Raw genomic sequence first — 144,179 nt, 5'->3', positions numbered from 1 at the left:
GGGATGTGGCCAAAACCCCAAATCCAGGGAGTGGGAGAGGCTGGATTGACGCGGCAGGATCCCACTGGAAAAGACCTGCCGCTCTCAAACTGGGGCAACTGGAGGATTTTAAAAGGCACTGGTGGCCAGCACCGCAGCTCAATAGGCTAATCCTCCACCTGTGGCGCCGGCACACCGGGTTCTAGTCCCGGTCGGGGCGCCAGATTCTATCCCGGTTGCCCCTCTTCCAGGCCAGCTCTCTGCTGTGGCCTGGGAGTGCAGTGGAGGATGGCCCAAGTCCTTGGGCCCTGTACCTGCATGGGAGACCAGGAGAAGCACCTGGCTCCTGGCTTTGGATCAGCACGATGCTCCAGCCACAGCGCCCCAGCCGCGGTGGCCATTGGAGGGTGAACCAACGGCAAAAAGGAAGACCTTTCTCTCTCTCTCTCTCTCTCTCTCTCACTGTCCACTCTGCCTATCAAAAAAAAAAAAAAAAAAGGCGCTGGTGACAGAGGTATGGCAGGTGTAGGGGAATGGCACTAGACACCACCGGAGCCATCACCCTCCCCCACGGAGGAAACAGTTAGAGGAGGGACTCATAGCCAGATCCTACAGGCAGAGAAGTGTCGGGGCAGGTGCTGTGAGAGGAAGAGCAGCAGCCTTCAGGTGAAGGGCACCGGGAATCTCACGGGGAGGAGCCCGAGAACGAACATCCTGACCTCATTTTTTCTCTCTCCCTCCCGTTTCTTACCCAGGTGCCTCCCACTAGGCTAATCGAAAAGGCAGCTCAGGACCTTACTGATGAAGGGCAAAGCACGGTCGGGAGGGAAACGGGGCTTACAACAGGGAAGACACCGAACACACAGTCCCCTAGCCTGGATTCCAGAATCCAAGCTCTCCCACTTCCCTTGCTGCAACCCAGTCAAATTGCCATCCTAGAAATAATAAAGAAACAATAAAGATGACAGAAGACACGGACATGTGCTTAAGACATGCCAGACACTACCCTAAAAACACCGCATGGATGAATTCACTTGGCTAAGCGCCTACCAGGTGCTATGAACAGGGTAATGTAGGGGAGCCCCTCTCTTTCAGGCATGGCGTGAGCTTACATTATCTTGTCTCAACATACTCCAACTTCTCATTCAAACTCACGGGCAGAGAAGACGTCCTATTTTAGAAGAAAATGGATAGGAGACTGCGTTGTGACTCAGTGAACTGAGACCACCTGTGATGTCAGCATCCCACACGGGCATAGGTTTGAGTCCCAGCCACTTCAGTTCCAATCCAGCTCCCTGCCAATGCGCCTGGGCAAGCAGCAGAAGGTGGCTCAAGTATGAGGGCTCCTGACACCCAAACGGGAGACCCAGATGGAGTTCCAGGTTCCTGGCTTCAGCTGGGCCAGGCTGGTATGGCCATTTGGGGACTGCACCAGTACATGGAAGATCTCTTTAAGTGTAGCTCTGCCTTTCAAAAAAGTAAACAAATCTTTAAAAGGGGGGATAAAGTGAGCTGGAAATGTGATGTGGTCTCCTGCTGACTCTGAGTCCTGCTACCCAACACATGCATCTGCAGGCTACCTGTCCCCTTGTTTCTCCATGTTGAAACTCCCCAAGTTCTCCCTACACAGCCCATTTATGTATGATGGCAAGAAAACCTACGGGACAAACTCAGGCTGAAAACAGATGAGCAGTATAACTTGCTCATGCTGAAGGGAGCAAACATTAAGGCAAGGGTAGAGGTTCAGAGAGCACAACGGGGAGTTCTGAGTTCCTGTGGGTGCTTTCTTGACCAAGAGCAACACTTGCCAAACTAAACCACTGAGTTTTGCACTATACTTGTACCACCCACATTGAAAACTTTTTCTTAAAATTGGAAACTCCTGTGTCTCTGTTAGTGTAAATTAAAGTGAAACTTCGCTGTCCTCCTAGTATTGTCCCACTGCACATTTAAGCAAAGACAAAACCATGAAATGCTCAATTGTGTAGCTTCTTAAACACACCTCGCAAAACTGGAAAGACATACAAATGTATGCCAGTGTACAGAGCACGGGCTCTCGAATTAGATGCGACCAAGTGCCAGTCTCAGGTCACTGCTCAGAAGGATTTGCCTCGTACAAACAATGTTCCTAAAGATGAACTACACGCACAGTCCATGGAAGCACGTGAGAAACATGCTATCTCACGGTGGCTTCCTCAGCCCCACAACCCTGGCTTCTACACACCAGCACCTCTTACTCGCATCCTGGGAAGAAAACGATAACCCACAGAACCCTTCTCTCACCTGAGACTTTCCTGGGATCCAGTCAGCAGCTCAGGGCTGCAGGCTTTGGCGGATGACATGGTTTTCTTTTCTTTTTTTCTTTCTTTCTGTTTTTTTTTTTTTTTTTTGACAGGCAGAGTGGACAGTGAGAGAGAGAGAGAGAGAGAGAGAGAGAGAGAGAAAGGTCTTCCTTTTTGCCGTTGGTTCACCCTCCAATGGCCGCCACAGCTGGTGCACTGCGGCCGGCGCATCGCGCTGATCCAAAGCCAGGAGCCAGGTGCTTCTCCTGGTCTCCCATGCAGGTGCAGGGCCCAAGCACTTGGGCCATCCTCCACTGCCTTCCTGGGCCACAGCAGAGAGCTGGACTGGAAGAGGGGCAACGGGGACAGAATCCAGCGCCCCGACCAGGACTAGAACCCGGTGTGCTGGCGCCACAGGCGGAGGATTAGCCTATTGAGCCGCTGCGCCGGCCTGATGACATGGTTTCCATGACACACAAAGACGTCTGTCCAGCTGGTTAAGCACTGCTCCCACTAGCTGATGAGCACTCACTGTGATTCTTACCAAGAGGAGCAGTCTATCAGATTTCCATTAACAATGAAATAGTCACACATCCAACCAACCGACCGTCCCCCACCAACCCACCTACTCCACCCGTCCACCCGTCCAACCATCTATCTCGCCATCCACCAAACTGCTCACCCATCCGCCTGCTCAGTTTTCCTCTTAGCCGTGTTCTCCACAGATATTGAAGGAACTGGTTCAAACACAGGAGACATCAGACGGGCACATATGGGAACCAATTTTTATCTGCCCCACCGTTGTTGAGCCTCACCTGGCCCCTGGGACTTGGCTCCTCCTCTTCTGGTGAAATCCTGGCTGTCCCCACAGTGCCTCCTACCCTCACGTCATCCAGCCATTACCGCCTCTCCTAGCTAAGGGCTAGGTTTGACACGACCTGCGCCTCGCCTGCGTGTCTTCATGTTCCTAGTCCGAGTCAGACTCAGGAAGGCTATGGTTCTTTCCTGTGCTTCAAAGTGAAGAGGAGGTGTCAGACCACAGGGCAGGAGATCTGGCTTCCCTGAGGCCAGGAGACACGTGCTCTGCACACAGGTGAGTCACTTCTCCCCTACAGTCAAGGTGACCAACACGGCAATACAAGATGGCAACCAACGGCAAACACGTCCTCCCATCCGACAAAGTATTCCAGGGTACAGTGGTCCCTGCAGCCCTCTGTCCGGGAGCAGCGCACCACTGCTCCTTCCAGAGCTGTGCTCAACTCGACACCCTCTTACGCATACACTGCCTGCCTCTCCTGCGTTACTCCTTTTCCTTCATCCCTGCTGCCCTGGTACTGCTCTGCTGTATAACCCATCGCAGAGTCTGTTTCTAAGGAAACAAGAGAGCAAAAAATTAATTTAACAGCCACACACGCAAAAAGATATCAACAGGCTGCTGCAAGAGCTACCGGGGGTGGGGGTGGGGTGGCGAGGAGGCTGTCCTGGTGAGAATGCTTGCAGAAGTGATGTTGTAGAAAGACCAAAGGTAACTAATTGGGGAAGAAGCATGAAAGCACATGCCAGGTAGTTAGCAAAGTATGTTCAAAGGCCCTGTGGCAGAGACGAGGTTGGAGAAGAGAAGGTGGGAGTCACCAACGGGAGCTGCAGTGTGGCAGAAGGCTATAGGTACATTCCACGGAGTAAAAGTGAAAACACCATTTGGAAGAATGCCACAGACAAAGGGGTCAGCAATGATTACTGATCAACTCCTTCACTCAAGGTCTCTGTCTTGACCCCTGTGATCAATGCAGAGCTCAGATGCATCAGGACAAGTATCTCCTCTAACAGTTTGCTCACACAGGGGTATTTTTGGACTAGGAAATGCAGAGAAGCCAAGGTCGAACATAGAGAGATGTCTCATAGGTCATGAATGGCCTGATGAACTCAAGGGGCAGGGATGCCAACTGGAATTTGTCACAAGTCAGACAGCAATGACACCGGATTGCACGTCGTGGTGACATCCAACAGCAGTGCCTAGGAGACTCCGATCAGCCAGCAGGAACATGAGAAAATCTTTACATTTATTGCTAACAATCTGGGGCTTGGGGATGGTTTCCAGGGCTAACAACAGAAAGGCTACAAGGACAGGAGCAATCCCCCAGGGAAATCAGGACACAACTGAGGGGCCGCAGGGGTACTCCATTACCAGGACAGAGCTTTGGAGAAGGGCGAGGGAGGACGGTTCACTGAAAGCCACTCAGCTTCGACCTGCGTTGCAGCTCGGGCATCCACGGGAACCTCAGCCCCGTGGTGAAGCACCAGCAGCTGCAGGTTTCCTGGAGACTTCTCCGGCTCAGAATGCCCAAGGCTCGCGTTGGCCCGCTCAGGGTCCCTGACAACCACCCCTGCCCCTGCATCGATCTATCCCACGGATTATGTGCTTTGGGGAATTGCTGCACCGGCCATCTTTTGTTAGAGACAATGCAAATGTAAATGTCAGGGTAGTCGACTTCGATTTCTCCTAAATGTGATAAACTGCGGTAGGTTCAACTGCCAAGACTATCACAGGTTTCTTTTTAATCAGAGATTTTCAAAGAGATTTCAGCTGAGGAGGGAAAGTGCATCCCCACTGGAAGAGTCCAGTGTGCATCCATGACTCCTCCGCAGCACACGGCTACAGAACCTGCCCTCAGAACAAGCCTCCTTGCATAGCACCCAGTGAGGGTTCAGAAGCCGAGAACCCAAACGCCTTCCCCTGCTGGGTACCTGAACGAGGCCTGGCAGGAGCTCACAGGGCACTAGCTAACACAGGGACGACCAAGGACTTCACCACCGTTGTTTTTGCTTCCCAACACGGGACTACGAGCCCAACACTGTCAAAGTTCCACATTTTTCAAGAGAAGTCAAAACCGAGATTTCATATTCAATACTCTGATATCTTTGAAATTAGCCAGTGCTTCATACAGTAAGCAAAAGATAGAGAAAAATGTCATCTCAATAATAACAATAATAAGAATAAAATATTACCTTGAAAAACACAGACAACTCAAGTCCCAGACAACCAGAGGCTGGAGAGCACCAGGCACACGGGGTGACATGCTGAGCTGATGCTACAACAAGCCGAGGAAGATTTAGGGACAATGCTAAGGGGATGAAGCGTGTTTTGCTCTTGCGTGGGCCGCCTTGGGGCAAGCGTGAGAACCATTTCTCTTCCACCTTTAAAACTGCAATCAGCATTTTGCTAGCCCGGGCCTAATTCATCATGAACTCAGGAGACATGCTCGAGTGTCCACTCGGTCTGGAGACTCAGTGATTCTTCAAGGAGCTCTCGAAGCTCCCCGAGTAGAAATCCATCAGGCAAAGCACAGGAGAGCACCACTTCCCCTGCCCACAGAGCCACACAAATCCCACCGTCACTGCCAGGGCTGCACTCGGGCAGCCTCTTGGTTTCTGTGAATCCTGCTGCCAATCATACCATGTGCCTACAGATTCAAGTCTAAATCAAAGTTTCTCTCCCCAGAAAACAGAGGAAGATTTAATAACCCAAGCAGCCTCCTTCTACACACTCACAGTTTCAAGCTCAACATCTCCATTCGGCTCTGTGATCCAGGTGGGAACATGAGCCAGACAACCTCATCCATGACCTGGATAGCTTCTTCAATGAGCTCTCTTCCCTCTGACTGCCAGGTGGGTGTGGCCCATGGGCAGCATCAGCAGACCAGGGGAGGAAGGAGACGGGGGTCAGGGTGTATTTTTCCCATACCTTGTCCCTGTCGCCCAACCAGCTGTGATCTGGCCGTGTCCCCAAAGAAACCCCATGGTTCTCTCTGCCCAAGGGACTTGTTATGGCTCCCTTCTTCATCCCCTCAGGACTTGAGGTGGTAGCTGCCCTGTGTTACAGGCTTACTCATTGTCATCTTCCTATGCCCATCTACACTTCCTTTTTTTTTTTTTTTTAAGATTTACTTAGTTATTTGAAAATCAAAGTTACAGAGAGATGTGGACAGATCTTCCATATACTGGGTCATTCCCCAGATGGCTAATATGGCAATGACTGGGCAAAGCCAAAGCCAGGAGCCAGGAACTGGGTCTCCTATGTGGGTTGCAGGGGCCCAAGTACTTGGGCCATCTTCTGTCGCTTTTTCCAGGCCATTAGCAGGAAGCTGGATTGGAAGTGGAGCAGCCGGGACTCAAACTGGCATCCACATGAGACGCTGGCATTGCATGCAGTGGCTTTACCCATTAAGCCACAATGCACCCCCCCCCCCCAGTCCACGCCTCTATACAAAGTGCCTCATGCCCAGTTTCCCGATTGGAGCATGCTGCCCCCTCCCTCCGGGGCCTCCACTAAGACACAGGTCCCAAGCCTCCTGCTCAGCGGGAAGCAGCCACCAGCTCCACACCTCCCCCAGCTTCTCTACAACTTGAAAGCGAGCAATGCTTGCCCCAAACAGCTGTGGCGTCCTGGGTTCTCACGGACTCAACACAGACGCACGGCTTCACGGCTTCACGGCTTCAGTGGGGCCTCCTGCTTCCTATGCCCAAACCAACACCACAGCAGGGACACAGAGAAAGCTGCCGTGCTGCCGGGTGTCCAGAGCTCCTGGACAGCAGGTCAGCGTCTGTGTTTGCTGTGGCACGAGCAGCTGCATCCTCCCCAAACTCACAGGTTCAACCCCTAAGCCCCAAGGTTAGGAGGAGGGCCCTTTGCGAGGGGATTAGTGCGTGGGGGTGCAGTCTGGTGAGCAAGGGAGCTTGTGCCCTTACAGAGAGAGCACACTCGCTCTTCCCCACCATGGGAGCACCTGCGAGCAGCAGGCAGGAGCAGCCATGAAGCAGGTCCTCGCCAGACAGGAACCTGACTTGCTCTGGGACTCCAGCCTCCCAGAACCATGTGGTATAAATTTCTGTTGCAGACAAATGGCCCGGTGCGTGGTGCTTTGTTACAGCAGTGCAAAGAGACTGAGAGATGTTCCTTTTAATGAAACGTTGAGGTGGACCAAGCCCCCACCCAGCCCCATCCCTATGGTAATATGGCGTAAATCCCTCGATCAAGAGTCCCACGAGCCATGCTTCTGCTCGGGCCCAAGGCCGCCCCCCAAGTGTGAGCACGATCTAGGCTTATAATGAAGCAGAGGGTTGACGTGAAACATCTAAGAGACCTACATGTCCATCCTGCTGCACCGGACTCCCCTCTGCAGCTAAGGTCTCAGGGAGACAGGGACACAACGACTTCCTTCAGCCCCTGTGTTTCTGTACCCTGCATGCCCCCTGCCATGATAATTAGCCCTACACAGACTTGCTGTGACACCTGTCACAAAAATCAGTCTCTAACACAGGCTTCTGCTGCACTTGAGGATTCGTGCAGGGAAATCAACAATGTCGCCAGCCGCCCCTCTGCACAGAAATGCGCTGTGCGGGTACTTATTCCAAGACACGTGAGGATCCGGGCTCTCGGGGCAGACGCGGCCGTGGTCAGGAGCTCAGAAATGGGAGAACATGGAAGCCACGCAGAGACCTCCTGAGGGAGCGCTGCTGAAACAAAGCACGGAGTACTACACAGTCAGTAACAGCAACGGCATGAAAACCTTCAACGGCGCTCAAAGAGATTCTCACGATGTCGTGAAAATTTTAAAGCAGGCTGTCAGGTGACCTGCACCCCTCTGACCCGATGTGTGTCAAGAAAACACAAACAGAAAAAGATGCCGGGTGTGGAAATGTTCCATTGCGTAAACACAATTCTCTTAAGATCAGCTGAGCTGTAGCTAAGGAGGACACCCTCTTCCCACCCACCCACCCACCCTCCCGCCTTGGTGTTTACGGACAGCCAGTGAAAGCCCGGTGGAGTCTGGAGCCGGACCTTCTGGTTCCAGTATCAGTGGGTGTGGCTCACTCCAGGGACCTGGCTGACCAGCTCTCGGTGAAGAAGTGGAAACTGACGGCTTAGTTTGGCAATTCTTGCATTCCCCCATATGCACTTTGCCAGGCACTAAAATACAGTGTTGAAAACCATAAAGTGCTGTCCATGCGGAACCCACGGTCCAGCACAGGGGCCAGCAAACGCTGCCCCACGTTGGTAAATGAGGCCTCACGGGAACACAGCCACGCCCCTTCACTTCCCACCACTGGGCGTGGCTGAGCGTCGACAACTGAGTCATTTACTCTGAATCCTTGGATCAGCTGAGCCACCAGTGCATGCACTTGAGCAAGGCGCCATGAAAGCTGGAGAAACCGTCAGGGTCACGATCACACTGAGTGGTTTCTGCAGACGTGACCTGTGAGTTGGGAAAAGACCCTCAGCAAGTCCCTCAGACCCCAGGCCCCCAGCAGCCAAGGGCTCTCCCTGGGGCAACCCATGCCCTGACTCTCCCATCCTGGGGGGCCTGCTCTGCTCAGTAAGAATTAATGCCCGTCGTCTGCCCAGAGCTACCTGTCCCGTACTCATGACAGGCACAGCGCTGAACGTCAACGAACCATTCGACCGTGCGCGCAGCAGCAGCGTCCGAGCTATCAATTTTACGGCGCTGCTCACGGAAAACACGACGATGCATCATTCCACCCGAAAGACAAAGGTCAAGCGATATTAATTAATGCAGTGACACAACCCGGTGCAGCTAAATGGGTATTCCTGACGATGGCTCCTTGATTGAGAACTAATGCCTCATTAATCTCCAACATATCAACCCGAGCACATCAGAGGAGGCAAATAGAATAATGGGCAACATTTCCATGGACACAGACTCAGGCTTGCTGGGTAAGAAGGTGAATCCTGCAGACACAGCGGCCCTCTCCCACCTCCTCCACCAGATGGATTTACCAAGAGCAAGGTCACGAAACACACTGCAAGTTCTGTCTCCGTCTTCCTCCCTCCCTCCGTCCCTCCCTCCCTTTCCCTCTCTCCCTCTCTCCCTCCCTCTCTCCTTCTGGCTCTCCCTCTCTCTCTCCCTCTCTCCCTCCCTCTCTCCCTCCCTCTCTCTCTCTCTCTCACACACACACTTTTTAAAACTACAGGAAGGCACTTCTACTCTTGTAGTTTTCACACACATGCACCAAAGAGAAAGAGGAACTGATATGTTGATGTGGCTCAGAGACCAGTGAGTAAGCGGTGCTGTGAGGCCCCGTGCCTCTGTGGATTTATCACGTGTAAATGGAGAGAAGACAGAGGGTCCAACCTTGTGGGCCTGGCATGGTCTGTTTTCCTTTCAGTTTAGACAGGACAGCCCTCGCTGGTTTGAGATGGCCTGGGGTGATCCACAGGGGAATGGCAGGCTCCAAGTCCCAGTCCTCCAGCCAGGCACGGCTGAGTCTTCCATTCTGGTTCTGGTTCTGGTTGGCAGATATCTGCCACTGTTTTGTCAGTCTCTCTCTCTCTCTCTCTTACATACACACACACATACACACACACTGAGGAGGGCTCAGTGACTCAGGAAGTGCAGGAGGGTCACCTAAAAGGCTGCAAGATCCACGCCAGGGGCTCCTGTTCCAAGGAACTCAGCCTTGCATGCTTGCATTGCTTGCAGCACCGAGCAGAGGCTGAGAAAGGGTTATGGGTTAGCACATTAACGAAGAGACAGCATCCGCGTTAATTACAGGAGTGGCGCTTGCTGCAGAGCGCGGCCTAAGCGGTGCTGACCTTCTGTTTCCATCGGCTGCTGCCCATGTAGCAGCTGCACCTTTCTACAAAACGTCTCCATGGAGGAGTTGTGCAAAGCTCTGTTTTCAATGTTTACTTATTTATTTTCGTTTCACTTGAAAACCAGAGAGAGATCTTTCATTCATCTGCCTGCAATAGCTGGGGCCAGGCTAAGCTCAAGTCAGGAGCCCAGGGCCCTCTCTGGATCCACCACATGGGTGGCAGGGACCCCAGGACTCGAGCCCTCAGCACTGCCTCCCAGGATGTAGGCAGCGGGAAGCTGGAATGGAGAGCAGAGCCAGCACTTGAAGCAGGCGCTCCAATCTGCGAAGCCAGCATCCCGAGGGGCATCCTAACCACGGAGCCACGCACTCCCACCATCCTTGGAAGAAGAAGGTACTTTTCTTGTTTCTCTTCTTTTCCTTTGATTTTTTTAAAAGGGTTTTATATATTTTCCATCAAGGAAAATTCAGTCTAATCCACTTCCTTTAGAATCACCATTGATTCTTCCAGTTTACCTCTTCTTCTATGTATGGTCAACTCATAACTTACTGTGCAAAATACTTACTTGGTGTGTAATTCATCATTGGCCTTTTTTTTTTTTTTTGACAGGCAGAGTGGACAGTGTGAGAGAGAGAGAGAGAGAAAGAGAGAAAAGTCTTCCTTTTTTGCTGTTGGTTCACCCTCCAATGGCCACCGTGGCCAGCGCGCTGCGGCCGGCGCATCACGCTGATCGGAAGCCAGGAGCCAGGTGCCTCTCCTGGTCTCCCTTGCGGGTGCAGGGCCCAAGGACTTGGGCCATCCTCCACTGCACTCCCGGGCCACAGCAGAGAGCTGGACTGGAAGAGGGGCAACCGGGACAGAATCCGGTGCCCCGACCGGGACCAGAACCCGGTGTGCCAGCGCCACAAGGCAGAGGATTAGCCTATTGAGCCACGGCACCGGCCCCTCATTGGCTTGTAAGCCTCAGTTTTTCTCACTACCGCAACCCCTTTAGCATGTTGTGCTCAGTGATTCTGGCTAACCTGGGTTCAGATTTTAAAACCTGTGACAGTGAGCACGGCTGTGTCTACGCGTCCCTCTGGGGCTGCAGCTCTATGCCCCTCACACCCAGCTCCCCAGCCACGCACCCAGGTAGGAGCAACAGCTCCAGGAGGCTGAGGCCTGTGATTACCCAAGGACATGCTGCTGATGTGGGCAGGGCTGTGTTTACCCATGTCTATGGAGCCCCCAGTGCAGGCTCCCCCACCCGACAAATGTCCCTGCACAAGCTACACAACTCCTGAAAGAAAGGAAACCCAGCAAGGAGCCATTTCTCAAAGCAAGGAGCAATGGCAGGGAGCACAGAACTCCCGCGTGCTCCTGCATCGTGTGCACAGAACCTGCCCACAGACAACACGCCAGTCAAGGTCTCCAGAGCTACGGATCCACTCAGACGCCAGGCTGACTGCCAGCTCCCGGCACAGTGCCGAGATGACGACTATGCCTTCGTTCTGGCTACACACTCACAGCCCAAGGCACCCTGCGGGCCCTGCTCCCTAACTCTGAGCAGCAGGTCACCTGCAGGAAATGGATGGACAGCACTGACCATGGAGGCCTCCACCCAAGTCCTAGGCCTCCTCCTCCTCCTCTGGACCGTGTGGCCTTCAGTTAGAGCTCCAGGGCCGCTCCATAAACCAGGAATGTGAAACTCAACCCTGACAGGTGTTTGTGGGTGCCAGTACGATACAATGGTGGTAACCCCACAGTCATCTCCTGTTGGGGAATAAGCACCCCAAGAATGTTTGCCAGATCAACTGGGTGTCTTCCCTGGTCTCACCAGGACTATGACGGGAGGCATCATCCAATGCACAGCTCCTGTGTAAGCCCCGCCCCCATCTCAGTCACTGTCACACGGGTGCCTGGCACAGTTCATCCACTTCTAGTACTCTCTGTAGAAAGCCCACAGAGAGTGGCCCAGGACATAGTGCAGCTGTGGGAGAACCTCTTAAGGTGACAGGGAAAGCAAGAAACAGCACAGTGCCGGCCAGCACCCAGCCACGGGGAGCACAGGCAGGCAGGGATCCCGTATGCACGTGTGGTCATGGCTCATGTGGAAAATGCGTGCCCAGTACCCCGCCTGCGGACTACAACGTCACGTTCACAGCCCAAGGCTGGCCGATTGCTTCTGACTGCAGGCAGTGGGAGGAGCCCTACACACAGATCCTCCAAGGGGATCTGCCTTCAGCGCGGTGAGCCCTGGGCTGCGCCTGTCCCTCCTCCTCCAAAGCAGAGTGCTGTGAATGGGGTGAGGGTGGGGTCTGCCCCTCACTTCTCAGGAGCTCTAAGGGTATTAACCTCTGCCTGAGCACAGGACAACTGTCCCGAAGGACATGAGCCACCCGGCCCCACAGAGACGAGCTGAGCAAGGGGGGCCATTTCCTCCACCCCCAGGGACGCTGGAGCCCAGCTCTGGGTGCCGCCACATCCTGCTGACCAGGGCTGGAAAGGACAGGTGAGAACGGCACAAGCCCCACGCTGCAGGCCCCTGGAAGTCAGAGGACCTCAGTGGGCCAGGGGGCCCCTGTCTCATACTCCCAACCCAAATCTGTCTCCCCGCAATTCACTTTGAACAAGACATTCAAAATGATCTCCATTTCCATGACATTCAACATCTGACATCTGTTCAGCATCTTTGAATGCCAACTTGCTCGTGTTATAGTTTCCCGTTTTGTAGGAGGCCCTGGAAGTAAGTCTTTGTCTCCCCAGTGAGAGGAAAACAAGAGGAAACCCTCACAGGGTGTGGAATTCGCTCAAGGACATGCAGGCGGCAGGGAGAGGAAAGCACCACTACGCCCAGGCAGAGCGTGTGCACACGCTCCCTGGAGCACACTGAACAGCTCCCTTCCCCCACTCTAAATCACAACCACGCACCTCAGCTGAGTTTTAGCTTCAAAAAACAATGAGAGGGGGCCAACGCTACAGCACAGCGGGGAAAACCGTCACCTGCAGTGCTGGCATCCCCTGTGGGCGCCGGTTTGAGTCCCAGCTGCTCCACTTCTGATCCAGCTCTCTGCTGGCCTGGGAAAGCAGAAGAAGATGGCCCAAGTCCCCTGTTCCCACATGGGAGACCCGGAAGAAGCTCCTGGCTCTGGGCTAAAAAGCAGTCCAGCTCCGGCCGTTGCAGCCATCTGGGGAGTGAACCAGCAGATGGAAGACCTTTCTCTCTCTCTCTCTCTCTCTCTCTCTCTCTCTCTCTCTCTCTCTCTGCCTCAGTCTCTGTAACTCTGCCTTTCAAATAATATAAATAAATTTAAAACACAGAAACAAAACCATGAGAATTGGCAGGACAAGGAACTCTGTCTGCTTTAGTCACAACATTGCCGGCCCTCCCTGAGCTGTGGCTGCTGGCCCACGATGCCTCCAACTTGCTCACTCCAGGTGGACTGAGGGATGTGTTCACGGGGACACCAGGCTGTGTGACATCACTGCCCTCAGCCTGTCGCCTCCATGCAGGGTGGCCAAGAGTGCTCTGAGACCTGTGGCACGCCAATCCTTCCACCAGGAAGAAGTCCCCAATGGCTGTTCAACAGACCTCCGACGGAATGTGTCCCAATCACAGAGAACCTGCCCCCCAAAAGTAAATAATATTAAAGACAGAAATATTAGAGGCTCTGATAATGTAATCATAAAGTAATCACTTTGAATTAGGATAATGGCTGTGTCCAACTCTATTGCATTTATTTTGAATATCACATTCTTTCAACTCTCATTATTTTAATTATGTTCAATTACAGACATTTGCATATGCTTTATCATGGATATTAGTGAGGGGGAGAAGACTTCCCTGAGTCAAATGATGAACAGATATTCCATATTAGATTACGCTTGCACCTCCTGAAAATTTGATTTAGTGACAGCCGCAAGAGTGGTCCCCAGATAGGCAGTGATTGAAAGTCCGTCTGGGCTGTGGTGGTGAGAGTGGGCGTGTGAGTGCAGACACCACCATTCAGAAACCCAAATCAAGGTAGCGAGTGGCTAGCGTTAGGCAGAAATTCGGAGCCTGGCTGTAGTTGTGTGTCCTCAGGAAAAACAAGCAAACCTCTCAGATGCCCAGTGTCTGCATCTATAAAACTCACAACACAGTTCTTGCCGCACGGGGCTATGGTGCAGGTTATGTCACATGAGGCTTCAAAGCGCCTCGCTCAGGGCGGGCTTTGCTCTTGTGGTTAAGATGTACTCGCCCTGTAACAGAGCTGCTGGGTGTCGTGCCCACCTGCAGCTCCTGATCCAGCTTCCTGCTAACGCGCACCCTGAGAGCCCGCAGGGCACATCTCCAGGACCTGGGTCCCTGGCACCCCTCGGGGGGACCTGGGTTAACTTCCAGACTTGCAGCTTCAGCCTCCGCACTTGGAGAATAAGCCAGGAGACGGAAGATTTCACTCTGCCTTTCTCTCAAATACATTTTTTTAAATGAAAATTCTTTTTTTTTTTAAATGCTTAGCTCAGTGTCAGGTACAGAATAGAGATTTGAAAATTAGCTATGCTTTTCCACAAATGGTGCTTGAGCAATCTGACATCCAAGGCCAAAAAAAAAAAAGCTGCTTCCAACTGCTTCAAACCGAACCTCATCGTTTATACACAATTTAACTTAAAATGGATCAGAAACTGAAATGCAAAAGATAAAGCTACAAAATGCTTCTGATAAACACAGGAACACACCTTCAGAACCTCGAGCCAAAGAATGTTACGATTTGACACCAAACCCATGACCCGTAAAAGGAAAAATTGATCAATTTGATCTCATCAAAACTGACAAGCTTTTTGTGTAAAAGACTCTGGAGAGAGGACAAGGAGACAGTCTAGAGACTGGAGGGAAGCATTTACGAAGACAGAGATGACAAAAGATTATCTACCATCTACAAGGAGCCTTCAACTAGTTTGTGGGAAACTAAGTGTTTTCTCATGCAGAGAAGTTGAAACCCACCTGCAGTTTTTCCCAACACATATTTTGCATAGTGCTTTGAAGACCTTCTTATAAAGAAACTCCCGGAACTCAACAAGGGAAAAAAAAGCAACCTAGCTGGACACTGGGCAGGAGACACTGACATTTCACCACAACGCACACACGGGCGGTAAGACCTCGAGAAAGGGTTCGACACCATTAGTCATGCCAGAAACACACAATAAAACCACAACGGATAGCAATGTGACACTCGCCGTAACCACAGCACCACAGGGCAGGAAGGATGCACGGAGCCTGGATCAGTCTTCGGGGCAGCAGGGACGCCAAACGGGTCAGTCACTCCAGAAGACAGGCCACCCCTGTGTTATGAATTAAACACGCAGGCACCACACGACACAGCCACTGCACTCTAGGGCGTTTGTCCCAAGAACTGAAACCTTCACGTTCACGTGAAAGCTTCTACACGTGTGTGTGTGTTCTTAACAGGCTCGTCTCTGTCACCCCAAAACCACCCAGATGACCTCCAGCAGGCGAATGGTCAGACTGAGGTAGGGCTCCACTCCGGCACACGCCTCAGCCATGCAAAGGGATGCGCTCCTGAGACACCAGTTGGGTGAACGTCTAGGGAGCTATGCAGAGTGGGGACACAAAGCCCACCTTTCAAGGCTGCACACTCTGTGATTAGCAAAGTGAATCTGAAAAACAGCAACAAAGAAGGGGTTTGGGGACGGGAGGCAGGAGGAGAAGGAGGTGCCCGCAATTATCCAGCATCTTAAGATAATGTTAGTTATTGTACGAAACGTTCACAATGGAAGAAACTGGTTAAAGTATGCCAAGAACCTTTCTAGTTTTTCAATTAAAATCGCATGTAAATAAGCAATTACCTGGATAAAAAAATTTTCAATTGAAAAACAAAGGTCTTCTTGTGAAAGAAACTAAAAACAAGCCATTATTCCTCTACAAGAAACGTTCCTACGGATCTGCGTGATCCATCAGTGCCCGAGAAACGGCAGCACCGGGCTGCATGGGCCTCAGGCCTCCCTGGCCCAGGTGCTACTGCTGAGTGACCCTTGCTCGGGCTGTGGCGCCCCCAGGGCAGGTGTTCTGTCTCCTCCTGGCCCACCGCACTCAGCTGACTCTGCACAGATCTTGTCTATAGGGCCAGGATGCTCTCAGGTGAGTGCAGCTGCCTAGACGTTGCCAACAGTTTCCCAACTACCAGACAAAGGCACAGCACCCCTGGGCACGTCCCAAGGAGGACAGACATCCTCTCCCTCACCTGGGAAGCAGAGGGATCACTGTGCTGGGGAGGGCCGGGTGGGGAGGGCAGCCTGTGTGGCCCCGGGCATGTCACCTAAGTCCTGGGCGCCTCATTACCTCACCTGTACAATGGGAGTGGTAACTGCAGGGCTCTTCAGGGTTGTAGGGAGAGAGGACTGAAGTAGTTTAAGCAAAGCACGTCGCCCTATGCTGGGAACACAGGGGTGTGCCGTTATTTCCCAACTGTTCCAAGGGTTCCGTCCGTCATCCACATCTAAGAAGCCGTCAGCACAGCGCCTGCCGTGCAGCGGATGCTGGACAGGTGACGGTTCACCATGGCTGCAATGGCTGCCTGGCAATTAGAGAAATTAATCGCCGCTCTCCTCTCCTCTCTGTTGATTCCCTTCATTCAGCAGCATGGGGCTTCGGGGGAGTCACTCACTGTCGGCACTGGGAAAGGCCACGTGGGCTGGGCGAGCCACAGGGCGGCTTCTGTCCACCCTCCCGAGAGAAGGTAGGGCCTGGCCCGGGGAGGAGGAGGAAGCAACACGGGGATGCCCAGGAGTCACGCGCAGCCAGACCCCAGCACTGCTCAGGCCCTGGCCCTGTGAGCCACCGCTTGAAACAGCAGTGACGCCAGGAGAGGGACAAACGACGGAATCCCACCAGCTGACGCCTTTCCCTGGGCACATGGAGGCCCCCGAGGAGAAGCCAGGCCATTTTCCTCAGGCAGTATGGGAACAATAACGGGTCAGAAGGAGGTGGCCGATCCTGCGCTTCAAAGCTTACAGACCAACCCCTGCATCTGTGAGGCTGGCGTCTCTCACAGCACGGAGGGTCTCTGCCCAGCTGCCACGCAGCCCACCCCACTCTCCCACCATCCTCCTCTCTCCACTGCAATCCAAGGGTCTCATGTCAGTTCCAGATCCCCAGCCCCCGACGCACGGCGGCAAAGCACCATTCGGTGACACAAGCACATTTTCCCGGGGAGAAGCCCGAGACTAAGTGGAAGCACGGTGAGCTGTCAGGCCACGATTCTTCTTCCCACCTACTAAGCTTTTAAAACGACTGAAGTGCCACCCGCCCTAATTACCCAATTCAGCGGTGCACACAATGGATCTGCCACTTTCTGAGCGTTTCTGACATCGCTAATTCTCTGGGGCCTCCGAGCTCTGACACGAGGCATCTGGGGTAATGTGGTGGGGGGAGCAGGGGTGGGGACGTGCAGAGAGCTAACTACAGAGACCAGTTTGCACGTGAGGACGACGACGCACTCATCCCGCGTCGGACCTACAGACAACAGAGCTGGGCCGAGGAAACCGAGGCAGAGACAGAGTGGAGACCGGACAGGGCCCAGGCAGGAGCCTACTCTATACACTCATGCATGCAGCAACCCCGTCAACTCATCACTGTCCACGGAAACCATTCATCTTTCAGATACGGGTAGCGTAACAGTGAATGCAACAAAACCCCTGTATTCCAGGAGCTCCGGGCCTGATGAAGGAAACAGAGAGCAGACCCCGGCGCCAAGCTCTGTGAAGACAAACACCACCCAGGAAAGACAGCATGATGGAGACGGCGCTGCGTCCTACAGAGGTGGCCGGCAAAGGCCTCAGCGTGGAGGTGTGAAAGGAAGCCAGGGCAAGAAAAGGAACAGAGCTAAGCAGTCGAGTGTTAATCCCATACAAAAGTCCTGAGCTCCTCATCGAGCTGGACTATCCCAATAGAAACTTGACGGTCAAGGTGGTGGCAGCTGAGTGTGCTGGGACACAGGGAGTGGGCAGAGAAGCCGGAAGGAGCAGCCGGACCAGGTGCACAGGGAGCTCGTAGGCTTTAGGAGGCCTCTGGCTTTTACTTTCCATTGGATGTGAGCCAACAACTGGAGAGTTTGGGGCTTTTCAACACCTGGGATAACAACAAATCCTTTTATGTTGGGTTTCCTCGTCCCCAGCACTGTTCAACCTCGCCTGGTTGGTTCTTTATTGTCGGCTCTGTCCTCTGTACCACACTGCCCCAGCCTCTGCCCACTGGACACTACCAGCAGTTCCACAAAAGCCCCCTGCACCTCCCTCACCGTGCTGAGGGCTCCAGCCGCAGTTTAAGAACATCACATGACTGCAAGAGGGAGCCATCGTCTCCTGCAGCTCCCACACCTCGTCGAACACGGCCATGAAGCAGAGCCCAGGGCACCAGCACAGATCTGCAGAACCAGTGTGGACAGGGAGAGGGTCCAGATCCTGGAGAGGGGACAGCCCTCCAGGTGCACAACTCGGTCCTCAACCTTTTCATCATGGCTGCCCACCGCAGCACCTGTGCTATTACTCCCTCACTTGTCTCCCTGCCACAGCCGATTCTGTTTACTTAAGAACCCATCCTAAAAATGGCACCTCCAGGTCAGTGGTTCCCAACCCCAAAACCACAGGTACAGTGATCACTGGGCATCCTGTGAACACACACGCGGCCTGCAGCAGGGTCTGCTTCCCACTTCTCATGAGCTCCCAGGATCGCAGCGAGGGTGCACATCACCTACTCCCTTCTGAAACCTGACAGCACCTCCAGAGGCCGAGGCCACCCTCGTGTGACACCACAGGCGGCTGCACCGGGCAGAACCAGTGCAAATAAAGCCACGGTAATGTGCAGGGAGATGCAAAAGCTCTGAGTCTGGAGTGAATTAAAAGGTGTTAAATCCACGAGCTCTGCCATCTCCTCCCTCAGGCCGCCAGAGGAACTGGGAGGCAATGAAACTTGCACCATGCACTGTCTCATGTTACTCAATGCCTGGACATCTCAGATGTCCACAGGCACCTTCTGGACCCACCTTGCACACCCCTCATGCTCTGGGAAATGCTGCCCCAGTCCAAGCCCCCACACTAAGCTGTGAGGCTGCAGGTGCAGGACCATGGTGGGTGTGGGGGGTGTGTGACTCCTGCAGGATCCTGAGACAGCCTGGGGTTCCCACTCTATGCACTCCGTCTGCATTTTCCTCCTTCCTCATTGGGACCAGCCTGCAGGACTGGGAGGGCCCTGCCCAGGCCCTGCCCTGCTCCCTCTGTGAGCCATGGCCTGGACCCAAGCCCTGCCCTGCTCCCTCTGTGAGCCATGGCCTGGCCCCAAGACCCTGCTGGAAGGAACCAGTCTATTTGGACGCTGGCATTCACTTAGCCAGGAGAGATGCAAACAGTGGCAGGACACATTAACGCATTTTAACACTCGACCTTTATGTCCCAAGCTAAACAAACACAATTGTTTACTATGGCTGTGATCCCAGTTTTCTGCCTTCCATGGAGCAAGGGCTTTTAGAAGGACGGAGCCCAAGTTCCTAGAGAGAGGGATGTGGGGAGGGAGGCGGTCAGGACACTTTCCAGGAGCTCGTTGGTCACATCTTCCAGCACGGTCACCTGCACAGGCCAGAGAGTGGGCTCAGTGGTCAGACCGAGTGCAAATCCCAGCTCCAACACCTGCCACCTGTGCGTGTGGCCCAGGGAGAGCAACACAAGCCCCTGCAGCTAAGCTAAAGGCCGGGAGGAGTAAGGAGCAGCAGCTCGGGGAAAGCAGCTAACGGGCCAGGGTGGGGCCTGGTGCCCCAGCACCACCAGTCACACTCGGCAGGCAGGAAGGCTCCCCTCTCACACCATCACAAGCGGCAACAACAAAATCACACACTTTGCTGGCTGGGGTGGTCAAGAGAAGGTAACATCAAAATCCCAGTGCTGGGGCCGGCATTGTAGTACAGCAAAGCCACCATTTGGGATGCTGGTCTCAGCTGCTCTGCTTCTGATCCAGCTCCCTGCTAATGAGCCTGGAAAGGCAGCAGGAGGTCCCCCAGGTACTTGAGCCCTTGCCACGCCCATAGGAGACTCGGATGGAGCCCTGGCTTCAACCAGGCCAAGCCCTACTCATCGTGGCTGTTTGGGGAGTGAGTCAGTAGATGGAAGATCTTTCTCTCCTTCTCCTTGTGAAAAAAAAAAAAAAAAGAAAAAAAAAATTAATCCCACGTGTCACTCATTCTCAGGAAGACATGCCTCCATCCTGCAGCCAATGCTACACCCACCCGAGCCACATGCGGAACAAATCCTCCACTGCAGAAATACTCTGGTGTTTGCCATGAGTGCACAGAGCAGGGCATCCCGGGAGCACCCCAGACAGCTAAGGGGGTGGGCGCCGGAGGGTCGGCAGCCAAAGAGGAAGGGGCTGCCGCTTCCAGAGCACATTCCCACCCTAGATAGATCTGCAGAAGTCGAACGAAGGTGGGAGGGTAGCGTAGACAGTAACCTGCTAACTGTGCGACAGAGAACAGCACACAGCCAGGAAAGCATAGGAACCCTGCAGTGCAGAGAGCAGGCTGACACCACACCGCCGCTGCCATGAGACATGGCAGACTTCGATCAACAGCCTTTGGTGTGTACTTCCTGGTGAACAGAGCCACAGGAGGAAGCCAAGGATTGGGACTGGGAACCTGCCCTGGGCCCAACAGACCCCAACCAAGCACTCAGCTTAACGCCAGCGACTGAGCGGTGGCTGGCTGCACAAGTCCCTGTGACCCCTAACTGGCTGCACCGTTAACGAGGTCACCCGTAACCAGGGCCCTGTGGTCACTGGCGCTGTTTTCCGTGCCCACCTTTCGTCTTCAATGTTCTCCGCACACATTGGGGGAGGGGGGCATTAAGCAGCTGCTCTGTTTCTGGAGCTGCTTAATTCATGAATCGTGCTTTCTTTGCTCAAATGAACTCCTAAATTCAAGGGGTCTAGCGACATGAGAGGGGCACTTCACTGCCGGGGCTGCAGGCTATTCTCGAGAAGAACACGACACAAACCCGGGTTGGGAGGGGCAGCTTGCACAGGACACCTAACTGGTGCTGTCCCAAACTGCCAAAGACAACAGTGAGATTTTTCAGACAGAGGAGCCGAGGGAGATGTGACCACTCAGCGGCAGGCGGGAGCCTGGAATGTGTGCTGGGATGGAAGCAGGCCATTCGTGGAAAACACGGCAACATCCACACACAGCACAAAGTGTAGTCGGTAACAACACAGCCATGATGGTTCCCTCGCGGTGACCAACACACCTGTGGACTCCCATGCACCTGCTGACTTCAGGTGCTGACCCTGGGTGGTATGGGGAAAGGGCAGACAGCAAATGTCTGCACCGTATTGGCAACAAAAGGACTCCCAGACACAAAGCTTGCTATGCACAGCAGCTCAGACACGTGAGAGATGAACAGCGTAGACCAGGCGGGACGCGGGGCAGCACATCACCACCGGAGCTTCGTGCAGCGGCAACTCCAGCAGCCAAGACAGGAACGGCCCAAAAACTGTTTGTTGAAGCCTGCGAGGACTTTGAATTTCTACTCAATGCTTCCTTTAAAGGAGGAAAACTGCCTTCCCCTAGAGCAAGGAGTCCCCCTGAGGGTGCCCAGTGCTCACACACCCCTGGGTGTGGACAGGGGAGAAGCTGCCACACATGCTGTTCTCTCGACTGCTGGTCTAGCCTGACCTCCTAGCCCGGGGGCAGGTGCTCCTCTAACCACGCTCGCACCTCAGGATGGACGGCAAAGAGCTGATCTTGGAATCAGGAGTGGGCTTTTTCCCTCCATCGGCGTTCTCCTGTTCCCCCCTCTCACAGTAAGCAGCAGCCTTGAGCTGGTATCCAGATGCCGGAGGCGGCTTCCAGGGCCAAAGGTGAGCTTACAGTCACCTGGTCGCCATGGAAACTGAAGCATTGTCGTGCTCTCTCCAGAGAGACTTGGCAGGGCCCCAGGTTGTGTCTCTTCGTTTCCAACCAATCTCCTGCCCGCCCACACATCTCCCGGGAGGAACACCCCCCAGGGATCACAGAGCGGCAGCTCCCCCATCCACATGGGCACACAGGGGCCTCACAGAGGCACCTGCACAGAGTTCGGCCCGTGGAAACCCAGGATGCTATGAGCAGCCTCTCAAGGGATACACCTTCTCTCAAGGAGAAACAAGGAATCAGCCTCACCCACTTGCCAAAGTCCTCAGAGTTGAGGGAGAAGGCACAGTAACATCAGGGCAGCCCATACAGCTCCAGTCAAGCGGTCCTTAGATTTCCGCTTTCAAGAACATTGCCTTGGGGCTGACGCTGTGGCACAGTGGTTTAAAGCCCTGGCCTGAAGCACCAGCATCCCATATGGGCGCCGGTTCTAGTCCTAGCTGCTCCTCTTCCAGAGCTCTCTGCTGTGGCCTTGAATAGCAGTGGAGGATGGCCCAAGTCCTTGGGCCCCTGCACCCACATGGGAGACCCGGAAGAAGCTCCTGGCTCCTGGCTTTGGATTGGCGCAGCTCTGGCCGTTCACTCTGGGGAGTGAACCAACGGATGGAAGACCTCTCTCTCTGTCTCTGCCTCTCTCTGTAACTCTGTCATTCAAATAAATAAAATAAATCTTTAAAAAAAAAAAAAAAAGAACATTGCCTCACAGCCTCAACAGCAGGCAGGCTCCTGAGTGGAGACCCCGATCCACTCGGCCTGAAACAGGGCACAAGTGTCTACATTTCTAATCCCCAATCCCCATGTGATCCTGCCACTGGGGACCTCTGTCACCTTGACCAGGAAGTCAAGGATGTCCGTAAGGGAAAGGGACCACACCGGAATTTCCCAACAATGAGGAACATCATGTCCTCAACCCTGCTGCCCAGCGGAACAGGGGGTTCTCAATTCCAACAGTCTGGGAACCAGGGTTCACTCTATTTCTCTCCAGGACTCAAGACGTCCTGGTATCAGACACTAAGACCGAAAGAGTCTACGTGACTCCTGGGACCCAGTGTCCCCCCAACTCCAAGGCCCACAGCACTGTGATCTGTTACTCTTTTTTTGTATGATATTTCTGCCTGCTGGGATGTCTAATTTGGTAAATGCTGAACAAGAAGAGAATTCTTAATAACTATTTTGATTGAGTTATTACTGTGTGTCAAGCACTTGTCATTCATTATCTCACTGAATCACCCATGCACCTGTTCAGCCCAAGTTGCAACCTGGAGACTCTCAGAAGCCAGATTCATAACTAGGCCTGAAGCTGCTCCAGCACAGGCAGGAGCTGACCACGGCTAGAACCGCTTTCTGGACTCGAGCAGTCCCAGAAGTGGGCAGAGCCTGCCACAAAGGGTGCGGCTGGGGAAACGTACACTCTGGAGTTTGAAGCGCCAAGGAAAACTCAAGCCAAGCCGGGAAACGAGGCCCCGACTTTGGGACTTATCAGCACACGGCGTTTTTTCTCTCCCTATCACATTGGCTTGTGAGTAATGTGGCAGCCAGGCACCCAGCCCTGTGATGTATTGCATGAATGCATTATCAGAACCAGCTGTTGCTCTAATGATATGGAAGAAAGATGAAGCGCCTGCGTGATGTATGGCCCCGACATCCCGCGAGGGAGGCGCACCGCAGATCCTGTGCCGGATAGCGCCGCACGGAAGACGCCGAGATCAATTTATCAGGGGCATCCCGAGCCGGCATTGGTAAAGAGGACTCGGCTGGGATGCTGGAATTTATCAACATAATTATGTGCCATGATTTATTAAGTCCTAAACAACCAAGGCATCAAAGCACTTTTTTGTTGTTTTGCTTTAACCTACTAAAAAAAAAGAAGGAAAGACTACTTTTTTTTTTTTTTGTAGTTGTGGCTTTTTACTTTTCCATTGTGAAGCTTCTCTATAAAATGCGTGTGGGTAAATAAATCCTTGAAACCAGAGCCAACACAGCAGATAAAGCCGCTGCCCACAAGGCCAGCATCCCATATGGGTCCTGTTTTGTATCATGGCTGCTCTATTCTGACCCAGCTCTCTGCTAATGTCCTGGGAAAAGCAGTGGCAGATAGCCCAAATGTCTGGGTCCCTGTCACCTGCATGGGAGACCCGTAAGAAGCCCCTCATTTCAATCATGGCAGCCATCTGGGGACTGAACAAGCGGATGGAAAATCTCTGTCTCCCTCTCTCTCTCTCTCTGTAACTCTGACTTTCAAATAAATAATAAATCTTAAAAAAAAAAAAGAAATCCTTGAAGCCAAAGTTAACATGTAGGTTGGGGGTGAGCACTTGTGAGCGAGCATGTTCCTGCAATGGCAGGCAGCCTCACCAGTTCCTCCTCAGATGCCTTCCTGGCTCTGTGCAGATCCTGCTGCATTTGGAACACGTGAAATAATTTTGAGTTAAAGAAAGCGTGTGTGGCGTTGCCTGTTGGACATCACAGGTATTTAAAGATGGCCTCAGGGTCCAGTGCTATGGAGCATTGGGTTACAACACGGCCCGCAAAATGCTGGCATCCCTTATCAGAGCAATGGTTGGAGTCCCAGCTGCTTTGCTCCCAATCCATCTCCTTGCTAACACACCGGGGAAGGCAGAAGATGGTCCAAGTCCTTGAGTTCCAGCCACCCATATGGGAACCCAGAAGGAGTTCCTGGCTCCTGGCTGCAGCCTGCCCCAGTCCCAGCCATCAAAGCCATTCAGGGAATGACCCAGCAGATCTAAAATCTTTCTCACTTTCCCTCTCTCACTTTGTCTTTCAAATAAATAAATATTTAAAAAATAAGAAGAATGACTTCAGAGACAAAAAAAATCTGAAAATAATTTTTAGCCACTGTGCCAAGCCCTTTATACCCCCAAATTCATTTCCCCTGCATTTGAACTCTGTGGTATAAGTGTGCCTGCAATCCCTATTCCACAAATGAGGAAAGGAAGGCTTCAGATGTTCAACCAATTTAACCTAAGTGAGCTGAAGATGGAAAGAGAGCCTGCAGGCTGCTAGCTTCCATCCAATAAGTGTTTTGGGGGCCCTACTAACTGCAAGGTGCGAGAGATTCCATCTTTAAGCCTCAAAGAGTGCTGTGCATGGGGAACAAAGTTCTGAAGGAAGCAGATCCCTGCCCTTGTTCTAAATGCATGAACAAATGCACCCCAGGATGCACACAACACAGCATGCGCTAACAGTAGCATACTTGAAGAAAGCAATGAATCAAAAGATGGCAGCCCGGAGAGCACTGCTCAGGGAGGTGAGTGCATCCATGGTGTCAATCTTTTATTACTCTGAAGCATCCAGGATCTTCACCTGGGTCTCCCATGTGGGTGCAGGGGCCCAAGCACTTGGGCCATCTTCCACTGCTTTCCCAGGCCACTAGCTCGTAGCTGTAGAGCAGTAGAGCAGCCTGGACACAAACCGGTGACCATAACGGATACCAGGATCACGGGCAGCAGCTTTACCTACTTTGCCACAACGCCAGCCTCGACACTTGAGGTTTTAGCCAACACACACATCTTATAGGTCCTCCATGTATTTTCCCATGCTCCTCTGCTCACCATGACAAGCCTGGCATTTACACAGATGAGTCAAGTTCTCTCCACCACTGCTAAATATAGGCGGCCACGTTCGTCAACACCATAAAGTGGAGAACGGCACACTGCGCTCTGACCAGCTCTTTCCAGGGGACATCAGCGGAGCCTTCAGCCCGCTGCTCCTCAGGGCAGCTCCCAGGTCTGAGACTCTGCACGACTCATGCATTCATACGCTTTCTGCAGACACGCCGGATCCAACGGGAAGGATGTCTCACACAAGGCTCACCTCACTCTGCACAAGCAGGGGGAACGGCAGCTGGTGCTGCGCAAACGGCTTCACACCCTCAAAGCTGGAGAGGAAGACAAGCCCAACCCTTCCTGCAACTCAGCAATCTATACGGCCCAGAGTGAGGGTTTCCAGGGGAATGGTGGACAGACAACAGATTCTTCAGCTTGGAGAGGCTGAGGGACACATGAAAGCCCCCAGGAGACATGGCCCGAGCACCAACTATGGAGACAGCCTGAGGTCAAATGGTGAACAGGACGCCTCCCACCTGCTGGTCAGCAAACTCCTGCACCTTGCATGATCCCCCCAGCTACTTAATATGAACATCATATCCCCTCCAGGTTTCCCATACACAGCCACCTGTAGCTAAGGAAGGAGCCGTAATGGCCAAAATGCTTGCCCTACACCAGTATTCTCACTTGAGCAAACCCTGAAATGTGTGATAGAATCCAAGGTGGATACTCAGGCATTGCACAGACAACATGGGGCAGGGGTCGGAGCAGAGGAGCCAGGCTCTCGCTGTTCAGAGCACGCACTAGGGCTGGTCAGTCACACCATCTACTTGTAAGGCTGCTTAGGGAATTTGGCTCCCATGTATAACCTATGAAAATAATATTTATTCTAGAAATCCATTTAGCAACTGTATTAGTCACAGTTCTCCAGAGACACAGAACAAGTGGAATGTACATGTATTTTTCATTATGAGGAATTGGCTCCCACGACTACAGAGGCTGACAAAGGCAGGGGTATGCACAGGCAATCAGCAAGAGGGAGCCCCAGGAGAAAGGACGCGGCCATTGCAGTGCCAAGGCCAGGGCGCCTGAGACGAGCCAGAGCTGGTGTTTCCATGCAGGTCCAAAGGCAGGAGAAAGCTGACCTCCCACATCCCAGCCAGCCAGGCAGGAAGCATCTCCCTCTAGGGAGAAGGTCAGGCTTCTGCTCTGGCTTTCAACGGAGTGGACGAGGCCCAGCCACATCACCAGAACAAGGAACTTCACTGAGCCTGTGACACAAACGTTAGCCTTAGTCCCCAGTGCCCGAACAGAAACATCCAGGATGGGATCTGACCACACAGCTGGCCCCTCCACGGCCCTGGTCAAACTGACACATAGAATTACACCTAGCAAGACGGTAAAGAAAACAGAGTACAAGGCAAGACAGCCCAGAGTGGACCTTCAGACTCTGGCCTGGGCAGGCACCAGCTTAAGAGGACACTGGCGTCAACGGCTGAAGTGACATGGAGGCACTACAGACATGGCACCAGTCGCAGCTGGGTGGACAGCACTGCTCCCAGCTGCAGCCGGGTGGACAGCACTGCTCCCAGCCTTCCCTTCAAGTACCATGATCCATCTCTTCATGAAGAAGACACAGACGCTGTCAGCAAATGGCCCTGTGGGGGAACCAGCCTTGAAGTCTCCTGAGGTCCAGGAGCCGCCAGCCTCCACACCAAGCTGTCCTCCCTCATTCCTCTTCTGGGTGAAGCTCGAGCCTTCCCTTCCCAAGGACAGTGTGCACACGTGCTATTCCTGACCCGTGATGCGGGCTCACCACGAGAGCCTAACGCAGAATCCACTCAGAGACGTGCACACAGATCTTTTGCTCCAGCTATTGTCACTTCCTTGAGTCAAGGTCTCCAGGGAATCGGGTTCACCACTGTATCCCCAGGAGTAGCACAGTGCCTAGAACGCAGCGGGCCCTCAGTAAGTGTGTTGCCTATGGACACCTTGGCACGTGAGTAAGGGCAGTCACACCATCATGTCAGTTCAACAGAGAAATAGCCGGCTACAAACACACAGCAAGCCATGACAGGGATGCCTCCTTCTGAGATGAGATGGTTCAGGAAAAAGCATCTGGGTACAAAAGAGACCTGGTTCGGGCTGGTGTTGCAGCGTAGCAGGTAAAGCTGCCAACTGGGACACCAGCATCCCATATGGACACCGGTTTGTGTCCCTGCTGCTCCACTTCCAATCCAGCTCTCTGCTATGGCCTGAGAAAAGCAGCAGAAGATGCTACAAGTGCTTGGGCCCTTGCTACCTGTGTGGGAGACCCAGATGAAGCACTTGGCTTTGGCCTGGCCCAGCACTGGCGGTTGTGGCTTCCTGGGGAATGGATCAGTGGATGGAAGACCTCTCTGTCTCTCCCTCTAATTCCGACTTTCAAAATAAATGAATAAATCTTTAAAGAGAGAGAGAGACAGACATACAGACAGACCTGGGTCAGTTGTTCAGGGCACACAGAAAACAGTGACTGAGCAAGCGTAAGTGTGGTCTAACCAATCCCTAACATGAGAAACGAGTGTGTGGCACCATGATTGATACTCAAGGCCTAGCTCGCTGCTCTGTGCAGAGGTGGACACAGGGGCACAGAACTAAGGCTCTGCTGTTGTTGACATTCGTGGCAACCTGCTGGGGTCCTTTTCTGAGAAACAGAGGTACACACGCACAATCAGGTCCAAGTCCTGACCTCACCTCTCAGCAGTCCAACAAGTACTAGCTTGACCTGATGGGTCCAAAGTTTGTCCTCTCTGTAGGCTGTGCATTTGCTCAGGGACCACCTCTGTCTTGTATATACTTTATGTATATGCTTTATGCTAACGTGGCTAAGACAGCAGAAGATGGCCCAAGTACTTGGGACTCTGCCACCCATGTGGGAGACAAGGATAAAGTTTCTGGCTTCAGCTTAGCCCAGACCTTGCTGTTTCAGCCATTTGTGGAGTGAACCCATGATGAGCGATTTCTCTGTCCCTCACTCTCCATGGCTCTTTCAAGCAAATAAAATATAAGCCAGCGCCGCGGCTCACTAGGCTAATCCTCCACCTTGCGGCGCCGGCACACCGGGTTCTAGTCCCGGTCGGGGCACCGATCCTGTCCCGGTTGCCCCTCTTCCAGGCCAGCTCTCTGCTGTGGCCCGGGAGTGCAGTGGAGGATGGCCCAAGTCCTTGGGCCCTGCACCCCATGGGAGACCAGGAGAAGCACCTGGCTCCTGCCATCGGATCAGCGCGGTGCGCCGGCCATTGGAGGGTGAACCAACGGCAAAAGGAAGACCTTTCTCTCTGTCTCTCTCTCACTGTCCACTCTGCCTGTCAAAAAATAAAAATAAATAAATATAAGCACATAACTTACTATTATTTAGAGTTCTGGAGAGACAGTGGCAGCTGTCAAAATTTCAAAATCTGCACACTAAAAGTAATCAAACACCAAAATTAGAAAGCAATTAATATCTATGTGTATCTACATCAAAGTCAAAATACAGGTGGGTGGGAACCAAGCACCACAACCCCCGTCACTTGCGTGTGATCAGAGTCACTGTGTCAGGGCTTTTCTCATGATGGTGGGACCAATTTACATTCCTACCAACAACAGACAAGGGCTCCTTCCTGGGACATGCTCACCAGCACTTACCTTGGAGGTTAGAGCCACCCTAACAACAGCAGGTGCACCAGTTGACAATCCCACCAACAGCACATTACGGTTCCAGCTCCTCCTCTTCCCCACCCATACTTGCTATTGTTGTTTTCATACAGTAGTCGACCTCACAGATGTGAAGTGGCACCTCTTTGTTGTTTTGATATGTATTTCCCTAGAGATGAGCAAGGTTGAGCATGCTGTCATACACCTGTTGGTTATTTCTGTGTCTTCCTTGGCAGAATGTCTTTTTGGGTCTTTCACTCATTTTTTAACTTTTTTTTTATATTGAGCTCAGTTCCTTAGGCTTTAACCCTTTAACAAGCACACATGGGCACTTAAAAAAATCATTGACACGGGGCGGGCGCTGTGTTGCAGCAGGTAAACACCCTGGCCTGCGATGCCGGCATCACATATGGGCACCGGTTTGAGACCCGGCTGCTCCATTCCAATCCAGCTCTCTGCTGAAGGTAGTAGAAGATGGCCCAGTTCTTTGGGCCCCTGCATCCATGTGGGAGACCTGAAAGCAGTTCCTGGCTCCTGACTTCGGACCAGCACAGCTCCAGCCGTTGCAACCAATTGCGGAGTGAACCATCAGATTGAAGGCCTCTCTCTCTCTCTCTCTCTCTCTCTCTGTAACTCTCTCAAATAAATCTTTAAAAAAAATCATTGACACACAGAAAATAAGTTTATTTGGGTACAAAATGAATTTTAAAACGCATGCAGAGACTCTTCATAGTGCATTTTTCATTAAGATCCTTCTATACCTGGATTTCAAAATGTTGCATAAACATACCCTTATCTTTTAATTCCATGTTTCCTGGGACTTTCTCAAGTAGCCTCGTGTAGTCTGCAAATATTTCCCCCTTTTCTGAGATGCCTTTTTTCATTATGTTAAGGGTGTCCTTTACTCTGCACAGCTTTCTAGTTTAACACAGTCCCACCTGTTCCCTTTTGCCTTCATTGATTGAGCTTTTGATGATGAAATCAAAAGACTAATTCTTAAGGCCAATGCACTGGAGCTTTTGTTGTTTTCTTCTAGGAGTGTCAGGTCCCTTTTTAAAAAGACTGATTTATTTGACAGGGAGAGTGATTGAGAGAGGAGGAGGGGGAGATTGGTTCACTGGTTCACTCTGGAAATAACCACAATGGCCATGCTGAAGCCAAGAGCCTGGAACTCTCCATCCAGGTCTCCTTCATGGGTGGCAGTGGCCCAAACAGTTGGGTCATCCCCTGCTGCTTTCCCAGGTGCCTTAACAGCGATGAGGATTGGAAGCAGAGCATCCAGAACTGGAACTGGCGGCCATATAGGATGCTGGTGCTGCAGGTGGTGGCTTATCCCATGTCTCCATGGTGGACCCGCAGTTTCGATCCTACACAGTAAGTCATTAATGCACACTGAGTTGCCTTTCGCATGTGGTGTAAGACATGGGGCTGATGTGATCTTCCTGCAGCTAGGCATCCACTCTGCTCACGACCTACTGCTGAGGAGACGGTCCTCGCCCCACTGGGTGTTCTGGACACTCCTTTGAAGGCTGCTCAAGTGGAGATGCACGCATGCATTTTTTTAGACTCTCTATTCTGTTACATTGGTTTGTGTATCTATTTTTATGCGAGTGCCCTGCTATTTTTATTACCACAGCTATGTAATATTGTTTGAAATCAGAAAGTGTGATGACTCAAGCTTGGTTCTTGGTCAGGACTGCTTTTGCTTCTTGAGGTCTTTTGCACTTCCATATAAATTTCAGGTTTTTTTTTTTTCCTGTTTCTGTAAATAGCCTTGGTTTAAACTATTGTGCAGACCTCCAAAGTTGTCTTTTTCACTTTTTTTTTTTTGACAGGCAGAGTGGACAGTGAGAGAGAGAGACAGAGAGAAAGGTCTTCTTTTGCCGTTGGTTCACCCTCCAATGGCCGCAGCGTGCCGGCAGTGCATCGTGCTGAACCGAAGCCAGGAGCCAGGTGCTTCTCCTGGTCTCCCATATGGGTGCAGGGCCCAAGCACTTGGGCCATCCTCCACTGCACTCCCGGGCCACAGCAGAGAGCTGGCCTGGAAGAGGAGCAACCGGGACAGAATCTGGTGCCCCAACCGGGACTAGAACCCAGAGTACCAGCACTACAGGTGGAGGATTAGCCAGCCATCTTTTTCACTTTGACCCAATGACTGGCAATGTAGGGAATGATATCTGTTCTGTCACTTTGGATCAGCCCTGCTACCAACTCAGGATGGACATGTTACTGTGAGCAAAAGCCAAATTTGGGCTGTGCTATGCTATCTGCTCCTGGGTTGGGTGACAAAGGCAGCATTACTTAACCTCCACTGACTGAGGTGGGCTCTAACCAGTGCTCCAACACATACTCTCAAGCATCTCCTTGAAGCCGGGATGGATCTAGTAGCCACCAAAAACACATTTTCAGAGGTTAGCCCACACACAGTGCAATTAGCAATATAAAACATCATCTTATTCAGTTAATACCTTCCAAATGCAGGACTACAGGGGAGACAATGGATTCCTCAACATTAAATGATCATGTTAAGCCTGGATTGCAAGCTCTATCAGATACAGGAATTTCTTTCTTGCAAAACAATAATGATAATCATCATTACCATTAAAATAGTCCACTTCCTGTATCTCAGCATCTGGATCATCGAGAAGAGAATGACGCAATCCCTAATCAAGTGCTTGGAAAACAGGATGTACACACTGTCGCCATTGCTATTCATGGTCATCATTGCTATTAATAATATTAATCACCTTCTAGTCTGTTAGCCCTGGTTCTCAGGACTTGACACGGTGTCATGAACAGTATTTGTTGAGTGAGTGAATGAATGAATGAGGTAGGATTTATGAAGGGGGCTAAAGGAAACATGAGATCCAAACCCTGAGAAGGGAACAGGGTAATGACATTCCGGTCAGAGGCCACGGCCTGAGCCGCACAAAGCAGCTGGAAGAGGAGGAAGATGCATGTCACACGAGGGGAGAATGGGCAGGCGTTCTTGGCAGGAAATGGAATTGAGATGCAATCTCCCAGATAAAGGCGTATGGAAGGTGTTAGATCAGGGAACCTGCATGATGACGCGTTACCCACAGATGACTGTCAGAGAGCAGCACGAGTCAGACTTCGACAAGAAGGGGACTGCAGTCCGGAGACAAGTTAGGAAACTACTTCAAAGAGCTCAGCCCCAACGACGGGGGACCCTGCCTAAGACGGACTGAGCGAGGGGACTCAGTTACGGCCCAAGACCCAGGAGTGGAAGAGCAGCGCGGGACCTCTGGAAAATCTTCTTACAGGACGGAGCACGTTCTTCATCTGAATGTCACAGACACAGAAATGAGGGCCGAGTCCCCCAAGGTGATGCTGCGCCGTGAGCATCAGCGCCCCTCACACAGGCTGAGCAGGGAGCTGGCCCCATGCACTCAGGGGTGACCACACCAGCCAAGGGCTGCCTCCTGTCTAGCTCACAGGCATCTTTCACACCAGAGCAAGAAACAATTTGACCTCCCAGAAGTGACTCATCTTTGGAGTCTGCTACAAGCAACCGACTCGAGTCTTACCCCGAGAGGTCTGAAAACAAGAGCAGATAGGAGAAGCCCCACAGAGAGTGCGGGGTAAGAGCTGAGGGCTTCTCCTGTCACCAGAATTTGAATTCTGTCTCTGTCATTTTGGTAACTTTGCAAGCTTGAGAAAGTAGCTCCATCACAACAGTGGCAACTACAGGCAGTACAACGCTACAACTAGAGGGACGTGGTCTCATGCCCTTGGGTAAGTACTTCCTTAAGCGATGCCAAACAAAGCAGACCAGAAGGTACCCAAAGAGAAGGCTCGAAGCCCTTGGGAGAGGGGAGCCATGAGAAAGTGATGGGCCCTTTTCTCTCGGAGGGTTGGGAGAAGTCAGAAACGCTTCTTGGAAAAGACGTTTCTCCAACTCCGCCGACCCCTCCCGGGACCACACTCGTGCCGTGAAAGTTAACATCCCCCAGGAAGGAGACTCCCTCGGCCCCGCTGGCTTTGGGCCACCTTGCGAGGGGGCCTCTGACCTCAACCGCAGCTCCACCTCCTAGTTAATGGGCCGATGGGCACCAGCGTGTCACGGTTCTATCAGCACCATTGATCCGCGGGTTCCAGGAAGTGCTGTGCTGGTGAGAGGCAGAAGCTCTTGGCTCCGTTTCTGCATAAAAGCGGCGGATAAATCAAAGGGGTGTTTGGCTTTCAGTGTGTTGGGGTTGATCAACAGTGACAGGATGATGGAGGAGGTGGGGCTGAGCTCTGCGAAGCTGCAGGCTCTTTCAGGGAATCGAGGCCACTTCTTAACTCCCCAAACACTAGAGGAGGAGCTGGAAGTTTCCGAGATATGACTGCTCTGTGAAAGGCATGAATCTGATTAACACTAAAAACAGGCAAGAGAAGAAAGAGGTGGAAACGCACAATGCTTAATTGCAAGTAGAATCTATTTATAGCTACATTGGGGGAACATGTTTGAAGATGACATTGTCACAGCTCTGGATCGGCTGTTTTCATGGAGTACTTTGGGGCCAAATTAAAGAAACACGCTAGTGGGAGAGACATGAGGCTGGTAACGACACAAACCCACACACGCCTGCATCATATTCTGCTCCCGGGGTCCGTGTGACTGTGCCCCAGTCCTGGCTTTCTCTAAGCCCCAGTGCGCTGGTGCAAAACGAGTTGTGTCAAGAATTAAGCAAACTAACAGGGACAAAAGGGCTCAAAGAAATGCTGTTCCTCTCATTCCAAAGCACTTCCCCGCAGTCCAAGGGGGAGGACAACGAACATCACAGCTGTCAACTCTGCCATCTTTGATACATTCTTGCAGCTCAGCTCAATCACCCAGTGTCTTTGTTTTAATGTGGCTGTCTTATTTTTCTTCTGTTCCACCCTAAACTTAAATAAAGCTGGCTTTGGCTGGCATAAGGATGTCCATTTGTCTCACCTATAACCCGCCCCCTCCCCAATGAAGAATGTCCATCTTGGCTAACATGGCTGCATCAGACTGGCAGTGACATAAGTGGACTGAGGTGTGGGACAGGGTCTGCCTTCAGCCAATTGAAAACTGGGGTAACCTTTGACCTATGGGTCCTGGGCAATATGCCCAGAAAGGCAACTCACAGATGCAGGCTGATGAAGGGAGCTTTAACTTGAGAAGGGGGCTAGGGTGATGGTGCAGAGGCCCCAGAGCAGCTTACCGGGGAGCCTCAGGGGTGAGTGGTCCCCCTATGCTGAGATGGCATGGACCCAGGCTTCACGGACAGCTCCAGCAAGGCAGGACATGCGGCCCATGTCCTCCACACACTTAGTGGACACGTCGGGAAGCCTGCATCTCATGCCTGCTCTGTGCTTACCACAGTTGTACGGGTTTCCCCCCATTGTAAGCGGAATAAAGCCTGCCCCCCAAAATGTTCACATCCTAAACCCTAGAATCTGTGAGTATGTTCCAGGAGGAAGTTCACGGACACGATGAAGAAGCGGAGATCATCCTGCATGAGCAGGGTAGACCCAGTATTGTACTCACAAGAGCCCTTGTAGGAGAGAGGCAGGTCCAAGCTACAGATGCGCAGACAGAACAGGAGCCAAGCCCGGCGGGATGTGGCCAGGAGCCAGTGCATGTGGGCGGCCGCTAGAAGCCCAAAAAGGCAAGAAGTGGATTTTCCCCTGAAGCTGCCAGTAGGAACATCGACTGAATTTAGATTCTGACCTCCAGATCTGGCAAAGAATCGAGCGGTGTTGTTTCAAACCAGTCATTACATGGTCAACTGATACAGCAACAGCAAAAGAAAAAAAACAACAATACACCATGTCCCCTCCTTTAAATCTGCACCCACTGTTTCCAACGCCTTTTCTAGATGAGGAAGCTGAGCTGTAGTGAGGTTAAGTAACACAACCAGTCTCTCCCAACTGTTAAAATATGTGGGAGCCATGGGGCCGGCACTGTGGCACCGTAGGTTGGTCCTCCATCTGCGGCACCACCATCCCATATGGGCGCCAGTTCTGGTCCCGGCTGCTCCTCCTCCGATCCAGTTCTCTGCTGTGGCCTGGGAAAGCAACAGAAGACGGCCCAAGTCCTTGGGCCCCTGCACCCACGTGGGAGACCTGGTAGAAGCTCCTAGCTTCGGATCGGCGCAGCTCTGGGCAGTTGTGGCCATCTGGGGAGTAAGCCAGTGGACGGAGGACCTTTCTCTCTCTTCCTCTCACTGTCTGTAAATCTACCTCTCAAGCAAATAAATAAAATCCGGAAGGAAGGAAGGAAGGAAGAAAGGAAGGAAGGAAGGAAGGAAGGAAGGAAAGAAATACGTGGGACCAATGGATCTCTACTGGGCACCTGCTCTGGGTCCAACAGGCCCAGCCAACACCAGGTATAATTCCAGTACCTGACCCTCCGCTGGTGGCAGAGAAGGCTCTGTCTCTGGCTAACAGATCGCACTGCAAGCAATTAACCAGACAAGCAGTAGCCAGCTGAGAGGGAGGCTGACTAAGATGTAGCTGAGTAGGTTGATTTCTTGTCACTTCTGTTTTTCTATAAACGCCATCAGCCTCCCTTATTCGCACAGTTCTCAGAACTTGCTCTGCTCCTGGGAGCTCTTCGATTTGCGAATTATCTGTTTTGCTCACTTAAATGCTACTCCATTTAACTGGGCATAAGAATGTTCCTTTTCATGCACCTAGAAATTGGCAGAGCTGAAGTTTGGACTTTGGAGGCCCAACGTCAGAATCCGTGCTCTTAACCACTGGGGAACAGGAAGTGAGGTCTGAGTACAGAAAACCTGGATGGGTTCTGCGGCAGCTCGGTAGCTGCACAGCTACTGCCCGAAGTGTAGTATGATGAGCAAACAATGCTAATTCCAAGCAAGACTTACGTACTCGGGTAGGCGGCCATGAGACAGCTGCTCTGGTAAGAAGCCGAGGGCTGCCTGTTCACGGGCACTGAGTGTGGCGGGCCCTCTGCGCAAAGCTGTCTGCCCCAGTCATCCCCCGACAGTGGGCAGTCAGGGCCGCAGCTGACGGAGCGGAAGGGCTTCACCCCCAGTTACATCTCCTGCCTCAGCCCGCCCACCCACAACTGGGCGAGTTCACATTCAAACCACACTTCCGGGAGATCTCTGCTTCCCCTTACAAAGGAACACTTGCACAGAAACTGCTCTGCTGGGGCCAACACTGAGAAGATGGTTCTCACCATGTGTCCTAGCACGTGACGCACCGGAGGGCTTGTTAAGCAAACAGCGTGGTGGCTCCTGCTTAATGACTGGCTCTTTTGGAAAAAAAAAAAAGTTTAAAAATAAAAATAAACATAAATAAGCCCCGATTTGTAGTGTTTGCCAATTACCCTGGTGCAAATACTTCTCCCACGTTAATTCAAGCTTCCCCCTCCTTAGAATCGATTTGCAGTAACCCCCACAGATCTGGTAGCCATCTCTCCTTCCCTGTAAGAGTTGGCCTGCCCAGAGCAACCCCGGCTGCATCCTGCCCTGTCCCTGGCTGAACCAGAACCTCAGGAGCCCCACGTGACTCACATGCACTTAAAGGCAGAGAAACTCAGACATCCCCACCCAGATACAACAGCTGACTGCTGGTCGACGTTGGACGCCAGACAGACAGTGGCTTTTTTTTCAGTAGAAATATGTCAATACTTCTAACATATTCACATTAGACATTTGTTATCTGAAATTGAAATTTAAAAATGTGTTTTGCCTAGTCATTTGCTAGACTGATAACCCCATGTCCTCAACAACACTTGGTGTTGCCACTCTTCAGTGTTTCCCAACACAGCAGTGGCAATGTCCCCTTGCTAAATGGACTTGCACTTCCCTAAGGACTTCTCTCGCTACCTCCTTCCCTTCCTCTCTCCCTCCCTCACACGCACATGCAGTTTTCTATTGAGAATTATTTTTGTGCATTTTTGTCCCTGTCCTTAAATATTCCCTTTTATGTGCTACAAATATCTATGAGCTTTCTTTGTGCCATTTATCCAGGCGAATTTTAAAATCCTATTGCAGTCAAGGTGATTGGTCTTTCCTTTTAGAACGACAACATCTGTGCCTGTTTTAACAGGTGAGGCTCAGCAGCAAAGGAGATGGTGTCCATTCATTTCACTGGTGCTGACTGTGTTAGGTGTTCAATAAACCTTCGTTGTTTCTTATTTCTTCCCAGTTTCCCTAACAGAAACGTCTAGCAAGTACAGTCCATTCCCAGGCACTGAAAAGAGACTGACTTTCCTAGGCTGTTGCCCCCTCCAGTATAAGCTCTGTCTTCAAGAACCGCCGGGGTGTGAGGTAGGGGGCTACAGTTGTCATGCAACAACCAACAGTGACATCTGTCCCTAAAGAGTCACACCACCCAGTCCACCTGCCCACCCCAGGAGTGTCCCCCTCCTCCACAAACTCCCGGGAGGCTGGCTGATGGGTGAAGACACTGTGGCAAGGGCAGGAAGGCAGCAATCTGCAGCTGGCCACGGCAGTGTGGCCGCGTTCTGGACAGAGTGCATTAAAGAATAACGCAGGGCGGGCAGCACCAGGGCCTTGCTGAGCACCCAGGGTGAGCACTGGCTGCTCTGCTACCTCCACAGTCCTGAGGAGGTGTCTCAGAGCTGAAAAAAACTGCACAGAACCACACAGCACTGCCCCTCCTGGCCTGGCCCCTCTCAAGGTCATACACCACTCTAATTAAGAACAGCTTTAATAATGGAGTGTGCACCACACCACACAAGGGCACCACGAGCATCTTGGAAATTAGCGTGAAAAATCTCCCTGGTCTGTACTTTCATTGCCCCTGGATTTAATTGCTCCTGTGCCAGCAGGGTCTGGCCGTGGTGGTGACAGGAGAGCCCGAGAGCCACTGCTCACCTCGTGATTGGCCTCTGCCCCACCTGGCTTGTGCTCCACCTGAAGGGCCTGTCTCATCTCTCCTGCCCATGGCAAGCCACGCCTGGTTACGTGCTTCCCAAGCAGAAGCATGGACACAAGGGATGCATTCCTGAACCTCAGCTCTGCTGGAAGGTGGACTGGATCACTCTGTGTGTATATGTTTGTGTGCACACATGTGTGTGCATCTGTGTGCATGAGTGGGCACGTGCAGACACGTGTACATGCATGTGTGTATGTGTGAGTGTACCTGTGCATGTGTGTGCATGCCTGTGCTGGGGGTGGCTATGTTGTGCTAGGGAGGACCCTCCATCCTCCAGGTGCACCAGCACATGACACTGCTGTGGCAATGATTATGTCCCTAGACATTTATCTCTCTTTTTTTTTTTTTTAACATTTTATTTATTTGAAATTCAGCATTAGAGAGAGAGACAGACAGACAGACATAGAGTTTCCATTTGCTGGTTTACTCCCCAAATGGCTGCAACAGCCAGGCTGGGCTAAGCTGGAGCCAGGAGTAGGAGCTTCTGGGTTTCCCACACGGGTATAGGGGCTGAGACACTTGGACCACCTCTGCTGCTTTCCCAGGTCATAAGCAGAGAGCTAGACTAGAAGTAGAGCAGCTGGGACTTGAACCAGCGCTCATATGGGATGCCAGAACTGTAGGCACTGGCTTTACCCACTACATCACAGTGTCAGCCCCACCCCTAGATGTTTCAAAACATCGCCTGGGGGTTCAGTTGCCAGGATTAGCCAACAGCAACAGGGCCCACCCACTTAAACTTGAATTTCAGACAAAGAACTCACAATTCTCAGTGTGTATATCCATCCAACACCTAGGACCGCCCCCCAGTTTCACGTTTAACTGAGTATCCTGTGTTGTACCTGGAGGCCCCCTCCCTGAGGAACAACACTGTCCCCAGGCTGAGAAGCACAGCCCCAGGGCACCTGGTCTTCAGTGACTATTAAAGTCCCAGGCTGCTGAACATCCTGTCCCCTTACCAACCACAATGCGTGGATGAGGGGCCTTTACACTGCTCCTGGAAATGTACATGATGGACAGAACTATCAGGGGTTGTACTTTTTTTTTTTTTTTGCAGAAAAATACAACTGATCTTTTCATTCCATTTTTCCAGGTCAGTGTTGAAGCCCTCTCAAAACCCAGGTATGGTCGAGTCCATTCTTCCTTTTACTTCATTTATTCTCCCCACTCAAATCTGCCATGGAGAACAGTTGAAAATTGCTGTCACACTATTTCCTAAAATCCCCGATGACAGCATTAACACCTGCCGCACTTGTAAAAACAAAACAGAAACTGAAGCCAACAAAAGGACTCCCAGCACAATCTGGCTGAAACATCATTTTTAAGGCCATGGTCTGATAACCCTGGGTATTCACCAAGACCTTGGGACGAGCCTGGGAAGCCCCTCCCAGGAGAAACCCTTCCGTGTGTGCAGAGGGGACCCACACTCACCACAAGTGCCAAAGAGAAGACCCCAACACCCAGGGTGAGAGACCACTAAATACTGTGCCACCCCCAGAATATGACGTAGCAGGGGAATGAATAATTTTCAGCTGCACACAGCAGTGCTGGTCTATAAGGAACACAAAGACCCCAGAACAGTACCTTCCTCAGCATTTTCATAACCAAGCAACTCAGCGATGGAGCTCTGCACCTTTTAAAGATGCTCAAACGAGTGGTGAGGCACAGGAATACTGCAAACAGACCCAGGGCCCGGCCACTGCAGGGGTGACTTGGGGAAATGGGATCAGTGGGCAGCTTCTGTGGCGCTGGACATGTTCCAAGTCGTAAGTGGGGCAGTGGGCTCTAACGTATACATTTTAACAGCTCAACCACCAACATCACGTCGTTTACTTGTAGGTATGTGGATTTCAATGAGGATTCAAAGCTCCCCTCCTTACTCATCCGGGCCATGTATGTCATTTTGAGACCCTGAGAACCCCCAGGGGTGATTATGACATAGACCACAGCTTGCCATTCACTGCTGAAAGCCAGCTTCACCTGGAGGGAGCAGACTCACACCCAACACTGCACACAACCCGTGTGCACCAGGCAGCCCTTCCCTCTCCATATGGTCACCTTCCGAGGGGAGCCTGCTCTCCTGTGTGCTTCCACCCTCTCCTCGTTTTCATAAGGACACCAGCAATTGGCTGAGGGCCCTCTCGAATCCAGTACGATCTCATCTTCACTTTACTGTATCAGCAAAGACCTTTTTTCCGCTAAGATCATACTCTGAGGGTCTGAGTGAGCCTGGATTCGTGGGGGCCGGGAAAAGAGGACATCATGCAATCCAAGCCATGGGGAAGAACGTGGCCAGGAGCCCAGGGGCTCCCACCAAAGCCCTGGGCCACCTTCTGGCCTCCAATTCACAAAAGCTAGTGACTAGCACTGGACCAGTGTTGGCCCACACATCAGGCCACCTTCATGGGCTCCATTTTTCACAGCAGTGTCTCCTTTCTTCCTCTCCTTCCTCCTGCCTACACGATCCAGTGCTCCTGCCATATTCCCATCTCCCCATCCCGCCACTCACACATCGGCCCGTCTACACCTGCCCCTCTGAGTACCAGCAGTTCTAGCCACAGCATTGCTGCCCTGAAAATGCATGAGCCTATATCCTCAGCTTCACGGTCAGAAGGGAATCCAATCAAGAACCTGATGCTGCCTTCGCAAATTAAAAACGTGTACCATAACGAGCAGAACCATTCAAACTAATAATTACATAAGCGCCCGGTATGGCGGCATGGTAATTACAACAGATACTTTCAGAAAATTTAAAAAGCAAGGTAGGGTCCCATCCCCTTCATCAAGATCATCTTTAACAGGTGCAACCTCACACTACCAGGTGAAGACCTCCCCTTAGGAAGCTGCTGGATGGAGTGGAAGGGATGAAGAACCCACTACGCACTCTCCCATGAGAGCAGGAGTTTGCAAGGGCAGCATTGACATGGCCTTGACATGGCCTTGACATGGCCCAGCACCACAATGCAGGGCGTGCACCTGTGAGCAGAAGCTGGCATCAGAAGCTTATCTGGCCTCAGCTCGCCAGCCTCCTCACAAACACCACTGTTCTACTTACAAAGCACCCGTGGGTACTCAGATAGGTCGTTTCACTCCACACAGTGCCTTCTCCAACTCCCTGCAGACACAGCTGGGTGTGCTGCACTTCAATCCCATCCTCGCAGCTGTTTACCTGGACTCAGCATCACACCCCACAGGTGCAGGATCTGTGCTACCACATGGCCTCCTCTTCAGATGCCCATCGAAAGCCTGAACTCCCTTCTTTTAAAAACTGTATCTACCTATTTCAAAGACAGACATCTCCCACCCATCTGCTTGGTTTCCCTAATGTCCCCCAACAGCTGGAGATGGGCCAGGTCAAAGAAGGGAACTCAGCCTGGGTCTCCAAGGTGCGTGAGCAAGGATCCATACTGAGCCATCGCCTGCCACATCCTAGAACGCACATGGACGGGAAGCAGGAATCGAGCACAGAGCTGGGGCTTGGACCCCAGTGGCGTCTCCACTGCTGTGACAGAAGCCTGCCCCCGCCCCCCTTCTGGCTTCTGACTAAGAACCAGCAGAGCCCTCAGTGCCCTTCTCTGGCTGAACAGTTTGCTAGAATGGCTCACAGAACTCAGGGCACGACATGAGGAAGGGGTAGGTAGCTTTCATGCCCTTTCCTGGCCAAACCACCCTCTGGCACCCACCATGGTTTACAGTTTTTTTTTTTTTTTTTTTTTTTTTTTTTGACAGGCAGAGTGGATAGTGAGAGAGAGACAGAGAGAAAGGTCTTCCTTTTTGCCGTTGGTTCACCCTCCAATGGCCGCTGCAGTCGGTGCATCTTGCTGATCCGAAGCCAGGAGCCAGGTGCTTCTCCTGGTCTCCCATGCGGGTGCAGGGCCCAAGGACTTGGGCCATCCTCCACTGCCTTCCTGGGCCATAGCAGAGAGCTGGCCTGGAAGAGGGGCAACCGGGATAGAATCTGGCGCCCCAACCGGGATTAGAACCTGGTGTGCCGGCGCCGCAAGGCGGAGGATTAGCCTGTTAAGCCACGGCACCGGCCCATGGTTTACAGTTTCTATGAAGCATCCAGCACACAGGCACAGCCGATTGAATCGCTGGCCATTATCAATCAGTTCATTCTCCAGCCCCACCCCACCCCCCAGAGGCCAGAAGTGAAGCTTAAATCCCAACCCTCTGGGGACAGAGCTGGTTCCTCTGATCCGTCCCCGACACACCCATTCTGAAACTACCGACTGGTGCACCAAGTGTCTCTCAGCGGCATAAACTCAGGGATGGTTCAAGGGGCTCATGATGAACAAAAGATGCACCTGTCATCCTTAACGTTCAAGAATTTCCACGGGTCTTAGCAGCTCTGTGCCACCAACAGAGGTAAAGACCAAGTATCTCTTCTCGTGGTATCCCCACATCACAATCCCACTTCCACAAGCCTGCTCGCTGCTTCTGGACCACAGCCCCTGGCACCTGCTCTACCCCCACCTGCAGTGGTCAGCACGCAGCTCTCACAGGCCCTCCAGCCATGTGTGCCAAGTGCTATCGGCTTCTGGCCCTTAGCATCCTCAGAACAGACACATTGACTCATCCTGTTTCTCAGTGCCTGAGTGGTTTGTCTTCCACTCTGAGATGCAAATTCTATGAGAGCGGAGATCGTGGCTGAGCTGTCCATGGCTCTGTCCCAGAGCCCAGGAGTGCATCTGGCACTTGATTGGCATTCAATAAATATCCACGACTGAACAGAAATCATGAGTGGAAGAGAATCAAGGAACGCAGGCTCACGTCCATCAAGGCATCATTCCCTTTCACAGAGCAGCAAACTGAGGCATAGACACCTTCTGGCAGTTGCCAAGGCCCCACAGATCCACTCAGTTCCTTGTGATACTCAGTCTGCATCAACTTCCCCGGAGCCTGGTAGATGCATGGATTTCAAGATTTTTTTGCATTCAGATAAACATCTTTTAATTCAATTTTCATGAACTTTTTGAAGTACCCTCATAGTAACAGAATCTAAAATGAGAGAGGAATAACTGATCAGTAAATCCACAAGTTAAAACACATTTGCCCTTAGCTTACTGGTAAACAAAACAGACCCCTCTGTTTTCCACCCCAGTGTGGATGGTCCACTGCATGGAACCAGATCTGCAGCACCCAGAGGGGGCTCCCGGTGTCTCCACGTGTCTCCCCACCATACAGGAGTGGGATGAAGTGTCCAAAACACCCCACGAGGAACTCAGCAATACTGGACTTAGGATATGAGGCTCCTTGAGTAGCCCCTAAAGGCCAGGCAGACCTGGAAGACCAAGGGGTGCTGATGGGAAGCAGGGGCCTTCAGAACAGTGCTACGTTAGGGTGAGGACGCCCACGCCAGCCACACCTGTGCTCTGATGCTGGCTCCACCCCTTGCCCTGTGGTCTACTGGGCTTCAATTTGCAGTTTTCCTGGCACATTGCTGCTCATCAGTTTTGCCTGATGAGATCAGCATCTGCAGAATCCCCCGAAGCTGATAGGGATGCCTCATTGGCTCCATTTCACAGACAGATAAACCAAGATGCAGAGGAGTCAGGGCTCGGCCCACGGGACCCAGTGCTGGGAGGGCCAGGACACAGCTGACTCTGGGCCTCCACGTGCTTCCATCTTGGTGTGTTCGTCCCATTCTTCCCGCCCTGAGAATGCCCTAAATTTCAGCTCACTCTGTGGTCTGAGCAAGAAATTCGCTCACCCAGGAATGCTCCCTACCCTCTCCCCACTGAAGCAAGTGCCCTGCCGAGGGCTGGGTGTGTGGACTCAGCCAACAGACTTGGCGTTCACACTTCAGGCCCCCAATTCTCAAACTGTAACTTACAGGAGAACCAACCAAAGAGTCCAGTGTGGCTTCAGGAGCCACACACCCAGGTGTTTTTATTCATTACATCTGTGATGGGGCTGAGGCAAAATGGCATGCTACACAATGACCCCAGACGGCGCAACTCATGGGCTCCGTCAGCTACACCTGCAAACGCCGGCTTCGGCTTATGGAAGTGCCTATCTTGTTGAATGGGATGTGTCCAGGAGTCCAGGGACACCCCAAGGGGTGAAAAGACCTCTGATGCGGGACCAGGAGCAGAGGCGCAATTGCAGTGGTCAGGCCGAGCTCTGTCCCGGAGTCTACCAACTCCTCGAGAGCATCCAAGGCCCCCAGACCATGGGAGAGCAGCACCACACAGGGACACTGCACACCCCACAGAGCCATCATCAAGATGGCAACCCCAGTGGGCCAGCCGTCAGTGCCCCCACCCCCCCCGGGCCTGGATCCTCAGCTGGTTGAGGAAACCTGAACACAGTGGCGGGCTGGAGAAGGGTACTCCGTTAGTGACGGACCGCTGATTTGCCCCTACTCAAGAGCCTCCATTGTCAGGTAGGATTTAGAAAAATCCCCAAGTACACATTTAGGTTTAAAAACATAAAAATAATGTTCTTCCTTTTTGTTCCTAGAATTGGGCAGAAAATGCATAGCATTTCCCTATTCTAGAGCAGCCTCAGACCTGACAAGAGGCTGTATTGCATCGCACACATAAAAGCCCCTAGTCTCGTCTGTTCTGCAGAGAGCGAGGCAATCCCGAGACCCAGGGAGAAGCAGCAGGCTCGGGCAAAGCGCTTCAGTCTGAGTTTCCACCTCTGTGCAGGAGATGTAGGGCAAGTCCCGCCTGGGCCAGCTGCAGTGACCAAGACGCCCCACGAGGTCCTCCATTCAGTTCAATCACTCTGCACATTTTCACTGAGCACATGGCACACCCTATGCCTGTGGTGGAAACAACTGTGTGCACAATCAGCCCAGTTTCCACTCTCCTAGGAGTCCCTGTAAATGTTAACTTCTTTAAAAGTCCCGTTTCCTTTTTAAAGCTTCATTTTCAGGGCCGGCATTTTTGCATAATGGCTTAGGCTGCCACTTGCAATGCTGGCAGCCCATATGGGCGCTGGGCGAGTCCCAGTTGCTCCACTTCTGATCCAACTCCCTGGTCATGAGCCTGAGAAAGCAGCGGAAGACAGCCCAAGTGCTCAGGCCCCTGCATCCACATGGGAGACCAGATGACGCTCCTAGCTCCCGGCTTTGGTCTGGCATAGCTCTGGTCACTGTGGCCATTTGGGAAGTGAACCCGTGGATGGAGTATCTCTCCCTCTCTGTCTCTGTAACTCTGCCTTTCAAATACTTAAAATAAAACTTCTAGAGAAACTTCATTATTGTACTGACTTCTCCTCCATCACCAAAAATGCCTTTGGAGGAAGCTATTACTTGAATGACGGTCGTTATACATCATCCAGTACGTTCAAGGGTTTGCATGCATCATCTCACCTTAATTCACACAAAAGCCAAGGAGGTAAGTATGACAGCACCTCAAACATCTGTGGAAAACTGCAATTAAATGATGATTTTGGTGCAAAAATTAGAAATCAGCATATAGGCTTCTCAGAATACACATTTGCCATCACTTTGGATGCACAGGTTTCTTTTTTCATTGAAACAACTTTAACATGTATTTGTGATGAAGTGAGACAGAAGGCACTTCCGACTGGTCGTTCACTTCCCAAATGCCAGACCGAAGCTGCGAGCGAGAAATGCAATCATCAGAGTGCGGCAGGACCACAACCAGGTCAGCCATCACTGCTGCCTCCCCGGGCCTGCATTGGCAGGAAGCCGGTGGCAAGCAGAGCCACCAGAAACTGAACCCACGCTTTCTGATGCGGAATGCAGACATCCTAACCACCGGGCTAAACATCGGCTCCTAGACTGACCTTCTAATGCCATTTTCCCGCAATCTTTTTTAACTGCCTAGGTATAGTCTTCCTTCCACTGTAACTATGAGGAAACAGGCTGTACAGATCACTCAATTAAGTTTCACAAACAGCATTCAGGCAGCAGGGGCCCACAACTCTCCCACCCTGATCTAAAAAGTCAAACCGCTGGGGCAGGTGTTGAGACACGGGAGGTCAAGCTTCCAATACCAGCCTCCCTTGTTGGAGTGCTGGTTTAAGTCCCAGTTGCTCTGCTTCTGATCCAGCTTCTTGCTCACACACTTGGGAAAGCAGAAGATGACCTTTGTACTTGGGCCCCTGAAAACATGTAGGACACTCAGATGAAGCTCCTGGCTCCTGGCTTCAGCCTGGCCCAGCTCTGGCTATTGGAACCATTTGGGGAACGAACCAGCAGATGGAAGACAGATAGATAATCTCTGCCATTCTGCCTTTCAAACAAATAAAATAATCTTTTAAAAGTCCAAACATTACACTGCTTGGCGGCCAGCCCAACTGCCTGTAGCTGCGGCTTCCTGTGCTTGAACGACTGTATTTCCCCTCTAATCCCCGGCCTGGAAAGTGCCCACTGGAACGCTGATTGACCACAGGTGCTCACACCAGGGGAGGCCCTGTGATTGCTTCCTGAAGGAGCTCTCTGGTGCTCTTCTGAGAGCCCTGATTGGGATGGGAGAGTGCTAATTTCCCATCGCATGCTGTCATTAAAATTCCACAGGCCTCACTGGCAGCGTCTGGACACCCGATTGGTCTGGACTCTGGCTGACGTCCCTCCTGCTTCCCAGACAGGTGACTTTGAAAGGTCCACCGGATGCCGGGGCATGGGTTTCCTCCCGTTATGGGAACCCAGCGAGAAGTTCTTCAGGCACTCCCAGAAACCTCCACGCTCCATGCGAAGGCACAGGAAGCCTGGTCCAAACCCTGCATCAACTCAGATGGAGCCAGCAGTGCAGACAGGGAGGCACACACACAGCCGGAGACGGTTTCTCAGTGGCTGTTCTAGCATCTCTGCTCCTCATCCACCCTGATCCCAGGGGATTCTCGTCAGCCTGGAGAATGGGGTGGACATGCAGGAGAGGAGACGCTCACTCTGACCTGACGGCTCTATGAAGATGGCATCTGTGGCATCTTAAAGAGAAGGGAACCCAAGCAAGATGATCACAGTCACACAGCTACTCACCCCTCAAGCTACTCACCCCACTGGACTGTGAGGCCCACTCTCCCTAGCACACAGCTCAGTCCATCACCCTTGAACTGACACTCCACACGTCCAGGATCCCCAGGGCCACGTTCATGCTCTGTGCTCTGTGACGTCTGCTGAACATTGAAGTCCTTGGTGTGAGGCTCAATCTGGCCATGAGTGTGGTGGTTGTGAGACACACTCACAGGTTCAGGGACCCCCCCCCCGGCCCCTGGTCTGGGCTGGACTTCAGTGGGTCTCCCCCACTCAAGAGAATGTGGGAGGAAGTAGCCGTGTGTGCCTCCTAAGGCGAAGGCATGAAAGGCACTGTGGTTCCTATTTGGCCTTTTCTTGGCTCACTGCCCTGGAGGGGGACCAGCTGCCAGTCTGGGAGGATGCCCAAGCAGTCCTGTGGGAAGTTCCCCAGGGCAAGAAACCAAGGCCTCTCCCCAGCAGGCAGGGGTTCGAGCCAACTTCTTAGTGGATCTTCCGGCCCCAGTCACACCTGCAAACGATGGCAACCTCTCAAAGACCCTGAGCCAGACCACCAGTGAAGTAGCATCTAAATTCCTGGGCCTTAGAAACTGTGCGATAAGAAGTTATCTGTAAGCTAAGTCTGGGTGATTACATAACTACAGATAATTAATACTATCAACTTCTTTCTGTGTATTAACTATCCCCAAGTTTAGTGGTTTCACACCAGTACTGTGTATCTGCAGACACTACTAATGGGCGGGCCCCAGCTGAGCCGTCCTTCTGCTTTGAGCTGGGCTTCCTGCTGCAGGTGAGTTGATGACTTCACTGGGGTTGTCTGACCACCAGCAGGGTTGAGTTCTAGCAGGCTGGTCAGCTGCGTTCCAGAGGATAACAAAGCCACAAACCCACAGCCTGGAGTGAGCGCTGCTCCTGGGCACATCTGCTGTATGCTAGCAGCCACAGCCAGTCCCAAGTCCAGGCGGAATTCCAGGAGTTAAGAAAGAGACTCCACGTCTTCCTGGGGTAGGCTCCAGGGAAGCCAAGGCTGCGGCTGTGGAGCAGGCTGGGGAATCAGGGATGTTTTGCCACCCACCGCAGAGACTGACTGGTTATAGACAGGGTAGCACCTGCAGCAGCAGCCTAGCAACAAGAACATTCTCAGTCACCAAGCCGTTCCGCCTGAGTGTGTGGACAGAGCTGGGGTCAAAGACTCGAGGAGAACAGTTCAATGGGGGCAGTGACAAACCTGGAGGAGAACCGGCCCCTCTGTCACCATCATTTCCAGAAAAGCCGCCACATAGACCTGAAAGCCAGGTACTTCCCAGGTAGGTAGAATATTCCAGAAGGAATATTTGCTTCAGGCTCTCCAAATGAAACACAAAAGCAAATAAAGGGGGAAAAGAGAAGTGAAATGAGATTAGGGCTGTTTCAGCTTTGGGCAGGAAGGTTAGCAAAAAATAAGCACTGCTGTGGAACTACCTTCACTGACTTAACAACAGAAATCAAACATTCAACGTGATTCAAATCCGTACACCAAAGCACCTGGTTTGTGAGCGCTTTTTCCTTTTGTGAAAGGTATTTCCTGTCAAGAAGAATGGATTGTCAGAAGAAAATCAAGTTCTGCAACACAAGCAGTTTTGAAAAGTTCCTGGAAACATCGAGTTAAAGAAGGAAGGTGCCAGCCCTGTGGCACAGCGGGTAAAGCTGATGCCTATGCCACTCGCTACTCCACTCCCAATCCAGCTATGGCCCAGGAAAGCAGCAGAAAGTGGCCCAGCTGCCTGGGCCCTGCACCCGCGTAGATGGAGGTCCAGGTGCCTGGCTTCACCATGGGCCAGCCCCAGCCTTTGTGGCCACTGGGGAGTGAACCAGCAGAACAAATACCTCCCTCTCCTGCCCTCTCTTCCCCTAGAACTCTACCTTTCAAATAAATAAAAAAAAGTATTAAAAAATGTGAATTTTCCATGAAGTCTCTGAAGCCTGCTCACATAAATGTATGTATGTGTGTGCATACATATTTTATACTATTAATATACAATGAGGTAGGCTGGCACCGTGGCTCACTAGGCTAATCCTCCACCTGCGGCACCAATACTCCGGGTTCTAGTCCCAGTTGGGAGGCCAGATTCTGTCCCAGTTGCTCCTCTTCCAGTCCAGCTCTCTGCTGTGGCCCGGGAGTGCAGTGGAGGATGGCCCAAGCACCTGCATGGGAGACCAGGAGGAAGCACCTGGCTCCTGGCTTCGAATTGACGCAGCGCGCCAGCCGTAGCAGCCATTTGGGGGGGTGAACAAACAGAAGGAAGACCTTTCTCTCGTCTCTCTCTCTAACTCTGCCTGTCAAAAAAAAATATATATATATATACACACAATGATGTAGATTTATACACATACAAACACGTCATATGTGTATATTTATATATGACTATATATACATTCACATTTTAAGAGGGAAATAGTTACATAAAAAAGCAACTGTATTATTCATACTATCAACATATTTATACCATGAAGTCATAGCTGCTACATAGTTACATTACACAGAAACATGTATCTATTCCTGATGGAAAATCTTCCACTATTGCAGATCTTCCTAACCCAGGTGATAGCTTTCCTCTGGAACGCCACACTCTGTTCCCACCCATTCTAGAACATAGCGCCATTGCACCGGATGAAGGGCTAAGAAACATGGGGTTTCCTGGCGACCCTGCTGAGAACAGGGACACTGCTTTGTCAGCTGTGTCTTTCCATCATCTGCCTCGCTTATCCACAAAGCCACACCCTTGCTCCTAGAAATTCGCACACTGCAGGCAAAGTCACCCCATCTCTCAAGGCCACAAAGGGATCTCAGTTAAATGGAGAATGAAGAACATGGAGCCAGGAGGGACCATAGCTCCTCTGGTCAACACCTTGCCTTTAGTTCTCACAATGTATCTGTGATGCCATCGAGTCAGAGCTTACACCCATTTGGCAGACAAGAAAACTGAGGTTCAGAGGGAGCTGTTGATACTCTGGCACAGCGAACATGCTAGTGAATGACAGATGTCTGCGGTCGGCCTGGTCAAGTCCTCTGTGAGACTTCTGAGCCGCCCGGAGGGAAGCTGTCTGGGGGCCACCGGGGTCTTGTGCAGCTTTGCTTCAGCAAGTGCAGAAACCAGTCACTCACAGGTGGGACAAGGCTCCTTTCCTGTTCCCATCAAAAGCCCCTTGATGAGGAGGATGGTGATCCACGGCACAAAGAGGGGAGGAGGAGAGAAAACCCCAGGGCAGGTTGGAGCTGACTCCCTGCTCACCATGCAGCCGTGGTCTGCCCTGCTGCTCCCCAGCTCCTCCACTCTCCCTGCGCCCGTCCCTGTCAGGAGCAGAGGGCATCCCTCTCCGTGACGTGGACACACGACGTGGCCCTTATGACATGGCCCTTCTCCTCCCCAGCCTGGCTCTCACCGGCCTCTCTTCAGCCTCATCATCCTGCCTCGCTTTTTTTTTTTCCCCAAACCAAATCCTCCCTCAGAGGACTTGCGATGGTGGCAGCTCACAGCATCACATCCCTTTCACCCTGTCTGCCCACTTGGGACATAAACACGTGGGTGCAGATCAGCAGAAGGCAGCGAACAAACCTCCAGAAGGAGATGTGCAAGGTGCAGGAGGAGGAGGCCTGGGGGCTCCGAGGGAGGCTGGCTTGCACGTCTACGGCGGTCACAGCTCTGTGGACACCACCCACGAGGAGGACATCTAAAGGGACACTCACAGCAACCGAGGGAGTAGCGTAGGGAACGAAGTAACCAGGGGACTGCAGGACCCCAGTGTGAAATCTCGGAGACCGTGACCTTGGCGTACTGCTGTGTCTTCTGCTTCCTATATTATGAAGGCAGCGCTTCCGAGTCCGTACCAACCCTGGAGAACCTGCCTTTCCAGGGTCAACCAACCCCCAGAGATGGTGACAAACCCTACTGACACCATGCGTCTCAAATGCAACCAGCCAGTCCACAGTACAGCCCCCAGCATCACCACCACCACTGGGCTCTCAGACTGAAGGCCACTGTCCACCTGTGCCAGGTCCCACACACACGGCGCCCGCTGACATCACACAGTGCAGCCAATCCTAAGCCTGCCTACTGCCCTGCCTCCCCCATTCCTTTCACAAAAACGACAGCACAGGTTCTTGCCCACGCCACGTGCAACACCAGAGCTCCCATGTGCCCACCATGGCCTGGTGCACAGGGACTCTGAGTAACATCACCTTCTAAGTGGCAGTCGTCTCCTGGTTGGTCAACTTCTGTGTACTTGGACTTTCCTATTAATTCTCTGCTTTTTAAAAAGATTTGGTTTTTTGTATCTGAAAGAGTTACAGAGAGAGAAGGGGAGAGAGAGAGAGAGATCTTCCGTCCACTGGTTCACATTCTAAATGGCTACAACAGCAGTAGCTGGGCCAGAGAGAAGCCAGGAGCTTCTTCAAGGTGTCCCACATGCATGGCAGGGGCTCAAGCCTTGGACCATCTTCTGCTACTTTTCCCAGAACATTAGCAGGGAGCTGGATCGGAAGTAATGTAACCTGGACATGAACCGGCACCCCAGGATTGCAGGCAGTGGCCTTACCTGCTACGCCACAGCGCTAGCCCCATAATTCTCTATCTTGGAAAGCCTTCAGGTGGGTCTGTCCTCTCTGTGGGTCCCAGGCCATTGATGTGTAGCACGACTCACAGACCAGTGAAGTGTGCCTCACCCTCACTCTGATGTCTTGCAATTCACAGCACATGTACTTCATGGATTTCCTTAAACGGAATGTTAAAAGGGGGGGGGGGGGGCAGAGATAATGGATTTCAAAGGAAGCTTTACATAAATGAGAAATGAATGCCATTTGCCAAAAGTAATAGGTAATAACAAAAGTAAACACAGCAGATACTGTGAGTATAATGAGCTGAACGCAACAGTCTCCCCAAGGCTCTGTGCCTCCGAAACACAGGGAGGCTGGGGAATTCAGAGGGTGCTCAGGCTACGCTTGCACCATCTGCACCCTTTCCCCCTGCGAGGATCAGAGAGCCAGAGGAAAAGGGACTGGAGCACGCACCTCACTGTGAGTCCCTGTGCTTGACGCCATGCCCTGTCCACAGGAAGCCACTGTGTGGTCACTCCCAAACCTCACTGCTGCAAACATGAGCTCATCCATCTTCGGCCCCAAACTTCTGCTAGGTGTTTCAGGGCCAGGAGCAGCAAGGCCCAGGCAGAGAACAATGGAAGCCATCGCAAAGACACCATCAGGTGTGCTGCACACCCAACGCCAGCGTGGCCTCCCTACTCTCTCAGGCACATCTGCTTTTCTGCAGGACTACACCTGAGCCACTCTCTCCCCTCCCTGAGCCTCAGTGTGTCCAGCAGCAGAACAAGACGACCCAGCCCTGACCCAGCGCTGTCCTCCCAGAGAAAGGGCTCCACGCGGGCAACGGCTCGGGCTGCAATGTCAGAGCTGCCCTTGCTCACTCATAGCTGTGTGCCCAAGAACACGTGCACGCGCACGCACAGGCACGCTCTCCTCCAGCAGCCTCCATCTGCCTCGCGGACACGGGATGAGAATTGCATTTAGTCATCAGTTGACCCCCCTTGACTTGGCTTGGTGCCTTTTCTAAATAACAAGAGCCTGGCGCCATCGGAACCTCGCAGCCATCTTTATTAATGAAGCCCGGGCCCCGTGTGGAGAAGACACAGGCAGCATATGCAGACGTGCTAAGGAAATTATTTCTATCAGCTCCAGCTATTTGAAAGCAATTGAAAAGTTTCCATTTGAAGAAAAAGTAATTTTCCTGATGTGAGTCTGAGAGCTGTTTGTCTGCCCCCACGAACACTGCCAGCTTCCTCAGCTCTGGGCTCTCTGCATTTTATTAAACCACAGCTAAGTGGCGTCACGCTGTTAAAATATTGTGTCGCTTTTTAAAGTGATATCATTACCTAATAATTTTGAGAGCTTTACTTTTTTTTTTTTCCCCTTGCTTTGGCAGAAAGGGAAGCAGACCAAATAGCTGAGCAGGGTCCCAGCTACAGAGGGGAGTGGGAAGTGGGGAGCAGGGAGGGGCCAGAGTGCTGAGAGCTGAGCGCCCCACCCTGAGGTCATGCAAGAGAGGAGTCTGAATTCTTCACCATCCCGCTGTCTTTGAGAACTGAGAGACCCAAGATGCAAGTAATCAGGGCTGCGTAAGGGAACATGGGGCGGCTCCCTCTGTGGAGAGAGAAGCTTTATTTAGCTCACGTCCTGGAAGTTCAGGCCAAGATCGTGCCCAATTCCATGGGCCTAGGGCCTGGTGAGGGCAGCGGGCAGAAACGGCGTGGCAAGTGCCGAGGAAGGATCCATGGCAAGCCAGGAAGCAGAGAGTGGCTGGACCCCACTCGAGCTTCTGTACAGCACTGACTGGAGAGCCACCTCTGACCGAGCAGCATTCCCCAGGACGGAGCACCCCTCAGACTCATCTCAGAAAACTTCCGCCCCCCTCCGAGTAGCGCCACCCTGAGGACCAAGCCTTTACCACAGGGGACAGTGACAGGCGCTCAACGTCCAAGCCGACACCCAAGCCACAACAACGACCTAAGCAGCGGACTTTCGGGCCCTGTAACCAATCACCACAAGCCCAGAGGCTCAAAAGTGGTTCTGCTAAACGTGCACGGTTCTGTTGGGCAGAATTCTGGCCCGGTGGGGCTGGGGTCTCTGTGTAGGGTCTCGTAGGGCTGAACTGAAGGTGTCATCCGGGCAGACTTCTCCCCTGTCTGGACGCGCTACAGAAAAACCTTCCTTCAAGTGCTTCCTCGGCGTTGGCAAATTGCAGTTACTTGAGGATGCAGGACTGGGGGTCCTGGTTCCCGGCCAGCTACGGGCCAGGGATGGCTCCCAGCCAGCAAGGGGCATCAAATCCTTGTCAATCAACCTTCGACGTCCTCTTTCTCCACCAACTGCAGAAAACGCTCTGCTTTTAATGACCTCGCACATGATCGGGTCAGGTGCAGTCGTGTGGGCTTCCCGTCTGAAGGTCGGCTGGGCTGTACGACCTTCTCATCACAGCAGCGGCATCCATGCTGCTCACCGTCACGAGGGACAGGCGGGGATCCGTGGCAAGCCAGGATGTCAGATGTCAGATTTCTGCCTGACACAAAAAGGAACCCCGCACCCCAAACTGGGATCTGCGTCAGCCTGAGCCCACCCATCCTGCAAACGCTCACCTGGACCAACCGCTCTGGGCTCTTGGACCTCTTCTGTGTCGTAACAGCTCAAAAAACTCACCATGCTCTCCCACTCCGTCCCTTCTCAACAGCCTACATAAAAATCAAAATAAGCTGAGAATGCAAGGCCACGTTGGCTGGGTTTTGAATTTTCTTCCTGAAAAACCACCTCTCCCCTCTGTTAACAACCACCTGGTTCTCCCTGTCGGACTCTCCCCCCACTTAAAGTCCCTGTGGTTCCAGCAAGGACCCCAGCTCCAGCCCAGAGATGAGCAAGTGATGCTGTTCAGTCAATTCAGCGCACTCCCAGCATTCTACCTCCATGCTTCCTGTCAAGCCGTTCTGTGACCCAAGCTGACCCCGAGTAGCCAGCCCAGGGACAGGCATGGAAGCCATCACAACCATTTTTTTTTTTTTTTTTTTTGTTATGGAAGCTCTGAGCAATACAGATGACTGATTTGCCCAGAGCTAAAGGGTTAAACAGATACAGCCTGGTACTGGATCAAATCCTAAAGAGCAGCCCCAGGGGCAGGGGATGGGTCCTGCTGCCATCCATCGCTGTAGCCCTCCAACTCCACTGAGCCTCAAGTTGGACTGCCCTCGAGCAGATTAATTCCCCTCTCATTTAGCCATTCATCTGCCTGTGCATCTACTCATCCATTCATCCCTCAAGTTACTGGTGGTGGCGTTTCTTTCATTTGCGCACACTAGCAGGTTATGATCCCGTAGCCAATCTGCCTTCTATACAGTTACAGTGCCCCACCCCAACCCGTCCTCCAGCCAAACACAACACGAACCATCCCTGGGCTTCCCTCCTCACGCACAACACTCCTATTGCCTGACCAGTCCATCTTTCTCCTGTCTGCCCATTCCCACTGTTCCCACTCAATGGCCTTCCTGTTCTTGTGATCTTCACACCCTCATTAGGAATTAATTGCACCCTTTTGTGGACTCTCAGGAGGCTTTGTACCTGCCTGACCAGTCCCACCCCTTCACCTGCTCTTAGTCCTGCTCACATCTCTCCCCAGTGTCTGGGACACAGTAACACCCACCCCTTCACCTGCTCTTAGTCCTGCTCACATCTCTCCCCAGTGTCTGGGACACAGTAACACCCACCCCTTCGCCTGCTCTTAGTCCTGCTCACATCTCTCCCCAGTGTCTGGGACACAGTAACGGTCTCTGCATGTGTGTGTTGAGGAGAGGCATACACTTATCATTACCGCATTTTATGCTAAAACTAACAGGTTCAGGGAGGTTCTGGCTAACTCAATGTAAGAATCTACATTTCCCAACCACAATGGAATCTTCCACTTTATTACATCAATAATGTTCTTAATATTATATTATAGTAGAATAAATAACCACATGTTACTGAAAATTGAGAATTTACCTTACCGTATGCTGTAGATTATCTAAGTAGGTTACCTCCTTACTCTTCAAATCAGCTTCTAAGGAGAATGATAATACGATGCTGTTTTACAGGCAAGGAAACAGTGCCAGAGTGGGTCAGTAACCGCCCACAACCACAGCAAGAACTCGATCCCAATTCTCCTTCATTCAAAACAGAGAGAGAGACAGAGGGAGAGAGAGAAGGCGAGGGCCAGAGAGAAACTCTAAAGTGAGCCTGAGCATGAACTTGGGGAGCCCCGAACACTCAGTTTTGGAGACCCTGAGAAGACTGGCAGGAGGAAGGGCCCTGGAGGGATCCTAGAAAAGGGACCAGGAAGCATCACAGATCTCCCGTCCCCATGAAGACTTCATGGACGCAAAGCACAGCCCAAGGCAGCGTCTCCATTTTCAATCACCCAAGCCTGCGGCTCTGGGCTCTGGCTCTGTATTGTGTTTAGGCAGAATTTTCTCTCTCTCTCTCTCTCTCTCTCTCTCTTTTTTTTTTTTTTTTTTTTTTGGTTAAATTGGAAGGAAGCTCTAAGTCCTTTGAAAGTGGCCTGGGGGACCAGCTCCCAGCAAGATCCACATCCCCTTCTTTTGAGATAGGTGTCCCTGCAGCCACATTGCAGGCTCTGTTTTCAATTACAAAAGCTTGTTTGAACACGGGCTGTCACAGAGGCTGTTCAAACAGGCTTTTGTAATTGAAAAGGAGGAAAAACAAAAGATTCCTAACCTTCCAAAGCCAGAGAGGGAAGGAGCTGGTCAGACAAATGGGAAACCAAAATGGCGACTCTCCTAAGCAGCTGGGGCCAGCCAAGCAGGCAGCACAGGGTCTCCTGGTCCAGGAAACACTGGGCCGGGAGTGCTCCACAGGGCTGGCCTCAGGACTGGGAAGGACACAAGGAGCCAGACAAAGGTTCGGTGATTTCCACAAGAAGAATCCAAGGCACAAGTGCACATCAAATCCAGGAATCATGCTATGTATTTGTGAGATACAACGAGATGTTTGATAATGATTAGATCAAGCTGACTGCCATCTGTCACATCACCTACTTCTTTTTTGTGAGAACACTTAGTGTCTCTACTCCCAATTCCTCTGAAACATGTAATGTGTTATTGTTAAACAGTCACCATGCCTTGTAACACTCTTGATCAAACTTACGCATACTAACAGAAACTCTTTTTTTAACTTAATTTCTTATTACTTACTAATGGGCACCCTGTGATGTCACCCTATATGTATATATAATATAATGTCCAATCAAGGTAAATATACCTATCTCTTCAAACATGTAACAGTTTTCTGTATGGTAAAAACATTCAAAATCCTTGCCACCTGTAGTGCCAGCATCCCATATGACGCTGGTTCGAGTCCCGGCTTCTCCACTTCCAATCCAGCTCTTGTTGTGGCGTGGGAGGGCAGTGGAAGATGGCCCAAGTCCTTGGGCCCCTACACCTGCCTGGGATACCCAGAGGAAGCTCCTGGTTCCTGGCTTCAGATCAGTGCAGCTCCAGCTGATGCAGCCATTGGGAGTGAACCAGTGGAAGGAAGACCTTTCTCTCTCTCTCTGCCTCTCCTTCTCTTTGTGTGTAATTCCAGCTTTCAAATAAATAAATAAATCTTTAAAAGATAGCATTTTATTATTATTTATAGTCACCCTGATGTGAGGGAGACGTGGAGCCAGTGATGGACAAGGAGCTAAGGACTGCCAATACCCAAGCATACGCACGACCCAAATCCATCGCCTTCTGTGCCAAATCAACATGGCTGAAGACGCGGGCACACCCACTGTATATCACGCAGCTCAGCCTCACTTTCCATCATGCTCCAGATGCCAGGGACCTGGAGACCACCAGTACAGTGCAGCCCCACACCAAGCTCTTCCTTGCTCTGGCTCAGCCGCCAGGTCCCACCCTATGAAAGGAAAACCCCAGCCTAGGTGGGGTCAGTGTTTCCTCATGAGCTTGTCCCCATTCGTGCCCGAGTGTGTGTCTACTGGCCTTTCAGTAAACCCTGCTCTTCTGCTCACCTCTGACCATGCCTCCCAGTCGTATTCTTACTCGAGGGAAGCTAAGAATCTGGACTAAGTCAAGCTGGGGGTCTCTCCAACCCCACCAGGCTCTCAATCCCCAGTCCAATTCAGGGGTCCTCACCCCCAAAGAATCCTACTGTGTATGCGAGACCAACAGAGCTTCCAACTCCCAACTTATTCTAACATGGTATCTGTCCACCAGCTTTTCCCACTTATTCTCCCCAGCATCTGGTAATTGTACCACTGTACAATTGAGACTTTTCATGTTCCACGTGAGTGAGACCATAGCACTTATCTTTCTGAGCTGTGTACCATTTTATCAACATTCCAAAAAGCCCAACAGTCACCACCATTCTACTCTACTTCAATGAATTTGTCTTTTCTTTTTTTAGCTTTTATTTATTTGAAAAGCAGAGTTAGAGAGAGAGAAAGAGCTCTTCTATCCACTGGTTCACTCCTCAAATGACCACAGCAGCTGGAGTTGGACCAGGCTGAAGCCAGAAGCCTGAACCCCATCCAGGTCTCCCACGTGGACAGCAGAGGCCCAGTCTCTTGGGCCATCCTCTGCTGCTTTCCCAGACACATTAGCCAGCAGCCGGATCAGAAGTGGAGCAGCTGGGACTCAAATTAGAGCCCACATGGGATGGAGGCACTGCAGGCAGTGACTTAAACCTGTGTACCACCACACAGCCCTGAGGCTGACTTCTTTAGATTTCACCTACAAGTAGACCGTGCATGGGCTTTGTCTTTCTGTGTCTGGCTTACCTCACACGGTACAGCTTCTACGTTCGTCTCTGCTGTTGCCAGTGACCAAAGCTCTTGTTTAAGCGTGAGTAGTAGCCTGTCACGTGTGCAAGCCACATATTCTTCCTCCATTCCAGCAATGGACACTGGGCTTGCTTCCACACCCTGGCCACCATGCAGAGTGCTGCCGTGAACGTGGGTGTGCAGACACATCTTGTACGAGCTGCTTTCAGTCCCTTGGACACACACCCAGCAGGGGCATTGCTGGATCCTAAAGCAGTTCTCTGTTTCGCTTCGTGAAGAACCTGCACACTGGCTTCCACAGTGGCCGCACTAAGTGGCATTTCCACCAGCAGTAGGCAGGGTTTCCTGTATCCACTCTGTGACCAACACTTACCTTTGTCTTTTGGACAAAAATACTGGTAAATGGCGTTCAGATTACTACAGACCACAAAGATCATTAGAAGCCACAGTGCCCAGTGTAGCCAAGTCCTTTCTTCCAAATTTGGAATTCATCAAGACAAAAAATCTTAGTTTGCTACAGGTCTGTCTTCAACAATACCTTCTTCTAGACACAGCAAGCTCGCATTTGGGGTCCCACGGGAAATCTAGAGAGAATTTAGTCACATTGTTTTCCTCAAAATACAGGGAAAACAACACAATCATGCTTTCCAATTTAAATAGATTTCAGTTAAAATTGAATCAATCTAAACGCATTAAGTGAGTAATAGAGCTAGCACATAAATACATAGCGAAATCACGTTACTATATGGATATCGCCAAAATAGAGAGGCTTGGGGAAGACTGCTGGGCAGCCCGGGGAGGTCTGCAGGTGTTCGAGTGCTCACTCTCTCCTGCCAGCGCGCCGCTCTGCAAAGCAGAGGGGATAAAAATACCTCCCTCCAGAGCCTGCTCTCCAGATTCACACAATAAGCAATCACCCAGGAACAGTTTTCTATGATTGTTCAAAATCAGCTTCATGTTTCTCAAACTTCTTACATAAGGACTAAAACAATGATCGGGAATCGGAGTGTACAGTGTGGATGGAACTGCTTGCAGATCTCAAGCCTACAGCTAAGGACCCGATGTGTCAACCGTGGAAGGACTCAAGGCAAAAATAAAAGACAGGCAGACCAACGTTGGGGTGATTCACTCAAGGTCACACAACGAGCTACGGAGTCAGAGATGTAGGAGAGCCCCAAACTCCTTCGGGTGACGGGCTACAGACTAACACTGGGTGGGCGGGGAGAGGATCACTGGGCAGTCTGATCTCCTTGCCCCCTCAATCCCAAAAGAAACCCCCACCGCCAGTCACTGAAAGAAGCCCACACACCTCCCCACACGTTTCCAGAGGCACCCTAAGGAGGTAGCATCTTGCTCTGGGGTTAAGAACCACCAGATCCCACTGCATACGATGCCAACCGTTCTCCACCCAACTGGCTAGGAGCATTTTAGAAATCAAGTGTCTACAGAATGCAACATAGAGTCAAGCCCAATCCTGCTGACAGGTAGCTGGGTGCAGACCTCACTTTCAACAGCCCTGGATGTGGAAGGCATGCTTCCTTCATACCTCCCCCTGCACTAAGGTAACAGTTGCTCTTTGAGTGGCCTCATTTTCACATAACGGACATTTTTCCTCCAGTTCATCCCCTTTCTGGGGAACCAGTCTTGCTACCTCCCTTCCCCAAGCCCAGTCAACAGAGAACAGCAGGGAAGGAGACAGAGGCCAAGACTAGAAGCTTGGCCTAGAATCAACCCAGGGAGCGATGAGCTTGGCCATCACACTCAGGTTTTTGATTTGTGGCTGTGAGACATTGCCTGAGGGAGCTGAGCCAGGAGAAGACAAAGTTGCTATTTCAGAGAGGATAGAGCAGGCCTGGGAGACTATGGAGCCCGGTTGCCTGCCTGCGCGTTGTGGTGCAGGGGGTTAAGCTGCTGTTTCCTCTGATGCCTGTCTTCCAGGATCAGAGCACTGGCTCTAGCTCCGGCTGCTCTGCTTCTCATCCAGCATTCCCACTAATGCACCCAGGAAAGAAAGGATGGCCCAAGTGCTCAGGCCCCTGCCACCCACGTGGGAGATCTGTTTGGGCAGTGAACCAGTGCATAGAACATCTCTCTATCCCTCTTTCCATTTGTTGCTCTGCCTTTCAAATAAATAATTTTTAAAGGGAAAACCGGTTCTCATGCAATAAATATATACTTGTTTGTGGTGTAATATCCATTTCATAAAATCTACCTCTTCCACCATGCATAAGCATGCAATGCAGTGGGGCTGGGCACACTCAATGCTGTGTAACCATCACCAGTGTCTGCCTGCACAACACATCCTCCACCCGGAAAGGAACTCCCATTCCCCAGAGCGGTCACTCTGTATTGTCCCCATCCCCAGGATTCTGCCTTGGTGGGACCCCAACCTCGGGATGCCTTGTGTCAATGGAGCCATGCCCTGTGGGACCTGGGGGCCTGGTTTTCTCAACCTAGCCTGGTGCTTTCAAGGCTCTCCCACACGGCAGATGCCCAAGAACCCTGGGCCTCTGACAGGCGGGATCGTTCCCCTATCACACAGACAGACCACCTGTGGTCCAGCGACTCGCTTGATGAAGCACAGATGGGCTGCCTCCCACCCTTGCCTCTTGGGGACCACGCTGCTTTGGGCATCCTGCTCAGGGTTTGGGGAAGCCTTGGCTCAACCTAAGTTGGTCGGCAGTGGTTTAGCGGTCTGAGGCCCAGCACTGAGGGAAGGGGGCAGGGCAGCCTGGATGGTGGACCTCCTTAGAGTCTTGGAGGCAGGGCAGTTCCAGACTTCTAACCAGAACAGCCAAGGTAGGAGAACAAGGGGCCTGGCACTTTGTGGGGTGCTACATTGGGGTGCTGTGTAGACAGTTCTAGTCTTCACTGTACTCCCAGTCTCTGCACAAGGGAACTCTTTCACCAGCCACACATTGCTCCCCACCCCTGCAACCCAGAGGTCCCAGTCGGTCCTGGTGAAGGAAGATCCAATCCCGACTCACAAAAATGAGGTCAGGAAAACATGGAGACACCCAGACGCAGCCAGGATACGGCGGGGGCCTCGGGCAAGCAGGAAGGCCTCTGAGGGTCCCCAAGGCAAACGTCAAGAATTCAGGACAGGGGGCGGGGAGACAGAGGACCTGACTCTCAGTGCAGCCCGTGACACCTGCTCCAGTCCCATGGGCCTCCTGTCCCTGCTTGAGGGCAGCGGGTACTGAAGGCCCCCACTGCTCGTCAGCAGAGCCCACTGAAGGCCTCCCAGCCTTGCTGTAGGCGGGGGCCTGCGCGGTCACCACCAGCAGCCCCAGGCGGCCATCCTTTCCTTAGTCTCCTTCCTTTCCTTCGAGTACACTGATCTGATGTAAAGTGTACGCCCCCTCCCCTGGAAGTCTTGCCTGCACTGCCCTATCCCCTGCACTCTGGGTGCAGACTCCTCTCTCATCTGAATCCCTTGGCACTGAGGGAAACTTCCAGCTGCTGGAGCGAGCGCCTAGAGGCCAGCATATGGCCAGCACAGCAGAGGGCTGGCTGGACCCTCTCTGTCCCGGCTCTGCACAGGAGCTGCTGAAGAAGCAAGGGCCCATGCGTCCTGCCCAGCTCGGGAGCACCCCCCCCCCCGGGGAGGAGGATGGCTCTGATGTCCGCCCAGCCCAGGGGCTGCAGCCCCTCCAAGGTGTGAGGGTCGACGCCTCCTCCTGTGGCTGGGCTCCCATGCAGCGTCCTCCCTTGAATTCCAAATTTACTTCCAGTAATTAAACTCATTTATTTCCATCTGAAAACACGGTGGGGTTAGAGCAGTTTATGGAAATGGGGGGGGGGGAGGACGAATAGATAAATAAACCACACAGAGGAGGGGGTAAGGACGGAGGAGGGTGGGTAAGGATGGAGGAGGGGTGGGTAAGGACGGAGGAGGGGTGTGTAAGGATGGAGGAGGGGGTGAGTGAGGATGGAGGAGGGGTGGGTAAGGACGGAGGAGGGGGTGAGTGAGGATGGAGGAGGGGTGGGTAAGGATGGAGGAGGGGTGGGTAAGGACGGAAGAGGGTGGGTAAGGATGGAGGAGGGGGTGAGTGAGGATGGAGGAGGGGTGGGTAAGGATGGAGGAGGGTGGGTAAGGACGGAGGAGGGGGTGAGTGAGGATGGAGGAGGGGTGGGTAAGGACGGAGGAGGGGTGAGTAAGGACGCAGGAGGGGTGGGTGAGGACGCAGGAGGGTGGGTAAGGATGGAGGAGGGGTGGGTAAGGATGGAGGAGGGGTGGGTAAGGATGCAGGAGGGGTGGGTGAGGACGAAGGAGGGTGGGTAAGGACACAGGAGGGGTGAGTAAGGATGCAGGAGGGGTGGCCCATGCCAGCAGCATCTCTCTGCCCGGTGGGGCTGCAGAGTCTGCACCGTGGGTCCCTCTCTCCCAGGACGTGTGTCCAGCAAGCAGAGAGGGGCCCCTGGAAGTGCATCAGGGCCCGGGGTGGGAGCACTCTGCTCTGAGCCAGGCGGAATCCTCTGTGCACTCATTGTGACTGAGCAGGACCGTCTTCACCTGGGCCCTCTCCTTGTCACGTCTGCTCCCCTTTTCTTCTTGCCTTCCTTCTCTCCTCCTTGTGGTGTCCTCCCCGCCGTTATCTTTCAGGATATACTTGCTATTATCAGTCGTCTCATCAGTATCAATGACTGGCTCCGTTTCAAAACCAATTTCATCCCGATGCCCTCTCTTGGCCTTCTAAGTCTGAGAAGATTCTTCCCAGCGGAAGGCTGCACTCACAACCACTGCCCCAGCCATCAGATTCCACCTGCGCTACAGGAGACTCCACAGGCAAAGGGTGTGGACACCGGCGCGTGCTGGGAGAGCCTGTCTCTGAAGCGGGGAGGGGGTTCTTCCCATCAGAAGGATTTTTCTCCCGGGAAGTGCATCACCCACAGAATGATGAACGAGAGCTGTTTCATCCTGGTCTCTCCGCCCTCCCAGATCCCACTGCTCACTCTGACCTTTGCATTCTCTAGGGGGCTGGCGCGGTACCCAGGCACTGACAAACGCTCAGTAATGTTGAAGAATTGCGTGGGATTTGGAGGGGTTAAGGCAGATTCGCGCTAACACACAAGAGACAGAACACAGCCTGGAACTGGAATTGCCGGTATCCACATGGGGAGAAGGAGAAGGGATTCTGCGGGCACACTCCCTGTGCCCAACGTGCCCGCAGGCTGCCAGGACTGACATGAAGGTGATCCTGCTGGGCGGGCAACAGCGGGGCTCTTGCATCAGGTCACTGTCTTGTGTCCTTTTGTCCTTTCAGTCCTGTTTTGCAGCGGTCACGCCAAGCCGACGCCGTTTTCCACCCTGGTGCCCTAAGAGGTGTCCGACTACCAGTCCCACACCACAGTCATTGTCCAGGGGAGCCCTGGCTGCTGAAGGAGCAGGAGCTTACCTGAGCGTGTACCTGGGCTCCAGGTGGCCTGGCTGTGGACGAGGGCTTCCGGTTGCCCCTGGGAACTGCTTGGTTTCTGAGCCGAGCACAGGGCTGCCTGTCCTGCCACAGGGACTGGAAAGGGGAGCCAGGTCAATACTAGCACAGGCAACACACAGAAACTGTGCTCACTTCCCTGAGTAGCTCAACAAAGAACTGCCCATGATCCAGTAACTCCTCCCCAAAGCGTGGACCCCAGAGAAATACATGCACGCAACTAAAACACGGTGCAGTCGAGGCTGGGTCTGACTGTGGCATCTGAAGGCAGGGCCTGGGTGAAGGGATGAGTGTTGGCATCTGGGGTGGAGGCCTGTGATCCAGCCATGCCAGCTTTCTAAGGAGAGACCATGGGGATGCACCAGCTCTGTCTCCCTGCACCCTGGCTCCGTGAGATCCTCGCAACCTGCATCAGATGCCAGACAAATGAGGCTGCCCCGTCCCAGACCATGAACTCCAAAACATGAAGCCACAACTCCTTCCTTCCTAGGTGGCTCCTCTCGGTGCCTGTTATTCAGTAACAGCAAGCGAGGACCCGCGGAGCCTGCGCAGGCTCCAGCTCCTTCCTACGCACACTGGCTTCCGCAGGGGTGGTCAGAACCACATCCTAACCAGCCAGGCGAGCTTGAGAGAAGGGCATAGCAAACCCCGGGTTTCTATACAAAATGACTGCAAGTCCTGGAAGGGCCACGTGTCTGAGGCTACTGGGAGGAGTCAGTGCAAGAGACACACACAGGTGTCCAGCAGAATGTCGCCAGTGAGCAATGCATATGCTCATGTAGCCAGAGTCCTCCTGCTCCCACGGGCACACTTCTCAACAGGGAGCCCTTCCATGAGCTTCTGCTGTGCAATGTGGGCCCGCAGAGCAGGTGCTTGGATGCAACGTGAGCCCAGCTCCATGCCCAGGCTCACCCGGCAGCTGCTCAATGCACAGGACTAGGAAAAAGAATTGGCCAAGGCACTCCCAGGCGCCCAGTGGTTGCAAGTGGAGTCATGTCAGTGGAATGCTGGGACTGGACTAATGTCCAGCACTGCGGGGGCCAGCCAGGGCACCAGGGCCATCCTCGCCTGCAGCAGAGGCAGGTACGAACACCTGAGCTCACCCTACAGTGTTGGCCCGGAGGCAGTCACCCGCGGCATGAGAAATCTGCTGCCTTCCCCCGCCCCATGAGGTCATTTTCTGTCTGGGCAAAGAGGATGCCATTCCCCACTCTGTCCCAGCTCAGCCCAGGAGCTGTGCCTTCCAGGAGCTAAGCTAATAAAGCAGCAGCCGCGGAGGCTGTGATAAGCAGCTTAGCGTGGGAGGCGGGCGCTGACCCGGCGGCTCTCTCACCTCACGAACCACTTGTGTGGCTCACAAGAAGGGGAAAGCAAGAATTACTGCTCCTCCCTGGGAGTGCCGGCTCTTGTGTCCTCAGAAATTAGTTCCAGGGCCAGAACGTGGCAGGGGATTTGGCATTTCCTAATTTTAAAGGGAAAATGTTGGGAGGGCTGGGCACCCAGGGCCCTGTGCAGCTTAGGCCCAGTGGTAAATGACCTAAATTCAGAGAAAGTCAAGGTCAAGTACAGATGTCTTTCCTAAGTCTTTTCTCTGAGCTTAATCTTGTGAGCAAAAGGCTGGGGAAAGCAATGAGAGAATGACCAAGCCAGGAAGACACATGGGAAGAGGACTGTGACCTCCGGCAAGAGAGGGGAGAGCTAAGAACAAGTGTGCCCGTTATGGGTAAGTCTGTCTAACCTGTTACATTTGCGCAGGTGACAAAGAGTCCATTCAGACACTGCATGGATTCTCCGGCATGGCCTCCCACCCCAAGCTATCAGCACCTTCCACTGGTCCTTCAGATAAGGCGCACAATCCCCAGTATGTCCTACACGGCTCCTCACAAGCCAGCCTCCACCAGGAGGCATCACCAGCTTCCATGAAGGCTGAAGAGATGAGTGGGACAACTATTGGCGGGAATAACACATGCAGCCTGCAGGGCAGTGCACTGAGCACCGTCCTCACTGTAGCCACCATGGGTTTTAATATGATAATTGCTCATCATGGCCATGTGCCCTATCTTTTGTCTTCCAAAATCTGTCCTGCTGCCTTCGACGCATAGGTCTGTTCCCATCCTCTTTAATTCCTTTATAGCACTAGTACAATCCCAAATGACAAGGCTGCTTGTTGAGATTTTTATGGTCAGTCCTCCCCACTGGAATGTGGGCTCCATGCTGGCAGGGATCCTGTTGATCTCTATCTTGGTTCTCAGGTCCTAAGGAGTAGGTAGCCACTCGGTTGCTTGTTGAGTGGATGGGCATCACCAAGGTCTAAGTAGTCACAGGTGTTTTGGTCTCTATAATTCTAAAATACAGAAAGATTTCATACATGATTCAGTCACCCTGACTCTACGCACACCACGCAGAAGCAAATGGATGGGAAAGGAGACACACAAGCTACCTCGGTGTTGATCTTGCCCTCTGGGGATCTGGGAACTTGTCAGAGGCTGCAACAGGACAGTCCATTTTCCATACAGACACTTGGAAGGAAAAAGGCAGTGGCCAACAAGAGTGGGCAGCCTCTGCTGTGCCCCCGTCAGTCCCGTCTCTTGGTGCTCACGTCCTTGTGTAACCCTCTCACTTAGAGTGGTCTTACCCTACTGACTAACTTGTAACGAAAAGAACACAGCAAACCAAGGGTGGTCACTTACAACGTCAGGTTATCAAAAGACCAAGGCTTCCAACTCGGGTATTTTTCTATGATGGAGATTCTCTCTCCCACCACTACCACCATCGTCATCATCAGTTGCCATGACATGGGGACACTCAGGCAGCTAACACAGAGGCCCACATGGTGAGGAATGCTGGCCATCAACCATGTAAGATTAGATGCAGATCTGAGGTCTGCCAACAGCTACAGGAATGAACTCGGCAATGGATCTGCTGCCTCTGTCAAGCCTTCAGATACACCTGTACCTGTCTGACAGCTTCACATTAACCTCCCCAGAGGCTACGAGCCAAGGGCACCCAGCTAAGCTATGTCCTGATTCCCATCTGACAAAAACTGTGGGAGAACACATGCTTGTTGTTCGAAGCCACCAAGTTTAGGAAAAATTTGTTGTGGGGCAGTAACTACAAGCAACGTGAGAAGGTACCTTGCTAACACACAATAACACATGATAATTTCCTAGCCTTTGTGCATTCTATTAGAGCCACAGCTTCCTTCTCTCCTGGCTACCGTCATCCTGTGAGAAGCTACCAGATCAGGGACATGGGAAGTTAATGCTTCTTCTGCATCAATACACCTGTGACTGCACCTGACTCTACCGGCTCCACATTGTGTGGCCCTGGGGAAGTTGCTTAGCAAGGCTGAACCTGGGCTTCCTCATAACAGTGATAGCAACCACCTCCGCCTCGCCCACCTCTTAGCACTGCTGTCAACAGGCAGCATTTAAGTATGTCAAACGTTTATCATGGGACCCCAGCACACAATGCATGCTCACTGTGTTGTTCTTCACTGTGCCGTTAACAAAGGCCAGGCGCAAAAGCCTTGCTACCTTGGCTGAACGGCCTCAAGGTTGAGGATGTTGCTCCTCTGGAGCGAGGACCCAGCTGGACATGTACAGAACTTCAACCCACCTCCAACATGGGCGAGGGCAGGCTGGGACATAAACGAAAAATAAATAACTGTGGAATAAGCTAGTTGATGGCTATGCACCTGGGTGGAACTTGCTGCCTACGAAGCCATCCCACTCTCATGCAAGCCTTCGAATCCCTCCATGAAGTCGGTGTGTAGATGAAGAAAGAGAAGCCAACACAATGCCAAACTACTGCATGCAGCTCAGAAATGTGCATGGCCTCATATGAGGCCACCCTGGACCATGCTGGGGTCTGAACTTGGACCTGGGTCTTCTGACACCAACAAGAGAGATTCTCCCTAGCAGCACTGAGACGGCTGTCCTGCCCTCACTCTGTTCTTGAGTTCTGAGGCCAAGAGTGGACAAGCCCCTGGCACTGTCCCCGTGGACGCCTCCCTTTGTCACACTTTCGCTCATTAGAACCTCACTTTCATTGCCAAGCAAGTTCCCCTAATCTCGTGTCAACTCTGCCGCCTCTAATTATTTCACTGTAATTATTTTTTCTTAACAAAGGAGATAAAACTAATCATAACATCTTTTTGTAAGCCTCCAAGAGTCACGCTTAAATTACGGCACTGATTGGAAAACCCCAGCAAGCAAATAGGAAATAATTATACTTTTATCTGGGTGGCGGCTGATGTTTTGCCAGATACCTACTAAGTTCTTGTTCAAAAACAAGAGGTCATGAATAGAAAAATGACTTTGTCATGCAAGTTCTTCAGCTCGCAACCAATCTTCCTCCTGCACATTTGAGATACGGTGGGGACTGGGGTGAGGGGGGGAAGGAGCCGGGAGCTCACAGATGTCTCAACCTGTTTTTGTTTTTTGTTTTTTTTTTTTTTTTGACAGGCAGAGCGGACAGTGAGAGAGAGAGACAGAGAGAGAGGTCTTCCTTTGCCGTTGGTTCACCCTCCAATGGCCACTGCGGCTGGTGCACCGCGCTGATCCGAAGCCAGGAGCCAGGTGCTTCCCCTGGTCTCCCATATGGGTGCAGGGCCCAAGCACTTGGGCCATCCTCCACTGCACTCCCGGGCCACAGCAGAGAGCTGGCCTGGAAGAGGGGCAACCGGGACAGAATCTGGTGCCCCAACCGGGACTAGAACCCTGTGTGCCGGTGCTGCAGGCGGAGGATTAGCCTAGTGAGCCACGGCGCTGGCCTCAACCTGTTTCTAAACAACAGATTTCTCAGAGTAGATCCTTAATCTGATGAACTCAAAGATGCTCTCTGGTCAATTCCTCTCCCTGCTATGCTAAGTGTACCTGCATCAGATGGATACAAAGTGAACACAACACCAGCATGTATGATACAATGGCCACAGCTGAGCGCCATTTTTGGGAAGGCATATGTCTAGCCTCATTTAACCACTATCACAGCCTCCTGAGAGATCACTGTCAGCACACCCACTACATGTATGAGAAAACTGAGGCCGAGACGGGGTACGTGACTCAGTCAAAGCTGCAAAGTTAGCACAGAGACGGCTCTGGACTGAGGTCTGCCTGTACAATGTTTCTGCTTTCCATTGATTTCTCTTGCAGGCAGCATTTGGGTGTGGAAAAGCAAGGTGCATCTTTATTTTCAAGGTTCTCCAATGGCCTTCTTGGCTCCAAACATCTCCCCGAGAGGATGCATGCCAGGCTTTGAAAGTTTCGGTCCCATCCTAAATTCACAAGTTGAGATGCCTTGGAGAGACGAGGTCAGAGGGCAGAGCCGTGACTGAAGATGCTCCAAGAGCCGCCCTCCCTCTTCTGCCATGGCGGCACCCAGTGAGAAGGAAGCAGGCCCTCACCAGGCACCCAATGTGTGGCACCCAGGTCTTGGACCCCCAGCCTCGAACCCTGGGAGCAACAACCTCAGGTTGTTCCGAAGCCACCCAGTCTGTGGTAGTCTGCCATCACAGTGGCTGATGTGTTCAAGACTCTCATTGCAAGCCAGCTCCTCAGCGGCCCGTCCCTCTTCTTAGGGAAGAAACCCAGCACGCGCTCAGCCTTGCAGGGCTGGAGAGGCACGGAGATGAGGATGGTGCCCCAGGGAAGCCATGCTTATCACAGCTACAACAAGGCTCTGAGGACACAGCTGTGGCCCGAGATAAGGGGCTGAGAACTTCAGTGCTCAGATCTTCCCCAAGTACCAAGCCAAAGTCCTCGCCCGCGATAAGGCAGGCCTCAGAACACAGGAGGGAAGCTCTGGGTGTGGAGGCGACAGTGGGGCATAGATGTGAGGGTGTGGAGAACCCAGTGGGACCCGTTCCTGCCACCCTCCCCAGCTGTCACAAAGCCAACGCAGTGATGGCGTGCTTAGCTTCTGTTCGCCCTGAAGCACACACTAAGCCGAAGACCCAAGCTCCAGTGGTTTATTCGGAAGATGACTGCACATAAGGAAGACAGAAGGAACGGCACAATCTGCATTATTAGGGAAATTACCACTCTGGGTGTCTAGAACTGGGTCCCACCGGGGAACACTGAGCCAGTCAGAGCTGTCCCACCCAGGGATGGGGGCTGTGGGCTGTGGTGAGCAGATCCCATCTGCCATGGAACAGGGGCTCTCCCGAGGGGAGCAGATTTGCCAGCACTGCCCGCCTGCACTGCATACAGAGGAGCTCAGGAAGCTGAAAAACACACTTTCACAGAGACACAACGATTCTGGCAGCTGGAAGCTGGGCTGAGGTGCATCCCGCCAGTGGCAAGTTCAGAAGCAGGGCACTGACACAGGGGCCAACCCAAGGCTGGGAAGCGCTGGCCTCCTCGGACCAGGAAGCTACCCTGGACACAAGTCACCCCCCTCCAGCCCATTAAGCTCTAAGAACACCCAGGCAACAGGGAGATCTGCAACTCTGCTCCCCTTTCCATCCTGAAGTCACTGGGAACCATTCTCTGGACAGCATCTTGGTGATGCTCTCGTGGTCAGTTTATTTCTGAAACGGCCAGTCGGGGATGGAGACAGGGTGCTGATAGTGTCCATGCTTTCGCATGGCCAGGGCTGAACTCAAACTACTCCTGTATCCCTGGCTTGGACCATGAGCCACCTGAGTCACCTGAGCCACGGAATCGTCACACCGAGCTCAGATGGACTGGGTGGCTCTGAACAGCATCAAGTTCTTCCTCACAGTCGCGGGGGCAGGCAGTGCAAGATCAAGTCTGCAGGAGGTCCGGGGACTGTTGAAGGCCCACTTGCTGGATCCCAGAGGGCCTCTTTTCGCTGTATCCCCCTCATGTGTAGATGGGATAACAGAAGCTTTCTGGGGCTCTTGAACACAAATTTTACTCCCGAGGCTCTTCCCCCCTGACCCACTCCCTTCCCCAAAGACCCCAGATCCCAATGCCTTCCATACAGGATTGGGTTCAAGCTTGTGAATTTATGGAGAGCAGCAACAGTCCACCACTTCTCCCTTGTCTACCAGTCTGCAGGGGTGGGTGTTTGACCTATGAGTTAAGCACTCATCCCACATCAAAGCACTTGAGCTTGGAGCCCAACTCGCTCCAGATTCCCGCTCCCTGCTAATGTAGACCTTTGGAGGCAGTGTGAATGGCCCAAGTAACTAGATTCCTGCCACTCACCTGGGAGACCTGGAATGAGTTCCTGGTCCAGCCAAGGGCACTGCCAGGCTCTGGGGAGTGAGCCACTACACAGGAGCTCTATCTCTGTCTTTCTCCTTTCCCCATCTCTCTGCCTCTCCGATTAAAATTTGAAAAAAAAGGTCTGCAATATCACACCACAGTTTTGGGTTCTGGGGGGGAGGCTCCCCCAGTTCACACCCAGTTCTCAACCACCTGCCGGACGTGTCCTTGTGCAGCTTCCCCCGACACTGCTCGTGTGACAGGAGCCGCACCCAACAGCACCAGCAGCAGTGTTGTGAGGATCAGAGCAGTGTGCTGGATGTGGGCGGTGCCTGGCAAATCCAAGTGCAAAAACAGTATCCACAGGCAGATCCCTGCTCCCCCTACACCCCAGACCCCCAGAACAGAGAGACGTGGCCTGCACGGCCACACAGACGTGGCCCACATGGCCACCACAGGACAGCATACGCGGCACAGCTCGGTGAGAACGGTTTCGGCTGGAAGAGCACTCAGGTAGTCCTGCAAAGAGACTGAGGCAGGACAGGACTCTGACATCTTGGTCCCCAGCGTGTGGCCCTGTCCCTGTGTGTGGTCTTCTCCCATCAACATGGAGCCTGCTGGGGGCCAACCATCTATCAGGCTCCCTGGTTCTGAAGAATTGCAGACATTCATCCAACACTTGCACCTGCCCCCTGCCCATCACCTCACTTCTCTGGGGAGCCCAACAGCTTCTGTTTGAACGTCCCTAAGTGTTGAAGTCTGCACATCTCCCAACAGCTTAAGCAGCTTTGGGAACTAGGAAAGCATCCTCAGGCCACTGTGTGATCCCAATGTCCCTTCCTGAAGCCCAGCCAAGCTGACCAAGCACGCAGCTCACGAAGCATCTTCTCACGCAGAGATCTGACTGAGGCCATGTCTCACAGTGGAGCTGCTGAGCACCCACCCAGACGCCCTTGGCAATCAAGGACTCCATGCCCCAGCTGCTGTCATCATGGTCCGCAGACAGCCCCAGCTGGGCCCCTGCTGGGACTGCCTCCACTGAGAGCAGCTGCCTCACTGATGCCCATTCCTGCTTCCTGGGGAGCCCCAGTGCATGCCTCTGGCCCTCTCACCCCAACATAGGGCCGTCCCGAGGGTTAGCCAATCATTCCAACTGCCCCCCGAGCACACAGGCCCACCACTTTGACTCCTGAGACTGCCTCTTCCTCCAGCTCCTCTGTTCTCTGCCCTGTCCACAGGTCCCACCCCAGGAAACCTGCACACGCTGCTCGCCACAGAGCCCCTGCCTCAGACCCCACCTGCTACACACACCTGACCTCCACGTCCCAACGCCCAGCCTGAGAGCAGTTTCTTCCGGCCTATGGTCAGGTGCTGAGGCTGCCGTGAGCAAGCACCAGATTTGAGGTGCTCGGATGGCAGGGCCAGGTCCTCCCACAGTTCTGAGGTCAGGGGCGGGCAGGGGCTCCCTCTGAGGGGCCTGGGGATGAGCACTCACCTCCGGCTCTCCCCTCCGGCTGCTGCTAGTTGGCCAGCATCACTCGGCCTCCCTGTGGGGCCAACACCCTCCTCCTCTGTTCCATCTTCAGGGGCACACCTGTGTCCTAACGTGTCATTTCCACCATGATACCATGTCAGGGGTCTACCCTTCCCCACCATGATGGCACGTTCACCATGTCTGTGTGACCCAATTCCGAAACAAAGTCGCCATCAGAGGCACTGACACAGGAGTCAGAGGAGGACAACACCCAACCCGTGACTCTCAAGGCCAGCACCACCTAGGTGACAGGTGACGTAGGAGACCCGGCAGTGGAGCACACGGGTGAGTGCTCTCTGAATGCCGGCCAAAGCAGACAAGGACCTGCGGACTTTGGCCTTCCCTGCCAGCCGTTGGCCTGAAAATCCCATCCCAGACAGACCCTGGCTTCAGGCAGCCATGCTCCACCCCGAGAGCCCAGACAGGATGAAACCTCTGTGTTTTTCCCACAGGGGAAAGAAGCGGCAGGTGCAGGCCAGGCCATCTGGAAGGCTTCTGGGGCAGGCATTTTGGGGGCTTCCATCTGCTGGGCTGGCTGCAGCGCTTTCCTGTGAGTCCACCGGTGGCCTCTGTCCTGGCCGTGTGTTCCCTGGGTCTCCACGTGGTCATCTGCCAGCGTCCTAATCTCTTCTTAGCTGCACAGCAGTCACACTGGCTCAGGGTGTGCCTTCAAGATCTCACTTTAACTCAGTGCCCTCTTTAAAGAGCCCATCTCCAAGCTCAATCACATTTCTGAGACACCAGAGCTGAGGATTTCCACACTGGGGATCAGGGGGAGAAACCCCACCGTGGCCCACACGCACGGCCTGGCTTCAGCACACCCAGCCCAGCCCCTACTGCTCACCACTTCTCCAGCTCGGAGGCGCTCAGCTCTGGCCTTCCTCGTCTGTCCCATGAGCCCCCGGGACAGAGAGAAAACACAACGCACGCCCTGAGACAAAGCCCGCCCCTCCACCGCCGGCCCCCAGTGATGGAGAAGCAGCTGCTGGGAACAGGCATCAAAGTCGAGGGGAATCTTTGTATTCAGCTGGCCTGACTCGCAAGGTAAAGTGGCATGCAGATTTCTTATTTAATAAATTCCCACAGAAAATTAGTTTTTCACAGTGGGAAGAATTTCAAGGCTTGCTGAGATGAGCGGGCAGGATCTAATCACTGTTGAGGCTTTGTACATACACCAGCCATTGCCGATCTCCGAGTGATCCAATTACTCTGCAGAGGCCCATCCGCCTCACCTGCATACTAATCGCGAGCCAGGGGAGCAGGAAACACGCTGGCCTTTTCGGGAAGCTCGAGACGCATGCGGCTCCCGCGCTGACCTTCTGCCAATTACATTCATCACAATTCTATTAGCTCATCTTTTGCCCGAAGGTGACATATGCCCAGCTTAGAGGGGACTCTGGCTCCACCAGCTTCCCTCGGCCAGGAGACAGGACGCCAGCTCAGGGGAACGCGTGCGGGGGGCTTTGTACCAGCTGGCCCCTCCACGCGTGCTCTCTTGGAATCTCGCAACGGGGGCTGGGGGAGACTTGGGGTTGTCTCCTTCCTGGGGCACAGAACGCTGAGCTGAGAGGCAGTACATCCAGGTGGGCGGAGAAGCCAGCCGATGAAATGTGATCAGACGCCTGAGGTGAAACACAAGCATCACTATTTTTTTTTTTTTTTTTGACAGGCAGAGTGGACAGTGAGAGAGAGAGACAGAGAAAAAGGTCTTCCTTTGCCGTTGGTTCACCCTCCAATGGCCGCCACGGCCGGTGCACCGTGCCGATCTGAAGGCAGAAGCCAGGTGCTTCTCCTGGTCTCCCATGCAGGTGCAGGGCCCAAGCACTTGGGCCATCCTCCACTGCCCTCCTGGGCCACAGCAGAGAGCTGGCCTGGAAGAGGGGCAACCGGGACAGAATCCGGCGCCCCGACCGGGACTAGAACCCGGTGTGCTGGTGCCGCAAGGTGGAGGATTAGCCTATTGAGCAGCGGCGCCAGCCCACAAGCATCACTACTAGCGGTGACTTAACAGACGGACTTCCCGGAGGTCTCCTGGCAGGCTGGAGGTGGGGTCTGCTCCCACGGCTGCCCGGCCGCTCCCACCTCCTCTCTGTCTACCTAGCTTCTATTTGCTTCTATCCTAACAGCCACAGGCTGTCTTGTGGACAGGAAGAAGCTACAGCAGGCACGGCCAGTAAGTGACCCCACCCGCACCCCCCTTGAAACCAGCTGACACAGGCAGTGTGGTTCTCAACTACGCGGAAACATCAGAAAGTACTGGGGTCGGCAAGGCACGGATTCTCAGAGGGGGACACAGACCACCCACCGCAGAGAGTGGGGGAAGAAAAGGCGTCTGGGAAGATGGCAGAGCAAGGAGGTGGCATGGCAATGACTGCAACACGCGTCCATTCATGGGGATCATCCCCTGAAAAACTGGGGAGGGCTTTGTGTGTTCCCAAGGAAGCACTTGCTTCCTCCCCAAACACACACACACACACCCCTCTGATGCAAGCAGTAAGTCATCCCTGGCCAGGCCAAGAGAAGGCTGGGGGCCCAATGAGCCGAGGGAGTCTGGACGGGGGGCACACACGTCCAAGGTTGGGGTGATGACCGCTGGACAGGAGGTGAAGTAGCGGACAATGGCAAGGCCAGCAGGTGATCAATTCCATGGGCTTACGGGTCTGTGTGGGCTGAGCGTGGAGGGCGTTGGTCAGTAACAAGCTTCTAGTTCACTGTTTACAGAGTGACCGACGCACACCAGACCCTGGGCTTGGAACCCTAGGGAGGAGGGGGTCATGAGGAGGAGCGAAGTTTTATGAAGTCTTCTCCTTACGATAAAATCAACCAACACCACTTCAAGGGAAGACAAGGGAGCACTACTCTGTGGACAGACAGACACAGGGTCATTCAAACTTAGGTTCAAATTCAGGCTCTGCTTTTTGTCCTAAGTGGACACGGGAACAGAGTACTACATGTATCTGAGCCACAGTCTACTCATCTATAAAATGGGACTATTGATTCTCATTTAATGGATCTATTTTAATGGTTGAGATGCTGTAAATACACTTCCCACAATACTTTCCAACTCACAGTAGGTGAACAATAAGGGCATTTGTTAGAACTTCTAGTCCAACAGAGGGAACGCCACTTATTCATTCAACAAACATCCACTGAGTCCCATCCATATCACAGGCACAGGGACACACAGACTCTAATCAATGGTGGGAAGTTACAAATGGGTCCAGAAGCAGCAAGGGCTGCAAAAGTTTGAGTAAGGAGCAGAGTAAGGCTGGGCTTGTGTGAGGAGTTTTGAGCAATGAGGAAAGCTGGGGTCTGGGCAGGGGGAAGGAGGGCATTTCCAGGAGAGGTGAGACTTTGAGAGAAACCATTAAATCAGAAATGCTCAAGATACCAACAAAGGATGGAGAAAAATTTCATCTGGGTGGGCGTGAAATAGCAATTCCCAATGCAAACATGAGTGAACTTCCCAATGCAAACATGAGTGAACTTCCTCACTCGCCAACATGGTAGCCATGAGCTCTGCCTGGCCAGTGAGCACCAGGAAGGAGGCGGTCATGGCTGCGAAACTTCGAACTTAATCATTTGACTGATTTAAATTTCAAAGTAACGGCTGCAAGCCATGAGTGCCTGCCATCTTGGTTAGCACAGCTGGGACAGGTACCTGGGCGAACCACAAAAACAAGTGAGTCACAGCAGAGCGCACAGCGCCTGGAGTGCTACGCTCAGAGCAGCACGGCACCCTTGGGTTAGAAGACGTCATAGCTCAGCTCTGGGGAAACACGACCAGCTGCACAGTTCACCAAGAGTCTTAAGGGGAGACCCCAGTAGCCAAAGGACCAGATTTCCAGGGCCTAGGAGTATGAGAAGAGAAGTACCAAGCGTCTGGTCAATCACACAATGCAAGTGAGAGGAGAGACGACGGACAGGAAGAATGGCTGCCAGAGGCTGCCTTCAGAGGACACTAACTGGAGAGAGATGTGTCTGAGGTGGAGGACATGAGAATGGACCCCTGGGGGTCTCGGGTCCTCCTGACCCCAGTCACAGGACAGCAGGAAGCACCGCTTCCGGTCTGGAATGAGACAGAGGTGGCAGGTACCTCTGGAGCCCCAGCAAGCGAGCAAAGAGCACACCTCCCTTCCCCTGCTCACACATGCTCCCCAAAGGCAGCTGCCACATTGTCACTCTCCCAGGGCAGTGAGCCCCCTTCCCTACCTCCCCTAGGTAATCAAGGCTTTGTAGATGCAGCTTTTTGGAGCAGAGAACAAGGGACCAGGCGCAAGCTCCTGTGGCTTCCTGGATGTCTTGATGTGAGCTGTGAACTCTTCCGGGGAGAGTCGGCTAATCTGGCATTCCCGGCACTGCCAGCTCCCCTCCCGACCTTCTCGGAGCTGGCCACCAGGTCCCCAAGAACCCTGCATGACTTGCTCGAGAGTGGTGATTTGTTTTTGTCCCATTAGCTTCTTTAAAGGACAGAAACAGATTGCCAGGCTGGAGGGGTGGCCTGGGAGGGTGGACGAGGACGTGGCAGCGTGCAGTGGGAGCAGAGAGGCTGCAGTGACCGGCTCTGGACAGAGGTCTCCTGGCGGATTCTGGTCTAGGGCCAAAGGGCCAAAGAGGAACCAGAATCTCCATGCAGAAATGCACGTGTTCGTAGAATGCTCTCTTCCTTCCACTCTCTCCCCACCCCATCTGGTGCCTCTATTCTCTCCACTACCCTCTCCAATCACACGCACACACACTCACAAGTCAATGGTGCCATAACTGAGCTTTGGCCATGTGCTGATCGTGGTGTCGGAAATCAAAGGCATCGCAGTGACACAACAGATAGGACCCCTCCCATCCCACCCACGCCCAAGGAAAGGTGCAGTTACTAACCCAGACAATATCGCAGGAGCTCTCACCACACACTCAGAGGCCCATTCAGGTGTACCTGGGGGGCAGCCACCTGCTATACTTGCTGGGCTCTCCTGGGACCCACACCTGCCACAGCTGAAACCAGACTCCCTGTTACTGACGATGCCACTGCCCAATGAGACTTCCCAGACAACAGACGCTGGATGTCAGCACCTTGCCCCACCTGCTGTACTTGCTCCTTTCTCTGTCTGCTCTCCAGAGCACACTGCATCCACACGGAGAAGCCTCGGTCTCAGCAGGCAAACCATGAACTGATGCTCCCAATTCCACTCCACTGATCTTCATTAGTTTCTGTTCAACTTTCTACTGCTGCATCTTTGGGACTCAGCTTGTCACAGCCTCCCAGACACTCTTGACTCTCAGTGGACCAGGGCAACTCCCCAGCAGTGGGTGACTTCAGCAGGACACCCTCTCTGTGGCTCCCACGTGTGTGTCTGCATCTGTGATCCTTCGGGTAACACCTCTTCCCTCTGAGAGGCAGCATCCTGTCTGGATTCTTTACCACGAAATACACAGCGCCTTGCACACAGGATATACTCAACGACTTGTTGCTATGAACTCATGAGCCTGCAACTACAGTAGCAGGAAGCACCATGTCTGTACTCCTCTCTGTGGGGTCTAATGGCGTATGCTCCAATTCTGGACCTCTTTAACGCCTCTGATTTATTCACCCACAAAGCAGAGTAGTGAACAGAACCCACACACATCATGGAGAGGATTAAATACAGTTCTATGTGTAGGTGCCCTCAAAGCTGCCATTGTTGGTTCTTGTTATTCTCACTCCTCCCTGAAACTCAAACAGACCAGGATGCACCAGGGATGGCATGAGTCTGTGAATATGAGGAGGCCCATCAGACCTTTCAGAACTATCTGCTGCCTGACACGCAGCTGAGCGAGCATCTCGTTCTGTGATACCCAGAGGCAGTTTCCGACTCCTGGAAGTCTAGAGAACTATGCCCAACCATGAGGAGCTCCAGCTCCAACCCATACCACTGCAGAGTGGAGCCAGTCTGTTCACGCCGAAGGGTAAAACGAGCTGCCACGGAAGGCATGAGTTGCTGCCTGTTGGCTGATCCACTCTCCCGCGTGGCCGTGGACAGACGGGAACACAAAGCTGAGGATGCACCCGTCCACTCCTGCAACGCCACAGGCTCCTGAGACACCTGTGGGAGCAGAAGCCTCCTTCCCTGACCCGGCGTGGAGAAGCCGCCCAGAGGCTGGTCGCTGTCCCGCCTGCTGGAGCTCACACTTCCAGCGCTGAGCCTCTTTCATTTTAAGTGGAGCAAACCCCAGGGGTGGCTACTGCAGATTTCCCCATGTGTTCTCGCAGATTCAAAGCTGATTTTTGAGAATAACATTGATCCCTCCCACGCTTCCCATGAGGGAGGGGTGATAGGAAAACGAAATATTAAAGATTAAGTATCTAAGAGCCTTTAAGGAGGGCGGATATGGATAAAAAGGGAAGAAAAGCAGAGTGGAATAGCTGTTTTGTTTAAAACAGAGTGGGGAGATTTTAAGGGAAGCTTTTTGATTTCAAGAGAAGGAGTAAGGATTAGAGAGGGAAAGGACAAAGACGTGGGCAGCTACCGAGAAAGAGAAAAGAGGAGGAATTGGGGAATTAATAGGCACCGTTTGCCAAGCACAGGAGATGCTATTGGTGCTGACCACAACCCATTACCTCCAAGAGCTCTGGCCCTGGGTTGCCACTGTGATGTCCAGTAATAAGCCCCGTCTCCCCTCCTCCTGATGTAAGCTCCTGCACCCACAGCCGAGGCCTGGGCTTCCCTGACCCAGAACAAACTTGGGCCAGCAGCACAGGGGTATAGAAAGCTCAGCCCTGCCACCCCTGGACACCACCACCCTAAGCCCCTGGTAGGCTCTACCTAGAACTAGATTCTGGCTGAGCCTACAACCTTGTTTTGGCATTTCCTTTCCCTAAGCATCTTTCAGTACCTTTGTCCTGAGAGCTCACCCCAAAACACCTCTTGCCAAGAACCCCCCGCCAGGCTTCGTTTTTAGAGTGCACAATTAAGTGAGCACATCACCCCGCGATCCGTGACGCCACACACCTCTTCCATGTGCCCGTTCTCCAGAAATCTCGGGAAGACAGATTCGTTTCTTCCATTCTTTTCTGTTCGGCAGCGTACCTCTTGGGTCATGTTAACATTCTGAGATTGGCTTTAAGGTTCAGCAGAAAGACTGCTTTCGGTTCATAATTAAAATAGTAACAGCTCCAATGTACCAAACGCCTGTGTTCTAAGTGGAGTCTTAGTACCTGACACCTGGTATCATTCAACCCTGGCCAACATCCTGTAAGACATCCTTAGCTGGTGTTAGGAGATTCTGTCTACAAGGGGTATACTACATCCCCAACAGCCGCATCCCCATGTCAGTGGTGGGAACGGCAGAGCAGTTTTGTCAGCTCCCAAGCCTGTTTTCTACACTCTGGGCCACACAGGCCCCTGTGAATACAAGTCCAGCTGCCAACGTCTCAGAGGGAAGACACAGAGGCCCTCAGCCCTGGCGTTTGGACCACATGCATTTTCCTTCTTAGTCAATGACACGGAGGTTGGCATTCGCTGGAGAGTCTAGCCACGCGTCGATTCAAGTCCAGGCTCCCTCTCCCAGAAGCTCATCTGATAAATCTAATATTTGAGGTGGATAATGTGATGGGCGTGTGAGTCATCCATTTCCTGGGATTCTCTAGGCTCTCGACTTGTATTAAGTTAGAGAGACAGGCACCTGGACCACATGATTTTATCTTTCCCATGAAACTGCCTTAACAAAATTAAGGTTCCACACTATGACCTCAGCACTGGCAGCAGGTGGGGGCAGGGAGCGGCGAGGCACACAGCCTTCTGGTTACAGACGCTGCTTCTCTACACCAAAGCACCCCTTCGTCGTGGATCCAAGTGGTTAACGCCCTCCCCACGTCCAGGGTCTGCACACTACTCTCTTCTAGAAATGGGGTTCTTGCTGCTTCTCACCACACAGCGGAGATGCTGTGATCCGATGCACTTCTCATCCTGCCTTTGCGCTCACGAATCTCAGAGACAAACTCAGTGTTCCAACAGATTTGTGGTCTCTTTTGGATGCCTCTCTTTAAATGTTTAACTGTGGTGTTTTACTTAGTTACGTTTCACTATCAGAAAACTTTCATTCTGAAAGTAGGTGTAATGAAAGACTAAAACGATGGCAGCTTCAGCATGGTATTAATACTTTGAAGTTACTTAAAAATATACTTTAAGGCTTGCTTATTTTAAAGACAGAGTGACAGACAAAAAGAAACACAAAGATCCTCCCACTCCTTGACTCTCCCAGAGCCTGTAATAGCCAAGCTGAAGCCAGGTGCTTGGAGCATCAACCAGGTCTCCCACACAGGTGACAAGGAACCCAAGAACTTGAGGCATCTTCTGCTTCCTCACACATACGTTAGCAGGAAGCTGAACTGGAAGCAGAGTTGCTGGGATACAGTGTCCCAGGTGACAGTTTAACTCGGCATGCCACAATAAATACCCCCGTAGGACATTTTTAAAATAGTCCCTCGCCACGGGCACTCCCCCTACTCCACTGCTACAACCACAGAGCACACCATCCCCAATCTGAGTGGCACCAACCCCCCTCACAGGATGTATCCTTGTTCTTGGCTCTCCCTTCTCCCTACTCCTTTAATTCTACATTTATGCAACCAATTTAATCTCTGCAGTGACAGACTTGGCTCTGTTACCAGGTAACCTCAAAGCCCCCACATATTTACTTGTAAAACACGATTCTAAACAGAAGTCCACAAGTACGTGTGTGTGTTGGGGAGGGGGGAGATGCTGACCATATTCCTGGAAAATTATTTCAATTACATGCTAAGTAATTTAGGGCACTTATTTCAACTTTAAAGAAATGCAGGGGGAGGTGTTTGAGTAGTGTGGACGGTAACTGGGATGCTCATATTGTGTCCGAAAGTGCCTGGGCTGGAGTTCCGGCTCTGCTCTTGATCGTAGCTTCCTACTGATGTGCACAGGACTCAGGTCCCGGCACCCACGGAGCGGACCTGGACTGAGTTCCTGGCTCCCAGCTTTGGCCTAGTGCAGCCTTGGCCGACGCCAGTGCATGGAAAAAATGGACCAGCAAATGGGAGCTCTCCTTGCTTCTCAAATAATCTTTTTAAAAAAATCCAGATACAATGAACAACCAAACGCTAAAGGAGCACACACCTGCGACAGTGACCCTGGAGAGTCTGAAGATGTTTCCCCAGCTGGATTCCATCCCCAGAAGCTTTACGCTCCCAGAGCCCCTTGACTCCCCAGGCATTTTGTTCACTCTTCTCTATCTTTCAGATGGCTTTCCTGGAAAATTATGGGAAACTCAGCTATGGGTTAAAGACTGGCTCTTTCAAGGCCTCCAGGCACCTGCTGATATCTGATCTCTTGAGTCTTCACGCTCAGTTCCAGATCCGGGGTTTTCTCCAGTTCTTCCACTGGCCGGACTCTCCTGCCATGCAGCCTTTGCAACGCTGTTCCCGCCCCTCTAAACTGGAACACCATGTCCTCCTCCACTGCACCTGGGCCACCCCTGCCTGTGCCGCAGATCCTGGCTGAGGAATCCCTTGTGGGAGACCCCACCCTCAGGACACATTTCATCCTCCTTGCAACTTCCCCAAGTCCCACCCTGCATTCAAAAAGCTAACAGGGCCTCTGTGCTCGCCTCGCACTGGTTTATCAACTCCCTCTTTCTCCTCTCCTTCTCCTCATCACTCTTAGAACATACCAGGCACTTCACAAGCATTAAACCACCCAAACCTTTGAGAGCACTATGAGCAATCCTCACAGAGTTCACAGAGAAATGTGTATTACATAAAAACTAGGCAGAGACCTCAAAAACTCTATGCAATGAAATAAACATCTTTTAATCCCATCTCCTGTGAACATCTTAAAGAGCCTTTGTGCAGTCCCCACCTGAGGGGAGGAGACCGGGGTGTAGAGTTACCGTCCGGGCACCCGTCTTGCAGGGATGAACTGATCACAAATGGAATTCCATCCCAGATCTGCCCCAACAAGAGAGGCAGAGCTGTGCGTGATAACATGCGACCATCCAGACCCCACCTGGCAGGCTCCCTTCCCTTACGGGGCCTTTGCTTAAGTCTTTTTCCCAGGAAGCCTCAGCAGACCCAACATATGTTCTGCAGTGGCACTCAGCGTTCCCCACCCCCTTCCTCTGTTCCATGTTTCCTTCCCTCCTGTCATTCTATGCAATAATCCTATGTAATCACCATTCTGATCATTGCCTGGCTGCCCCAGGACAATCTATGATCTCTAAAGAAAGAGTTGTTGTCTTCACTGATGTCTCTAGTAGGAATTCAATGAATATCTGCCGAATGATTGAATAGATGAACTATGCCGTCTGCCCTCCAGATTGATTGGGGTCCCAGGAGCCAGTGCACACCTGGCACAGATAAGGTGGTGAGTGAGGGTCTGTCCTTGACTGAGAGTCCCAGCCCCTCCTCGTCTCACCAAGGAAGTGCCCTCCAGTGCTATGCCAATGCGTTCTGGTGTTGTCAGTGTAGCTGCTGCACCTGCAGCAGCCGCTGTCCCCAGAACCCCTAGAACAGGTGGAGCCTGTTCAGCCTCTGTCAACCTCAGGAGCCCGAGCCCTGCTCTCTACCCCAGCACAGCCTCAGGGATGCTCTGTCTAGGGCAGCCCTCCCTGCTCTCTCTGCTTCAGCGTCCATCCAGACACTACTCTTCTGGGTCCGTGCCAAGAACAGGAGGTTTTCTGGGACTCCTTGGGGTGCTCCCCCACCTGGCCGTGCAGCGGGAAGGACCCCCTCTGCCATTTTGCCACTGCGTACGTCCAATTAAGTGGGCTCTCGGTGATGGGGAGAAGCTGCTGTTTCCTTGACAGCAAATACCCAAACTGACTGAAACAATTAGTTTGTCTATTTTAAAACCAAATTCCAATGCTTCCATGGCAACCAAAGTTATTAAAAGATGTAAATTAAAGTGCTGCACAGGAAGGGTGGCTCGGCACGAATGGCACTTGTGTTGGGGGAAGGAAGAGAACAAACTTCACACCGAGGGCAGCCCCTGCCAGGCTGTGCGGGGCGGTCAGCGGCAGGCAAGTAGCCGCTCCTCCCCGTGCCCTGGCTGGCTGCCATGGCCTCACGTCACAGACCCTCACGTCATAAGCGTGAGACAGACAAGCGGATCTGCACTTCCCAAAGCCCTTGGGCTAAGATGGAAACCTGGAAGAGTGGAGGGGCTGAAGAGCTGAACTTCAGGTGGAGCCTACTCTGTGTCTCGTAAAACCCATCTAGGACTGCCCTGCAACAAGTGCTGGCCATGCCCCTGGCACCGTGCAAGCGATTTGCAGGCACGAGCTCACTGAACACCCTGACCCCGGAGAACAGAACCTCCCCCTCCCATATCACAGGTGGGACAATGAAGCCCAGGGCAGACAGAACAGCTCAGGGATCTACACAGTCAGTGTAGGCAGAATGTGGTTCTCACACACAGCGGTCAATTCCTGAACACACGCCAGACACACAGGTAGGTGAATGGATCATTGCACTTCATCCTTTCCATGGCCCTAAATGACAGGACTGCACAGGGTAAAGATCTCAGGCTCCAGGGTGGGATGGATGTGGGGGTGAGGCCCAGCACTTCAGTTTATTAGTGTTGGGACCTCAGGACGAGAGTCACTCTCAGCATCTCTGTCTTTGCAGCTGTGAGACAGGACTGACCCCTCTCTGAAGATAAAATGAGCCTCTGCCGAGGCCTCGCCCAGTGCCCGATGCACAGGAGGCCTTAGCAACATCATTATACTAATTATTCAGGCCCTCTGAGGCACAGCAGCTTGCTCAGGACACACAGCTGGCACCTGAAGCCGGAGCTCATCCCCACGTGCAGCCCTGCACTTCCTCCATCACCACTAACCAAACAGTGCCGGTTGGCTCAGGACCCCGCCATGAACAGAACACCCAAGACCTCCAGTCCATGAATCCCCACTTCCTGTCCCAGGCCACTGGGAAGATGCAGAGACAAAGCAGGTGCAATATCATCTACCGCAGCGACAACCACGCGGCCGCTTGGCCACGGGTCCTTCCCCCTCAACCAGGCACCACATCCAGACGCTCCTCCCTTGAATGGTTTTCTCCAAAAACCACATCACCGACCGAGGCCGCTCTCGGACCTCTGTATGACCAACACCTGCCTGCCTCTCAGGCGTCAGTGTCCATGCTGACTCCCCTGCGAGGTCTCCTGACCCTCAGAACAGGGGGACGGCCCCTCCCGAGGACATGCTCCCAGGCCTGGATGCTCCCCTGCACCCATGCTCTGCTTGCTGCCGTCATACACACAGAGTCCTCTTTTCCTGCAGTCTTGGGGCCCGGAATCCTATCAGGCACAAAGTGGGTGCTTAATAGAAATTTTTCAACAATACTCTAAGGGATTTTTTTTTTATTAGCAAAATCTTGAGCAATTAAAAGCCTCTGTTCTCAAGACCAGCAAAGAGATCCACACAGCCCAAGCAGGAGATAAAGGGACCCCCCCCCCCGACCTGGGAGGTCATGAACTTGAACTCCCCTCCATCTCATTCCAGACGAGATTATACATCATCATGTATTCATTTGTTACAATTTCTTTTAATTCAACACCTGTTAAGTGTTTACCTACAACAGGCGTAAGTACAATCATGGAATTTAAAAAAAACAACTTTGGAGCAAATACTTGAGCAAAGTCAGTGTAAATTATACCAAGTCAGCGGTTAGGAAGCGGCACATGCGGGATCGTGGAAGCTGTGTACCTCTAATGGACCATGAGGGAAAGGGTCTGGTGAAGAGGGTGCTCCAAGGATGAGGTGGAGCTGCCCAAGAACCAAACCTAACAGGTCACTCCAGGCAGCGGAATCAAGCCGGGCACAGGCCCTGAGTCAGGAAGAACCTGGCTCAACACAGAGTCTGAGAAGGCCACAGGGCTGGGGAATCAGCCAGGGATGAGTCTGAGACGCGGTGGGGTGAGGGAAGCAGATCTTGTGCGTCTTGTCTGAGTGGACGTGCACTTCTGAGCTGGTGTGAGTGGCGTCTGTCCTCTCATTCAGAATGAGAGGAAGCTCAGGTCCTCAACATTGCTCCTCACTCTGTGCTGTGGTCTCACGTGCACACTGTCCTCCACGCGGTCAGCACAAGGGCCTCACCAGGCCTGGAACTCTGGCTCCACCATTTGGCTGCTTGGTTTGGGTGCCTAGGAGGACACATCCGTTCCCCTGGGCCTCTATGTGGCCTTTGTATAAACACAGGGGAAGGACACAGTGGAAGGTGGGGCACCCAGCGATGCCCACGAGACATCAGAGAAAGGCTGCCTCAGCTGTGGCTGTTGCACCACTGGGGCCACCAGGGTGTCCCAGGCCAGGCCCCATGAATGCTGGCTGGGCTGCCATACCCAGGGATTCCAACACAACCAAGAATCTGATGGAGAACTCTGAGGTCTCAGAATTCCCAACTCTCCATCAACCCCAGGCAAGGCTGCTCTACTTCCACCAGAGACAGTCAGAACTATATGGAGACTTTCTGGGCATCAACCATTGGGGCAGGATGCTACTGGTCCCCAGGGAGTAGGGGCTGGCAACCCTGGGCACAGGTCAGTCCCACAACGTTGGCAATGCTGGGGGCTAGAAAACTGGCCACAGCCACGGAGGGAAGATGTCAACAGCATGTCACTCCCAGGTAACCACCTAATTGTTCTCATGCCTAGGAGGTCACAAAATGTAGCTGCTGTTCGGATGAGAACAGTCACCGGGAAGCTGCATGGTCCATGGGGAACCAAGGCTCCCCGGAAGTCCAGGTGCACCTGCTAACCCCAAGTGATCTCCAGCTGCTCTAGACAACATCCCCCATGACGGACAACCAGTACTTTGAAAGCCTAACTTCTGCAGGTCCCAGGCTAAGGGCCTTTTGTGTACTAACCCATCTTTTCCTGACTATGCATCCTGTACATTTTACAGATAAAGGAAGAGCGATGCTGAGACACGAGTTCACTTGTGCAACATAACACAGCCAGGATGCCAAGGAGGTCACGGCAGATTCCCCAGGACCCTCGGGAGCTCCCGGCACACACCCAGGGAGTATCTGTCAATGATCTGCAAGAGAAATCACTTCCTGTCTCCCAATCCAATGTGTAAGTATAACACATTTGTCTGTTCTGGCTTCCAAACATGCCCCTGGGAAACACTCGCATGTTTTGTTTAAGGAAAATTCTGAAGGGGGAATGCAGAGAGAGAAGTCAACACAAGCCAGGGGCCTTTGGGGGCCACCTGCCATGTCCCAAACACTCTGCACATCATCTTCGGGGGGCACAGTCTAGAGACCCCCCACTGGTGCTCAGCTCCTCCAGCTGTGTCCCCTCTCACACCACGTCCTGGGCACGGGTTGCTCAAGTTCACCTTTTTAGTGAACCTTTTGTATGTTGCTTTTCTTAATATTACAAGTTTCTATTTTACTAGCAGTTTCCTTTTGGGGCATCAGATGGCAGATGATTTAAGGAGAAAAAATGTGGTTGTATTTGAGGTTTTTTTTTTTAGGCCTATAGGAGTCCAACTTGACATTCTGATAGGAGCGGAGCATGACGTTGATGCGTATGACATCTCCCTTGATGCTGTGTGAAGTATGAAGTATGTTTATGGCAGCAAGTCACGGAGCGGGCAGGAGGAAGCCCGCCTCACCCTGGGAAGCCGTGGCTGACACCCACACCCCAGCAGCGGGAAAGGTGACAGGCGTGCACACCTCTGCATTTGCAGGAAGCTCATGCTCAAAGGACCCAGAGACCCCAGCCTTGGCAGCCGGACTTACAAAGTAGGGCATCAGTTTCAGGCCCTCGGGGCAACAGTTCTCAGTTTCCTCACATTCAGATGCCCCCATGGCACCCCCAGCTGTCTGTGGTATAGCCCAAAGGGACTCCAGTGCACTGGGGGATGCACAATTGGGAGCAGGGCCTTCCCCCCCAGGCGGAGTCCACACTTGGCCTCAGGGCAACAGCGTCCCATCTGAGCACCTCTCGAAGGCACCTTCTGGACCTCAGCCATCACCCTCCTGCCTCTTCCATGCTGACGACACCTCGGACCTCTGCTCGTTAAAACTGACAGATCAGGCAGATGAGCCACAGATGCATTAAAAAACTTGCCTCCCACCTCTCTTTACCCAACTCTAATCCCCTTATCAGGCTATACTTGGAGAAAATCAGACATCTCTTCCACCTGCCTTCCAGGAACCAGAACTCGGTCACAGGGTCCTATCGACCATGAGGCTTCTGGGAAATGTAGTCCAGTTACGGTCCCAACGGGAACAAGAAATGAGTTCTAGTGAGCTCAGAGCTGTCGCTACCCCAGGTTCTCTGCAGAGACCTGGGCAGACAGCAAACCTGAGAAGCAAGGCTCAGAAACACATGCTGTCATCCTTCTGTCACCCACCCCCAGTAACGTCGAAAACTGCTCGGCCTATCACTGGACAGCACTTTGAGGTGAGCCCTGCAGGGGGCATTCACTTGGGATACCCCTCAGCGGAGAAGTGAGGAGCCTCTGCATGCCAGTGAAGGCTCCCCAGGCCGTGGCTGTCTGATGTCCTGCAGAGCTCACCTTCTGAGTGTCACGTGGGGACCACGGCTGCACCTTGCAGAGGGAAGCTGCAATGCTAGCAGGTGGCAGAGCAAACCAGAAGAGAAAGGAAACCACACTCAGGCTGCTGATCTCAGAGTTTCAGAGTGGAAGCCTGTGGTTCTCACACACCTGCCCTCATCTCTCCCCATCGACAAGATGCGGCCTCGTCCCTGCCAGGAGCAGCGTCAGGGCTTCCTCCGCCCAGTCCCATCATTTAAACCACAGGATGAGCTCACTGGGAGAGAGGAATATTTTCACAAAATATTCAGAGCAGATATTTAGCTACAGGAGTGTCACTCGTCAAAGTGATTCTCTTATCCGACTGCCATAGGAGATGAAAAAAAAAAAGCCAGAGAGGACAGACAGCAAAAGGCCCGGTGCTTATCAGACGGGGCTGCAGGATGCAGGCTGCCTCGGGCACGCCAGCAGCACACAGACACGTGTGACCCACTCCTTCCCTCGGAACAACACGTGGGGGTTTGCCGTCCCTACCTGGGGCTGCCTGTTCCCCTGGGACAACTGATCTACCAGCGTGCTACGTCGGGACACGAGGAGCTCCACAGCATTGGGGGGCACCGAGCAACATTGCTTCTTATTTGGACAGTCTCCAGGATGACCGTGGAGGATCTGTAGAATGATGGTGGTAGGGATGGTCCCTCTGTTGTAATGGTTTCCAGTTTCTCTCTGGAGATCTGATTTTTTAACACATGTGAAAAATGAATATAAAAGTTTAACCTGTGCCTCTCCTGTCGCGTTCCACATCCTCTCCCTCCCACCACTGCAAAACCCATGTGTTATTTAAGCAAGGCTGGGATTTCAAACCCACAGTTTCTGAAAACAGACACACTACTGTGTTGAGTGACTGAGGGACCCATGTCTCTCGCCCTATGGACCCAGCTCCCAGGACAGGGAACCAGCCTCCTGGAGCCGATTTCAGCACAGGGTCCGACGGCAGGGTCTGCTCCAGAGAAATTAAAAATACAAGGCCGACTGGCAAAGCTAACCACCACTTCACTTCCAAACAACAGGGCTGCATTCTTAGTGTTCATTTGCATGTGTAGTAATCAACTGTCAAACGTTTTCATCTGTTTCCTATTTGACAATGTTTCATTTGCACACGCTCCGTGGCCCTGACTCCAAATCCCGACAGCATGAAACCTCTCACATTCTCTAATTTGCAAAAATTTACTTGTAGCCAGTTCAGTTGATCTGCCACCCAGGGGACAGTGTTCCCGCTTGGCGCCTCTGAGCAGTCAGGCTGAAGCTGCTGTCCAGGCCCCGTGGGAGGCCATGGGCCAGATGGGGTCGGGCCTTGTGAGGGTGAGCGCCTCCTTGAAGATGGGGCCTTCCTCCTGCTCCTGCCGGGGGCACACGCTCACCACGCCGCACAAGCTCGTCACACCTCTACTTCGAGACGGCCACTTCCCCCTGGCCACATTTCCCAGCTGCCCTTGCTGTTCTGGGGACCACAAGACTGAGTCCTGGCCCACAAACTGTGGCCAACAGTGGTGACTGAATGACTTCTCCAGGGCAGCCCTAAATGTTTCCCCTGGATGGATGGCATGCCTGCTCTTGTTCTCTCTTACAGTTGAGGGAGGCAGACTCGGTCAAGTTTCTTAGCCCCTCTGCACCTATTTCCTTGTCTATAAAATGGAAAGCAGCTGATACTGACCCACTAGGAAAGCAATGGAGAATAACTGAGATCAAGTTCTGAAAAAGCTTCAGCCATAATGGGCCTGGTACCTGGGGAGTGCTTACTGTGTCTTAGATGCCACCATTACTGCTGCGGCTACCACCACTCTGACCATTACTATTTTAGTGTTTGGAATATGACTAGAAGAGTGCACAGGATTCATAAATGCTAACCACTATTATTACTTCCTGTGAAATACGTTTGATAGAATCTTCCAGAGTTAAGCGGAATAACAGATATGAAGTCTCACCCGCTTAGTGCCTGGTACGGGTAGGGGGCGGGGGAATGTTAGCTCTGCACAACCTGTGGACCTGTTAAACGCCACACGTGCTGTGCTGCAAAGGCGCTGAGGTGGATGACATTACTAAGGGAGTCAACGCCAAGCATCTGACAATGCCAGCCTTGACCTTTTGCACAGTGTGACCTTGGGTTCACCCAGTTATGGGCACTGATCCAAGCACAGCCAGGAGGCAATGCAGAGCAAGAATGGACAGGGTTCCCCAGACCTCTAATGTTTCCAGAAAGAATTCACAGGCCCGCGCACATGTGTAGGAAAAATAAAATCCTTGTTTGTACTAGCCTCGTGCTACAACCTAGCACTCCCTTTAATTACCAATGTAAGCAACAAAATTAGGGTAGTATTAACAGTAACTGTGACTCTCACCAAGAAAAGTCACAGATTTTTCAAGACTGCATTACGTTATCATTGACACAAATTCCTCAAAATATCACAATGCTCTCATGACTTCCACATTATAGTAATTACAAGGCTTACTCATTTATGTTAACAAAGAGGGTGAACACTTGGCTATGTCACATCTTTGATTTTCTAAATATATTTCAATGTAAAGAATTTCCTTTGTGATCTAAGTATTCCATAGTATGCATTTTAAGTCTATTCTGCAACAAGCCCCACAGAGCTCCATGGATGCCCGAGGGGCTTGTGGAACCAAGAGGCTAAGGGACGCTGGCTTGAAGACTGAGTGCCCCCAGCTGCATAGACACAGAGACTGGGTCTGGGGCCCAGGAAGCTGTGGTAAGGACCCAGGCGTCCTGAGCAGGTCTTTCAGCTCCCAGGCAAACTGTTCTGCATCTTACAGGGAGCTAACGATACTCTTCCTGAACCTCTATAGGCTTACCCTAAGATTCAGATACGCAGGCTCAAAGTCCTAGAATCGGCACCAGCTCGAGGATCTCACAGGTCCTCCTCCTCTGCACACCCACAGCTGTTCTCCTAAGGATCACCCCATTCCTCCCAAAATGCTACACAGGAAAAATTACCAAATCCTTTGGGAGACAAAGACCAGAGGAAGTCAGATGTTGGGTTGAATCCTGGTTGCACTCCTCATGTCCCAGCCAACTGCAGACAGTTTCCCTCTGGACCACTATTTCCCTCACTTTAGATGGGAAGAGTGACAGTGCAATGACACCAACCATCCTCAGAGTGTAACAGGATGCCTGCCAATCTACCAGTGCGGGCTCCTTCAAGCCCGGGAATTAAGAACGAGTGGAGAACATCTCATTGTCAACACCATGGTCATCATCAGCACATTGTGGCACGCACTTGTTTCTTTCAAGATGTATTTACTGATTTACTTGAAAGGCAGAGTGACAGGGAGAGGGAGGGGGAGAGATCTTCCATCCTCTGGTTCACTCCCCATGTGGTCCAAGAGCCAGGTCCAGGCCAGGCCAAAGCCAGGAGCTCCATCTGGGTCTCCCACGTGGGTGCTAGGGGGCTCAAGTATTCGGGCCACCTTTTGCTGCCTTCCCAGGCACACTAGCAGGAAGCTGCGCTGGAAGTGCAGATCCAGGACGTGAACCAGTGCTCCAATACAGAAGGTGGGCATTTTGAGAGGTGAGTTAAATCAGTGCACCTCAAGGCCAGTCCCTGTGGCAGGAAATCAGCCCCTATAGAACGTTCATGTATCTACCCGTCACCTCTCCCACAGCCCAAGGGTGTGTGGGACGGGTTCCCGCTGCCTGTGCTGGAAGGACTTGGCCTCACTGAGGCAATGGAAGCTCAGCAGAGACCTCCTGTTGTTCCTTGCCCTGCCATACTGACGGCGGGGGTGTGGGTGGTCACAGTACAGTCACAGCCTAGCAGCAGCCTGGCCTGCAGGGTCACTGTGTGCAGGGCTACCTGGAGCCTCCCAGGTCTCATGGGACACCAACCATGAGCATGAGCAAGAGACTCCCTGCTGGGTAGGCTGGGCGATTCCGTGGTTTACGTCTCGCTTCAGCCAAGTCCGGCTGGTCCTAACAAATATATTAAGGGAGAGAACAGCCCCCACTGATGATGATGGCTAGATCTGACACCAGACAGACACGCCTCCAACTCACCAGCTTTGCCCAGGACGTGAACATACAACCCATGGAACAGACCAGGACGGACTCCAGTTCCAATGACTGGGTGCAGTATAAGGCAAGGTGTACACAGCAGGCACTCACTCCAGACTATTTGCCATCAGAAAACCCTGTGGCCCAGCACAGTACCCACCCGTGGGGCCTCGGGAACATTCCCTCATGGACTGCATTTGCAGTCGGAGCCCTCGTCCGCTGGTCCACGAAGGCACTACAGCAGTCTTGCTCGTCCTCTACAAAGGCTGAAGCAGCCACAAGCATTGCATGGAGCTATGGAGCTCCCAGCATCGACCTGGCTGCCAGTCTGTAGAGAGGCGGCTACAGGCCGAATCCCTGCCTCCAACCACAAGTGCAAAACATAATTAACATGTTTCAAATCGACATGCAAAACGTGTCAGATGTTGGAGTATTAATTAATACTTTTTGCCGACTAATTGCATTAGAATGACGAGGCCAGGAAGACACTCAAAGAATTTACTCATTTTGTTCCACTCCTCTTGCTTCACTGGCTGGCTGCACGGCTTACCAACTTTATTCAATTTTTAGTTTTTTTTTTTTTTTTTAATTTACCAGAAACAATCTAAACACCACACTATTTCACAGCTATCATCATTTATTCATAGCTCAGTAGAGGAAGCCAGAACAGAGTAACTTTTTTTTCTCCACCCCCTAATTGTCATTCCGGTGAGCTGAGAGGGTTATCAGCCCCCGGTCAAGCTACATTAGTGCCGAGATCCAGGCACAGCCACCAAGTTTCTCCACAGCGTGTCAGCATCATTTGTCACGAGAGCTTTGGGCTGAGCACTGCAGACTTTAACCCACGGCGGGTTCCAGGCCTGCTTCCCCCGTCCCAGCTGGTCGACATGGTGCAATCAAACACTAGCTCTGCCTCCTAGCCTCTGGCCTTGGGTACATCTCACAGCCCACCCCCAGCCTTGGTCTTCTCATCTTTTAAATGCAGGTGAGGTTAGCGCTCACCTTCCCAGGTCTGTGGGAAGGAAGAAAGGAAGTGGACCACGCAAAATGCTCTGCCCAAGGCTCAGGGCACGGCAAGCACTCGGCGCACATCAGGCGCCATCATCATTATCCTAAGTCGCCCTCAACACCTTCAACCCCTTCTCCTGCTCCACCCTCACCCTCACCCTCACTGACTGCAGATCCAGAGCCATCTCCTTGCTGCTTATCCACCATTCTTCTGTAGCACTAAAAGATGCCATGGGGTCCAGGGACATAACCCCCATACCCCTTCCAGTGCTAGATCAGATGCCTGTGACCTCCCACCCCAGGCATCCAGGCACACTTGAAAATCCCCCTAAGAACTCACCCCTCTGAGAACTCGGCTGGGAGCACCTGTTCATCTATCTGTGTCCATCACAGGCTCCTTCAGGACAGGAAAGGGGTCCTGATCATTTTTAATTTACCAGGGCCTGAAGAGTCGCTCTCAAGCACTGGACCCTCTTGAAGCTCGTTGAATCAACGCACACTCCCTACAAAGGGTTCCGTCGGCTAGGCACCAGGTAGCTGGATCTGTTCAAGAACCCCTGGCCCAGCCTGCACAGCAGCCACAAGTCTTCCTTCTCTGGCGAGCACCAATATCCCTGGGGATCTCCTAGGGGGCACCCAGTACTCTACTTAGGTCTTCTCCTCTGATCATTTGTGTACTTTTGCTGTTAGCCTGGAGCTTTCACAACCAAGCCTGTACACAGATTCAGGACACCCCAAGACTCCTCTCATCACCTCCACGAACCCAGCCCCCACTGCAGCTGAATGCATTTTTCCTCCTACTGCTGATGAAAAAAAAAGCTGAGTCTTGGGAAAAAGCCAACGTTAGTGACGGTGACAGGCCGGAGACCACATGACTCAGTCTCTTGGTACACCAGGTCTGAGAACTGGAGGGGAAGAGGAGGCTGGGAGCACATCTTTTGATGTTAAACAGTCAGAAGTCTAGAATGCATAATGCTGTGGAAATAAATGGTGTCAAAACTGTAGGAAATAATTTATAGTGTGGGAATGGGTTTTGGGATCACAGAGCATTCACAAAAGCTTATAACAGAGTCAACGAGGCCGGTAAGCTGGAGCAGGGGAACCCCAGGGAAGAATGGAGATCAGTTTCCTCCCCAGGACTGGGAGAAGCAGCTCTCACCTCCAAGACAGGAAGGGGCTCCTCACCTTGCTTCCTACACACCCCAGCTGGCCCTGGGGTCTGACAGCTAGGACTGATTTTTTATCTCCCTACTTGTTTAATTAACCACACTGAGCCCCAGTTTGCTCATCTGTAATGCAGGGGACTAACAGAACTCACTGGACTGGGTTATCATAAGGCTAAGATTAAATAAGGTATACGGAGTGACTTGCAGAGAATCTGACATATACTCCAGTGCTATTAACTTCAGGTATTGGTTCAGTTATTTGTATTTATTAACCTCTATTGCGATGTGTGTATAGTGGGTGCTTCTGACTTGCCCCCAAAATCTCACAGCAAGACAAACTCATTTATACATAGAAAAGTAGACAAACAGCTGCTCACTTTCCTGGGGACTTCTAACATATGTCCTTACACAGGATCCTGCAAAACCCTGGGACGGAGGCTTCCATTTGGTTTATGGACTAGGAACTGGCTCTAGTCGACACTCTGTTTCCAGCAGAGATGAGGGAGAGTTACGAGGTACCCTGATCCAACCACACCTGCAGCCAACCACACCTGTAGCCATAGGCTCTGTTCAGGGCTGTGTATGTAACATGGAGTATGTCAATTGCCTTCTGTAACATAAGCCACGTCTATTCATTTTCTCAATAAAAGGAAGTTGCAAGATTTATTGTTTAATTACCCAGGTTCCACAGAAGAGACTGGCACACAAAGGTGAAGTCTCCCGAGTGCCCAGGCAACTAGGAGAATGTTTTTGATGGTGGGCGGAGCCCAGGGGTCACTTCCTCCTTCTCAGATTCGGTCAATTTGCATCGCCTCCCTGAGTATCCATTTTGGAAGCTGCAGGAACTCATTCCCATTTCAAGGGTTGCGTGGTACCTGAGACTCAGAGCCCGCACAGCCAAGCACAGAGCGGCAAACAACGCTGTCACCACCCATGCCAGGCCCTGGCTCACGCCATCACCCCCCAGGGCTACTTCTGCTCGCCAGCTTATGGACAGGCCTCCCTGGCTCATTAGGCACTGCCTCCTATCAGCTGTCCCCTTTCTCTGCTTATTTTCCCCTCGAGCCCCCTACTCTGCCTCTGCTCTGCTTCTTCCCGGCACATAAATTTCCCTCTGCCACTCACGGGGAAAATGAAGGCTGCCAGCCATAACCTCTTCCAATTTCTTTTCCTTCTCCTTCAAATTTATCCACATTAACTTTCTATATTCCCCCCCTCAATGTCACAGAGGAAAAACCGTCCTTTCTCCTTCCATTTAATGCCATGGTTCTTGGGCACGGTGCTAAGCCCTGATGATGCAATGGCGAACAAGGCACAGGACCCCCCAGGGCATGCTGGCCACCTTGCCATGGATCAAGCCCTGTCTGTGCTCTGGTCCCCTCCCTGGGGTCCATGAGAGGACACCCAAGTCCCTGACCATTTTCACAGGTCCCTTCTCAAATTCTGTCTACACCAAGTCATAGGACCCACATCCCCTTGGCTCTTCCACTGGCTTCCTGGAGCAACTGGTCTATGCTGTGGTGTACACGCTTCCCCTGAACCACCTACACCCAGCTCTGCTTCCTCCATCTGCACTGGACAGACTGTCGAGCTCACCAATGACCACATCCTGGCCAAACCCAGGGCACTCTACAGCCCTTTCTTTCATCACCACCGCTTTGCTCTCCCTGCTCTGACTTCTGGGAGTACACGTGGCCTTGGTTTGCCTGTGTTCAGTCTTGTCACTTTTGTTTCTTTTCCGTTTCCCTTTCCACTCCTGTGGGAACCCAGGTGCAAATCCCCCTGAAGGCAGATGGGAGATTACAGAGAGGGCTCTGTTCTCCTTGGAAACCCCCGCCCTTGTGAACCCACACATTACAGCTCTCACAGAACAGCTCCTCCTCAGACTTGACCACACGTTCTTTGAAGGTATGATTTGAGCATCAAAGGCATGGAGTTACCCCAGTATCTCACACTGCATCTGGACCAAGTCGTCATTTAAATTTCCATCCAACTGGAAACACCAACCCTACCTGCAGCTCAGAATTTGGGCTCTTGAATGAAGGCCAAACGATGTTTTCAGGGCTCTTCACCCCTCTGCGCTGGCTTTAAGGAGAAGACATGACAGCATGATTTAGCAAAATGAAACCAGGCCAAGGGCGTTCACTGGAGAGTATGACAGACCCTCAGGTGGACCCTGTCCTAGGTGTACAGAGGTCATTACACGTCCACCATGAACTGAGCCACCGACGGAAACACCTGTCTGTTTAGCACTGAGTACAGCCACGATGCAGCCATGACCACAGGTCTCAAAGTCATGTCTCATTAGCTTACCTGTGTGTTGCTTTACTTTATTCAAGAAGGTAAGAGACAACAAAGCAACGCCGCTGACCACCTACTTTGGGCCAGGCTCTGTCTTGGGCATTGTGTATCGACTGCCTCATACAAAGTTCAGCCCGACCGTGCCTCCTTCACCCGCTTTGCATGAATGGACTTGCTCACAGGCATATAAGCCGCACACTCTGGATGCACGACTGATGCCTCACCCCCGAGACTCCAGAGCTCCTGCTCTTGCCACTGCACCCCTGACACAACAGCTCAACCAGCCCTTGCAAAACGTGGATTCTCAAACGTCTCAGGGAGCCAGAACTGCTCCTCGGCCCACAGGGACAGCAGCTCAGCCGCTTCTCCAACACCAGGTCTCTCCACACAGCGGCCCAGGTACTTCTCACAGGCTCAGTGGCCTCCCGTTTGCTTTTGGGAGAATCAGGCTTCAGACAGGAAAAATAAATGATTCCTCGGCCTGGGATGAAGTTTCCTTCTAGAAGGAAAAAAAATAACTGAAGTGAAAAGGAAGGGTCCACCCAGATTTCCCCAAGGCTGCTGGGTCTCGCCACCTGCACAGTTTGCCACTGCAATTATTTGGGGAAGAAAAACCATAATATCAATCAATCTCAGTTCGATTGCTTTGCCATGAAATAGAAGCAGCCCGATTTGTCAAATTTGTCAAGAACCCAGGCCTCCGCCAGGTTTATATCGCCATTTAACTATCAACAGGAAATCATTTACGGTGAGGCAAGAAACCAACCGGTGACTGTGAAGAAATGCTCCCCCACCCCAATCATCCTCGCCAGGCTACAGCTTTTCTTCGGCTGTCAGCACAGGCAGCGTGGGGCTGGGTCTCAGATCTTGGTGTTGGTGTGCAGCTGGCAGCAGAGCCCGCTCGACACGCGCATTTGCGATCCAATGGCTGTGCCCAGGTAACTTGGTTCTCTCTCCGCAGGGCAAGCTGCGTGACAATAAACGGGGGAAATGCGTATGCATTTGTGCGATAAAACAGGCTTAATGATTCTGAAGGGGAAGGAGTCCACAAGACACGCAGTAGCAACTTAGGAACAAAATGGAACCACGCAGAGCCAATTAATGTGCAAATATGTGTGTGCTGAACTTGCATTCCATTCATCATGTGGACACGGAGATTGGGCCATTTATCTGTTATATTATGTATGTGACATCTTAGTTTGGTTCTTACAGGCTGCTTGGGGACAAAGGGCCATGTGCTTTGCGGCTAGCAGAGGGAATTTAAGATAAATTCTTCAGCTGTCATACACAGTGCTGGGCAGAATTTGGTCGGCAGATAAAGCTCCCTCCCCTGCAGGATTTTAACACGTCTCAGTAGCCTGTGTGCCATCTTATTAGAACTGTGTGTGGTGAGGGAGGGGTGGCATATGCCACGAAAAATCATGGGCACCAACAGCCTGCTGTCATGTTCTCCAGGTCCAGATTTAGCAAACGTTATTCACATACTCGCTGTCAATCTTCAGAGCAAGCGAACTGGCAAAGTCATCCCTTCGCACCCATTTTGTGGGTTTGTCTGGCTTTTTGTCTCCCACAACCAATGCGTCCTCCACAGGTGGGGGCTGTTCTGGCCAGATGACAAGTGTTGTTCTCTGCTTAGCAAACTGGGGCTTTGGCGAAGGAAAAGGGCCTCACAGAAGCACTTTCTTGAGCTACTATCATTTACACACTGGAGCAGACCGTGAGTATGCCTCAAACGCCAAGTTACGGAGGTGACCCTGCGCCGGGATGAGCTGCCCTCAGAAATGCAATTACCTAAAGTCTCCCTCCATGCAGTAGTGCAAAACACAGACTGACTCCAGCCATCATCCGTTTGGAAACAGCCGTTGGGAGAAAGAGTGGGTATTTTTAAAAGTGTCCTGTTTGGGAGAGGGGAGTGTCAGCTAAAGGAGTGGACGCTGCTTCTGAGTCGAAGTCAGAGCTGCAGACTCGGCATTCCTATCCTGCCGGATTCCCCACTCCCCAGGCCTCCACCCCCATTTTCCTATTAGTGCTTTTTGTGCTTCTCCCTCCCTCCCCTCCTTCCTTCTTTCCTCCCCTTGTCTTGTTCAGCATTCCCAGGCCCAGCAGATTCACTTTCTTCGTGGTATACAAATGATGTACCCTCGAGAGCTCTCCATCTGACTGCAGAAATCTATTAACCTGACATGGGACTGTTAGCTGTGCAAACCCATCCAGGGGTGAGTCCCAAGGTCCATCCCCCCATCCAAGCTGCTTCCCCACATGTGTAAATGCAACAACAGAGGGGTATCCTCTTGCTCCTCTGGAATCCCTGTCACTCAACATTTTGGCTCTAACACTCACAGAGGCTGTTTCATATACACACACAGAGTTCCTTTTGATTGCTGTCTCCTGTTCCATTGTATGAATAGAGCATTTTTAATCCAATTCCTTCCTAATGGACACTCAGCTCACTTCTAGTCTGTGGCTGAGATAAAACTTCTTGCCAATGTCTCCTGGTAGACATATGTCCTTATTTCTCTTGGGCAGCAGCTTATATGGAATTTTTGGATCATGAAACAGATTTCACCAATGTGATGAGTTCTCCAAGCCACCATTCTTATTTAAAATATTTCCTTCTTTAATTATTTGAATAGAAGAGTGACATGGGGTTGGAAGGAGGCAGGGAGAGACAGACAGACATTCTTCCACCCACTGGTTCACTCTCCAAATGGCCAGACCAAAGCCAGAGGATAAAGCCCCATCCTGGTCTCCCACAGGGTGGCAGTGCCCAATACTTGGACCCTATCAGCTGCTCTCCAATCCCATTAGCAGGAAGCAGGATAGGAAGTGGAGCAGCCAGCACTCAGACTTTCTCCATATGGGATGCTTCTGTCTTAAGAGGCAGCGTAACTTACTGCACCATTGCGCCAAACACAAACCTCCATTCCTTAATCTGAAAAACAGCAACGAGGCATAGTACCTCAGTCAGGTACTATGAAAACTGAAGACACAGAGTAAGTAGAGGTGTTTTATTACTGAGCCAGATGTGGCTCTGATGTGTGAATGTGTCGAGAGGAAAGGCAGGCAGAGGTCATCGGAAACCAACAGCTGTCCATGGTGCTGACCACAGAACATGAAGCATATTCAGGTTGGATCTGGAAAGCAAACAGCCCCAACAAGTGGCGAAAATGACAGGTGCCGAGCACCACGGGGCACCAGGCCGTGATCCAGTGGGCGACACGGTGTACCACTGAATGGCCAGCATTTGGTCCCCAGCCCCAGATGGCTTCCAATTTCTTTTGTCTTATTCATTAGTTGAATGACCTTGCTCAACTTTGTAAGACTGTGAATCTCAAATCATTCATCAGCAGAATGGAAAATACAGGGGCTAGCACCATAGCATAGTGGGTAAAGCCACTGTCTGCAGCACCAGCATCCCATATGGGCACCAGTTTGAGTTCTGGTTGCTCCACTCCCAGTCCAGCTCCCTGCTAATGGCCTGGGAAAGCAGTGCAGGATGGCCCAAGTGTTTGGGTACCTGCACCCACATAAGAGACCCGAAGAAGCTCATGGTTGCTGGCTTCAGCTTGGCTCAGTCCCAGCCATTGTGTCCATTTGAGGAGCAAACTACTGGATGGGAGATTCCTCTAACTCTGCTTTTCAAATAAATAAATATTTTTTTAAATTGGAAATATGACAGTTTCTACAGCATACAATTTTTTTTTGAGTATTTTTAAAGATACATGTAAGGCATTCATAGGATACCAGGACAGACTGCATAATATATGTGGAACAAATGGAAACCAGTGTTCTCTTGTAGGAAACCACCAGAGTCCACATCATCAGGTACTCTGTTGACAGCTCAAGTGAAGTGTGTTGTCATTCCCACCTGGACAGCCAAGATGCTAAGCTCACACTGGTCAGCGATGGCTCATGTAGTTGTCCTAACATTGCTGGGAAGTAGGCTCTGCTGGTGGCTCCCCATTTCCACCCTGTTCCAGTGCTTTCCGCCTCTGACCCTCCGCTGACCCCCTCCCTTCCCAAGTATATGCCTAAAAGAACTGGTTATACTCTGAACGCAATAGATCCTGGAGAACACCTGCACACCATGCCATTGCACCCAAGGACACAGACACTCACGCCAGAGTGGTCAGTCTTTGGCAATGACCACTCCCTTAGTGTGTAGACCCTGCAGGAATATGCTGCCACCACCCACACTGCCTTCCCCTCCCACCAACAACCAGGTGACAGACAGAAGGAAGACAGGATCATCTGCACTGAATGCACGAGACGAGTGAGTCTTGGCAGTCAGAACAGCGCTCACCCAGGACCCAGGGCTCTGAGGCCCACACTGCTGCTCTTAGCTCTACACACACTTCGACCTATGAACAAAAGAGGACCCTGGATATACCTGAGGCGCCCGTCACATCACACCGCATTGGACAATCTCCAGTTGTGGGGGTGGGGGCACATGGTTCTGGTCACCTGTGACCAGCTATTGTCTTCACCTGAGTGTGTTGTCAGCACTGGCATGGGTCGCCTCGATCCCTGGAGGCTAAGCAGGGAAGGAGAGGATGGGCACAATGGAGAAAACACTCAGAAACAGCGGAGGCCACACTGCCAAAGCCAGGCCTTGCCTCAGCGGGGCTGGTAGCCTTGCACATACGCAGAGAGACAAACGTGGGAGTCACAGAGGCAGAAGCGAGCAAGAGATCCGGCCCTGAAACCACCAACGGGCTTCCCGGGCTACGGGGTGCACACTCCTCGGAGACGGCATGGAGGCCCTGGTCAGCCCCAAAGCCAGTACCTCGGAAACCACCCACTGACGAGCGCCATCCCAACCACCAGCACAACGTACGCAAGGGGGTCCCAACGGGAACACTGCTCTCCGTCCGTCACTGATGAAAACCACTTCAAAAACACCTTCCGAAGGAGAGAAAAACCCCATTTCCTACCTCAGCTGTACTGGCAGCCAGACTCGCCGAAACCTGCAAGTTAAAGGAAAAAAGACATCAGTATTGATCGAACAAGAAGGTAATTGGATTAATTGTCTTCTTAAAGGAACCAGTGTCAGTGCTTTGCTGTGACCTGGAGGGGCAAGAATACCACACACATTCATTGTCTCACGCACACACATATACACAAACTCACACACATACTCAAACTGACACACTCACTCATACTCAAACTCACACTCTCATGTATACACATTCTCACACACACACTCATTCACAAACCCACTCACACATACATACACACATTCATACTCACACACATACACTCATTCACACACACACATACTCACACTCAAACTCACACTCACGTATATTCTCACACACATACAAACTCACAGATACACTCAAACTCACAATAACACACACGTACTCAAACTCACACTCTCATGTATATACATTCTCACACACACTCACGAACTCACACAATACTCACACTCACATACATACATTCACACACATACACTCCCTCACACAAGTACACACACACTCACAAATACACATTCGTACACACATACGCACTCACAGAATTCACTGCTACACACACAGAGGTACTTTTTCTTCTGCCAAGCACAGCCCCAAGATTTATTTCTCCAGTCCTGTTTATAAGGTGAAGAGGATAATTAATATTTTCAACACATTATAAGAATCTTGCCAGGAAAAAAGGGGGAGGGCTGTGTGCAATGCCCGTGTACTGATAATGATTAAATGAACACCGAAAAAGCAAAGGCATTGAAGACATTCTTTAGTTGTTTTTTTTTTCTCCCTTAAAGTTTCAAATCACTATTATGAGAAATTACAACCATAGCAACAATAGCAGATGTATGATTGCAAAATGCCCCAAAAAACCAGCAAAGCAATGCCAGGCGTGCTGCCAAGTGCTTTGCGTTTTTGCTGTCATTTCAGCCCAGCACAACTTTTATTAACCCCATTTCATAGAGAACGAGGGGGCTTAGCACGAGGGGGCTTAGCAAAGCCGGGGACTCTTTCAAGGTGAACCGGAGGAAGTCAGACCTGAACCCCAGAAAGTCACGTGGAGCTTCAGGTTTCTGGCAGGAGCCAGCCCACACGGAATGTAGATGACTCAGCACTGGCCCCAGGGCCTCAGCCACGGCCTGCAGACCAGGCTCAGCCTGCTGCCCACGGAGCAACGCTCCCTGCTCACGAGCCTTCACAAGTCAGCCTTCAGTCAGACCTAGGTCAAGAAGTGCCACGAGCCACGGCCAAACGCTAGCCAAGCCATGCATGCTGGCCCTGCAGAAGCACTGGCCTTGCCTTCATTATACTGTGTGTGACACACACACATGACAACACAGCAGGCAACACATATGTGACACATACAGCCTATGGCATATATGGCACATATGGGATATGACATGTGATACATGACACACAGTGTGTGGATATGACCCCCATATGATGTACATGATATGCATATGTCTGAACTGCTCCAAGTCCCAGCAGAGCTGTGTGCAGTGGCACCCAGGCGACAGTCCTCAGCTGACTTATTTCTCCACTCCACAGCCTTGGTCTTGGCTCACTCTGTGGATTTTACGTACCATGGTTACCTTTATTCTCTCATATGAGGCAACCCCGACCCTTGTGTCATTCTTAGATGGACACACACAAATTGACGGACACACACACATGGCTACTCATTGCCAACAAAATACCTGCAAAACACGCTAACTGTGCAAACAGTGACAGACACCAAATACTCAACCGCCTCCAGCCCGAGACAGTAGGGAGCAGTGGGGACCATGGGGAAATCAGAAATGGCCTCTTCTACCTAAAGCCACTGTCGTGCGCCTTCCTCTTGAGAGGCACAAAGTTGAGAGGAGGACCAACAGCACTTCCACCTGCTGGCTCACTCCTCAGATGTCTGCAGCCGCTGGGGCTGCTCTGAGACCAAAGGCTATGATTGCAATGTCAATGGCAGGAACCCAATTATTTGAGCCGTCGCCACTACCTCCCAGGACCTACAGTGACTGAGAGCTGAAGCCAGGTGCTGCAACAAGAAACCAGGCCCTCTGGAAGTGGACACGAGCCTCTCCCTGCACTGCTCGACTGTCTGAATGATTTATTGATTTATTTATTTATTTATTTATTTATAAGCGTTACAGAGAGGGAAGGAGAGACAGAGAGATGAAGATCTTCCATCTGCTGGTTCCCTCCCCAGATGGCCACAACAGCCAGGGCTGGGTCACACCACAGCCAAGGGCTTCATCTGTGGGTGGCAGAGGCCCAAGCACTTGGGCCATCTTCCATTGGTTTTCCCAGGCCATTAGCAGGGAGCTGGGTTGGCAGTGCAGCAGCCGGGACGTGAACTGGTGCCATGTCGGATGTCGGTGTTCCTGGCGGTGTCTTTATCGGCTACGCCACTATGCCAGCCCCCATTTATTTTTTTAAACAGGTACAACATGCTGCAGCCAAACAAAACACAGATCATCTAGAGGTGGCTGTTGGACTCCCAAGCGATGATCCGTTCGACCAGTTCAATTAGGATTCATCCTCACCATCAAACAGCACACAGCGCTCACACTAGGAAGCCTGCAGCACACATTGTTAATGAGAGGCAGCACGGCGCACCCGAGGAGGTACCCATCCCTACAGAAGTGACCAGAGCACACATCAACCACACACTCCACACCTGCACACAGCCCCGAGGACGCGCAGGACACTGACCGAACAGTTCATCTGAAGAGGGAGCCGGGACCCAGCTGCGAGTCCATGGTTCACACATCATACAGAACGCCTTCTCCCCACTTTTCTGAAAATTTTAAGAATGAAAAGTATCCATGTGTAAGGTCAGTCAAGTTCAACCTACAGAAGCTGTACCCTGCCTTAGTGTTACTAAGAGACTTTATAGAAATATTGGCCATATTTTCCCCACTAAAGATGACTCCCACCCATTCACTCCTGTGGCACTCAGCAAACGTCAAGATGACATAGGGAGTGGTGCTATAGGGAGTGGTGGAGATTGTGGCCAAGCGGAGATGAGCCATGTTTCACTGGCTGTGTAATTCCCTACGTTGGATGAATACGTAAACCAGGTGGTGACATTTACTAAGGGACCCTCCAGATAGCTGGCATCCACTGTCTACGCCTTTAGGGGAGACTTAACATTCCCCATGATAGGAGATTCATGGTCTCACTTCCGACACACACACCCAGGAGCACACCCTCTGACCTCAGGGCGTGTCTTCACCTGCTGTGGCCAGGCCACACTTCAGAGGCTCAGGTGCCGGCTGGACTCATGAGGGCTCTCGAAGGGCAGCCGGCAGTGGGCCCCAGCGCCCAGCTGTTATCTCGTGGCAGCAGCTGCAGTGAGAGCCCTCCAGTGTGGGCCAAGATGATTACAGCCCTGCTCGAGGGGGCCCAGGACAAGGTGCACGAGGGACAGGCAGCTCCCAGGAGGTCCCTCCTCAGAGCTCTGTTCCCGTGATCGCCTGTCCCTATCAGCACCCCTCTGCTCTTCCTCCACCCCATCTGTGTGTCTGGAATCGCAGGGGCCGACATGAAGGGCTTGCTCCCAACTCGTGCTGGGAACCTGATGGATGTGATTCCTGTCCAACCCTCACGGCAACCCTGGGAGCCCACATGGACATGCTTTCGTGAGGCGGCGTCAGGGAGCTCCCGCAGCAGGGTTGAGACTGTCAAAACCCAGCACTGCCTTCAACACCCAGGCAGGGGCTGCCTCGCACAGTGGGGACACAAATCTCCCTCCAAGAATCCCACAAACCCTTAGGATCACTGCTGAGTCCACAGACATGGAGGCATTTGTGGCTCAGTCACTGCTGTCCCACCTCCCTCCACACCTGTGTCTGAGACCCCTGGGCACCGTCTGGGGCCGTCGGGACCTTCAGCACTCAACAGCATGGGGAGACCCCACGTGACTTTATTTTATTTTATATTTTTATAGTTCTGTCTCAATGTAAGCCTTTATAGTAAAAAAAAAAAAAAAAACAAAAAACTTTAAGAGAGAGATCTTCCAACCATTCATTCATTCCCCAAAAGGCTGCAATGGCCAGGATTATACCATGCCAAAGGCAAGAGCCAAGAGCTTCATCCAGGTCTCCCACATGGGTGCAGGGACCCAGGCACTTGGGCCACCTTCTGCTGCTCTTCCAGGCACATTAGCAGGGTGCTGGATTAAAGGTGGAGTAGCTGGTACTCGAACCAGCATTCATATGGGATGCCAGCGCTGCAGACCATGGCTTTAACCCGCTGAGCCACAGCACCAGCCTCTGTGACTTCTGCAGCATCCCAGTAGATAGGTGCCTTCTGCTCACGTGGGACAGAAGCAATTTGAAATGGCTTAAGCACACAAGAGAGTTTATTAGCTCATTCAACGGAGAGAGCTCACTTCAAATGGATCCAGATAAGGATCAAAGAGGCTTAATTACTTCTCTGCCAAGTGGTGGAGCTGTGAACTGAGCCCCACTCTCAGTGCACCATGCTGCCGCGCTCCCGTGCAGAAATCCAGAGGGCAGGGACCGTCTGCTGTTCCCTGGCAGATGTGATCCCAAGTGCATCTCACGGGCTCATGGGTCCTCTGCCTCCTGCAGGAGCCACATCAGGGTCCCCGTGGCCAGACTGCTGCCGCCACGGGTTCCTCGCCAGGCAGGAAGACGCAGCCCCTCCGCGAGCACTGCCCTGCTGAGCCACCGTCACTCTCCCCATTAGGAAACGGCACCGGGAGCTGCAGAGCAAGCCCCTTATCCACGAAGCCAGGGAGGCCCAGTGAGACCTCGCTCACGTGAGAGCTTTCAAACAGTTTCTGCCGTGGTCCATCGCTCAAACACTGACACCCGTCTCCATGCCCTGCAGGTCTTCAGCGGGCTGCAATGGAGCCAGCTCACCCAACAGCCTGACACCAGTGCACAGAGCCAACAGAACACGGCAGCTTGCTCCGCCCACTGACGACTCCTTCCACCTCTTCTCCCCAGGACATCTCGGATGTCCTGACATCCCAGGAAAACCCAGACAGCTTTCCCATGTGTCAGCCTGGGAATCCGGGGTGAACACACTCTGGCCCTGTGTAAAACTCGCTCTCATACACAACCTAGGGTTCACTGCCTCCATTCCAGCACCCCCCACCCCCAAAAGGGTTGCAGGATAGAACACACCTGCTCTCTAGGGTCTTCTTCCCGCTCTGTTCTGACAGCTCTAATACCGCCTTTAAGAACTCAGCATCAAGAGGACAATCCTTCCAGGTGAGCAGGCGTCCAAGGGGAAGACCTGCTCCTGTGACCAGCTCATCGGGCTGATGATGCCAACGGCCTAGATGCCCCCTGCATGGAACATGGGCAGACGATGGCCCCTGTGTGGGGCACAGGCGGATCTGTGGGAGTCATGTGGGTCTCCTGTGCCCATCAGGGATATCCAAGTTGCAGAAACCGATCAAATCTAACGCCTGACAGCTCAGTATAATACAGTCACCTGCAGTGTACCTCAAAGTCCCAGGGAGGAGAACACATAGCACCTCAGGGCCAGGCTCAAAGGACCCCTGCCATCTGGAACATGAGGAGACCTGAAAAGCTCCTGGAGACAATGAGCCTTCAAATGCACCCCTTGTCCATGAACTTTCATAATCCTCTCCTATGACTCCCAGGCTCACCAGCACCACCTTCATCCGCAGCAGCCAGAATGACGAAGCCACAAGGGGGAAGATGAGCAGGGGGCTTTCCTGGAGCGGAGCCAGAAACAGCATCCACCGCTCCCGCTCCACACTCAGCCAGCAAGATCTCAGTCGTGGGGTCACCTGCGGTCACAGGAGGCTCTGGACAGGCACTCAAAGTCGCATCAAAGAGCGATGCTCACATCGAAGACGGCAAGTGGAGCCAGCCACACCTCCCCAGCACAGCAGCCCTGCCTTGCCCAAGGCTGTGCCTACGTGGTTCCTTGATGGAAAAATCTCATCTGTGCAACCTCTCTGAAGCCCTCCAGGTGGCCTAACCCCTGTGGTGCAACTCACTGGCTCTCAGCGCGGAGGCCGCTTCATCTTGCAGCTGGTCCCCTTGGTCCCAGCCGTACGTTGCCAATCCAGCCTCCCTGTGGATCCCCCAAACCCTTAGACTAACAGGTCCCCAGCCGCCTATAGGAATCAGGAGCAGAGCAAGACCAAGCTGTCGCTTTGCTCCTGGTCTTCCTCCTCACATGAGCAGAGGGGCGGGCTTCAGCATATGGAAGCACCTGTGTCCGGCTCCCCAACATCCACAACAGGTGTCCCCAGAGCTGAACTGCTTGCAGGTTGGTGAGAAGGCCACAGTTCTCTGTGCCCCAAGTGCTCTCTGAGCATCAGCTGGCACAAGAGGACTTCCAAACATTCAGGGGCAACAGAATGAAAGAGAAGTTTATTCTGGAAAAGAAAAAAAAAGCTGCCAGTACATATCTTTTTCATGAACAGGCTTTTTTCCATGCACTCTTTGAAGACCTGTAACAATATCCCCCAGGTTCATCCTTTCTGTTGCCAATGGCAAGAAATTCCTTTTAAGACTAAAAAAAAACGAGGGGCCAGCACTGTGGCACAGCAGGTTAACGCCCTGACCTGAAGCACCGGCATCCCCTATGGGAGCCAGTTCGAGACCTGGCTGCTCCTTTTCCGATCCATCTCTCTACTATGGCCTAGGATAGCAATAGTAGATGGCCCAAGTCTTTGGGCCCCTGCACCCATGTGGGAGACCCAGAAGAAGCTCCTGGCTCCGGATGGGCAAAGTTTCAGCCACTGCGGTCAATTGGAGAGGGAACCATTGGATGGAAGACCTGTCTGTCTGTCTCTCTCTCTCTCTCTCTGTGCCTCTCCTCTCTTTGTGTAACTCTTTCAAATAAATAAATAAATCTTTTTTTAAAAAGTAATCCATTGTTTGAAGTGATTTCAATTGTTCTGCTTGTCAGCAAGGCTCGGACTGGTGATACCGGTGACAACAGAGCTGGCTCGTTCCCAGTGAGGTCCCAAGGACACAGCTGAACCCCCAAGTCTTTGGTCTTCTTCATGTTTAAGAGATGCTCCCCACATACCTGGGTGTCCAACTGCAGATGCTTTGGGCCCAGCAGGAGCAGCCGCTTCACTCCCATCTCCTCTGCAGCCACCTTGACCAAGGAACCAGGGCAACAGGTCACCCTGAGCCAACTCCTCCCCCGAACCGGCCATGAATCCAGGTGGTGCCAGTGTAATCAACAGAGCTCCAGAGAGCTCTGACATCAAGGAGCAAGGCAGACAACAGCCTGGGGCAGAGGAGTCACACAAAGGCAGCGCCACCATTGAGGAGCTAAGGGCTCGGAGGTGGTGGCTGCCCTGGCCCCAGATCACTTACTTCTCTGCAAAGGGGGAACTGGGCAGCTCCCGCCCACAGTGGTGCTGCCAACTCCGAGTCTCTCTGGAACAGCAAACTTGCCATCTCCCCACAGGGATGCTGGGGACTCTGAGTGTAGCTCCACAGTCAAGTCCTGGGTTCAAAGCCTGCTTCTGCTACTCTCTAGAGTTGCATTCCAGGCAAGAAGCACCCGCAAGCTCTTTGTGACTTCTCCCACTGAAGCCCTGGGGTCTGCACCCCTAACTCCAACTCCAGGCATGGTCTCTGACTCCCATGAAAACAGGTCATAAAAAGGCTGCTGTGGCACCTCCTGGCCCAGCCTCAGAAGCTCAGCAGCTTCCCCACTGTCCACTGGGACAGTGTCCAGGTACCCTCAGCTCCAAGGCAGAGGTCTAACTACTGTGACACGGTCATGCAGAGAGGCCACACCATACCATTTTTTTAAAGATTTATTTTTTTATTTATTTGAAAGAGTTACAGTGAGAGGTAGAGACAGATAGAGAGGTCTTCCACCCACTGGTTTACTCCCCAGATGGCTGCAATGGCTAGAGCTGTGCCAATACGAAGCCAGGAGCCAGGAGCTTCTTCCAGGTCTCCCACGTGGGTGCAGGTGCCCAAGGACTTGGGCCATCTCTGTTGCTTTCCCAGGCCATAACAGAGAGCTGGTTGGGAAGAGGAGTAGCCGGGTCTCAAATGGTTCCCATATGGGATGCCGGCGCTTCAGGCCAGGGCATTAACCCACTGCGCCACAGTGCCAGTCCCTACACCTTAGCATTTTGATGTGAGTCGTAGCAAAGTCCCAAATCCTGGCTTTCCTGGCCAAGAGCCAGCCTTGTCGGACCACAGAGTCCACCTGGCAGCCAATGGCCGCCAAGACACCTCCGTCAGCGCTGGCAGCCCATCCCAGGGGTCCAACCCACTCAGCCCAATGCTGTCACCAATTTACGGCAATTCGCTGCACATCAGTAGAGGATCCTAACTCAGACAGCCACTCCATGCCTATAAGTTCCTAAGGACATATTAAAGCTTACTTCCATTAAATCGCAAGTCAGAAAGACAAGAGACAGACAAAACAACAGAGCCCCTCCCTTCACTGGTTCATTCCTCAAATGTTCCCCACAGTAAGAGCTGGGCCAGGCTGAAGCCAAGACCTGGAACTCGATCCAGGATTCCCACGTAGGTGGCAGGGACGTGATTCTCTGAGGCATTACTTGTGCCTCCCAGGCTGTACATTATCAGGAAGTGAGATCCCAAGCATTCTGATATGGGACAGAGCATCCCAAGTGGAAATCTAATCACCGCACCTAACACCCACCTGGGAGTCCTTCATTGAATATATAATAATTCCTATTCATATAATAATGTGAAGTGGAAATCACAACATTTTAGAAAATTATAAAAATCAAGCATAATAATATGTTCAAAACTGGGCAGTCCCAAGCACACAGTAAGGCATGAGTCCTGTTTCTCCCTCACAAACCCACGTGCACCTGTGCTGTTCCTGGGGCGTTTCCACAAGCAATCATCTTTGCCTACTGTCCAGTCATCATTTGAAGACTACCTAGCCCTCTCCCCAGGATGTGCAACATACCAGGCTTGCCCTGCAGTCAGAAGTTCCTGAGCTTGGTATATCCTCACCTGACCACCTGCACGCACCGTGCACTACCCCAGGGCCCGTGCCTCACTGCTCTGAGCCTCAGGTTCCTCATTTGAAGACAGACACAAAAGCCTGTTTGCACGACAATGTCCAGCCTGGTGCTGGAGACTGGCCATGCACAGCTATGGCTTCACTTAGCTTGGTGCAGTGACTGGACGGTAGCACTAACACTGGCTACCAGAAGCCTCACAACACATAGGGAGCAGCTTGAGAGCAGACAACCCAGGCAACAGCCAGCCTCCCCTCTCACCCGCATCCATCTCCCCCTTTCTAATCCAGGACTGGGTTCTAGCTTCGAGCCGACAGAACTCAGCCCAGGTGTTAAAATCTTCATGTGGGCAGGCACCGAGGCTCACTAGGCTAATCCTCCGCCTGTGGCGCCAGCACACCGGGTTCTAGTCCCGGTTGGGGTGCCAGTTCTGTCCCAGTTGCTCCTCTTCCAGTCCAGCTCTCTGCTGTGGCCCGGGAGTGCAGTGGAGGATGCCCCAAGTCCTTGGGCCCTGCACCTGCATGGGAGACCAGGAGAAGCACCTGGCTCCTGGCTTTGGATCAGCGTGGTGCGCCGGCCGCGGCAGCCATTGAGGGGTGAAACAACGGTAAAGGAAGACCTTTCTCTCTGTCTCTCTCTCACTGTCCACTCTGCTTGTCAAAAAATAAATCTTCATGTGAAAAAAGAAAGTGGACTCAGAGGTGACACTCACCTCCCCACACTCCTCCCCAATCCCACCACAATTCTGCAGACTCGAGCCATGTCCAAGGTTAGAATTCTTCGGAAGACACACAAGGCTTCTCTTAGAAAAGAAATGCTCACACGCACTTGCTTCACCCTTCTGGCAGCTTATAGCCCAACGCGCCCTGGGTGCACCTCACAGATGACTGTGAGAACAAGAGGATACAGAGAAGGACAGGAAGAGCAGGCAGAGGTGGGCACCGAGCAGGGAGGGCCTGACCCCTCTCTGCCCTCGAACTCGGTGTCTTTAGCGGGGGTGGAGTAGTTGAGGCGCTGGGCTGACGGGTATCTGAGCCGCGCCAAGCCCATCCGTCACCCTGACACGCTCTGGAAAACATGGAGAGATGGAAACATGTGAGGCTTAATTACGAGCACATGGGGAGGCTGAACCAGCTTGAGAAGTGGATGCCAGGGCATCCATCCTGGGTCTACTGCACCCGGTCCCCCTCAAGCAAGGCGGCTGCCACGCGAGTGCCCTTCCCGGGAGGCCCGTAATGTGCTGGGGCCAGGCTGCAGGGCAGAGAAAGGCACTGGAGTCCCCGCCTTCGGTTTCTGCTCAGTGACCTAGAAACGCTTTCGGGCCCTCTTCCCCTTTGACCAGCACCCTCCACTCCCAAGAATCCTGCCCACGTGGTAGAGACGCGGCCAGAGGCTGGGGATGCAGCAGCATGCATGGTGGCATTTTTGGCAACGAAAAGTAGGAAATAACCCATCTGTCCATCAGCAGGGGACTGGCTCTGTGGGCTGGGTCAGGCCGTCTCCACCTCCGCCAATGCCAGGGGCAACCCAGCATGGAAACAAGGGACGGTGCTTCCATTAAGGTCACACAGACAGCATGAACGCGACACGACTCCAACTCTGTCTGAACAGGCCAAAGAAAGGCGGCAAAGAAACAAAGAAACAAACAAAAACACATATTTTTGTTCTGGATGTAAAACTGGGCATTTTCTTCCTCCTTTCTGTATCTTTCCAGTTGCTCTAGTAAATAAAGATACAAGAGCCAATTATCAAGACATCGCATATCTCCTGCCTGTCCCTGCAGGTCTTCTGTCCATTTCCCTAACGTTATCCCACTTGGCGACAGGCAACCCCAAGACAAAGCTGGGCGGTGTGGTTCCCGACAGCACAAGGCTGAGAGGACCGAGGGCACCTCGTGTGCCAGGCACACTGCATGATGCTCTCGGTCCTCAGAGCCTGCCACGCAGGCGCTATCACCCCGGGTTTATGGAAGCCATGGCAGCCCCAGAGGGAGCCCAGAGGCCCCAGACTGCCAGGCTGCGGATGGGAGCTCAGGGGGCCCGACTCCTAACCCTGCACCATTGCCTCTTCACCACGAGCCAGAGAGAGAGGCCAGAGCAGGGCAGTGCCCTGGCCATGACAGCTCTCCTTTGGCAAAGCCCTTACGGTCAAACTCACATTGCCATGGAAACATCCCTGAGTACCCCCTGTGTCCTCCTCCTTCATGGTCTCAGGGCTGGGAATCCCACAATTGAAGATGCTTCCCCATAGATTAAAATGGCTCCAGTTCCATCTCAAAATGTCCTCTGAAAATGCATACAACTGGCGCCGATGTGGTGGTGAAGTGGGTTAGGCCACTGCCTGCGACTCCCATATCCCAGCTGTTCCAATTCAGATCCAGCTCTCTGCTGATGTACCTGGGCAAGAGAAACAAGGCCCAAATGCCTGAGCCCCTGCCACCCATGTGAGTGACCTGGATGGAGTTCCAGGCTCCTGCCCAGTCCTGGTTGTTGCAGCCATTTAGGGAGTGAACCAGGAGATGGAAGATCGCTCTCTCTCTCTCCAAACTCTTTCTGACACTTGCCTTTCAAACACATTAAAGAGAGAGAGGGAGGGAGGGAGGGAGGGAGAGAGAGAGAGGGAGAGAGGGAGATACCTTCCATTTGCTGGTTCACTCCCCAAAGGCCACAATGGCCAGAGCTGAGCCAATATGAAGCCAAGAGCCAGGAGCCTCTTCTAGGCCTCTTATGTGGGTTCAGGGGCCCAAGGACTTGGGCCATCTTCTGCTGCTTTTCCAGATACATCAGCAAGGGAATTGGATTGGAAGTGGAACAGGTAGAACCCGAACCAGAATTTCTATGGGATGTCGGCACCGCCAACAGCTCCTAACCCACTACACTGGCCCCGAATAGGTAAATTGTACAAAAAAAAGAAAACAAAACACAGAGTTCTGGGGCAGAGGGTGAGGCACCTGGGCTAGGACAGATGGAAGCAGGAGAGCGCACACACCAGGGGGTTGGGGGTGGGGGGGTGCAGGGCCCGATTCACAGGCAGAGGCAGGAGCCAAGCACGGAAGCATCCATCCTCTGAAGCTTTTCCAAAAATTCCCAATTTCCTTTCCAAGCAATCCCATCTCCTTGTTTTGTGCAATCGCAGCAAAGAGGAGAACCGAGGAGCCCTCCCCCACCGCAGACACCACAGGCCGGGGGTTCCTCACTCTCCCTGTAGGGCCCAAGGCACAAGCACCTGTATTTCACTGATGTGGGAAGAGCACCCAACACAGATTTTGGGACAGCTCCAAGGTGACTCAGACAAGCCTAAAGAATGGAGGGCGACCAGGCCAAGTGGGTCTCGCCAAACTCCTGGGATGGCCAGGGCAAGACCATGACCAAGCAGTCCCCTCTCTCCTGAGGGTGCCAGTCATGAGTACGGGGGGGGGGGGGGGGGGGGCGAGGGCAGACATTCACGGCTGGGGCCTTCATCCCAAGGTGGCAGAGTCTGTGCACACCTATTCTGCTGTGGGGCCACCCTGCTTTCCTGAGCGCCGCACCTCCTCCAGGTACCCCTCCAGCTTTCTCACAGGCGACACACACAAGCTTACAGAGGGAGGTGGTGGGGTCCCGAAGCTGGCTGGACACTCAAGAACAGACAGCAGCCAAGAATGACCGTCTGTCCCTTGGGATTCACACCTCCCCACCCACGGCCCAGACCGCACTTCCCAGGTTTCCCTGTCTGCACAGTGCCCAGGAAAGCTTCTCACCAGGGCCACCAGGAGTGCCCAGAGCCACTTCCAGGCTGGGACACATAAGAGGCAGGTGTGCTACCCACGCATTTCTCAGTACTCCATCTTCATGCAAGATGTGAACATTTTGAGACAGAAACAGCCTGGCTTCCTGAACAGCCTGGGAGGTCCCAGGAGCCCCTGTGCTGGGCTCCTAAGGCAGTGAAACAAACTTTACTGTGTTGAGGAACTGAGCGTTTGTTTTGTTTTTAAACAAACAGGAAGTGATATTATCTTAATGCTTACTGTCATTCCCCACGATGGTGCTGGCAGTAATGGTAACAGTCATCATTGTAGCTCACGTTTGAGCACTTGAGACACGTCACGGCCTACTCCAAGGGCTTTATGTGTTTATGGAATTTGTTTTCCAAGAAAACTGTTCTTGGTTGTGTTACTGTTTTTCTATTTATCGTCATTCTCATCTCTATTATCACCTGTCTTCTGCTGACACTGGGCTGAGTCTGTTCCTTTTCCAGTTCACTGAGATGTAGATAGGTTGTTTATTTGAGGTCTTTCTTTAACAAAAGGTTTGTTTACTTGAAAGTCAGAGTAACAGAGACAGAGTAACAGGGGGATAGAGAGAGATTTTCTACCTCTGGTTCTCTCCCCAAATAGCCACAATGGCCGGGCCTGGGCTAGGCTGAATCCAGGAGCCTGGAACTCCATCCAGGCCTCCCATATGAGTGGCAGGGGCCCAGGCACTTGGACCATCTGCTGCTGCCTTCCCAGTCACAGTAGCCAGGAGCTGGATCGGAAGGGGGCCCATATGGGATGCTGGTGTGCAGGCGGCAGCTTAGCCCAGTGTGCCACATTCGTGGCCGTTAACTTCCACCCCAGTACTGCTGTCACTCTTCCCTATCACAATTTGGGTATGTTATGTTTCACTTTTATTTGTCTGAAAATTTTTACAATTTCCACATGACTTTCTCTTTGACGCAAGGGTTGTTCAAAAATGTGTTAGCTTAAGTGTGAAATTCCCCCACGTCCCTGCTGACTTCCGGTTTCCTCCCACGTGGTCAGAAGGACATGAGCTCCACGCTGGGGGACCTTCCCCGTGTTGCCTGTGTACCCTTCTTTTAGGTTCACCCCGTATATATTGTCTTTCAGCTCTGTTGTGTTCTGAAATCTTCCAGAATCTTGGGCAACACAAAGCAGGCGGCTAGCACCTTCTGATACCAAAGCCAGACAACGATACCGCAAGAAAACTGCAGGCCAATATCCCTGTTGAATCCAGAGCAGTCTCCAGCAGAATACCAGGCAGCCAAGTTCAACAGCACTCAAAAGTCACCATGACCAGGTTGCACGTAGGCCTGGCATGCAAAGATGGTCCCACACCTGCCAATCAGGCAACGTGACACACCTCACTCACAGGAAACTCACGTGACCCTTTCAACATACGCACACTAAAGCATTCAGCAACATCCAGCATCCACGCATGACTGAAACCCTCAGCCCAACAGGTTTGTACATCCCTTCCATAATGGCCACACGTGCAAAGCCTGCAGTTCACATCACAGCTGATGGGGAGAATGGAAAGCTTTCTTTACACAGCGGAGCTAAGACGCCAGCCAGAACCGTAACAGAAGAAATCGAGACATTCAAGTCGGTGAAGTCCTCCATCTGTAGGTGACGCAATCTTACATTTAGGGAACTCTAAAAAGTCCATTGAAAAGACAGAACAAAGTACAGGTGCAGGATATTAAAAGCCAACATGAAAAACATCGGTCACGTTTCTACGCACAATGAACTAGCTGAAAAGGTAATTAAGAAAGCAATCCCAACCACAATAGCAAACATTCAGCAAAATACTCAGAAGTAAACGACCAAAAAGGTCGAGGAGCTGTACACGGAATATGGCACAGCGTTAATGAAGGAAATTCAAGTTCATACAGATGGGGCTGGCGTTGTGGCGTCGTGGGGGTAAAAGCCATTCCTGCAGTGCCGGCATGCCATACAGGTACTGGTTTGTGTCCTGGCTGCTCCACTTCCGATCCAGCACTCTGCTAACATCCTGAGATGAGCAGCAGAAGATGCTGCTTTGGGGCCAAGTGTCTGGGCCTCTGCTGTGCACATGGGAGACCTGAAAGGAGCCCCTGGTTCCTGGCTTTGGCCTGGCCCAGCGCTGGCCATTGTGGCCATCTGTGGATTGAACCAGTGGATGGAAGATCTATCTCTCTCTCTCTCTCTCTCTCTCTGCCATTCCCTCTCTCTCTGTAACTCTTTCAAAATAAATAAATAAATATTTTAAAAAGATACAAATAGAATACATTGTGTGTTCATGAGTTGTAAAAATAATTATTTTTAAAAATCACGTTATTGGGGCCGGTGCTATGGCATGGTGGGTTAAGCCTCTGCCTGCAGTACCAGCATTCCATATGGGTGCATATTTGAGTCCCAGCTGCTCCACATCAGACGCAGCTCCCTGCTGATGGCCTAGAAGGTCAGTGGAGAATGGCTTGAGTCCTTGGGTCTCTGCACCCATGTGGGAGGCCTGGAAGAAGCTCCTGGCTCCTGGCTTTGGTTTGGTCCCGCTTCTGTCATTGTAGCATTGTAGCTATTTGGGGAGTGAACCAGCAGATGAGGACTTTCCTCTGTTTCTCCCTCTCTCTATCTGTAGCTCTGCCTTTCAAATACATGAATATTTTTTAAAAATGACCTTACTACCTTAAGCTATCAACCAATTCAATTCAACTCCTACGAATATCCAAAAGGCATTCTTCATGTCAATAAAAATGCAATCTTAAGAAGATCGCTAAAAGCTACAATAATCTTGAGCAGGAAGAACAAAGCTAGAGCCATCACACGTTTCCTCACCTCGAAATCTATTTCAAAGCTACAGTAATGCGAATAGCACAGCACTGGCATTGAAACTTCCACGCACCAAGCTGATCTCATGAGCACAAGAAGTTTTCAGGGACTGGGAAGCCAGGAAGGTCACTGATCCATGGACGACGTCGGATCTCAATGTCTTCCTCAGCACATCTTCAAGACTCCTCCCAGCATCCACTAAAACCGCTGTACTAGGGCAAAGGGGGTCATGCTGGTGCTGCCCACACTGAACTCCCTGGGTCTGAGTCTTGGTTCTGGGTTTTTAAAAATGTTTAACTTTTATTTTATTTTATTGATTGAAACAATGGCACCAACAGAGAGAGCTAGACAACATCTTCTTTCCACTGGATGGTTCACTTCCAAATGGCTACAAAAGCCAGGCAAGGACCAAAGCCAGGAGCCAGGAACTCCATGGGTGGCAGGGGCCCAGGTCTTGTGCTGTCTTCCATGCCTTCTAAGGTACGTTCACAGGAAGCCGATTGGAAGCACTGGGACCAGCTCGCTGAGAGGGGATGCCAGCCTCACAGGCGGTGGGTAAGCTGCTGTGCCACGCTGGCTCCAGCTCAGCTTCTGCTCCAGCTTCCTGCTCATGTACACCCTAGGAGGCAGAAGATGCCGATGCTTCAAGTACTTGAGTCCCTGCCACCCAGGTGAGTTACCAGGTTTGCATTCCTGGCTCCTGTGTTCAACCTAGCCCAGTCCTGGCTGTTGAAGGCACTAGGGAGGAATTGACCACCAGATCAAAGGTCTGTCTCTCCACTTTCCTAATTTTTTTAAAAGGTTTATTTTATTTATTTGAAAGGCAGAGTTACAGAGGAGAGAGAGAGAGAGAGAGAGAGAGAGAGATCTTCTATCCGTTGGTTCAGCCCCTGAATGGCCACAATTGCTGGAGCTGGGCCAGGCTGAAACCAGGAGCCAGGAGCTTCTTCCAGGTCTCCCACAAGGGTAGCAGAGGCCCAAGTACCTGGGCCATCCCTTGCTGCTTTCCCAGGCACATTAGCAGGAAGCTGGATTGGAAGCGGAACAGCTGAGACTCAAACCAGCACCCATATGGGAGGCTGGAACTGCAGGCGGCGCCTTTACCTGCTACGCCACAGTGCTGGTCCCTCCACTGTTCAAACAGATCCCATTTTTAAAAAGTAGACCAAAGACCTGAATAGCCATTTCTGCAAAGATGACATAAAAGTGACCGACAGATACATGAAAACACATTCAGCATCACTCATGGCCAGCACAAGCCAAACACATCAGAGTCACCCCTGTCTGCTAGGTGACAGCCGCGGGAGCCAAGTGCTGCCATGTGACCCAGCAGTCCGCTGCGGGTGTGAGTCCCACAGCCAGAAGTAGCAACCAGAGGACATGCCTGCTCCCTCACGCTCGCCGCATTACTCAAGGAGGCCATGCTATGCAAACAACCCAAGCAGGCCCTAGCTGACGAATGCACAAAGCAACATGAGATCCACATGCAGACTCACACAGGAAGAACACTCAGCCTCACCAGAACTCCGTTGTCTGCAACCAAACGGGGAACCTGAAGACAGCATTGAGGGAAAGCAGAAAAACGCAGAGTCAAACACTGCACGGTCACACTCTCAGGTACAATCTAAAAATGTGCAAGTGGGAGAAGCCCAGAACGGAACAGGGTTCCGAGAGGCTGGAGGGGCGGGGCAGTTGCATGGAACGCCGACATCATGGGGACCCGATCTGCAGTATGGGAACGGTCACTAACGGTGATGCATTGCAGGCCTGCAGTGTGCTCAGGCAGCAGATCCTAAATGCACCTTCCACACACACACACACACGGGGTTCAAGTGTGTCAGGGGAGGATACGTTAATTCATTTCATTGTGGCAATCATTTCCCCACACATATCAAAAAGTTCATGGACAATGTGTATCATGTGTAAATTACACACTGATGTGCAGAATTTTTGACACCAAAATAAACCTATCATTTAGTTGTACTTCTCATGAACTTTAAAAAAAGCATTGCAACAGAGACAGGCACAGGACAGGGGTGGCATGCATGGGCCAGAGAAAGGTAGGAGGTGGATTCTCAGGACAGGGAAGAGGGGAAGCAGGACAGAGACAGAGAGAGACAGGGCACAACAAGCACTCCCTGCTCCTGTCAGTCCCCAAATGCCCACAACAGCCCTGAGGCCACGAGCCAGGAACCAAGTCCGGGTCTCCCAGGAGGACCCGAGTCATCACCTGCTGCCTCCCAGGATCTGCATGAGCAGGGAGCTGGGTTCAGGGCCCAGACATTTCATGGCCACAGTCAGTGCCTGCTTCTCCCGGACCTTTCTGACGCACCCTACTTACAGTGTTTATTTGTCAAGGGTGCCTCAGCAAACCTGACAAAATTTCAAAACTCATAAAACTAGGCTGACAATGTTACCACCTGAAAGAATATTCTCCCCAGTTACTCACTTCTAACTGAAGCACAGAGTGATTACCACACTGTTAAATAGTCAGGCCTGGGAAGCCAGAAATCATAGCTAGCCCACCACCCTGCTCGCTGCTCCTGCTCCCAAGGCCCTCCCATCCTGCACCAGCTGTTAAGTGGGCCCAGACCTGGGGGCTACAAGGATTCCCTGGGCTGGGAGCTCACTCAGACCCCCTTGCCCCTGCAAGCAAGTAGCTAGAGCCCAGGGAAAGCCACATCACCATACACACCATCACAGCATGGGGCTGCACAGTGCCCAGCCCAGCAGGGGACAGAGTGGTCAGACCACCAGGTCCAGCTGGGTCTGGCTCAGGCTGCGAGTTCATCATGGCTGCTTTCTCTTCCTGCTCCCTGCTGAAATGTTTGCTGCACAGTCTCTTTGGGCCCCTGGCCATGCCCAACAGGAGAGGTACTGCCGGGCTGCAAGATCCATCAGTTCTTCCTGCCCAGGGCATCCGACAACTGCCCAGCAGCGAAAGTGCAAGGCTGGGCCGACGCCATGGCTCACTTAGTTAATTCTCTGCCTGCGGCACCGGGATCCCATAGGGGCACCGGGTTCTCGTCCCAGTTGCTCCTCTTCCAGTCCAGCTCTCTGCTGTGGCCCAGGAAGGCAGGAGGATGGCCCTGCACCCGTATGGGAGACCAGGAAGAAGCACCTGGCTCCTGGCTTCAGATAGGCGCAGTGCCGGCCATAGCGGCCATTTGGGGAGTGAACCAACGGAAGGAAGACCTTTCTCTCTCTCTCTCTCTCTCTCTCTCTCTCTCTCTCTCTCTCTCACTGTCTAACTCTACCTGTCAAATAATTAAGAAAAAAAAATGCAAGGCTGAGACCCTCCATCTCCTCAACCCCACCATGGCCCCCTTGGGCTCACACCCATCTTCAACCCCCCGCCTCTTCCCACCAAAAGCCAGTCGGACACCTGGCCTGCACACACATGACTACATGTGACATGTCACAGCCCTCGTACCTCAGGGACACTCAGAGAAGGGAGGCGCTGGAGCGGCACAAGGGCTGGAAGGCAGGAGCAAGACTTCCCTGGGAAGGAAAGGTCGTGCCCCACCCCCTAACCTCTTTTTTTGTTCAGCACACGAACCCCCAGCTGCCGTGAGTGTGGGCTGATGAGGTCCTACAGCTGCCCCTTCTCTAAGACTCACGCCATGCCCAGAGGGGCCCCAGAGGCCCAGGGTTGACCCCGCCTCCTGGCCATGGAGCTGATGGGTAGGGGGGCAGGTCTCTGGGAGATGGGGCCGGGCCACACTGCAGCTTAGCCGCAGCCTCCTGCCTCCCCAGCTGCAGCCCATTCCTCCTGGGCGCCTTCCACACCCAGGCGTGTTAGCCACCTGCGAGCTCGGCCTCTGTGGGGCAGGCCCAAGGCTGGCGGGGAGAGAGCGTCGTGGAAGAAATGACAGGCAGCCTGCACTGGGGTCGTTCTGCAGACGGGCTACAGTTGCTCTCGGGATTTAATTGACGGTGCCTCGAGGACCCTCAGCAATTGGGGGTCGGTCAGAGCAGTGAATTAGCCATTAGGGGGAGGGATGGGGGTGTGCGTTCAGGTGCAGCTGCTGGGGCCACACCTGGTAACCACGGCTGAGGAGCTCCCCTGCTGCCCAACTGTGGTGGAATGAGGTGAACAGTTCATGCCAAGATGGCCGCTGAGGTGAACAGTTCATGCCACGATGGCCGCTGACAACAGAAACTGCCTGGCAACAGGCCGTGATTGGATGGCTTCGGAAACCACATGACAATAGAGGAGATCACATGACAACAGAGCCTGACGGCAGGCCGTGATTGGATGGTTTCAGAAACTGCCTGACTGGCAACAGGCTGTGATTGGATGGCTTTGGAAACTGCCTGGCAACAGGCTGTGATTGGTTGGGGCATAGACCACCCCTTGACTGGATTGGCTGGTCTTGACTATATATGCTGTTGTACCAACTGTAATAAACGAGTCTGCGGGCTGCTCGCCTCAAGCCTGCTTTCACCCAACTCCCGGAGTCTGTGTGGTGACTCCGCGCCTCTTGCCCCCACCACGCTCCTCCTCTCCAAAACGAATCCACTGCAACATTGTTGAGAAATCAACTGCAACATCTGGTGCCTCACATGGGGCTTGAACCCACGACCCTGGGATTAAGAGTCCCATGCTCTACCGACTGACCCAACGACCCAGCCACAGGCAGCTCCTGCTGCAGCCCTGGCCGCTGAATGCAGAGCCCAGAGCTCCCCTGTCACCCCCCGAGTGCCCAGGAACAAGGATTTTTCTTCCCAGGGACACGCTGGGATGCAAAGGGCGGCGGGAAGGAGTACTCAGGGCCTCTGACGGCACGGAGACAGCATAACATATGTGCTGCCACCCCCAGCGCCTCTGCTCTCCCGGCTGCAGGCTGGCAATCGAGGAGCAGCGTGGTGACTGCGGCTGGGCTGGCCCGCGGGGGGCTGCTTGCTTGTCTGATTGCCTTGTGCAGCCCAGTGACCCCTGAGGACCTCATCTTTTTGGACAAGGCCAGGAAATCTTAGGACATCCCCGGTGGGGAAGAGAAACCATGGAAAACTCACCAAGGGGAATGCTGCAGGAAGGGGTAGGAGGGGCCGTCAGGGGATCAGACCCTGAAGTGAACTGGAAGGGACGGTAGGCTGTGGCATCTGCTGGGCGCAGGGGAGGAGCGGCCTGGCTCCAGTTGGGATGCCACCTGCAGCGCTGATGGGAAGCACCATGGATACTCCCTTTCCCAGTGGAACACATTTAGGGCCGTGATTAGCTTTCTCAGGAGAGTGACTCTCACTGCAGATGCTGGCACTGCGGTCTAGAGGTGCTGGGCCAATCTGTGAGGGTAATGCCCCCACCCCAGTGAACAGGGCACACAGGGCGTGTGAAGACTGCCTGGGGATGGAGGAAGTGAGCCCGGGCACGAGGAAGCTGGGGTTGGCAGGGGTTCCAGGTGCCCAGGGCCAAGCTTGGCTCCAAGGAGAAGCCAGCCTCCGGCGATGCAGCCCGGGCCACCTGTATCCTTCTCCAGCCACACAGCGTACCTGCTGCCCCAGCATATGCAGCCCGGGCCACCTGTAACCTTCTCCAGCCACACAGCGTACCTGCTGCCCCAGCCTCTGAACCTCATGCTGAGCAGCTGCCTCCTGCCAGAATGGCCAGGTCCGAGCCCCTCACCTGGCCGGGGCCCTTGTGACACGGCAGGTGATGGAGAGCCAGGCTAAGTAGCTGCCCCCAGGTGCCATCTCCTCTCCACCACTGACCATGCTGTCCAAGGCAGTGTCGTTAAGTTCTCGGTGCCTGGTCTGTTGCCTGACTCTGGGGTTCCTGAAGAAGTGGATGTGCTCTTGCACAAAAAGCCCATAGAACAGTTCTTGGTGCAGAATCGGCAAACAGAGCCAGCTGTCCTGCTGCAGCCCGGTTATCGCTGCTCTTGGTTGAAGAGGCCGACACCGACCTTGGTACACTGCGTATCAGTCACTAAGGGTAGGCAATAAAGACTCTGGCATCCCACATCACAACACTGGGGTTCCATAACTGCCCCCCCACTCCTGACGCCAGCTTCCTGCCAGTGCAGACCCTGGGGGTGCAGCAGGTGATGGCTCAAGTGATTGGGTTCCTGCCGCCCTTGTGAGAAGCCTGGACTGAGTTCCTGGCTGCTGGTTTCAGACAGAGTGAACCAGCGGATAGCTTGCTCTCTGTCTCTCTCTCTGTCTCCCAATCCATAAATAAAAGAACACCGGCGGTAGGTGCCTCGTTCATTTCTCTGACCCTCTGTCTCTGAGTAACGGCAGAGAGAGGAGCAGCCGACTCGGAGGTCATGCGCCTGCCCGCAGATGGGCGCCCTGGCCCTGGGACATCGGCCTGTTTTCTCCCAGTCCAACTCCAGTACTCCCTTCCTCTGCCACCACTGCATGGATCTCCCAGATAAACTCATTCACCTCCTCCCTCCCGCTGAGCCCAACAGCAGCCCCTCGCAGCTGGATGAGGGGCTCAGCCACTGCACCAGCTAACTCCAAATCCCCGTCCGCTCTCAGCCACTGCGACAGTCGGAGCCTCAGAGGCACCAGCTCTCGGCCTGGGGTTGAGAGCAAATAGGATTACCTGGGGTGGTAGGAAACGGTGGAGACAGAAGGTGTTTCCAAACGGAATCAAAAATTAATTAGAAAAAGAAGCCAGCCAAAGGACAAACATCTGTGAGCAGATGCTGTGCAGGGAAGCACAGCCGAGAGCTCACATTCCTCGGGAGGCAGCAGCGGGAGCCTGCGTGTTGACTCCTAGGGAGCGAATGACAGCGCGACTCTGGGCTCCAGACTCGTGGGAGGAGGGGTCTCCATCAGGGATCACTCCGGAGCTGCAGGGAAGCGGCAAGCCTTTGAGACTGTAGTGAGTGATCTCCCAGTGAGCGCTCATCATCACTTCCCAGGAGGGCGCCCTGCAGCCCAGGGACAGCCCCACAGGAGCCCTGAGCCCCCACAGCGCCCAGAGCCTGCTGGTGGCATCGGTTGCCACAGAGCCCTGGAGAACCACATCCATGGGAGCCGGGCACTGAGGCCACTGAGGTGGGCCCTAGGGGGTGAGTTTGGGAGACCAAACTCACAGGATGGGTCCCTGTGGTTACGGCAGCCACACTGGCCCAGCACAGCAATTCTGCCCATCTTCCACCAACATCCTCTCAACGCAGGCACCAGCGAGTGTGTCCTCACAGCTCCCTCGGGCCACGGCAGCATCTTCTCCAGGCACACAGCAGGCCAGGGGGCAGTGACCTGTCCCATCATGCTCCTCTGTACCCCCCATGCCCCCTGGTGGTTTTGGGGACTCCTCTCACATAAGCTGCTTGCATTCTAACCCTGCCTTGGGGTCTGCTTCTGGGGATGCTGAAGCAAACAGCACTGAAAGGGACCTGGGCTTGGTGACAGCTACAGCAGGCTGCATGTGGGGCTACCCCGGGGTGCTGGCACCACACAAGGGACCTGGTGTCCCAAGTCCCCCGTGGGTCAACTACCTGGGGGCCCTTGTGACTGCCATTGCCCACACCGCCATCTCCCAAGGACCTCATCCAAGCAGGAAGCTGAGATGAAATTGAGTTCACTGTGGTCGCATCTCTGAGCCCAAGCACATGCCCAGGAGCCCCACCCTCCTCTTCAAGCACCCAAGGGGCCCTCTTTTAAACATCTGCTTATGATTTTTAAATTACGTATTTGAGAGACAGGGACATACAGAGAAAGACCACTTTGTCCAATGATTCACTCCCCAAATGCCCACAAGGTCTGGGGGTGGGTCAGGAGCCAAGAAAACCATCCAGGTCTCCCATGTGAGGGGCAGGGACCCAACTCCTTGAGCCGTCACCACCACCTCCCTAAGTGTGGGTGAGTAGGAAGAGGGAGTCTAGGGCGCCTGGTGTGGGATGGGAGTGTCCTAATGGGTGTCTTTCACCACCAGCCCCCAGGCCTGCCCCTCAGAAGGGTTGAACCTGTTGCTTTGGCCATGAGCTCCTGGAAGACCAGGGAGCACCTTGTTAATTCCGTGTTCACAGACAGCAGCCTAGGGCCCAGGCACAGGCAATTTGTGGGCAAGGCAAACAGCCAATGCTTTCAGCGTTGGTGTGAACCAGGCCGGGGGCCAGGCACCCTGGGTGTCATCATGTCCCTGAGCTTCATGATGTCCCTAAGAGGCAGCTGCAGGATGGAGCCAGCGAGGCCCTGGGACAATCACTCGCGCAGCCACACAAGCGCAACTTCCTGCTGGGATCCAAAGCCAGCTAAGTCCAGTCACTTCCCCAGAAATGGATGAAGGAAGAAGCCCTGCTCAGCTCGCATATGTGGTGTTCCAGCTGCAGGACTCGCCTGCGAGAGGACCACAGCCTGCGCCGGGACCACGAGACCCAGCTCCACTGCGTGCATCCTTAGAGAAGAGCCAGCAGGTCCCTTTGGCAGCGTGGCAGCAGTGGCTTCCTGTGACACTGTGTGCAGATGAGATTCCCAAATAAACATGTACAACGATGGCCATGGAGGGCTGGATGGTCTCATCCGAGGCCACGCAATGCTGGACGTGGGATCCGACTCCTCACTGCATGTCCCGTGGACAGCATCCACACCCAGGGTCGCCCACCTGCTGCTCCTGTGCCTCTCATGCCAGTGAGGTTCTCTGAGTCAGCCACCACATTCAATTTCCTTCCTCAAGTGACTTTGGAGAACACCCCAGCCCCAGGCACAACCATTCTCAGCTCCCCAGTCCGCTGCCCCAGGATCTCAGGGGTCAACCCTATCCCAGGGGCTCTTGCCACGCCCCTTCCTGGATTAAGCTGCGGGGATGGAGACAGACTGATGGCCATCTGTTGGTGTGGCCTGGGCCCCAGTCTGCTAATTGATTTATCAGCTAATACAGAACTCCCATGCACGGCTGGGCCATTTGCCAGGCACTACTTCTCCCCAGCTGCCCCGAAGGAAACCCCAGCCCCAGTGAGGCAGGCAGTGGCCAGCGCTGCTGGGAGCCTTTCCAGGAAAGCCCGTGGGCTCGGCCCTCCCATTCCCGAGCCAGGACCATGAAGGGGATGTCCCTGCCACCTGGAGTGCTGGCGCACAACCCTTAAATGAACGAGAAGCTGACACAGTGTGTAGAGTGTGGGTCAGAGCAGGGCCGCGCTGTTCCGGAGGAGAGGGGACCTGCTGGCTTGGCACCCCCGGGCGCCCTGCACTGCACCTGCCCGAGCCTCCGTTTCCCCACTGCCTGGGCTGCTTGTAAAGTAGAAATGAGATGCTCGGCACCCAGCAGACACATGCTGAGCTGCAACAGAGACACAAGCAGACGCCAAGGTCCCGCCACAGCCTTTCCTCCCTTATTCTCTCCCAAGCCCAGCAGGGCAAAGCAAGGGGCTCTGGGCATGGGTCCGGCTCCCTCCTCCTCCAGGTTTTTCACCCTTACTTAATTTTTCAGTTAGAAGCTCCTGGCTTCTTATTCATTTATTTGAAAGGCAGAGTGATGGGTGGACAGGGGAGGTCTTCCATCCATGGGTTTAATGCCCTAAATGCCCACGATAGGCAGGGCTGGGCCAAGCTGAAGCCAGGAGCTCTACCCAGGTCTTCCAGGTGGATGGCAGGGGCCCAAGCACTCAGGCCATTGTCTGCTGCCTGACACGAAGCTCTAGCAGAGAGCTGGACTGGAAGCAGAGGGAGGACTGGACCCCGGGCACTCCAGTATGGCATGCGGGCACCCCAAGCAGTGACTTCAGCCCTTCCCCCACTGTAACCACAGGGGTGACTCCCACAGCACCCTTGTGGGGAAAACAAAGACAAACACATTGAGGCTTGAAGGTTAGCAGCTGGCCCCAGGAGATGAACCCGGAAGAAAGCACAGTATGGAGCTGAATCTGCACCTGCCAGTTTCCCTCCTGCGCCTCGTCAGGGAGACCTGGGACCGTTCCTACAAGCAAAGTCAAATTTGAAATCAAAGGCAGGCTGGGAGGAGGAGTCTCACACCAGGAACCAGCCCAGAAAGACAGCATGGATATTCACAGCAGACAGCGGTTGTGGCAACACTCTGCAAACTGTGAAGAGTGGTGTGAGGGTGGTGCTTATTAGCAACACCCCGTGATGCCAACTCCGGGACGTAACTTTCCTGTCCCTCTGCTCTGTTCACTGTTAATCAAAGCTTAAAGGATTTGGGAATGCAAGGCTCTGAAATTTGGACTGAACCCTCCATGTGATTGAAGAAAAGAACCTTGGGTAATTGGCTTTCCTCTCCCTAACTGCTTTTTGGGTGTCATTACAAGCAAAGTGCTGGGCTAATGTACCTTGTGTCGCGAGCGCTTCCCAATTCTTGCTAATTGAATTAAACCCAATTCTCCACGAATAAACTCTGGGTGTTCTTAATGGCAAATCAGGGAACAGAGCTGTTTCTTTCCGGAACGGGTCATTACAACACCCTAATTACCAGGATCTCAAAGTGCGACGCAAGCCGTCTCCATGTGGGCTCCTGACGGCACCGGCTCCGTTTCCCAGCAAAGCCTCGGCGGCACACCCTTGGAATACTCACCCTCTCTTCACTCCACGTCACCACGTCCAACAGCGACAAGCCCAATCGCCAGCACAGCAGACACAGAACAAGAGAACGATTTCCCCTGCTTTTTAAAAAACTTCACAGCAAATATTCCCAAAGTGACGAGCCGCTCCCACGTGCCCCCTCCCTTGTCCCCTCAGACCTGGCAAAATTTGAAGCTGCAGGTGAATGGAGGGTCCTCAGTGGCCGGAGCTGTACAGGTGCCCAGGATGAACACAGAGGCTTCCTGGTCCCTCTCCCTCCCTCCCACCATCCCTCCATGTCAGGGGGAACCTGGAGGCTGCCATGCTCCTGGGCCCCACAGCTTTATCCACAAGGTAGCGCCACTCACTCCGCTCTTTGCTCTTCTGGGATGGGAATCAGATCCATCAGCCACGGAACTCGACTCCCTCTGCCCTTCCTGGCAGGCTGAGTTTGTGAGGCTGAGATTCCTAACTTAGGGGCAGGAGCAACAGCCACGCTCAGCAGAACCAAGGTCCTTTGTGAACCCATCTGGCTCCAGGCAGGATGGTGGCTGAGGTCCCTGGGCTGACAGCCCCAATGCTAACCCTCAGGCTCATGAGAAGCCTGGGGCTCTAGGCCCTTGGGCTCTGTGTTAGGTGCTGGAACCAGCGAGACCCTGGGCAGGAAGGGTTGACTGGCTGGTTCCTCCTGCAGCCTCTGGCTCCTGCCCCACCAACACACACACATCCCAGGCCTTCCAGACACCGTGCTCTGCCCCCTCCCCCCCAGGACAGCTCTGGCTGTCAGCCTCCAGCACACAGCTCAAGGCCTGGGGGCTTGCATCTGTTGGTTCTGATTGCTTTTAAGTCACTCACAGGTGCCCCTGGCTATAGCAGAGTGAGAAGCATGGGGCTTGTACGGGAGAGAGCTGGCTTGAGTCTCGATCTGGCTACTCAGGAGCTGCGGGGCTCAGGGCAAGTGACCTCCTCTCTCAGAACCTCATTCCTCATCCATGAACAGGAATTATGATGGGGACCTTGCTCTGAGGGGCAGCATGCGTGCAATGTGTTACAGGCACTCAAACGCGGGCACAAATGTTAAGATGGCGTGCCAGACTTCCGAGTGCCTGGTTTGAGTCCTGGCTCCTCCCCTTCTGAGCCTGCTTCCTGCTACTGTGCATTCTAGGAGGCCAAGGTGATGGCTGTGTGCTTGGGCCTCTGCCACCCTCATGAGAGACTGAGACTGGGCTACAGGCTCCTGTTTCAGCCTGCGCCAGCCCCAGCTGCTGTGGACATTTGTGTAGCCAAACAGCAAAGAAAGCTCTGTCTGCCCCCCTCTCTCTCTCTCTCTCTCTCTCTCTCTCTCTCTCTCTCTCTCTCTCATTCTCAGTCTTTCAAATAAATAAAATGAATGCAATGAAAAGGTAGATATGGTGCCCGGCACACAGCAGACGCTCTGTAAATGGAGCCCAGCTTGTTGCTGTTTCAACATTTGTGCACCATATTTCAGTTCCTTGTTAGAACAAAGCCATGCTGTGAGGGAAAGGGACGAACCTCATTTTCCCCTAGATCCGAGCACCCCCAGCACCTAACACAGAGCCAGGCAAACACTGGCTTGAAAAACATTTGCTTAATAAATTACCAAATGGAGATACAGAGGAGTAAATGAATGAACACCCGCGCAAGCCTTCAAGGGGCTGAAATTAAACAGTGCCCGGCGTGCAATAGGTGCTTAATAATTGTTTGCTTATGGATACATGAATGAGTGAACAAATGAATGAACCTAGCATTCAGGGATTTAAGCAGAAATCAAACCTGAGGGCTCTAAGAGTTCCCATAGAGACAGCAAAACTCCGCACACCCTCCCGCCAGGAGCAGCCTGCATCGGCACCCACAGAACAACAGCACTGAGAGACCGCTTAGCTCTTGTGCCATGATCCCTGAACCACTCGGGGAAAATCACCCCATTCTCTCAGCACTGACAACAGCTGTGCTGCCGTGGGGGGGGGGGGGCGCCTTCCAAACCCGATTCCCCCCAACAAGTCTGCCTTGATTTCAGGAGCTCTGTTTCCTTGTCACGCCAGGGTGAGAATGCACAGGCAACAACTGGGGGTGGGGAGAGGCAAGGGGCTGGTGGGGCTCAGGGTGCTGTGGGCCCCCCCCATCTGCGCAAAGCAAAGACTCCACCAACATTCATTTCAAATCCGACCTGAGACACTCAGCTCACAGCAGAGTTGGCCGCAGGAGAAAGACGTGTACGGAGAGGCAGGCACGTCCATTTCTGACCTCCTAGCCGGTGGAAGAAAAGGGACCCCCAGCTCTGAGGCCTGCATCGGGCCTGCCCAGCTGGTGGGCTGGGATCAGATCCTGGGGCTCTGCTGGCTGTGGGAGTGGGGTTGGCAGATTAAAAACAGGGGTTCAGACCCACAACATAAACAGACACATACTGACAAATTAAATATAAATATAAATATAGGTAAAGAAGTTGTATGCAAATAGTAAGAGTATGCCCCAAATACCATATGGGACACACTTATGCTGAACAAATGTTGGTTATTTTTCTAATTTTTAAAATTTGAGAGACAGAGAGAGAGAGTGAGCACTCCCATTTGTTGGTTCACTGCCCAAGTGCCCACAATGGCTGGGCTCGGCCATGGCTAAAGCCAGGAGCTGGGAACTCAATCCGGGTCTCCCCCAAGGTTGGCAGAAATCCAATTACTTGGTCCCGACCACTGTCTGCCAGGGTCTGCATTAGCAGGGAGCTGGGGTCAGGACCAGAGACTGCGACTCTGGCAATCTGACTTGGGATGTGGGCACCTTAAGCATCATCCTTTCTAAGATTTATTTATTTATTTGAAAGGCAGAGTTGAAACAGAGAGAGAGAGAGAGAGACAGAGACAGAGACAGAGACAGAGACAGAGAGAGAGAGGTCTTCCATTGCTGATTCACTCCCCACATGGCTGCAACTGCCAGTGCTGGGTGCAGGGGCCCAAATGTCTGGACCATCCTCTGCTGCTTTCCCAGGCCATTAGCAGGGAACTGGATCAGAAGTGGAGCAGCCGAGACTTGAACTGGTACCCATATGGGACAACAGCATCACAGGTGGTGGCTTAACCCACTACACCCCAGGGCCGGCCCCTTAAGCATCATCGTGACTGCTGGGCAGAACACTGAGCCCTGCCCAATGTGTGGCTGAGGATGAGGCTATACAGGCCGGACTCCCAATGGCTAAGGTGAGTGACTGCCTGTAGGAGGGACAGGAAGTCCTCTCGGGTCCTCCCTCACCAGCATGGAGAGGAAGAAGGTGGGGGTCACTGGGGCAGCAGAGCTGGGTGTGGTTAGCACAAGGGCCACTCAGTGAGGCCCCCCTCCACTCAGGCCTCCACGCCTCACCCCTTGCGCAGGGCGGGTGGTGATGAGGGAAGCTCCTCCAGACGGCATCTGAGATGATGAGGTGAAAGGGCTGACACACTCCACGGACGCCATGACAACAGCAGCTGTCTCCACCCCGCACAGCTCAACCAGGGAGAGCCTGCGAACCTGCCTGAGGGGTCACCTGCGGCGCAAGGCCACACCCGATGGTCCCAGCAGGGTCAGCAGCTCCTGCCACCGTCTGCTTTTGCCGACAGAGCTTCACAGCACAGCACACCCCTGCATGGACAGACCGTCCAGGGCAGTGCCCACAGTGCAAGGATGGAGCCGAGCACCTGCTACCCAGACCCTATGGCAAGCTTGCCGGCCCGGTCTCAGCCCTCACTTTATGCTTCCACAGATGCTGCCAGGATTGACCACAATGACACGCAGATGTGTCCCCTTATACTCTTGAGGGTCAGAGGTCGAAGTCGGCATCGCTGGGTTCTGGCCACTCTGCCAGCAGGGCTCTGCTCCTTCTGCAGGCTCTGGGGGAGCAACCGGTCCCTCACTGTCCAGCTCCCGGAAACCACCCACATCACCGGAAGCCACGGCATTCCTCAGCTCCTGGCCCCTTCCTCCACGGGCACTCAGCTGCAGCCACCACATCACCTTCTCCCGTCACTCCTGCCGCCTTCCTCTCCAACAGCTGTGTGACCCCAGTGGGGCCCGGACACCCAGACATCCTGCCCACCCTGGTCTCAAAATCTAAAGCCTCATCATGCCTGGAAAGCCCTTCTCACCACATCAGATAACCTTCGCAGGGATCATCTTTCGGGATCCTGATCATCCACCAGGGGCCGCAGAGAAGGGGGAGGACCCCCTGGGAGTTAGGAATGCACCCCAACTAACCTGCAACCTGTGGGAGGCTTGAGGTCCTTGCATGGCTGCTGTGTCTGGTGGGCAGCGATTCTAGTCTGGGCAGCGGAGCAGCTGAGCTCTCCTGGCCTCCAAGACCGCAGCCCAATGAAGGAGAAGGGGGAAGGGCGCAGCCTCCACCCACAGCACCTTCTGCATTTCCCCTCCTGTAAGAGCCTCTGACCCACACGGAAATGCCTGTTGACAAGAGCACAGCCAATACACCCCAGGCTATGCACTCAACGTATGTCCCCAGGCCTAACCCCAACACTGCGGCACTAGGAGCTGACCAGGTCATGGGGTGCAGCCCATGGGGATGGAACTAGCACCCTTAAAAAGAAGCCTGACACCCTTCATGCTTCATGTTATGGGAGCGCCCGAGGAGAGGCCGTCTACACACTGGGCAGCGAGCCCTTGCCAGACACCGAGATTCCCAGGGCCTGACTTACACTTTGAAAAGTTTCTAGAACCCTGAGAAGCTTCTGGGATTCTGAGGAGCTCCTGGAACCACAAGAAACTCCTAGAACCACAGGAGACTTCTGGAATCATGATAGCCTTCTAGAACCATGAGACTCTTCTGGAAACACGAGAAGCTTCTAGAACCATGGGAAGCTCCTAGAACAGTAGGCTTAACCTACTGTAGAGCTTTGCACCTGCAAGCTGAATGGACAAAGACAGCCATCTGCTAGTGGGTGCTCACTCCTACAGCCCTGGCCCCATGAGCCCATACACCCGTAGAAGGTTCTTCTACTGCTTCACCCACATGGGCAGCCAGGACCCAGGGCCCCACCTCCACCTCCCAAGCCCTCACCCGTAACATCATCTCCTGTATATCCTGGCAGCTCCCTCCTCAGCTAAGCCTCTCTTTCAGAGCTTGGTATGGATGGACACAGTGAGAAGGCCCTGGGAGAGCAGGTGCGGGGCCAGGGCTCACCCACCAGGGGACTTGAAGGCCACAGGAAGCCACCTTACGCAGCAGTGCAGCACCCCGGGCCCCACATGGGGGACACTCGGTGGCCGCTGCGCTCTCCCCAACTCTGGAGACGGAGTGTGAGTCACAGCTGGGCAGATGTGCTGCCTCCGGTTCACACGAGGACAGGACCACAGCCACCACGCAGCAGGAAACCGCTCCTTGTTGGTCACGGGGCTCCTGACACAGCGTCTGGGGTAGTTTCTAAAACACAGCTGGGACCCAGTGACTCTGATGGCTCTGGAGAGACAAAGACCCCAAAGGACAGTGAGCGACAGACGGTGAGTGCCTTGGTCACCACCCTGGTCAGTGCTGGTGGCAGACGCCACTGCCTGTCTTGGCTGCCTTTCTCAACTGCCTTCTCCTTTGTCCACCACAGTTTCTCTGCCTCGATTGTCTCCTTGAGGTCACCATGGACTGATTCCTGTCAAAGCTGCCAGAGGGTCACTTCCAGGCAGGACATTTTCCCAGAAAGCATTTCTGCAGACTGAAAGAGGCTCCACTCACTCACTTCCTGCCTTAAAACACAGCAGGAGTTGGGATCCCTGGAGCTATGGCGGCCACCTGCACTCAGGAGACCACGACCATGCGAGGAAGCGCACGGAGGGTGGTGCTGCAAAATCACAGAGCAAAGCTCGGGTTACTGATGTGGCTCTGCTAACCCTAGACCCTCGCGACGTCAGTCTTCTGAGAGACAGCACCTGCCGGCTATGCCCCTGTCGGCCCCGTGTGATAGCCACATAGGAGCACTCTGGGCTCACGCACCACCTGATAAACGTTTCCTGGGCTACACTCACATGGCTTGGGAGGGGCCACCACGTGGAAAACCAGGGCCAGAGGGTGCGAGTGGGACTCTGAATGACCAGGGAGAGGGATGGAAGAACAAGGACCATGGACTGAGGAAGCATAAGTCAGGTCCCAAGTGAGATCCAGTCCCCGTCCCCGCTCAGTTAGAGATGAACAGAAACACAAGCACTACGTTCCTGGTTCTGTTTGTGATTTTCTTTTTTTTTTTCTTCAAGATTTATTTATTTATGTGAAAGGCAGAGTTACAGAGAGAGAGAGACAGAGGGAGAGGGAGGGAGGGAGAGAGAAAGAGAAAGAGAGAGATCTTCCATCCACTGGTTCACTCCCCAAATGGCAGCAATGGCCAGCGCTAGGCTAGGCAGAAGCCAGGAGCCGGGAACTCGATCCACATCTCCCATGTGGGTGTGGGGGCCCAAGCACTTGGGCCATCTTTTGCTCTTTCCCAGGCACATTAGCAGGAAGCTGGATCAGAAGTGGAACAGCCAGGACATGAACTGGTGCCCATATGGGATGCCAGGCAGTGACTTTACCTGCTGAACCACCACACTGGTCCCCCCAGGTTCCCATTTACACAGATAAGAAAATGGAGGTCTGGAAAGACAAAAGGGACCAGGCCAATGTCCCTCAGCAAGGAAGCACCAGCCCCAGACACAGGGTTCACAGGCTCCTGGAACCCTGGGCATGGGTGGCCTCGTTCCGAGCCAGCCTCCTACACATGGCACACTCTGCCTCCCACAGGGTGCTCCACGCCAGCCCACCCACAAGACTGTCCACAGACTGACGTGGCATGGGCAGCACCGAGGACACAGAGGTCAACAAGGCAAGTGTGCTCAGCTCTGCCCCAAGAGGCACGTGGTTGCCAAAGTCCACATTGCACAGATAACTCCTGATGAGCTGTGCCACCATCACACAAGTCCCCGGATGACAGCTGGAATGGGAGCACAAGCAGCCAATGTCAGGTCCGTCTCCCTGGCTCCAAAGGAGGACAAGGGACAACCCAGGACAAAGGAGGGAGCGGCCACCAGCCAACCCACTTTCCTGGAAGGTGCCCCTCCTGCCCGGCACAGGAAGTGGTGGTGACAGACAGGGTCACTGGCGTCACTGCCTCTGTAGCACGCGCAACCTCTGAGTAAGCCCCACTCTGAGTCAAGTTTGGGCTGGGATGAGGAATAATGCTGAGGCTGATAAGAGCCCGCCAGCTGCATACACCCCCATCTGAATTTCCCGTCTTCCAGGACACCAGTTCCCCGCATGTGTCACAGAGAAGGAGCTGTGTGTGTAGTCCAGGGACCAAGACTAGGGTAGGAAAACTGGGGTACCCAGAGCAAGCACTGAGGCTTCGTGGGAGGAGAGGCAGAGTGGGAAGGGGGTCCCAGGAACTTGGGGCAGAGCCAGGGAGAGGGCAGGAGGGGGGGAGGAGGCCAGCAGTATGGGCAGGGTCCCAACTGCCAGGGGACTTGACACCAAGTCAGGGAAATACGGGTTCCTCCTAAGGCATCGGGGGGCCACAGGACTGCTCAGGAGAAAGCAGCCGGGACCCAGCTCCCATCAGCAGAGCACAGGCTGCCGAGTGGAGGACACAGGGGAGGAAGCAAGGCCGGGGACTGGGGAGCCTAGTCAGGAAGCTGCCAGGAAGGTCCTTGGCAAGAAAGAGGTGACCTGGGCTGGTAGGGAGCTGTGACGCTCACCCCCACATGGCAGTAGCTGTCACACAGTAGGGGAGGGGGCTCCTGGCACTGCCCAAGCTCCTGCAAGGACCCTGCAGGCCAGCGCTCCCCAGCCCCAAAGCGGCCACAGTGCCCAGATAGAGACCTCCCAGGGTGGAGGCCGGGCAGGGGGATGCAGGTTTGAGACTGCCGGAAGGGACTCGGTGTGAACCCAAGGGTGGGTCCTGAGGATCGGGGTGCCTGTGAACATAAGTGAGAAGCCTGCACAGGCAGCTCAGTCTGGGCCCCACTGAGGACAGGGTCCCGGATGTGTGCAGAGAGCTCCCTGGCTGGCAGGACAGAGGGTCTCCGCAGCTCCATGTGCCCGGCACTGTAGGCCACCTGCACATCCGGCAGCCCCTGCTCCCCTCCCAGTCCCAGCCTCGCCCCCCTCCCCAGCTGCAGAGCCCACGTCCCCTGGGTGGAGGTGGCAGAGGCAGACTGGGCGCCTGCCCCTCCTCAGCCGCCAGTGGCTGCAGAGCCTCGGGACTAATTGAACATCTGCTGAAAGCTACAATTTGCTAAATTGCCTCACACGCTAACTTTTGGCAGGGACGCTCCGGAGTTTTCATCTACGGGTCCAGAACCTTCCCCGGTCTGAGGATGGCCTTCATCTGGCCCAGGCTGGCCCGAATCCCCACCCTCTCCGGGCAGCCAGGGGCCAGGCCGTAGGGGTCTGTCTCGGGACGGCACGTGGGCAGGACACCAGGCCTCCACGGAGGGCTCCTCGGGAGCTCGTCATCAATGGGCCCCCACAAAAAGACGGGAGGAGAGGATGAATAAGTAATCAGAGATAACGACACGCCAGATTGGGTTTAATCAAGAGCTGAAGCAGCTGGGACAGGAAACGCGCTTCGTGGGGCTGGGACGTGAGCTGCGTCTCCTCGCAGGACCTGGAGCAAGGAGGCTCCAGCCTTGCTCAGAGTGGGGTTGGCGCAGGACCCGTCCCAGCGTCCTGCATACACACTGGTGCTTGCTGAGAATGTAGGTTCCAGATGCCCACAAAGGGACCCAGGGTTCTGGGGCCTTTAAGCCAATAGGCTGAGCCCCCAGCACCATGCCGATGCCCTTGCAGGCTTCCAGCAGGTGACGTGCACCTGCCAGTCTCTGCTTCCCCAAACCCCTAGGGAAAGGGCATCGCATGTGTAACATGGTTGCCCCCAGTGCTGACCCAATGTGTCTGCAGGGTCCACAGGGCTGTGGGGGGGTCCTGTGCTGGACACGGGGCTCCCGGCTTGCCAGAGTGGATGCCACACCCCTATCCTGCTCTACCCCGGTGCTCTCTCACTGCCACACTGACTCCTCAGCACTCACAGCAGCTGCCATCTCCTCCAGGATGCCCTCATGGACCCCCAAGGATGGGCCAGGCCCCTCCTGTGTGCCTCTGCTACCCCCATCCTTCTCCGTGTTGTCCCCAATGAATGACACAGCTGCCCCATGTCCCTTCTCAAGAGCCAGGATTCACCGACGGCAGGGACCTGAGGATGGGCCTGGGGCTGGGCACCAGGACGCAGCTGTGGGAATGACATGGCTGCTGTGCCCTCAGGACCCCAGTCTCCTGTGCGCATTGCCAGGGCACTGTCAGGTCAGTTTCAGGAAAGGGAACATGGACCCCATGCGCCCAGGCGCCGTTCTCGCCACTGCGCCGTGGAAAAGGGCAGCAGGGGATGCAAAGGATTCCAACTCTAAACAGGGCAAAATCCTTAAAGAACTACAACCTTTCCAGGAGTGTAGTAGCTTCCACTCGGCTGAAGCAAGGACGGACTGAAACTCAAACACAGGGGAACTGGCTCGCTCTCTCTCTCTCTCTCTCTCTCTCTCTCTCTCCCTCCCTCCCTCTCTCAGAGAGAGGCATGAGCCAACATCACACATTCCAAGGACCTGTCTTGATTCACGGGTCACAAACCACCCCTGACTCCCAATTACTGAGGACTCTCCGGAGCGTCTTAATTGGCAGCTTCATAATTGAAAGGTTCACGAGTGGGAGGCCTCCCTCACTTTGCACCGTCCACAAACTTTCATTAACACAGATGCGATTGCCGAGGGGTAAGCCACAAAGAGGCATCACCCTCCTTTCACAGTGACACCTGCTCACACAGAAGGCTCTAGAACGGGCACCCACAGCACACCCCTGGCCCCCATCCTGCTCCCCAGATTGCGAAACAGTGCTTGTACGTGTGGGGGCATCTGAGGTCCAGAAGGGACTGGGCCACCTCAGGAGAACTTGCTTCTCAGGGCTTGGACAACAGGGGCAGGATAAGAGGATCTGTAAGGAGCCTTCAGCCTGACCTCATTGTTCCCAGCACTGCAGAGGACAAGGCTGAATGACCCCCAGGGAGACCCCTTGCCTGGCACAGACCCTGGAGTTGAGCACACAGAACGGCCAGCTCCCAGAATACCCAACTCTTCTCTCATGTGATCCCACGATGCCCCAGAGAACACACGGGCACCTTACAGACTAGGCTAAATGCCCCCTGCCTGTGCTACAGCTTCCTGGGGTGCACAGGGCATAGGCTCTTGGAGAGACATGAGCAAGCTGTAAATGCAGCACAGTCAGAACCTTAACAACAACAGCTAACACACATGATGCACCGTCCAAGTGCCAGACTGTGGACACAGCAGACTGGCTAAGCCTTGCAGCCGTCCCAAGAGCTCCTCTCCCCACCATCCCATGAGTCACAGCGATGACAAGCAAGCAGCCCAAGGTCACACCACAAGCTCCTGCTTACCTCTGCCTTCCTTCTGTGCACTGGATCCACTTTCCCATTCCAAGTGAGGAACAAGCCAGGGTTAGGAATCCTTTCACCACCTTAACTCCCATTCCAGGAGGTCCCGGGACAGGATCTGCTCTGCTGAGTCATTGGGTCTTCCAGGGGACCTGGCTCCCCATGCTATTTCCCTCCCAGGCTCCACTTCTCCCCTGAGCCCCTGGCTGGGTCCTGCTCCCAGCTCATGGCCAGTTGGTGGCTCGGGACTCCCTGTAACCCAAGCCATGCTTTCCCTCGAGGCTACAGGCAGTACCACCTGCCCCATGTGTCAATCACTTGATAGAATTTTTTTTAATTTATTTGACAGGTAGAGTTATAGACTGAGAGAGAGAGAGAGAGAGAGAGAGAGAGAAACAGAGAAAAAGGTCTTCCTTCTGCTGGTTCACTCCCCAAGTGGCCGCTACAGCCAGCACTGTGCTGATCTGAAGCCAGGAGCCAGGTGCTTCCTCCTGGTCTCCCATGCGGGTGCAGGGGCCCATGCACCTGGGCCATCCTCCACTGCCTTCCCGGGCCACAGCAGAGAGCTGGACTGGAAGAGGAGCAATCGGAACTAGAACCCAGCACCCATATGGGATGCTGGTGCTGCAGGCGGAGGATTAACCTAGTGTGTCACCACGCCGGCCCCAATAGAATTTTTTGAGAGCTGACCCCATCTCAGGCAATAGAGATTGGGGGGGGGGGAGCGGGGCTGATGAACAAGATCTCAACACAGGCCGCTGATCTAAAGGTGCTGTCTTTGTTTTTCAGAATTCATGTCTTTGTCCAGATATTTAACAAACACCTGTTTGGATGCTCATATTCCTGTGGGTAAATGGGAAAGATGTCAAAGTAGCTGGCACACACACACACACTCGCAAGGTGAGACTGCATGGTGGTGAGTGTGTTAGAAAAGTCATGGGCTAGGAAAGGTAGGTGGACAGGGCGGTCTGAGACAGGTGGGCTGACGGGTGGCTCCTGGGGGAGCCGCAAATGCCCCGATGGCCTTCAAAATACAGCCAGGGGTGGGTGTCCAGCCTTATGGCTAAGATGCCCGAATCCCTAGTGGGAAGGCCTGGACTGAACACTTGCCTTCATCTCCTGACTCCAGCTTCCTGTTAAGGTACACCCTGGGAGGCAGCAGGTGACGGCTCGAGGAGTTGGGTGCCAGCCACCCACATGGGAGACCTGGGTTGAGCTCCCTGCTCCCAGCTTCCTTCTCATCTTAGTCCTGGCATCCCAGGCACTTGGGGAGGGAACCAGAGGATGCACACACTCTCTCTGACTCTTGCTGTCTCTCTGTCTCCCAAATAAAATACGACAAGTGGTGGTAGAGCCACAGTGACAGGCAGAGAAGGTAGAAGTGGCCTGGGAGGTAGAGGCAGTGCAAAGAAGCAGGTGTACAACAGCCACGTGAGGACAGGGTCTCCTTCTAAGGATGAGGGGGACCCACAGAGAAGCATCAGTGAGACTTGTTCTGGGTTCAGAGACCATCTGAGCTGCTGTGTTTCATCTTCCCAAGGGTCTCACCTCCCAGACCAGACCCACAAGCTACTGACACTCAGAACAAAGGCTCCAAGAACCATGCTCAGATCTAACTCAGTCCCCACAGCCCCAGCCCCAAAGCTACCCTCGTTCAGCTCCTTTAGATGGGCACCAAGCTTTTGTGGAGTCCCACTCATTTTTATAGGAAATAATGAAGACCAAATGACTGGCACTCAAGGATACAATTAAGCTCCAGAACACATTAGAGGCCACCAGGCTACTCCATGGGGCTGACATGACACTGATTCCACCATCAACACAGCACTCAGGAAGCCCCAGTGAGGTGGTCGGCAAAGGTTTCACTGATTCTGTCCATCAGCAGAGCCAACGGTCTCAGACCCCACACCCCAACCAGGCAGCACAGATCCCCAGTCACTCCCCACCAGGGACAACATGCAATGAACTCTGCAGGCCAGGTGGTGGTTGCTGGCCAGCCTGAGCCTACAGAACAAGGAAATGCCAGGGCCGTTTGAATCCAGTGAGCAAAGGAAGGAAACCAGAGGCAAGAGGACAGGAAAGGCAAACAGCCCTGGATGGCTGCCCCTCTGGTCTTTCCTGAGCCCAGCCATCCACACCAATAAATCATCCAAGGGGGAAAAAAAAAGCTATGTTTTCCTCCCTTTTGTTTCCCCTTTGAACAGCTGAGGGTTTTTTCCAAAAGGTTCCAGCTTCTCTTTGATTCCACAGTTGCTGTTGATGGCATTCGAAGGCCTTCAGGGTAACAGGTGCATTTCAAATGAGTGGAAATAACAAATAAATTGGATCCAGGATTTACAGCATTAGCAATGTCTTTGTTCTCTTGCGTCAATGCCTGGCTTATGGACAGCAGATCTACACAGCCCACGGGAGCCCAGGGAGATGGCAGGCAGGCAGGGGCTCCCAAAGGGGGAAGGAGGAGGAGCGGATGGAGGTAGGGGGAGATGAGGAAGCAGAGGAGCACCTTCAGGACCCTCATACGCAGTTCAATAGCACAGGCTCTGGGCTCTACCACCCTAACTAACATCTCCCCTACTGGCACTGAGCCCCACCATCCTGGCCCAAGTCACTGTCACTTCCCCAGACAGCATCAACAGCCTCCTCGTGGTTGCTCTCACTCTGCCCCTTTCAATCATTACCCCCTCACACGCACACACACACAGGCCGGTATGTGACACTCTTACTAAGCACCAGCAGCTTCTCAGGATAAGCTCTGGGAGCTTGGCTACAGCCTGCCAGTCTCTGAGGGACCTGTCCCTGCCTTACTGCCCCCGTGGCCCTCTGGGCTCCAGTGTGGCCAGCCGCTCAGTGATCCTTCTTCCTGGCAGGCAGGCAGGCAGGCCTCTGCTCTCTCTCTTTGCATGTGTGTGTATGTGTGTGTGTGTAAGAGAGAGAGAGTCAGACCTAGAGACTTGCCTGTGAAGAGGAGGATACAGCCAAGGCGAGAGAGCTTGAGCTGTCTACAGCGTGCCACAATGTTCCCTGATGGTGACGCCCTATGCACAGATCCCAGCAACACTGCACATTCACTGCTGGCCCACAGAAGCTCTGAGATAGCCTTCTGACTTCCAGAGTTTTAGGGTAATTCAGTACACAGCAATGGTTAGCTGACACATCCACCTACCCTCCTCCCCATCCAGCCTAGAAACATACTTCTCTTCCTTGCCCATGGCCCCTAACTCTGCCCCTCCCTACACACACACACACACACACACAATGTCTGCACTGATGAGACGCTCCACTCCCAAACCTCACAAGGCTGCATCTTTCTCAACCTCAACTGTTGGCTAAGATGTCACTTTCTCAGACCTGATCACACCAAGGAATGGCCCTACCTGTCACCACTCATTAATATTCTGCTCATTCCCCCTCGCAGCTTTTTACCATGATTCGTTATCATAAATTGTTTATATGTGAATGAAATGTCTCCTTCTCATAGATGGTTGGGAGGATGGACAGATGGATGGGTGGGTGGGTGGATATGTGGATGGGTGAGTGGAGGGATGAAGGGAGGGATGGATGGAGGGAGGGAGGGATGGCTGTATGTATGTATAGATGGATGGATAGGTGGGTTAGTGCAGGGGTGAATGGATGGACAGGTGGATGGAGGGATGGGTGAGCAGGAGGGGATGTACTGATGGATGGATGGGAGAACGAGCAATGTAGACTATGGATCTGCTTTCAGAGGAAGCTGGCCAGCATTCCAAGGGGACTCAGAACTCAGGAGGTTTTAAAACAAACCAGGGATATTACCTAAACTGCCACACCCATTTGTTTGCACACTGTCTGAGGCTGCTTTCATACCGCAGAAGGGTTGAGTAGCTGAGACAGAGACAGATGACCTGAAAGTCTAAAATAGCTGCTTCTCCTGTCATAGACAGTGCACTGACTCTTGACCTAGAAGGAGGGGGTTCTCGGAACTGGAAGAGGGCTGCCGTCAAGTGCTGGGAAGACGTAGAATGTGACTTGATCTGCGAACCTTCAAAGACACAGAAAATAGGACTGGTGTCCAATAAGTAAAAGAGAAACAGATACAGGATCAACAAGAGAACAAAATATTCCTAGAGTCCGAGACGCCCACAAGGAAACAGGCTCTCTTGGGGGTAGTGAGCACTCTGCCAGCATAGGTGTGCAAGAAGGAGCCAGATACGCACATTCTGGAATGTTGCAAAGATATTCTAGCACTGCCTGCAAAACTGGCCAACGACTCAAGACTTCTTCACTCCTTCCTGACACTAAACTCCTTAGAAGTCAGGTGAAACCTATATGCTGCTTCTCAGAATAATATCTGCCATGGCATAAGCAATACACAAGGAATTACACAGAAACTTTACAGTAAAATATAGATGAAAAATTTTAATAGTGCATTATGTGTGCACTGTTCACTGGCATATTATATCACATCCAGTGGGGAGAACGACTAGTCTCTTCCAAGCAAGCGGAGTTTGCATCCACTAGAGATCAGCAAACAGCCTGCAGACCAAATGCAGCCACCACTTGCTTTAGTAAATAAAGTTTTATTGAAACACAACCACATCCACAGCACCTGTGGCTGCTTGGTAGGGCATCATTCCCCAGCTGAGACCTCATACTGTGTGCCCTGGCGTGAGAGGCTCCATCCTTGGGGTGTAGGAGCAGATGGGCGGAGCCCACTCCCCACACCCTGAGGCACAGCGGCCAGCTGGGAAATGCATAGCAGGAGACACCGTCCAGACGACCTCAGAAACCAGCACCAGGAGGCAAGCCTGAGGAACCCCCCGAGCCATCCCCTCAGCTTCTGTCCTCCCAGGTGCATGGCTGCCCTCTGCCCTCTGAAGCCACCAGGCTCAGCTGGGTGGTCATCGTGTAGAAGGAGACGTCTGCACCCACAGACGAAGACAGAGGCCTCAGATGCCCTGCAAGGTGGGTGCCTAATTGTGGAACTCAATTTTGTTTTCATAGGAATCAATTTGGAAGGATTTTCATTTTCAATTATTCAACAGCATCCAATTTTCCCTCTACACCTCCACCAGACAAGGAGAGAGAAATTGCACATGTCAATCACCGTAGAAAGCCACTGACCAGCCTGAGGTCACCCTGCAGCCTCCCTCACGGGGGGAGCACCCTGAGGGCCTGGAAATGTGCCCTGGCTTTTTCCAAGACAAGTGGAGACACCAGGTGACCTTTTGCCCTGCACTCTGGGAGGTTGTCTGGTACCGGTTCTCCATGTCAAGGAGGACAAGAGGCAGTGCCATGTCGGAGCCATCAGGGGATGCAGGGCACAGCCCCTCCCTCTTTCTTCAACAGTCTTTCTCATCCCTAAAGAGGGACAGCCCCTCACCAGCTCCTTGGAATCAACAGAAACATGGAGAGCCCCCTCCTCCTGTCTTCACGATCCCGGAAAATTTAGTTTAATTATTCTGAACCATGTCTTCTTACTTTTTTTTAAAAGATTTATTTATTTTATTTGAAAGGCCGAGTTACAGAGATAGAGAAAGACAGAAAGAGAGGTCTCCCATCCACTGGTTCACTCTCCAAATGGCCAAAACAGCTGGAGCAGGCTGATCCGAAGCCAGGAGCCAGGAGCTTCCTCTCTACCTCCCACAGGGGCTCAAGCACTTGGGGCATCCTCTGCTGCTTTCCCAGGTGCATCAGCAGGGAGCTGGATCAGAAGTGGAGCAGCTGGGACTTGAATTGGCACCCATATGTGATGCTAGCATGCAGGCTGTGGCTTTAACCAGCTGTGCCACAACACCGGCCCCTCCTTACTTCTTAAAGGGGAGTGAGCACCTCTAGCTCCCTGGTCCAGAGATGTTAAGCAACTCGCTCAGGAAACCACAAGTTGTTGGTGACAGAGCCCAGGGAGCTTGCACTGCAGGGGGCAGCACCCAGCACACATGTAGCTTACAGGAAACACCACCAATTGTTCCAAGACAAAGATTGCTCAATGCTCTGTGTCCCATCCAGCCACAACTCGGTGAACAGGGATATCCTGGCATTTATCAGTGCACCTGCTCAATCCCTGGACTCACTTCCAGAATAAGTTCCTGCCTGCCCTAGGCCAGGCCTTGCAGAAGATGATGACGAAGCAAGGGACACGTGTGCTCTCACTGCTCAGGGATCTGACCCCCTCTCTGTGCTAGGCACACACTGCCCTCAGATCCACAGTGATGGGGAGGAAGACAGCAAGGGGCAAGGGGAGAGGTTGCGCTGGACCAGGTCAGAGGTGCTCA

The sequence above is a fragment of the Lepus europaeus genome, chromosome 21, assembly GCF_033115175.1.
Source record: "Lepus europaeus isolate LE1 chromosome 21, mLepTim1.pri, whole genome shotgun sequence".
Lineage (NCBI taxonomy): Eukaryota > Metazoa > Chordata > Mammalia > Lagomorpha > Leporidae > Lepus > Lepus europaeus.
Note: the sequence above shows the minus strand (reverse complement) of the source record.